The 102,810-nt window shown below is 60.9% G+C and overlaps 1 protein-coding gene across 1 annotated transcript; it reads left to right on the forward strand.

Moving 5' to 3' along the window:
* The first annotated feature begins 5,007 nt into the window (after nt 1-5,007).
* Nucleotides 5,008-99,092, forward strand: Abcc1 (ATP binding cassette subfamily C member 1 (ABCC1 blood group)). Its single transcript, XM_027940941.2, has 31 exons — nt 5,008-5,117; nt 29,658-29,834; nt 32,994-33,119; nt 35,156-35,293; nt 36,624-36,749; nt 47,024-47,085; nt 48,281-48,412; nt 54,950-55,183; nt 55,790-55,967; nt 57,200-57,361; nt 60,588-60,680; nt 61,812-62,015; nt 67,749-67,895; nt 69,026-69,113; nt 71,048-71,123; nt 72,395-72,521; nt 74,575-74,751; nt 76,049-76,216; nt 77,453-77,636; nt 82,146-82,236; nt 84,081-84,213; nt 85,943-86,150; nt 86,380-86,690; nt 89,593-89,792; nt 91,115-91,241; nt 91,773-91,874; nt 92,377-92,523; nt 93,599-93,757; nt 94,701-94,867; nt 95,564-95,758; nt 97,581-99,092. The coding sequence occupies exons 1-31, from the start codon at nt 5,070-5,072 to the stop codon at nt 97,687-97,689; spliced, it is 4,596 nt and encodes a 1,531-aa protein (XP_027796742.2). The 5' UTR covers nt 5,008-5,069; the 3' UTR covers nt 97,690-99,092.
* Nucleotides 99,093-102,810: the final 3,718 nt, after the last annotated feature.

Below are 102,810 nucleotides of genomic sequence, written 5' to 3' on the forward strand. Positions count from 1 at the left end.
ACAAGAAAATAAAGCAGGGGTCAAGACAGGGGATGGTGGCTGCTGTGCATGGGCTAACAAGGGACCCCCCTCCCCCGGAGGTGGCATTGAGCTGAAGCAGGACTGGCTCCCTGAAGACTGGGAGCACAGGGTCCCAGGCAGAGGGACAGCAGAGGAGAAGATTTGGAGTGGGGACAAGCTTGGTGCACGTTCAGGAACAGAAAGCCACCCACACGGCCGCCACACACACACACCCTGCGTGAGGAGCAGAGGCCAGGTCACAGAGAGTCCGGGGGGATGATTTTGGTAACCATTCCATTTTGGTCCCTTTTATTATTATTATTTTTAAAATCATTTTAATTGTGGTAAAATATGCAGAACACAAATTTTCCATTTTAACCACTTTTAAGCTGTGGGTCTGTGGTCCTGAGCACACTCACGGTGCTGGGTGGCCCCTGCCACCACCCATCCCCAGGACCTTCCCACCATCCCAGCGTTAGGTCGTCACTCCACACCGCCCCTCCTCCAGCCCCCCGAGACCCCAGCCTTGCTCCTAACAGTAGGTCCAGCCGAGGAACCTCACATCAGGGGACTCAGGTAATGTCTGTCCTTTGGTGCCGGGCTCATTTGGATCAGAGCTAGGTCCCCAAGATTCATCCCCATTGTAGCAGAGTCCATGATTTGTTTATCTAGTCACCCATCTGGGGACACTTGGGTGGCTTCCCCTTTTGACCGTTGTGACTAATGCTGATATAAGCACAGGGGTGCAGCCATCTGAGTCCTTTCACTGGCTCGGGGAGTATCCCCAGGAGAGGAAACTGCTGAATCACTTCCAGTGGGATTGTCCACGCAGGGCCCCGGGAGGCCACCAGGGCCTGGCTGCAAGAGTAGGGTCCCTCGGGCTGCCCTGAGGGTCCCTGATTACAGTGGGGAGGGGAGGGAGAGGAGGAGACCCTGCAGAAGCCCGGCGCAGGGGTCAGGGTGGGAGATGGCATTAGCTGGAAGCCTCCAGTCTGGCCTGGGGAGGCCACATGGAGCAGACAGATAAACAAATGGTCTTAGGAACAGAAAGAAGGGCAGGAGGTGTAAGTGGAGACGGGGTGGTAGGATTACAGGAAGAGGAAGACAAAGAAAAAGGATTTCTCCGGCATCATTTTGATGCTGTTTACCTGATTCTCAGTCAACCATGCTGTGGGTGCTCAGAATTGTAATCCCAGGTGACTCTGTGGTCAGTGGCTGGGTTTGGCACCCCTGAGCCTCTTGGGCGAAGGTGTTGATGAGGACACAGGCACCCCAGAGCGGGGGAAGGGGCTTCGAGGGTCGGGGTCTGACACTGCCGCTGAGGGTTGGTGGCTGAGCTGAGGACAGCAGAGCTTTTTCTCTGCCGAATCCCAGTTGAGGGATTTGAGACAAGTGGCCGGCCCCTGATCCCCTGGTTTCTGTGCCTGGAAAATGGTAATTATTAGTTGGGTCGATCATCCACTTCCTCCTCCTCCTCCTTCCTTTGTTCGGGCAGTGCTGGGGATGGAACCCAGAGCCTCACGTGTGCCAGGCAAGCACTCGGTCCCCAAGCCACCTCCCCAGCTCCTCTTCCTTCAGGGGAGGGCAGGGACCTGTGTTTTGTTTACTACTGCGTCTACGGCGACGAACCCAGTACCCAACATTCGCAGGCCTGCGATACATACGTTCACCATACTCATTTTTTTAAATAAAAAAGTTAATCAAAGCCAGGTGTAGTGGCGCACACGGGCTGAGGCAGCCGGATGGCAAATCTAAGGCCGGCAAGGCAATTTCGTGAGACTCTGTCTCGAAATAAAATTCAAACAAAGGACTGGGATGTAGCTCTGTGGGGGAGTGCTTGCCTAGAACCCACGAGGCCCCGGGTTCCATCCCCAGCACCGCATAAACACACACACAAAAATTGATCAAGGTATAACTTTTACAGAGCAAAGTACAACCTTAAGGGTCAGACTCAAAGCATTCTATTCATTTTTTTATGACATTTTCTGTGATTGAACCCAGAGTCTTATGTGTGCCTGGCAAGTGCTTTTCTGCTGAGCTACACCCCCAGATTTTTTTTTTTTAATTTTGAGACAAGGTCTTAAACTGGCCTCAAACTTTTGAATCTCCTGCCTCAGCCTCCCAAGTAGCTGGGATTCCAGGTGTGTGCCACTGCGCCTGGCTGTAGTCATGTTTTCTTTTTCTTTTTTGTGATGCAGGGGATTGAATGCAGGGTCACTCTACCACATAGCCACCTCCCCAGCTCTTTTTATCATTTAAAGACAGGGCCTCGCTCAGTTGCTGAGGCTGGCCTTGAACTTGCGATCCTCCTGCCTCAGCCTCCTGAGTCACTGGGATTATAGATGTCAGCCACCTTCCCCAGCTCAATGCATTTAAAAATACTTAGGAGTAAATTAAAAAAAAAATATGTATATGTGTGTATATAGAGATATATATTAAAAACCATGTGGGCTGGGTTGTGACTCAGTGGTAGAGGGCTCGCCTAGCAACTTGAGGCTCTGAGTTTGATCCTCAGCACCACATAAACATAAGTAAATAAAATAGAGGAATTGTGTCCATCTAAAATTAAAAAAAGAAAAAAAGGAACTATGTTATTACTACCAGATCAAGTGATGGGCCAGCTCTATTTCCTTAGCAGGGTCGCTCGCACCCCCCCACCGTCCACATCCCCAATGACAACCATCACTCTGACTCGGGTCCACATGTTACTTTTGCCTGTTCTCGGAACATCATCTGAACGTTATCGTGAGATATGTGCTTTCTCCCATCTGCCTGCTCTTGCTCCATATTAGGCTTTGGAGATTCACACACACTCCTGCTGGAACATTTTTTTTTGTGGACGTGTTTGGGTGGACATAAGCACTCTCCAGGAGAGGACGGATGGACGGAAACTGCTGTGTCACCCTGTAGTTGCACATTTAGCTTCGGTAGAAATTGCACAGATTTTATTCCAAAGGAGTTGACTTTGCGTGTCTGTGATGACTAATGGAGTGGAAGGGATTCCCATATTGCCCAATCGAAAAAAAAATAAAAAAACGTATTGAAAGAATGAATGAATACAGAGGATGAGAACGGAAACAAATCCAGCTTCGCTGCTTGTCCAGCCTAAAACCCATTCCTAGCTCCCTATTGCCCCCCCAGGCTAGTGGCCAACAGGATCCTGCATGCTGTGGCCCCTCCCACCTGTCCCAGGCTGAACCCTTCCCTGTCCCTCTCTGGGGCTCCTGTCACGCCAGTGGTGCTTGAACTCCTTTGGTCTTGATCACGGAACACAATCCCAGACTCATTTCTTGTACTTAGCTCCAAAACCCTTTCCTCCGGGAAGTCTTCCTGATTTCCACCCCTAGCACGCCAGGGCTCCTTCAGGCTCGGTTAGGTTCACTTCTTCCTAGCTCTTAACCACAGTTGTAAATACGATTTCTTTACCCGATTATTTGACTAACATATCTGTTGCTTTATGTAATACTCCAAACATAACCAAGACACAACTCTTTAAGTTCTTTAAGAGTTTGAAAGGTTCCTAACCAAACACCAGGCATACCGGGGCGGGATGGCACATGCCTGTAATTCCAGAGACTCTAGAGGCTAAGACAGAGGGATCATAGGTTAGAGGCCAGCCTCAGCAACTTTAGTGAGACCACATCTCAAAATGAAAGTAAATAAATAAAAATGAGAATAAATAAATAAACTCAGTGGTAAGGTGCCCCCGAGTGTCATCCCCAGCACCCAAACCAAAATAAGACACCAGGCATTTACTAGATGGTCAATAAATAGATGCTGACTGTATACAGGTTGAAGTAGGGAGGATTGTCACCAGCAAGTCATTATTTCTTAGGAAACTCACTCTGAGGGGGACCTGGTTCAATACAAAACTCCACAGAAACCCCATCTCCTTTCTCCCTCCCCTCCCCAGATCCTTTAGGGGGTCCCAAGTACAAACATGGTTCCTGTTTCACTGGCTGCAGCTGTTATGTGTGTGTCCTAGAAACTGTGCAGCGGGCAGGGGAGGGGAAGGGCTTTGCTGGAATCACAGGACGCCCACCTCCCAGGCCCCACCCTCAGCTCCTCTGACTGTGGCTGCCTGGGGACTGGGGCAGTTCGGAGGGGACATGGCAGAATGTGACCATGATCCATTTCCCCCTCCCCAACCGGACCCCCTCAGTTACAAGGTGCGTTTTAGTCACTTCCCTAACAAACTACTCCGCCTCCCTGGGCCTCAGTCTGCTCCTCTGCAAAATGGGGACACTTCATAGGCCCCACCCCATGGGCTGTAGTGTGAGTGACAGTGACTTCAGGTGAATTGCTGAGCACAGGCCTTGGGCAGCTCCCTGTGAATGTCTGCTAGTTATTATCACATCCTTAGGCCTCAGTTTTATTATCTCCGGGATGAAGATAAACAACCCTGTTATTTCCTGGGTGGAATTCAGAGTGTTGCAAGGCAGGTGTGCTTCACCCACAGGTGGGGGGCCACAGGTGTTTGCAATGGAGACCAGTGTCCTGGGGCCAACTTTCACTGCTTGCTGACTGGGTGACCTTGAGCAAGTCACTTCGCCGCCCCCCCCCCCCCCCCAGCCTCAGTTTCCCCACTAGGAAGGGGTAGGTGGACGGGAGTCTGCACTTCCTGCTGCCCGTCTTGCGGCCAGCTGGCCCGCTCGGCTCCTGCGGGCTGAGAACCAGGTGACCCTGGCAAAGCCACCGGGCACCTGGTTCTCTTCCTGCACCGAGGGGAAGTGGTAACGGCGAGGGTCGAATCAGGACGCAGCCGGCGGCTCCCTGGCCCCGGACTCGCACACGTGACCCCCGGTTTCCATGACGGTCCTCGCGGCGCGCGGGGCGGGCGTGGCTGGCGCCGGGGTCCGGCCGCGCTGCCCACGCGCGCGCCGGGGGAGCGGGCGCCGGGGCGGGCGGGGCGCGCGGGCGAGGCGCACGGGGCGGGGCGCCGCTCGCATCCCGGTGACGCGGGCCAACCCGGCGGCGTTGCGGCTCCGCTCTCTCCTGCGCCGCCGCCCTCCGCCGCCGCCGCCAGCCGGGCCCTTTCGCGCCCGCCCGGTGCCCGCGCCGCCGCCCGCATGGCGCTCCGCGGCTTCTGCAGCGCCGACGGCTCCGACCCGCTCTGGGTACGTGCTGGGCCGCCGCGCGCGGGAGGAGGACGAAGGGACGACCAGGAGGGGCCGGCGCGGCGGGCGGGGCCGGGCCCCGGACGCGCGGCCCGCGGTCCCCAGTCCCCAGCCCCGCGCCCGCCGCCCCGGGCCCCCCGCGGGGTGAACTCGGGCTGCCCGGCGCCAGGCACGGGCTCCGCGGGGAGCTGGGCGGCCGAGCAGGGGGCCTCCCCGCGCGGGGCGCCCCGTGCAGTTACCTTCCAGGAAAGGGGACGTGGGGATGGATGCAGGGAGGCCGGGGGGGGGGGGGCGGCTTACCTTGCCCTCCCACCTACCTCGTGGTCTGGGGGCCCCCCTTTCGCCCCCAACCCCCATTCCTTAAGGGGGAGCTGGGGAAGGGCACAGGCTGTAGAAAGGAACTTCCCACTGGTGGCGCTGGGGCTCCCCCCCCCCCACGTTGCTTTACTCCGTGTCACTCTCTCTGGTTACTGTGTTTGTCCTGGTTTCCTTCCTTTCTGCCTAAGCTCAGGGCAAGTTTAGGGGAACAGGAGAAAGACCAGGGGAGAAGGCGGCTGACCTGGCATGTGCTGCTTGACCCTGGGGCCAGGGCTGGGGTGCAGCCCAGGATGCCCAGGACCCGGGTCCCTGGGGTGAGCCTCCTCTCTGGGGATGCCCCGGGCTCTACCCCTACTTGGGGAGTGTTCTGAAATGTGAAGGGCTGGCCCTAGCTAGCTGGCTTCCCAGAGCCCACTTTCTTGGTTTAATCCCCAGCACTTGGGGCTTTAGGGTCACTGTAATGCGATTTGCCCCTTGGTTCCAAGAGAGCTCTTTTGTGACCTCCTTATTGGTAAACACAATGGGCAAATCTGGACACAATCTTTTGTTTTGTTTAGGAATCAGGAAAAACACCTTTGGCTCACAGGAGTTGGCGATTAGCACCCACAAATACCCTCTTGTCCTGTTTTGTAGTCTTTTCCTGAGGGTTGAAAAGTTCCCCTCAAGGGCCCAGGGCAAGACTTTGTTCTTTGGGGGGGTGTCATTTTGGTTGAACAACCAAGTGCACTTTTGAGATGTCATTTTAAGCCACAGGAGTTGGAGATGTATCTGCTCCAGGGCTAGGCTGGAGGCCAATTTGCATTGGAGTCTCTTGAGCAGAGAGAAACACCTGTGGGTCCCTGTGACCCAGGTGTAACGGCAGCAAGATATTTGTGCAGGTCTCCACAGAGGACCTGGTTTAGCACTGAGTGAGTCCTGGAGTATTTCTTGTTTATTTTCTCCTGCGTTAAGGTGGGGGACACAGGTGCCTGTCAACCAGTTTCTATCTTACTGAAGGTTCCCGGCAGTGGATGGCTAATGTTGGCAGTATCCTGTGTCCTGTGATTATTTAACTAAGAACCCATCCAAGAAACCCAGTTGTTTTATTATTTTTTTTTTCTTCCGAGGACTTTTTGCTACAGAAATCGTCAGAGGGTCGAATGTACCTAGGGACAGTGGTGGTTGGCCCTCACCTCTGAGAGGCCTTTGCTCCTTCCTGCCTCTTGGTCTTGCTGACTCCCTCTGCCCCTCCTCCCTCTGGATCCTCCACCTGCTGGATGCCCCAGTTTCTGGAGGTGCCCTGGAACCAGAGTTGGCGAGTGGGCGGCTGGCCTCAGGAAGTGCCAGTCGCAGGAGTCGAGTGCAATCCAGAGTGGCTGGCTTGGGTCTCCCAAGGTGGTGTGCTCCACGCTGGGAGATGCCCATGTGACCCTGAGAAGCCACTTTGTCACTCCCTGCCTCTGTTCCCTCATCTGTAAAATGGGGCCCACAGACGCCCCAACCTCCTAGGCTGCTGTGCCCAGCAAAGGAGCGAGCGGCTGAGCCCGCGCCTGCGCAGATCACGGCGGTTCCCTTGGCCTCCAAGAAGGAGCTGATTCCTGTTCCTGTCCTTCCTGGGGACTCCCTGGGGGTGTGCTGGGGGCCCACTCATCAAGGAACTGGCCCATGTGGGACTGTCTCGGAGCCTGGGCCGGTGTCTGTCTCTGTGCCCCTGAAATGTCCAGACGAGGCCCCCGGAGGATGCGCTGGCTCACCCCCATGGGAAGAGAGGACTTGAGTTATCTACGGGAACAAATAGGGCTGAGTTTTTGGCACTTGGCTTGTTTTTCCCCTGGAGGGTGGCGGTGAGGTTTGTGGCTGGTGTTTGATGGTTGGATTAATGTCCTAGGGTATCTCCTTGGCAAGGCCTTTTTTTGGTACTGGGGATTGAACCCAGGGTCCTTAACCACTCAGCCCCATCCCCAGCCCTTTTTTGTATTTTATTTAGAGACAGGGTCTGGCTAAGTTGCTTAGGGCCTCGCTCAGTTGCTGAGGCTGGCTTTGAACTTGCGACCTCCCTGCCTCAGCCTACAGAGCCCCTGGGATGACCGGCGTGTGACACCAGGCCTGGCCATTCTTAAGTCAGTTTTTAAAATCCATGCATGGGCTGGGGATGTGGCTCAAGCGGTAGTGCGATTGCCTGGCATGCGTGCGGCCCGGGTTCGATCCTCAGTACCACATGCAAAACAAAGATGTTGTGTCCGCTGAGAACTAAAAAATATTAAAATTAAAAAAAAATAAAATCCATGCACTAGGGTGTTTCATGCTGAGGGTAGAAAAATTAGAAAAATACAGAGGAACGGAGAGAACGCCCAGCCCCTGTGTAGCATGGTGGCCTGGAGCTGACGCTCGTGTACCTTGTGCTCAAATCCTGGTTCTGTAGCTGAGGCCAGTTGTGTCCCTGACAGTGCCTGGTTGGTCCCCCCGTGGGGGAATCGTGTAGCCCCCAAGGAGCTGTGGTGATTCGGGACGTGGCCAGCGCGCCCTTGGCAAGCTGTCCCACTGCGGCTGCTTGCTCTGTAGTTGGCGCTCCCTGTGTGGCAGTGGTGGCCACCCGGTGGAACTCTGGTGGACTTTGGCCACAGCATGGGCGGGGTCGCGGAGTGAGTTGGTCCTGGGGTGGAATCTGCTCTGGGAACCTCTGAGCGGGGTGGGGACATCTCAGCAGCTGCTAGAAGTTCCTCTTGGGGTGACGAGTTGCCTTGGAGTTGGTCTCATTCCGGCCTGAAAACCTCCCCTTGGGGGTGTTCCCAGCCGTCTGGAAGGAGCCGGGTCCCGTCCTGCAGGAACTCCGCAGGATGGCTTCCGCACTGTCTTCCCACCTTGTCCCTCTCCTTCCCCTGCGGTCCTCCTTCCGCCACCCTCCCCCTCCCTCCCTATGATTGCTAGAGCGGGAGGGGACCTCAGGACTGGTGTGGTCCTGCCCCTGCTCACCCCGCTGTGTGGATGCTGGATCTGAGGCCCGGCCTGGGGAGCTCCCAGCTGGGCAGGGCGCGTGCTGACGCGGGGCTCCAGAAGGAAGGCCCAGCAGCCCATTTGGCTGAGACCCTCAGAAGACCTTGAACTGGGCCACTCCTTGGCTGCAGTCTTTGGGGCGCCTCACCTTTGGGACATGCTGGTGGGTGACACTCCCTTTCCCACTCATGGACTTTGGGGATCTGGTCTCTCCACCTGGGTGACTCAGGGCCTCTCTGCCTCCAGGTCCCAGAGCAGCTCAGCTCCCCGGCCCTCCCCATGTCAGCGACAGGGGCCGAGTCCGCCTAGACACTGGCCAGGAGCTGCAGTGTCCTTGACTCCTCCGACTGGCCTCCCTTCCATATCTGACCCACCAGCAGATCCCGCTGCCTGTTGTTCAAAATATATCCAAATCGGCCTTGTTCTCAGGCCTCCTGGGCCACCGCGCTGTCCTGAGCCACCGTGGGCCACTTGCTGGATTGTACACTCACCTCTGCTCTTCTCCCTCCCTCCCTCCACCTCTGCAGTCCAGTCTCAGCCTGGCGGCCAGAGAGATGCTGTCCATCTGCTGTTGAGAACCCTGCAGTGGCTTCCCAAGTCCCTCAGGGTGGAGGGAGAGGACTCCTGTGGCAGCCAGGCCTGCTCTGCCTCAGGGCCTTTGCATATGGCTTGGAATGCTCCCTGCCTTCCCGGTCTTGTTTGGAGGCTGCCTTGGGTAGCCTTTTTCCTCATCCCCCCCCCCCACTTCCCTGCGTGCTCACTTCTCTGCCCCCCACGTCATGGCTCTGTGGCCTTCTCATACTCTGAAGTCTTTACTCACGGTGCGGTGCTTACTCTGTACACGTCCACCAAAGGGTCCCCCTCACCCCCGGGGTTCACAGCTGTGATCCCAGCTCCTAGGTACTCAGCAAATGTTTGTTAATTGAATAAACGACCCAGAGCTCTAGAATGGCTTTGGAGCAGCCCGGAGGGCCTCTCCCAGGTGTTGGGGTGCAGCAGTCTCTCCTGTCTGGAGTGGGTGCTCAGACTGAGCCCTGGGCTCCCACATTAGGCTCCTTGTACTTTGTCTTGCAGGGGTCCAGACAGGGTTGTGTCCCACTCTTTCCGGGTGTCTTGCACACAGTAGGCCCAAGCAGCCTGTGAACTTGAGCAAGCCTCTCTGCTCTGTTCCGGGCTGGGGGTGGACCTAGCCCCCCGCTGGCTTGGTTTATTTTAATGGTATGAATTGTGATTTCTGGTGTTTCCTTTCTGGAAGATTTCACAGGCCTGTGTGGACCTCTGGCTTCTCCTCGGGGTCAGGAGGCCCGTGGGCCACTGGCCTGGCTGGGGCTGCCCCTCCTGCCCCTGGTGGCTTGCTCTGCGGGGCCGAGCGTCTGTCGTCTTCTCTCTTCGTACTTTCTCACACCTGGTCGGCTTCCCTCACTGGTGACATCTCCCTGGCATCTGTTAGTATTTGAGTTGGCATCTCCTGTTCTGTAGCCCAGCCTTTTGGTGTCGGGGCCCATCTGGCTAGCTAGAGAGAAAAGAAAAAACTGTTTTATTTATTTATTTTTTTTTGTGGTGCTGGGGATGGAACCCAGCGCCTATCCGTGAGTCAGGTGCTCTACCTGGGCCACACCCCAGCCCTGATGGCCCTGCACTCTGACCCCCTGGTGTCCCTGTGGGCCCTGGCTTGGGTGTTCGTGGTGGGGGTCAGGCCTGGCTTTCACCATCAGGTCTTAAGGGTCAGTCAGACTCTGGCTCCTAAAACATTGTCCTGAACGTTGTTTGCAAAAACTAAAGAAATGGGTTGGGACAGTAAGGACTGCAGAGCCTCCCCAGCCCGGCTCCCCCAAGGGCGAGGGCGGGAGGGCTGCTGTGCTGAGCCCAGGGCCAGAGCTGGCCCGTCCTCTGTGGGGGCGAGGGAGGCAGGAGCCGGCTCCTCAACCTTGGCCCTGTTGGCAGCCGGGAAGTTGTTCCCTGGTGTGGGAGTCGTCCTGTGCCCTGGGGGCTGGTTGGCAGCCACGCCCGCCTCTGCCCACTGGACAAGGGGACATTGCCCCTTGTCAGGACAGCTAGGAATGGCCCAGGCAGTGCCAGCTGTGCTCTGGAGTGGAACTGCAGGCACTCGGTGTGGGGGAACATGGGGAAGTTCAGGGCCATCTGGGGCCTCCTTCCTGGTGTTTCCTGGAGAAGTCAGGTGGTAGGCTGGGGACTCGCGGTGTCATTGGCTCACGGAGCTGTCCTGGGGGAGCTTAGTGAGCCGCCCGCCCATAAGGAGGCTCCACCCCGGTCACTACAAAAGGGGCTTGGAGCAGCCCAGCCTGCTGCCCTGTCCCCACTGGGGCCTGGATTTCCACCTGCCTCTGTCTTCTGGTGAGGGTGTGGGGACAGGTTGCTGTCCTGAAGAGGGCCTTCCTGTAGAGGCCAGCTGGGAGGCTCTGCCCCAGGTCAAGCAGTGACAGAGTCAAGACTCCACTCCCCAGCAGTGTCCCGAGGCTTAGTTGTGGGATTCATCTCCTGGCTCTGAGGACCAGGCGGTGGCCCTGGACTGGCTCAGCTAGTGGTTGAGATTTGTTGGGACGCTCTCCTCTCGCTGGGAGCTGGCCTCTGTGCACCCCGACACCCCCCCCTCGTGGGCCTCGGGAGAGTCTTCATGCACGGGTGGTGCTGGTGCGCGTGCAGAGACTTGTCCCTCGGCCGGGTTCCCCAGGAGCGGGGACTTCAGGGTGGCCTTTGAAGGCCTGGGATTCATTCTCTCTCTCTCCTACAACCACTTGGCATTCTTTGATTGACATTGATTATCATTATTATTAATTGAGCATCTACAGTGTGCCGGCCCTGTTCCCGACACTGGGGACACAGCAGAGAGCTGGACAGACAGGCCCACGTTCCCCTGGGGCTTGCACTGGGGATCTGAGATCATGGTGGAGGCTGCAGAGAGACCGCACTGGGAAGAACTGAGGTGGGTGCAAGCTACCGAAGGCCCTGGGGGCTAGGCTGACCCCAGACCTCAGTGTCAAAGCCGGCTAGGCAAGGTCAGGGGGGTGGGGGATGGGAGAGAGGGATCACAGGCACCGAGGCCCCAGGGGGGAATTTACTTCAAAGGATCTGCAGGGCCTGCCCAGCACAGTCTTGCCTGGAGCACCCACAGGCTGCGGTGGGCCTAATGAAGGGCTTGGAAATTCCAGGGAGGTTCGGCCCTCGTCCCCCTAGGAGATGGAGCACTGCCTGGTCCCCAGCAGAGGCACGGCCTTCTGATCCTTCATCCACGTTTGAGGGAACTTCAGGTTTTTAAAGGCCAAGTGAGCTCCTGTGTGTATTTTTTCCCACGTGGCTCATCTCTGAGAACCCCCGGGGGACCTCTGAGCTGGGGTTGGGACTCCCCCCTCCCCAGCGGCCTTTGATTCTCATACAGAAAGTTTTTCTGGCCCACGAAGATGAGGAGGTACTTTTCTGTCAGGGGTCACAGTGACTTTTCTGCAGAGGACTAGAAAATTCCTTGTTGAGCTGGATGCGATTGGCCCCCACCCATCTGCCCGGGGAGGATCCCACACTGTAACTTTTTTTGAGGTTGCTGTCAATCTAAAAAAAGGTCCCCTGATAAAGGGAAGGTCAAGGTCATACTTCCCCTCCCTGCTCTGTGCCCCTGGTGATGATGGTAATTTCTTGGAGCGACCTTCTAGAAAAATCTCTAGCTTATGCAAAGACCTATGCAGATGTGTGTGTACCCATGTGTGTCCCCTCCCCCCAGCGGGTTCCTGTTCTAAATGCGGATTGGCTCTCCCGGTTAGGTGCACGCAAATCGAAAGGAAAAGGAAATACCGTTTCTGTATCAGCCACACACTCAGTTAAGTGGCTGAGCCGGGTTCTCATCCGTCCCCTCTGGGTGACTGTTGGGGTCCTGTTCAGCTTTCTGGTGGCATTAATACATGCTCCTTCCTGGGCAAGCTGTATGCATGTATGCAAATCTATGTAAATGACTCGGCAGACCAAGTTCTCCCAGGGGAAGCTGCTAGGTGGTGGGATGTTGGAGTTTTGAAATTTCAGAGCTAATTGCTGTGTGGCTGCAGCAGGTGATACTCCCACTGGCAGACCCACTAGCAATTATTAAATACCTATTGTGTTCCTGGCATATCAAGATCATGGAGCAGGCCGGGCAAATGCCCGGTAGGGTTGCTTCCTGTGTGTGGGGGCTCAAGTGGAACCTTACATTCCAAAGGGCTTAGGTCAGGAGCCCAAATAGGAGGGTGTTTTGGTTTTTTGTTTCAGTTGTTTCAAAGATGCCCTTAAATTTTGAACCTCTCTGTCCTATTATTTTAAAAGTGCTGTTAGGTCAACCAGAGACCAGGGTGAAGCTTTCCTGGTGCTCTGTGGGTGTCATGGCTGTTGAGTTTTTCCACATAAACTTTCTAGGAGAGTCTAGGGTTTTCTGATTTCAGAAGTGTCAAACCGAATGGGGATATTTAAAGAGAGCTTGAGAAGGGCCTGGGGCTGGGGCTCAGTGGGAGAGCGCTCACCTGGCACGTGCGAGGTGCTGGGTTCGATCCCCAGCACCACATGAAAATAAAGAAATAAAATGAAGGTTTTGTGCCCATCTACAACTAAAAAAAAAAAATATTTTAAAAAAAGAGAAGCCTGATCAAGTATCTCTCCTGGACTCCAGGACCAGGTGTGAGTCAGTCCTTTCTCTATAACTGTTGCGACATTTACATACTCAGCTAATAGGTTCAGCTCAGTGTGGATTCCTGTCATTCTCGGCTGTTTGAGCATCACACACGTGAGCACACAGAACCTTCACTGACCTTTATCATGGTTGTATAGTATTCAGACCTACAGATTTGGGATAGTTGGGCTCTGTGCCTGTGGGTGGATCATTGCTTGGATAGGCTTCCCATTTTTTTTTCTCCCCCAGTGGACAATGGCCCAATATATCTCCCTGTACCTGGGTCAGAATTATATACATTTTTTTCTCATTAATAGTGTGGCCTGGTTATTTTCCAAAAGGAGTCCATTCCCAATGGCCCGGTGTGGAAAATTCACATTTCTCGGCATCTTTTCCAGGGCTGAACACGACTCGGTTTCGTGGCTGTGGCAAGTGCAGAGAGGCTTTATTTTCCTCTGCCTGCCCCTCTCATAGTGACCCTCTGTGTGCCATTCAACACACTCCCCCGTGATTGTACCTTCTTTCCTGTGGGCGTCTTCTTGGGTCCTTTTGGGGTGTTTGACAGGTTAGTTGTGTCTGGTTAACTTGCAGGGTCTCGGGGTGCACTGGGGGCCTTGTCCCTCTGTCATGGATATTGTAAGTGTTTTTCCCAAGGCTGTGTCTATCAGCGTGTTAACATTCGAGTCTCACTTATAGATTGGGTACCATTCGGTATCTTGTGTGTTTTTTTCCCCCCGCTGTTGTAAGGATTTTTCAATGAGCCTGGGTGGGTTGGTGCACACCTGGAATCCCAGAGATCTGGGAGGCTGAGGCAGGAGGATCACCTATTGAAGGCCAGCCTTAGCAACTCAGTGAGGCCCTACGCAACTTAGTGAGACCCTGTTTCAAAAATAAAAAAATTAAAAAAAAAAAAAAGGGCTGGGGATGTGGCTCCGTGGTTAAGCACCCCTGGGTTCAGTCCCTGGTACAATAATAATAACAGTAATAATTTTCCCACGTTCTACATAACCCTTGTAATTTTACCCTTAGGTGTCCGGGTGACAGTCCCTGTATCTGTGGTCTGTAATCCACTCCCTGAGGCCTGTGGTTTGACATTTAGGGTGCTCTCTTGTTTTTCCTCCTCCCCCACCTTCTCCTTTTAAAGAAAACACTTGTAATGGCACCTTGTGGTGAGGTGCCCTTGGCTTATTTCAATAGAATACCTTCTCAGGAGTGGAATGAACAGCTCAGGACCTTTGAAAAGGTGACCCTGTAGCTTTGCCTTATTTGTTTTCTAAAATAGAAAACCCGCTGTTGTGGCCGGCTCTCGGGATGCACACTGTTGTTCTTGAGACTAGCTGTGGCCTGGGGTGTGGCTCAGTGGTGAGCGCTTGCCTGGCGGCACCAGGCTCTGCCTTCACCCCCAGCCTCAGCCTTGCAACCGAAAACCCCAAAATAAATGGGGGGGGGGGCGGCGCAGGGTAGATGATGCCAGGCAGCTCTCTGGTTCCTCCAGGCAGGCTGGACACAGTGGCCAGTTGGCACTGGGAGAGGTGACCTGGTGGTTATTATTAGGTCGGTGTCTCAGGGAGCACATTGATAAGGCCTCCTCAATTCACTTGCCCAGGGACACGTTGGCAGCAGGGGTGGCCAGGACTGCACTTGAACTTGCTCGGGACTCTTCCGCCCTTTACTTTTGTCCCACCAGAGGTTGGGGGTGTGGGTGGCCCTTTCACCCTTGGGACAGAGCTGGCCCACCTCCACGTCACCTTGTGCTTGGTGGGAGGAGGGACTTGAGAGAGAGGATTTCCCTCTGGGTCAGCCCCTTGTTACTCCCCAAAGGCCCCCGAGGCCACCCTGGGCCTGTTAAGCCTCGGTTTCCTTGTCGGTAAAGTGCGCTGTGATTGTGTGGGGGTCTCACGGACCTTGAGGAGGAAAAGAGGTGGCACCCCCCCCCCCCCAGTGGAGCAGGGCCCGTGGGAGGTGCCCCGCAGATGCCAGCTGGGGTCACAAGGAGGTGGCTGGATGGGCCGGCTGGCCGGGGAGTGAGGGTTTCTGGTGTCTCTTCTGCAGCCTCTGGGCCCAGGCAGGGTGCAGCCCGGGGACATCCTGATCCTTTCCTGGCTCATCCAGGGGCTGCAGATGGCTCGGGTTGGTTCTGCCAGTGCCCCAAGGTGTCCTTGCCAGGGCCCAGTCATGCACTTGAGGAGTCTCCGGCCATCCCAGGCTTCGGGTATCAGCTCTGAAACAACGTGGGGAAGTTCATCCTGCAGGTTTTATTGTCGTTCAGGATTCAGGAAACTTGCCAAACCACCTGAAGCCGCGCAGTGATGTCTCTGAGCTGCTGATGTCCCCAGGCGTTGGAAGCCCCGGGCTTTCTGATAACTGTGTACACCCTGGTAATTAGATTACTCACAGGGCCTCCTCCTCGTCTCTGTGACACTGTAAGAGCCATGCTGTAAAAGAAGAGAGGAGAGGGGAAGGTGACAGGTGGAAGTCCTCCATTGTCACTCTCTGCGCAGGTTGTTTAATCTCCAGTCTCCCCCACGAAAGCTGAACGTGCAGTATTTTTATTGACGTTTGGCAGAGCTGAGGCTCGAACCCAGGCCCCAGGCATGCTTGGCCAGCGCCCAGCCACTGAGCAGCACCTCCAGCCCCTTTGTAATTTTAATTTATTTTATTTGAGGTGCTGGGGATTGACCAGGGATGCCCTACCACTGAGCTGCATCCCAACCCTTTTTATCTTGAGTCAGTCTTGCTAAATTGACGAGGCTGGCCTTGAACTTGGGATCCTCCTGCCTCAGACTCCGATGAGGAGAGCCCTATTAAGGCATGTTCTTCATTCTTCTTCCCATTGACTTGTGTGTCTTGGCTATGACCCATTTTTCTTAACAGATCTGTAGTTGAAGGTGAAGTGTAAACCCGAACCTAATTAAGTATTTGGTTAATAATCGTTTCCCCTGGAGGCAGTTGGTCAGAGTCTTGTTTTTTAACCTCTGGGGTATGGAGCGGTCCTGGCAAGACGTGGGCCGGGACTTGGGTGAGTGGGTGGCCCCCCGCCTCCTCAGTGCTCCTGGTGGGATGGAGACCCTCGGAGGCTCTGTATCTCAGGCTGAGTTGGTCCCGTGGTGGCCCCATCCCATTGACAGTCTCTGAGGGGGTCCTGACTGTCCTTGAACTGGGCTCTGTGCTGGGAACCCAGGGTGTGAAGCAGGGTCCCCGTCTTCCTTGAGCTTGGCTGATGGGAGAAAGGGACCACTGAGTGGGAGGTGGGACCCACCGGTGCCGTGGAGGGGATTCACTTGGTGCTGGTGGGCGCAGGGAGGGTTGGTCCCAGAGAGGAGGGAGACTATTGGGTGGGGAGCCTGAATTGCAAGCTGGGTTTGTCTGTCTGGCAGAGACTTAGACACAGGGGCCTAAGATGCAAGTGAATTGCTCTCCCAGGTAAAGATCTCAGCAGGTGGGGCTCCCCATCTCGCTGCCCTGCTGCCTTGGGGTGCTGGTCCATCTGCGCCCACCCCCACGTGCCAGCCAGTGGGAAAGGGGAAGAGGCTGCACCCTGAGGAGTCTCTAGTCACATCCCATTGGCTGGTAACTAGTCACATGGTCACATCTAGCTGCAAAGGAGGCTGGGAAATGTAGTTTTTAAAAACTCTTTATTTTTATGCGATGCTGAGGATGGAACCCAGTGCCTCATGCATGCTAGGCGAGCGCTCTGCCTCTGAGCCACAGCCTCTGCCCAGGGAATGTAGTTTTCTGGAGAGGTGCGCTCCGCTAGCATTGCTGGTGGATAAGGGAGATTGGATATTGGAGGGCTGCTTGCAGTTCCCGCCACCTGGGCAGAAAGCAAACGCTGGAATGTTCTAGACTATGGAGAGCACGTGCAGAAGCCCCAGCATAACAAGGGGGCCCGTGTGGCTGGAGCTTGGAGGGAAGGGGGAGCCAGGGGCTGAGAGCTGGCTGGCAGGGCTTGGAGCAGTTTTCTTTCCCCTCTTCTTGCTGTGCCAGCAGCTCCGAGACAGGGGTGCTGAACACAGTCCTTAAGGGCAGGTGTTGGAAGAGCTAGCGACTAAGTCAGTTCCATCTTTGCTTTGTCCCTTCTCCCCGTGTGACTATGATAAGGGCTCAATTTTGTAAGTCACAGACATGGCTGGCTCCTGTGTGTCGTGGAGGATGCCACGCCCTCTCTGTAGCAGACTTTGCTTTGGGCCCACGGTTGGGCTCTTTCGATCCCTGTTTTTAGATGGGGAAACTGAGGCACAGTGCAACTCGCCCAGACTCACAGGGCCAGCGAGCAGCGTGGGCAGTTTTCCAACTCAGGACCTCGGGGCCTGCGCTCTTCCCTGAGGTTTCACCTCAGTCCCACGGTTTTGACATTTGTGGCTTTCCTCATATCCGTTGGGATTGCAGTTGACTTCAGAAACAGAAAGGCTGGCTCCCGGGGTCTAAGTGTGAAGGTGCTTTTTTTCTTTTTCTTTCTTTCTTTTTTTTTTTTTAAAAACCCAAACATATCAGGGCTTGCAGCCCCTCTGGCCTTGCTCCCAAAGCTGCTGTTTCTGCCATTTTCATGGTCTTTTCCTCAAGGCCCCAAGGTAGCTGCTGTAGCACCAACTGGCACATCTAGGTTCAAGGCAGGAAGGAGGCAGGGCCACGCCAGCCTCACATGGCCCTCTTTATTTAGGGAAGCGAAAGTCTTCCTGGAAGCCCCTCTGCCTGCACTAGAGACTCCTCAGGTTTTCTTGACCGGGACTGCGCCCCGGGACCAGCGCTGGCTGCAGGGGAGGCAGGAGGAGTGGGCATCGGGTGGTGTCCTTCTCCAGTGGGAGGTGGAAGGGAGCGGGTGGGGCGGGGCAGTGCCTGAGCCAGCCGGCAGCGCCCGGCAGCTTATCTACTGAGTACTGCTCTTTAAATCCGTTATCTCGTATTTAACCAAAGTAAATCCATCCCTAAAAGAAGTCGCCCGTCACTCTGGATGAAGTCACAGGTTGGCCATAGTCACATGTCCCCTAGTACCTATTGAAGGAAAGGAAGGCGTCCGTCAGAACCCGCAGGGAGTCCGTGCCAGCACCGCCGCCCCCCAGACCCCGGATGCCCACGTCCCTCGGGTGGACACGGTCGCACACCAGCTGCGCCACCCTTCCCTGTACTTAGACCATCTCTAGGTGACTTTTCGGATCTCACAGAGTACGGAGGCCACGTGAGTGGTGGTCGTGGTGGTGGTTAGACTCTCTTGTTGAGGGACCAGAGAGAAGCATGCTTTAGGTGGTCCCCCATCTGTCAATCACTGCTGCCGTGCCGTGGGGGCATCTGCCGGTTGGTCTTGGCGACGTGCACCCAGAGACGACCCCGGGTCTCCTGAGACACGGAGGAAGGTGCACCCTGAATTTCAGGGACTCCTTACAGAGATGGTGGGCGGGCACCCTTGGGCCCCATGCTCGATCCTTCCTGAGCACCAGCCACGCATCCCACCTGCGCAGACTTCGTCCCTGTCCCCTGGGAGCAGCAACTGTGGTTGGGCCTCTTCACAGATGGGGTGGAGTCCAAGCGCCTTTGTTGTAGATTGGGACCGAGCGCTGGGGCCACACACCACGGCCAATGAGACAGCCGCTGTCCCTTTCTCAGGAAGGCCACAGTTACAGACACACTTAGAGGAATGTGGCAGTACGGAGAGCCCGGGTGTCCTCTGTCAGCTCCTGCTTCTGCCGCTCACCAGCTGTGTGACCTTGGGCAGGTGACTTGAGGTCTCTGTGTCCTCTCTTATGTGCAGACTGGAGATACAGGAGCGTGTCTCTGAGGCGTGAATGGGCTGATGGGCGGTTGGTGGGCTAGTCCTGCTGCGGGACGTGCCATTGTTAAGGTCAGGAGCATCCTTCTGTCCCACAGAGGTCCTCACCCTGGTCAGGAGCCCAGTCCAGGATCTGGAAGGGATGGGGAAAGGGCTGGATGTCGGCGTTGTTCTGCGAAGGCCCCATTAGCCACGGTAACCGCGGGTCCCTGTGTAACTAGGCCTGTGGCCTGACTTGCGCTTACCTCTGGGGTGGCGTGAGGTGCTGGGCGCCGTGTCGGGCAGTGCAAGGAAGGGCCTGCCGGGTTGCCCTGACCCTCCGCAGGGAGACGGACCCTCCACCTTGAGCTGGTCTCCTTGTGATCCCACCCGAGGCTTCCTCCTGGCCCCAGGTCGGCACAGATGACCAGACTTCGTCCCTGTTCCCTGGGATCAGGGCCGGGTGGCCCCGGAGCTAACAGGCTGCCTGCCCCAGAGCCCGGCTGGTCCCCGCACCCTGCAAATGTAGGGGTGCTAAGGAAGCACACAGACCCCTGCCCTGGTGACCGCGGGGACAGGGCTGGGGGCCTTCACCTGGGCAGGGGAGGTGCAGCCAGCCGGGCCGGGGACTCGCAGGCCCAGAACAACCCGTGGGCGGCTTTGAAGTGAGGAATTGGTACCTGTGAAGTGCCGCGGGGGACCCATGTGGCCTCGGTGGCCGCGGGCAAGGGCCTGCCCTGGGCTGTGGGCGCCTGGCGCAGCTGCTGCTGCTAATAATTAACTCCCAGGCTGCCCAGTCCTGGGCACTGGACCAGACGCCTCCTGACCCACCGGCACAGCAGCCCGAGAGCCAGGCCCAGGTGGCACACCTGGATCCCCGCCACCTGGGAGGCTGAGGCAGGGGGACCAGTCCCAGGCCAGCCTGAGCAACTCGGGGAAACCCTGACTCGAAATGCAACAGCTGGGGTGCAGCTCAGTGGCCGAGCCCCCGGTCCTGTCCCCCAGGATCGAAAAACCAGACCAGGGGCTGGGGATACGGCTCAGCTGATAGAGTAGCTGCCTCCTCGCGGGCACAAGGCCCTGGGTCCAATCCCCAGCACCTCAAAAAAACCCCAAAATACCACAAAACAACCCCCCCCCAAAAAAAAAACCCACTGTGAGATGGGGGTTATGGTCCACCGACACGTGGGGCCTGGGAGTCAGAGAGGGAGGTTGAGTTTCCCAAGGTTGCACAGCCCGGTCTGCTGCTCCAACGGCTAAGGTGGCCCCCTCCCTCTGCACTCCCTGCTCCCAGCCTGTCCCCACTGCCCGTGCTGCCTGGCGAGGCTGGGTGCAGGTGAGGGTCTCTGTCTGGAGCAGACCTTCGGGTCGGGAGGCGGGCAAGCCGGGAGGCTCCCTGGGAGGGAAGGCTCGAAAGTGGGGTGCATGCACGGGTGGGGACGGGGTGTCTGCGGGAGCAGTCTGGGATGACGGTGACTCTCCAGTTTCCTGTTGTCAGCTGGATCCAAGGGACAGGGAAGCCTTAAGGTCTCCGTCTTGATTTCACAATTCCCAGGGGGTTTGGCCGTTTTCCTGGGGGGGGTATTAAGTGCAGGTCTTCCTGCCCGGCCCCGCCCCGGCCTGTGCTCCTCCCTTTCCACCCTCCTCGCCTGGCTGGCTGGTGCAGGTCCTGTTGTACCTGTGTGCCTTGACCTTGCCTGGGGACGTCCCCTGGGCCCCTCCTCCCCTCCGCTGTCGGGGTGGCAGATCTTGGCCTCTTGGTCCCCTGATTTTACCTCCTTGGGGAGACCTTTTTTTTGGTGGGTGCTGGGGATTGGACCGGGGCCCTGGAGGCAGGGGCTCTACCGACGGAGCCTCGTCCCCAGCCCCTCCTTGAGGAATCCAGATCTGACCTCCCAAGGGGAAATCGTCACAGCACTAACACGGTGTTCCCTGGGTCCCATCTACTGTCACCCAAGTGATTTTATCCCTCTCGTCTTGGGGAGGCCGAACGTGACACGGAGCCATGAGCCAGCCCTCCTGAGTGGACTGGACCCTTCCCCACGCAGGCTGTGCACCCTGGGGCGAGCTGCTGTACTTCTCTGTGCTTCAGTGGCTACTTCTGCAAAATGGGGACAGTGCACCCACTTCAAAGGCTCGGGGCGGAGAAGTCCTCTGACCTGGGAATTCTGTCTTCCCAATATCTCTGAAAAGGCAGGTTTCCCGCCGCCCTGCGGATGAGGAAATGGAGTGTTCCTTTGCTTCGCCTTGTGAGTTGGCCCCTCCCTCCTTTTCTGGACGCCTCGTGCCGTTCCTGCATCCCCGGGGCCTCCGTGGGCTCCTGTCCAGGTGACTGTCCGACCTGTGTTTAAGGTCCTAAGCTGCTGGGGGGGGGGTGCTTCTTCCCCAGTCCTGATGCGGGCGGGGCTCAGTCGGTGGGTCCGTGATGGGACCGGGCAGGTGGACCGCCCTCGATGACGGTGGCAGGTGTGGGGACAGAGGGAGAAACTGCCAGGGCAGTGGTTGCACCCTGGGGGACACTGTTGTTGGCAGTGTCGGGGACAGGGGCACAGACCTCATCTCCCGCCCCCACCATGTGGATCTCAGCTGGGGTGTCCTTGGGGACACTGCTCTGTTGTTGGCAGGGTCGGGGACAGCAGCCTGGGGTCGGGGACAGCAGCCTGGGGTCCCTCCCGTGTTATCTCTGCTGCAGCAGCCGGTTCCCAGGAAGTTCATAGGGTCATTGCTGGGAGGAGCTAAAGCCTGGCGGGGGGGCCCCCCCCCCCCCGCCGAGTGACGGTCCTCGGGGCCGGGTTCCTGCCGTCCGGGTCCCTCCACCGTATGCACCGTCAGATGGAGGCCAGGGGTGGACTCCAGGGTCCCAAATGGAGGCGTCCAGGCCGAGGGCACAGCTCCACGGCCAGCGCTGGCCTGGGGTGCACGAGGCCCCGGGCCCAGTCTCGGGCCCACACACCACACACGTGCGTGCAAATGGAAAATTCCAGAGGGACGCAGGGCAGCTCAGCAGGTGGCTTCGTGCAAGGAGGGGCCGGTTTGGGGCGTGCAAGGAGGGGCCGGTTTGGGGCGAGCGAGGAGGGTGATGATTTTTCGCCGCACACACTCAGCCCTGAGCAGCCGAAGGCGAGGGCCAGGGTGGTCCTGCCTCCCTTATGACGAACTGGGACGTCACCCTGCCGCGTCCTGTCGCACCCGGGGAATTGGGCCAGCACATCTCCCACCTTTGTGGTGACGCTGGTGATGTCCCGAGTGTGCTGATGAATGACCCTCCTGGTTGACCCTTCTTTTGTTCCCCGGGCACCAGGGGTTGAACCCAGGGGTGCGTAACCACTGAGCCCATCCCCAGCCCTGTTTGTGTTTTAGAAATTTTTAGAGAGGGTCTCACTGAATTGCTGAGCCTCCAAATTGTGGTCCTCCTGCCTCAGCCTCCTGGGCCTCTGGGGTTTCAGGTGAGCCCCTTATTTTCCGGTGTCTCCTTTGACTTAAAATCATGGCGACTGCGGAGCAGCCTTCGGCAGGTCCTTCTGCTCCGCGCCGGGGTGTGTGCAGGTGGGGGGTGGGACAAGCTGTGGAGACAGAAGCCGGTGCCGGTGCGGGTCCTGGCCCTGCAGGCCCCGGCGAAGGTGCGGGTTTGTGTCTCGGTTTTTAACAGATTGAAAAGTAAAATAAAGGCAGCATGAGAATCTGAAGGCGAGGCTGTGTCCTCCGCCGGGGCGTGTGGGCCTGAGTGGCCTTGCCCGGGTCCCTTCTGTGAGTTCACACCCTGGCTCCCCAGGGCCACCCGGGAAGGGTCAGCAGAGGCTTCGCGTGGACACGGTCCTGGCTTGGGTCCATTTCAAGGCGGGGAGGGCATCGGGGCATGAGGGAGTGTCACCGGGTGAGGGCCTCGGTTCCAGCCGGATGCCTCATCGCCTCCTCCGGGTTCCACAGATCAAGTGGCTTAAAACAACCCACTTACACTTCCAGTCACGGGATGCGGGCGGACCCTCCTCCAGGCCCGGCTGCTCCCTGTCTGGGCCGCGCCCCCCCATGCTCCGCCTGTGGCCCCCTCTCTGCCCCTGGAGCCTGATCTCCCGCCACCCCTCCCCCTCCGGGCTTCCCATGGGCGGCCTGTCCGTCCAGGGTGGCCGCGGGCTCCGGGTCCTCCACCCCTGCACCTGCACAGCCTCCTGCCCTCAGGTGCCCGCGGGGGTCGCGGCTCGCACGGGGCTCGGTGCGTCTTCACTGGCTGGAGAGGGGCGTTAGTGGGGCTGGAGGACGGAAGGACGTGGGCAGGGGCGACTCTGGGGCAGTGGGACTTGTCGGGCCCCCGCGGCCTGCTCTGCCCTGGCTGGCCGCCTCTGCCCCAGTCCGTCTCCCTGTCCACAGAGGCCGAGGCTCCGTCCTCCCGCAGGGCGAGGAGCGGACAGCCTCTTCCTGACTGCGGTGGGCTGGGTGGACAGTATTAGGCTCCTCGATGCTGGTGACGTTGGGGCTGTTTAGAAGCATCCCTGGTCTCTGTCCACCAAATACCAACGACACAGCTCCTTCTCCACCGCCCCCAGTTGTGACAACCAAAACTGTTTCCAAGCATTGTCAAATGTCCCTTGGGAGACAAATGTGCTCCCAATTGTGAACTGATAGGTTCAAACGTGAATCTGTGGCACCCCCATTATCCTGAGTGACAGTGGAATCCCTACAGTGGCCTGGGAGTCCCTCACAGCCTGACTCCTCCCTGCCTTCCTCTCATAGTACCATGGAGACATGTGGGTGTCTGTGTTATTGCTAAAAAATGCCAGACACAGTCCTGCCTCAGGACCTTGGCACGTGCTGTTTCTGCTGCTGGGAGCCCTGTCCCCTCCCTGCATGGCTGCTTGCCTTATCCCCCGTTTCCTTCCATCCTTCATTGAACCACCATCCTCCGCCCGTGCCCCTCCTTCTCTGGGCCCCTTCTGTATACACAGTCCCCGTGTCCTTTGTCTTATCTGAGGGTGTCCCCTCCTTGGGTTGTGGCCTCTGGGAGGGCAGGGCCTCTGTTCCCGCCACTCACTTCTGGGTCTTCCACCCCAGGGACAGTGCTCAGTAAACGCACGGATGCCATGTGTCCTGTTACGGCCACACTCCCAGACGCGTGTGGCCCGTGCCTGGCATGTGCCTGACCCCTCACGGGGTCCCTGGGGCATGACCCGGGGGTTCTGTGACCGGAGGAGAGGAAGCAGCTGGAGGGCGTGAGCCGCGTGGTCCTGGCGGGAGGGACGGGGACAGGTGTTGGCGGAGGGAAGGGTCTGCCTAGAGGCCTCGCAGGAGGTCGGTGTCCAAGTGGGCTGGACACACTGCCCCCTGCGGCAGCTGGGCTCTGCCCTGACCTCTGTGCGGGGAGCCCGGGGAGACGGGAGCTGGGCTTGCTGGACTCCTCCCCTCGCCCACCCGCCGCCCAGCTCTGTGTCTCGACAGGGATCTGGGTGCTGTCCCCGGGGCGTCGGGGGAGTCTGGGCGTGTCCCCTGCCACGTTTCTGAGTGTTATTCGAAGCTGTGCTGAGTCCCAGGAGAGAGGAGAGTCCCTCGGCCGATGGGGGCAGGGGGCCTCGCCCACAGTGTGCTGGCCCCTGGCACCTCCCACTCGGAGCTGCTGCCCGCCCTCGCAGCGCTGGGCACAGAGCCCGGGCCTCTCCCTGGCCTGTCTGTGCAGGGCCGTGCGGGGTGAGCGCCCAGGCTGTGTGGCCAAACAGGATCGGTGTCTGGCCGCCCGGGCCTCTGCCCTCCTTTCTGCAGCCGCTCTCAACGCCCACCCAGGGTGGCCTGAAGGTGGCCTTTGCCGACGGCTGCTGGCTTAGCCAGTGCTTCCTGGTCTCAGGCCTGCGCTGGCCGGAGCTCGTGCCAGCCTGCTGGGTTGGTGTGCTGGCTCCTCCGCAGCTGCCCCTGAGACAGGAGGCCTTGACGTCTGCACCCAGCACTGGCATACAGTTGGTGCTTAGCAAAAGCTGCCACTTCAGTATTAGAACTTATTGGCAGCCGGGCGCCATGTGCACGCCTGTTATCCCAGTGGCTCGGGAGGCTGAGGCAGGAGGATCGTGAGTTCAGAGCCAGCCTCGGTGACTTAGCGAGGCCCTAAGCCACTCAGTGGGACCTGCCTCTAAATAAAATATGAAAGGGCTGGGACGCCCGCTGCAGGCTCTCTGGGGTCGGGTCCCCTCCTGGTCAGTGAGCCTGAGCAGGCTGCCCTGACCCTCTGGACCTCAGCGTCCTCCCTGGGACAGGAGGGAGTCTGGGAGCTGGGACAGGGGAGGCCCGCGGGAGGCTGGACTGGACCAGAGCTTGGAAAACTCGGGGCCGGGCCCGGCGCGGCTGGTTGCCGTTGTCCTTGGCGCCCAGTGAAAGTGCGCCTCCTGTTTGTTCCCGGCTCTGCGTTCGGAAGCCTCGGCCCGCGATCTCCTGCAGCTATTTATTTATCTAAAGCGGGACGGGCCTGGAGATCGTCATCGCAGCGGCACTACACGCAGCGCAGAGAATCCCAACGGGGCAAAAGACAACAAACCCAAGACGAATGACCGTGTCCTCCCACGGAGCTCAGCCTGCCCCCCGGGGCCCAGCTTCCTCCCCTGGACTCCTTCTAAGAAAACCTCCCGTCCAGCCTGTGGGTGTCCCCGGGGCTGACGTTGGTGGGAACACTGGGTCTGTCTGGTAAAAAGGCAACGTTCCCATTTTGTTTTTACATAGAGGCGTCTACTGGAGTCGGGCTCCGGGCCGTGCCTGCCCCGTCTTCGTTTCTGTGTCTGTAAAATGGGTCCGTCCACTCCCTGCCCCTGTGTGCTGGGGTTACTCGTCGGGGTTAGATGTGGCGTCCAGCCCAGGGAACGGCCCCTGGCAGGTGCTGCTCCTGACCTCAGTAAGCCCCTGGATGGAAGGGGAGGGCCGGCGTCCCTGGGCCATCTGCTGGCTGCTCGTCGGCCGCCTGCTGGGAGAGGAGGGTCAGAGGTGGAGGTGGACCCTGCAGGGCCAGGCACTGAGGGCGTGCAGTCCAGGCTGGTGATGGACAAGTAAGATGGCCCTCGGGGAGAAACTGCAGGAGACGCCATGCCGGGCTGATGTGGAAGGCCGCCGGAGCCTGGCGAGACTCGGTTCTCAGAGGCAGTAGGGAGCCATGGGGTGTGGTATTCCGGAGCAGGGGGCGACCCCGTCTGTCTCACTCAGTTTTATTTGTGTGCGTTTGTGGGGCTGAGGACGGAGCCCAGGTTGTCACACCTGCTGGGTGAGCATTCTCCCACGAAACCACACCCCAGCCCCGTGGCTTTTATTAATGCGAGTGTGTAAATTTGTGGGTTTCCCTCTGAGCAGGGGACAGCCTGCTTCTAAACACACTTGGGAGGATCTCCCAGTTAGTTCTCTGACCATGAGGAGGGAAGGGAGTGGAGCTGCCGTGAGGCTTGTTCTATGTCAGGTTGGCGGCTGGTCTGGGGGTGGCCGCCCGGGTCCTGTAGGTGGAGTACAGGCTCTTGTCACCTGGGTGGAGGACAGTGCCTCTCCTCATGTCGAATGTGCGCCCTGTGACCCAGCAGTTTCACTCCTAGAAAGCTGTCACACAGACGTGCCCGCCTGGGTGTGACGCGAGGGCTGTGGAAGGGACCCGTCTGGTTTGCAAGAGCCGCCCAGGTCCAAGGCTGCAGGAGACCCACTGGAAGCAGGTCCACCCACCCCCCGCACAAAGGTGCACGAAGTATGCATCGCAGGGACCGCTGGGGCTTCCTGCTCAGTTTAGGGTCTGTGGGTAGGAGAAAGACGCGAGTGCAGAGCGCCGTGGGGGGTCTGTTTCCTCCCCTGGTGACGGACGGTCATCTGCTTGTGTTACATTCGCATGAATCGGTTTCTGGAAGGACAGAAGAAACTGCCAAGGGTTCCTTCTAGGGACAGGAGCTGGGTCTGGTGGATACGGACGATGGCAAGATCGCACCTCGTGGTTCCAAAGGAATCAAAATGTCCAGCGCCGGGCACACCTCTGCCAGTGGTGGGGTCAGGAACCCGAGGTGTCGAGGAGAGGGTGTGACGGGTGACCCAGGAGGCTGCGCCTGGGATCTGTGGGGAAGACTCTAGGATGCTCCTTGGCCCAGGGGGCAGTTGGCTTGCGGATGGGGGACAGGCTGGGCGTTAAGGAGAAGGGACTGACTGATTGTTCATCACAGACCATTTGGTGGAGTTTGAAAAGTCTGAACGCGCCCACGTGTCACCTGTTAAACAAGTTCAGAGAGAGGAGGGGGCTGGGGTGCGCTCCCGGGTGGTGGATGCAGGGACTTGGGGGGGGGTGACGAGTGGGTGATGGCTCCTGATGGGCAGTCAGATGTGGCCGTGGCTGGACACCTGCCTTTAGTGGGGAGGACTGAGCAGGACAGAGGGGGTCACAGCGCAGCCCAGTGACCCGCGCCTCTCAGATGCCTCACCGGGGACGGGGGCTCCGGGCTGTCTTCTCTCTAAAGGGCAGATGCCTTTGGCGTGAGCTGTGTCTGGCAGCTGCGGAGAGGCTGCCCGGTGGCAAGAGCCACCAGCAGTTTAATCCTCGTGTCACCCGTGACCTTAAGAATCACAGGTGGCGGGAAACCAATTAAGGCCGTCGGGCTTCGATGGAAGTGGCTCCTCTCGGTCGACCGCGGTCTTACTGTACAAGGCTGTCTTCCAGACGCACGGACCTTTCCGGTCTGGTTTTGTTTGGTTTTTTAACGGTTCTGTCGGGCCCGAAGCTCCCAGCTGAGCCCTGCGTGCGGGGGCCTTGGAAGTCGGCTCTTGGGTCCTGCCTCGTTTCCTGGTTCTGCCAAAACAGCCCTCTGCGTCTCGGAGGAGGGACGCTTCTGGGGAGCCAGTTTGCTTCACGTCTCCATGTCCCTCTCAAGTCACATTATTTATTAAGACTTTTACAACCATCTTAACTTCTTTGAAAGTGCATAGCTGGGCAGTGGCAAGCGTCCCGTGGTGCATAACTCAGATGCTTTTTGGGGAACACACACTTTACTCACATTCTCAGCTTTTTTCCTCTTTATTTCATTTTTATTTTGGAGAACTGGAGGTCCAGCCCAGGGCCCCCACAGGCCAGGCAAGCCCCCGTCTCTGAGCTGGTCTCCAGCCCTCCCCAGTTTTAAGTGAAATGATCCGGGCCGGGTGCAGCAGCACACGCCTGTCATCCCAGCAACTCTGGAGGCTGAGGCAGGAGGATTGCAAGTTCAAGGCCAGCCTCAGCCACCTACTGAGACCCTTAAGGAACTCAGCGAGTCTCTGTCTCAAAATCAAAAATAAAAAGGGCTGGGGCTGGGGCTCAGCGGTTAAGCATCTCTGGGTTCGGCCCCTGGTACCAAAGATTTGTAAAGATTTAAAAAAGAGACGAGAGCCGCGCGCTTCCTCCCCTTTCCCTCCCTGCGTTTGGCCTGGCTGTCCAAGCTTGTCCGGTGCCGTGAGGTTCCCCGTCCCTGAGCTCCTTGCTGGCCTCCCTGTGTGACGGTGGGCAGGCCGGCCTCAAACTTGCAATCCTCCTGCCTCAGCCTCTCCAGCTGCTGCGATTCTAGGCGAGCACCACCGCACTGGGCCCGGATGTTCCGATTTTTAAAAAAAATGTGTCAGAAATCATCCAAGTTTTTATAGGAGATGGTCTGATCTTAAGTGCCAGCAGCTGACCTTGTTTTTTAATAATCACGTCCAAAGTAACAAGGAACCATCCCTGGGCTCCGTGGCCACTGTGGGGCGAGGTCTCGGATTTCTCCTTTCGCCCAGCCTGCCCCTGCAGAGGTGGGAAACGAGACCCCCGACCTGGGTGACAGGGTTTCCCAGTTGTGCAGCTAGTTCACAGACGGCTCTGGCCTCGAGTTAAATTCACATTCTCCATTGCCAAACAGTGAGTGGAATGAGCTCTTGGCTAGGTCCGTCCAGGTGAGTTGTGTATGTGCGTATCATGTTTAGAAATCTGTTTGGCACGCCTCTTGTGCAAAATACAAGCTTTTCATTTTTTTTTTTTTTAAAGAGAGAGAGAGAATTTTAACATTTTTTTTTTTTAGTTTTTGGCGGACACAACATCTTTGTTTGTATGTGGTGCTGAGGATCGAACCCGGGCTGCACGCATGCCAGGCGAGCTCGCTACCGCTTGAGCCACATCCCCAGCCCCAGCTTTTCATTTTTTTAAAAAAAATTTTTAAAGTGATCGGAGCAGTTTGTCCCTGAGGCTGGGGAGTCTGATGGTGGAGGCAGGGAGCCGCTCAGATTGCCTGGGTGCGAATTCAGCCACCGAGCTCAGCGGCCTTGCGATACTGGACACGCCCTCGAACCCGCTGCGCCCGTTTGAGCATCTGCAGAAGGGGCCGGGGGCGTCGTTAGCTCCTAGGATCGAGGGGGTGATGAGTGCTGAGCACTTGCGGGGGGCGGGGCTGGCTCACCAGCTCAGTTCTGATGTGAGCCATGTTCCTGCTGCTGCTGCTGATGACGACGTCCTCATTTCACAAGGCAGTGACATCAAGGGGACCCGTATGACCAAAGGGTCCTTCAGGGCCCCTGGAAATGGCAGTCTTCACTGTGTCGCGGTGGGACTGGCCGTGGGCTCGGGGACCTTGTCTGTCCTGTAGGGAGAGGTGAGAGGTCTCCCGTCCCTGTGACTGGTGTCTTGGTCTGGCTGAGCCCTGTGGATCTGAAGGGGCGGATCCTGGTGGCTACCCTGGGCCGTGCGCCTGCCCTGTGCCCCTGCCCCGTGCCCCTGACCTGTGCCCCTGCCCCGTGCCCCTGCCCTGTGCCCCTGACCCGTGCCCCTGCCCTGTGCCCCTGCCCCGTGCCCCTGCCCCGTGCGCCTGCCCTGTGCCCCTGCCCCGTGCCCCTGCCCCGTGCCCCTGCCCCGTGCCCCTGACCTGTGCCTTGCCTGCAGGACTGGAACGTCACGTGGCACACCAGCAACCCCGACTTCCCCAAGTGCTTCCAGAACACCGTCCTGCTGTGGCTGCCATGCTTCTACCTCTGGGCCTCCTTCCCCGTCTACGCCCTCTATCTCTCCCGCCACGACCGGGGCTACATCCAGATGACACACCTCAACAAAGCCAAAACTGTGAGTGGCCGGACGTCCCCACGGCGGAGGGGGTGGGCACCCGGGGGGTGGCCTGACGTTTCTGTCCACGGGTCTCGAGTTCACTTAAAGCCTGGAGCTTGGGCACCACACAGGGGCTCGGATCCCCGCTCGGGCGCCTGCGAGCCTCACTGCCCCGTGTGTGCCCAGCGGACGGCAGGGCTTTCTCCAGGGGTGACCAGGTCCTCAGAAGGCCTGCCTCCCCGATGAAAGCTATTCGCCATTTATTTTTTATTTTTTTACCTTAAAAAGGTCTTCATTTTGAAATGGCTTCCAAGCACAGGGTCATGGCATCCGTGTCCAGGACGGCCCCGTCCCTCCTGTGCCCCCTGATTTTGAACCCTTGGCCCTTGGCTTGGATGAGAGCCCTTGCCCTCCACGGGTACCCACTCTGAGCCATGTGAGGAGAGGTGGCGTGGGCTGGGGACGTGCCTGCCTCGTGCGCACAGGCCCTGGGCGCCGTCCCCAGCGCCCCCCACACTCACAAAACCTGAGAGAGGCGGCGTCCGCCACGCGCCTTGGCCCCTCAGCTTTTGCAGTGTTTATTCCCCCCCAACAATATTCTTTTGTGTAACCACAGCACAGTTATGAAACAGGAAATTTCACAAATGGCCACGACTTAAAAAAAAAAAAAAAAGAAAATCTGCTGTCTGTGTTGCAGTCTGTCCTCTGACCTGCTGCTGGCCTTGGCCTCGCCAGCATCTTCCTCCTCTGGCGCAGAACCCGGGCTGCAGCCATGTGCTGCTTTTGCTCACGTTTGTCTCTGTAGCTTCTTTTTAATTTGGAAGAAGTCTCCGCCCTCCTGTGTGTCTCATGACCTTGGGACGTGTGAGGGACAGTTATTCTGGAGTCCGTTCCTCCGTTTGAATTTGAGTGACGTTTTGCGTCAGCTGGCTTTCTGTTACTGTGAGAAAATACCTGACATAAACAAACTTATAAAGAGGAAAGGTTTGTTTGGGCTCACAGTTTTGGAGGCCTCCTCCGTCCAGGGCTGGGCAGACCCATGGCTTTTCGGCCTGAGAGGAGGTCGCACATCCTGGCTGGCACACGTAGCAGAGCAAACCCTATCCTCGTGGCCCAAACCAGCAGGGTCCCCAGGAAACTCCCCGCCAGGCCCCACTTCCTGGGGGGTCTCTCTCAGTAGTGCCCCGCTGGGGACCAGGTCTCTGACCCGTGGTCTTTGGGGCACAGCCCAGATCCACGGTAGAGCAGCTGGCCCCCTGCTCCTTCCTGGTCGGGTGGGTGCCGGTCACTTGATCCAGGAGTTGCCTGGCCTCTCCGTGTTGGGGTCCCGTCCCCACCCCCCCTGCAGCTGACCGGCCATCGAGGAGAAGCCGTGAGGAGCTCGCGAGCGCCCTGCTCCGTCTCCTGCTTTCTTTCTGCACCAGCTGTTTACCTCACCTCTGTCTTTCTGAGATGGGCTCTTGCCCTGTGGCCCAGGCCGGCCTTGAGCTTGAGACCCTCCTGCCTCGGCCCCCCGAGTCGCGGGGTCACAGGTTCGGGCCGTCCGTCTCGGCTGTTGTGACTCTTTTTGACGCCACGTTTCCTAAGACCCTCGGGAACAGGGAAGCCTGAATGATTTGCCCCAGTCCTTTGCTGGGACACCCCGCCCGCGCCCGTCTGGCTCATACCGCAGTCAAGGCCCCTTAGAACGCGACCGGCCCTGCAGATTGGAGCAGCCGCCCCCCACGCCTGCCGCCCCCCACGCCTGTCGCCCCCCACGCCTGCCGCCCCCCACGCCTGTCGCCTCCCACGCCTGTCGGAGTGGCCGCAGGGGCTCTCGACCACGGGCGGGAGGCAGCGCAGAGCAGTCTGGTGGCCTTACGCCCGCCTGCCTGAGGAGCTAAGCTGTCACACTGTGGGAGGGTGACCACCCAAGTGCACCTGGGAGAAGCCAGTCTGAGGGGCGGGGCCACTCGGGTGGCTCACCGCCTGGCCTGGTTCCGTCCCCGTCCCCGTCCCCGTCCCCGGGGCTGCATCCCAAAGCCTAACAAGCCAGTGTGACAGGCCACAGAGTGTGAAGAGCCCAGCTGTGTCACCTCTGGAAGGGAAAGACGGGGCGTGGGGGTGGGGAGAGCTCGGCACAAACGGGGTGGGGGCGGGGGGGGGGGTCGACAGGGACCGTGACGAGGGACACGCGGCCTCAGGCCCTGGGCCACGGCAGAGGAGGTCCAGTACCAGGAGGGAGGCCTGGCCTGGGCTCTGGGCGGCCGTGTGTGGGTGCGGGTCCGTCCACTGGGACTGGACCCCTCGGGATGCTGGTAGCGGAGGCCGGGCGCGTGGGGGGTGGGGGAGGGGCAGCGCTGACGCTGATCTTTGTGAACTTGGAGCTCCCCCAGAATCAGTCTTGGAAAGACCGTCGCCGGCTTCCCTGCCTGGACTGGGCGAGCCAGGAGCCCCGTGTCCATTTCTTGGGGAACATTGTCTCCTTTTCAGGGATAAATCAGATTTTATCCTTCCTGGCTCAGAAACGCTCCATTAGCTTCCCGCTCCTGGGAGTAAAGATCCGGAAGGCCTCCTGGTGGCCCAGAGTCCCCCGGTGGCCCAGAGTGCCCCTGTGGCCCAGAGTGCCCTGGCTCCAGGTTTCCTCCTCTGCCATCTCCTCGTGTCCGTTGCTCATCCCGTAGCAGCAACAAACCCTTGGCCCCACCCCAGGGCCTTTGCACGTCCTGGGCCCTCTGCCTGCACACATTCCCTGCTTTCGACTCTCCACTCCCCTGCCGCCTGCCGAGGCCGGGCCTGTTTTCCTGCTCTGCGCTGCGCCGTTGCTCTCGGGCAGGACGTGGGGTGCTTCTGTTTTTTCCTGATTACCTTCCACTAGAGCATCAGCTCTGAAGGCAGGGACGGCCTCTGCCTCTGTGGCTGGCCCTCAGGTGACGTGGCTGACGGCATGGCTCCAGGGAGGGCCGCAGGCCGCGCTCCTTTGAGTTTGGGTGCTGGGGGGACGTCAGCCAGCGAGTCCTGCCGGGTCAGGGGCGCCGCCTGGCGGGTTGGACACAGACCCTGTGTGTGGCCTGCTGGCCGTCCACCCCAGCTGGGCTCCATGTGGCAGGGGCGGGCCTTATCCGAGGACCGTGGCCAGTGGTCTGGGGTTGGCCGCGCTCCCCGCGGGGTGCCGGAACCCGCCGTGTTCTCTTGCAGGCCTTGGGATTCCTGCTGTGGACCGTCTGCTGGGCCGACCTCTTCTACGCTTTCTGGGAAAGGAGTCAGGGTGTCTTCGTGGCCCCCGTGCTGCTGGTCAGCCCGACCCTCCTGGGCGTCACCATGGTAAGTGGCACCGCTGGGAACCTTGGCCAACTGCCAGGCACCGCGCAGGCCCAGACCGCGGCCGGCTGAGAAGGGACGGTGAAGGCCCAGAAATCTGACTTCTTCTGAAAAACCCCGGGGACTGGCCCCGCTGGAGTCCAGCTGGACAGGGAGGTCAGCGGGGCCCGCGGGAGGGGCATGCACGCCCTTCTTGCCACCGAAGGGACCGCTGCCCTCTCCCTTCACCGAGGCGGAGTGACACCTCGTCTTCCATTGCATTTGCAATGAAATCTCAGACACTTTCCCCAGCTGCCGGCTGTGAGTGAGGGGTGGGATGCTAAGCCGGACAGGAAGCAGCCCCTCCCCCTGGGGATCCTCAGTCAGCGGGCAGTGCCCATGGTGAGCCGTTTATTAATTGTAGCCGATCTGCTGCGAGACAGCTTCTGGTCTGTCCCCTTCCAGGGGGTGGAAGCTAAGGCACAGAAAGGTTAAGGGCTTTGCCAAGGTCACACAGCCACAGCGGTAGAGCCGGGTTCCAGCTCCGGCCCAGCACCTGCCGCACCGTACCGTGTTTGTTTACCGTGACTCTTTGTTTATTATCTGGCTTTCCCACTGGGGTTGGCTCCCTTGTGACCTCAGAGCCTGCAGGCACAAGGAACATGACACAGGAAACAGTGGGCAAACATTGTCTTACCCTCCCCGTTCCCAGAGGGCTCGAGGTAAGGTGTGTGGCGGGACCGAGCTCCACGCGCGGCTCCCCGGGGCACAGAGTGTGCGGGGCAGGGAGCTCGGGGAGCCGGCGGGTGCAGGGTGCACAGGGAGGGTCTGCTCCACACCCGGCCTCACACACGGGGCACCTGTGGAGGGTACCCCTGCCTGAGTTCCCCCGGGCCACCCCGTGGTCACTCTCCGCCTCCCCGCCCCCCCACCCTGCGGCCACTCAGGTGCTACCCGTCCTGCTCTGAGCCTCCAGAGCACCGTGGGCACGTCACGGCGGAGCGGCTGCAGCCCGGTGGCCGGGTCTGTCCTGATTCACTCACTGTGTGGCCTCACCGCTCGCTGATGGGCCGTTCCTGGGTCGCGGGAGGCGTGGGCGGGGGACGGTCAGTCTAAACAGTTGTCCAGATGTTCGGAGCACATTGGTGGCACGAGGCGGGCGTCTCTGGCAACGCGTTTCAGGTTGAGGTCAGGTGGCCGGCGTGTGGTCTGGTCTCCGGGTGGCCGTGACGTGTGTGGCCATTGGAGACTCCTCTGGCTGCTCCCACAGGGTGTGGACACACCTGACCTTTGGTGGTGGTGGCAGAGCCCGGGGTGTGCCCGTCCCGCCCTGCTGTCTCCCCGCCCTTGCTGTGGACACTGCTCAGTGACGTTCCTGGACGCCTGGGTTCTGGCCACGGCCCAGTGCTGCTCCCCATGTTGAACCCCGGGTCCTGAAGGGAGAGGTTTGGGGCCAGGGCGAGGCATCCTGACGATGCCGACGAGCTGACCAAGGAGAGAGGGGAGGCCGGAGCCCCTGGACTGACGGGCCCCAGCCAGAGGGGAGGAGGCTGTGCCGGGCAGACGGAGCCCGGGCCTCAGAGGCAGAGCCCTGCCCTGGTTGATGGGCTCCGGGAGGAGCCAGGGGACTGGGCAGGAGGAGCCAGGGGACTGGGCAGGAGGAGCCAGGGACTGGGCAGGAGGAGCGAGGACAGGGCATTCTGAGCCCACGTCTAGGGGCAGGGGCGGGCTGTGGGTGCCCTGCCTCCCCTGAGTCTAGCTGGAGACCCAGCATCGAGGTCTTGCTTCCCCAGGGCCACTCTGCCCCCCCAGGGGGTGACCCCGTGTCCTCTTCTTCCAAGGAGAAGCAGATTGGTGGTTTTGAGTCGTGAGTTGGTGGGGACAGCGGGCCTAGAGCCAGCAGTGGAGTGAAAGCCCCCAGAGTGGCACCTGGTGTGACGGCGGAGCTGGGCTGGAGCCGGCTCGCCCGGGAGTCCTCGTCCCGCAGGCTGAGGTCCACCGGGCCCCGGGCCTTGGGGTCCGGCCCCCCCTGAGCGGCTCCCTCTCTGCTCTTTCCCCAGCTGCTCGCCACCTTCCTGATCCAGCTCGAGAGGAGGAAGGGGGTCCAGTCCTCGGGCGTCCTGCTCGTCTTCTGGCTCCTGGCCCTACTGTGCGCCCTCACCATCTTCAGATCCAAGATCATGGCTGCCTTAAAAGAGGTGAGTGGGCGTCGGGGCCGGCACGGTCCCTCACCTCCGCGAAGGGCCGGTGCTGCGTCTCCTCCGTGCCAGGGTCCTGGGGTTGCCGGGGGACATGCACGCGTCCTCGGCCTGGGGCGGAGCTGAGCTGGGAGCAGGCTGTGCCGAGTGGCTGTTTCCCCGGGGGCCTGGACGCGTCCCCAGGCGACCTCGGTGCCATCGGCTGCGTTCTGGCTGGAGACGGTGTGTGGGGGGGGGCAGCGTGCGCTGCTCCCAGGAATTTGAGGAGTGGTCACCTTGAGGCCCCTGGCCGCTGTCCCTGCTGGCCTGGAGCTCACCAAGGAGCAGCGTGAGGCAAAGCAAGGGAAGGGATGGGCATTTATTGAGCGCCCATGGCATACAGAGCAGCCTCTCCTTGACGTTGATGGCAGCAGACATCGAGTCTCTAAGTGCAGGGGACTGAGTGCTTTTTATGAATAATCACGTGACGTTGCTCCGTGACGCATGAGACTCTGCGACCCCAGCCAGATTCACGTTCTGGGTGGGACACTGCTTTGTGACCGAGTACTCTCCTGTGTTCTGGGGCATCCCTGGCCTCCCCCTGCCGGGTGCCAGTCACACCACAGGTTATGACAAATGTGTGTCCCTAGACTGCCACTTGGTCCCTGGGAGGTCCTCCTCGTTGAGGGCCACCGGACTGTTTGTAGGAGGGGAAACTGAGGCACAAAGAGGGTAAGTAAGCGAACAAGGTCCCGCAGCCCGTTTGGGGTGGGCCAGGCCCTGGACGCAGCTCAGTTTGACTCCCATGCCCAGGCTTCCTCCCGCACCCGAGATGCCCTCACCACACAGCTGGGCAGGGTGACCATGGGTCGGAGCCCTCTCTTCTGTCTCAGGAGGGGTGGGGTGTGGTGGGAAGCCAGGACTGGGTCTGCAGGGGGCACTCTCCAGGCTCTCGAGCTCGACTTGGTCTGTTTTCTGTTGCTGTAACTGAATGCCACCGCTGGGTGACTTATAGAGTACAAAGGTTTGTGCAGCTCGTGGTTCTAGAGGCTGCGGGGGATCCAGGGTCATGCGACTGCGTCTGGCCAAACCTGCTCACTGTGGGGATTCTCCCAGAGCCCTGAGGTGGCTCAGGGCGTCCCTGCCCAGCAGAGCCAGCGCACGGACTCGAGTCTCTCTTCTTACAGAGCCACTCAAGCCGCCCCAGGTGGGGGGTGGGGGTCCCACCTCCAAATACTGTGACCACAGGACCCTGGGGACGTGGCTTCAACGTGAGCTCTGGAGGCCGAGCTCGGCTTCCTGGGGCACTCCTGGAAGTGACCTTTCTCTCTGCCCCTTGTCTGCCGCGCAGGACGCCCAGGTCGACCGGTTCCGGGACACGACTTTCTACGTCTACTTGGTCCTCGTGCTGGCCCAGCTGGTGCTGTCCTGTGTCTTGGACCGCGCGCCCCTGTTCTCCGAGACCATCAACGACCCCGTAAGTGCCACCAGGACGCGTGTGCCCGGGAGCTCACGCCAGCTGACGTCCCAGGCCCTGGTCTTCAGCCCTCAGCCCCCGGGACGGGTGGCCCGCAGAGGGACGTGTGGCCTCAGCCTCCCGCGGCACCGTGACCAGGCCGCAGCAGGGACGGGGCGGGCTGTGCTTGGAGGAGGTCTGTTTGGGGGCGAGGGTGGCTGCTGCTGAGCCTGTCCTCTTCCTGCCTGGCCTGGTGACGTGGAGCGTGAGCAGGGGTCGGGGGATGCTAACTTCACAGATGCTGGGTCCTCCTGAGCCTCTGGAGGACTGGGTGACGTCAGGCTTGGGTGCCCTGGGGGAGCCCACGCCGCGGGGCGGAGGGAGCCCGCGTCCCAGGGCCTTCGAAGCTGCCTGCTCTGGGGCGAGGGCCGGGGACATGAGCAGGTGTGGGTGGCTGCTGTGGGCTCACCTGTCTGTGCGTGATCGTGGGTTTGTGTGTGTGTGTAGGGGTTGGTGGGCACGTGGTTGGGTCCATGTGGTTGGCTGTGTGACGTTCAGGGAGGCAGCAAGCACACGTGGCTTCTCCCCGTGCAGGGCACACGGGCAGCTGGTCTGAGTGTGGAGTGCTGTGGTGGGGTGGCCTGTGTCCCCATAGCCCCAAGTCCCCATCACTCGGGCATTCAGTGTATGGAGCAGGGTCACGTCAAGCTGCGCTGACCCGGAGTCCTGGGGTCTGGCTGCTGGCCGTGGGGCGCCCCTGACCCTCCGACTTCCCGGAGCAGTGGGGCGTCCTGGGAGCCTCCTGGGGAAGGGTTTGGGGCTGCCGTGGGGGTCAGTGCGGATCCTGCTGGTGCCCGGTGCGTGGGCATCGCTGCCTGGCACGGCCGCCGCGGTCCTCTGTGCGCTCTGCGCTCCCAGCAGCCTGGCCCAGGCCCTGCTCGGCCACCCTCTCTCCCTCTGTTTGCCTCTGGTGCCGCGAGACGCAGCGGTGGCCCGTGCCGTGTGGCCGGTGCGTTGCCGTGTTGGTGACAGGCCGAGGGAGAGGCTTCGCTGCCCGCTCGCCAGCCGGGCCTCCTTGGGTCTCTCCAGAAAGACCCAGCGGGGGCCATTTGCCCCCTTGCAGTTTGGACCTCCGGCCAGGGCTGGCCCCCGGAGCCCACAGGCCACACCTGGCTCTCACCTGTGGTTTTGGTAGTTCTACTGGGACACAGCCCTGTGCCTCAGGCCCCCAGCCTGGAGCTGCGGGGGGCCGTGTCGCTGCTGCAGACCGTCCAGCAGAGCCGCGGTCTCGGCCGTCTGCCCGCACCTGCTCCAGAGTGTCCTTTAGCTCTGGGACTTGGACCTTCACCTTTGCCCCCTTCCTTCCTCAGGGTTGGGTTTTCCTGTGGTGGGCAGGGAGAGCGCGTGGCGGGCAGGGAGAGCGCGTGCCACGCAGGGAGAGTGCGTGGCCAGCGCGGTCTGCTGGCCTCTGTGTCTGCAGGCGGCTGGCGCTTTCCTCGCAGCTGACCCCGGGCTTCGTGCTGAGAACATGTAGGTCTGGTCAGAGGACCGGCGACCTGTGTCTTGCCACCCTCAGTGTGCGGTCCAGCGGCGTCGAGAGCTCTTTATGTCATTTGGACCCCTGCCCCCCAAAGTGGGGCCATGACCAGCTGAGAGAGTGTCGATGTGCAGACCTCAGGCCCTGCCCCCGACCAGAACCGGCCCGTCGGCATCCTGCGTGAAGCCGAGGAAGGTCCAGTTCAGACCTCACAGTGCGCTGGACACGCATCAGTGTGTGTCGGGGCCTGGGACGAAACTCGGGGCCTTGCTCACGCTGGGCAGGTGCTCCTCCACCAAGGTGCAGCTCCAGGGCCGGAGAAATGTGTGTGTGAGTGTGTGTACACAGTGTGCGTGTATGGGTATGTGTGTGTGTATATGCACACGTGTGTACAGGCACACATGCATTTATGTATACGTGCGTGCATGTGTGTTCATGTGTGCATGCGTGTGTGTGACTTGAGACTCGGGGTCTGAGCTCTCGGACCCTGATTTCACCCTAGTTGTGGGAACGGCGTGGTGTGATGGCAGGGGAGCCTCATCGTGGAGTTGCACGGATTCTATGCCTTCAGTCCCCCCCCCGGGTCCCTCGAGCCCTTCTCGAGCTGTGACTGAGCAGCTGCCCACGGTGTGCTTGGTGCAGGGGACACAAGGCTGCACAAAATAGACGTGGTTCCACTGGAGGAGGGGACGTTTCTCCTCTACTCTCTGAGGCTCTGTGACTGGGGGCTGCAGGTCAAACTGATGAGAAAGTGACAGGAGAAAACCACAATCACACCCGCGCCCGGGGCAGGCGTCGCAGAGAAGAAGTGGGCACCTCGGGAGCAGCAGACCTGGGAGCCGCTGCCTGTGGCAGTGAGGGGGAGGAATCGTGGAGAGGTAACAGGACAAAGGAAAGGGGCAGGGCTTCTCGCGGCAGCTGTGAGCCAGCAGAAGGGCTGGTTATTTTACAGGGGGTTGGGTGTGCGACCCGTCCCTGTGCCCCGTGATGGTGGTTCTCCTGAGTGGGCGGGGAGGGGGCTGCACAGAGAAGGTTCTGCCCTGCTTTGGGGAGGGGCGAAGAGCTTCCTGCATCTACTGCTGCTCCTGTGAACGCGGCGGCTCTGGAGTGGCGCGTCCTGCAGGAGGCGAGAAGCTGCACCTGGTGCCGTCAGGAGGGCTCTGCGTTCGTGTGTGAACCAACCGCAGGGTGACAGTCTGGGAGGACACGCCTGCCCCTGTTCCAAGCGTGGGTGGACGTCTGCCCTGAACAGTCCAGCAGGGCTGCAGAGCAGGGTCCTGTGTCGGGTGTTGCACAATCCGGGAGCAAAGCACGTGGAGAGCCGTGCGAAGGTCATACGCAAAGGATGCTCTTAACACAGACGTCAGGGACGTCAATGTCTCAGAGCGTGTGTCGGGGGTCCTGGGACGGATGATAGGGGGGTGACTGTGCTCTCTCTCCATTGATAACCGCGGTCCTGGGTGTTGACAGGGCTCCGCTGGGTGGCTCCCATCCTCCTCTCCTGCATCCGTGGTCAGATGGTGGCTGGACCTTGGGTCAGTGCTTCCGCAGCCTGGTGTCGGGTGGTGCTGGTGCTGGCGGGGCGTCCCCTGGGCCTGCGCCCCCAGGTGGTCTCTCATGGCTGGGCCTCTCAGGGCACAGCGGCTGGTCTCCAGAGGGACTGGGCCAGAGGAAGCTGTGCTCCCTTCAAGGACCTAGACCCCGAGTCGCAGGGTGTCCCTCGGTTGGTCAAGGTTGTCCTGGTGTGGGGAAGGGGCCCGAGACCCCGCCTCGGGGTGGGGAGCCCCCGGGCCTCACTGCCGGGCAGCAGGTACTGTCTGCCCACCTTTGGAAGGCACAGGCTTCACGGCCCCCCCAGAGCTGAGGCCTGTGTCCTGAGGACACTGTCACGTGTTTGTGTCCCCATGACCCTCAGGCCCAAGTCAGGGTGGGAGGCACCCAGCCCCCAGCACCCTCCCACCCTCAGAGCCGCAGCGGCCATCCCCAGGGAGGCTGGGCTGGGTGGGGCTGGCCAGGCCGCTACATGCTGAGTCACCCAGTGGCCGTCCCCCCACGGGCCCTGGGCCCACTCTGTGACTCAGCGTCTATTTCTGTCCTGGCTCCCCACTGGGGCTCCTCCCCTCTGTCCCTGACCCTGGCTGCCTGGGCTTCTGGGAGCCGGGTGTGGCAGAGAGAGCCTTCCAGGGCTTTCCTGGCTCCTGCCCACCCCGGCCTCCGCTGTGGGTGAGGGAGAGGGGACGGGGTCCCCCAGATCAGCTTGTTAGAGGGCGGGCCTCGGGCCCCGCACAGACCCCCGGTCAACTCTCGTGGTGACCAGCTTCCCTGGTGGTTCAGAGCCTGGCTGGGAGCCACCGGGCCATGTGGAGCAGGAGACGTCGGTCTGTCCCCACGGTACCGGCCGCTTTCCCACCTGCGTCCCACCCAGAGCACCGGGAGCAGCCGCGTCCAGCACCGAGAGTGGCAGCTGACGTTGTGCTGCCGTGCTGTCACGTCCCTGTCTCTCTGTGCAGCCCGCCCACTGCTAATGCCCTGCACGTGTGAGACTTGCATTGAGGGACGTTGGCATCCGTCACCCACATCCGGTCCCCTGCAAATCATGAGCCAGAGTCGGGCGGCTGTCTTCGTCCTTTTTCCACAAAGTAAAACTTAACTGCAGTGAGACTTCCAGTCTCAAGTTCCTGTGTGACGAGTGACGCGAGCCCACGCCTGGAGGCCCCGTCCCCTGGCCTGGAAGGTCTCCTCGTGCCCCTCTGTGACCTGCGTCCACCACCCACCCCAGAGGTCGGACCTGGGACTGCTGATTAAGTGAATTCATTTATTTTATTGTTTGGTCCTGGGGACTCAACCCAGGGACGCTCTACCGCGCAGCCACGTCCCCAGCCCTTTTTATTTATTCATTCATTTTGAGGCAGGGTCTTGCTAAGTTGCTGAGGCTGGCCTTGAACTTGGCGATCCTCTTGCCTCAGCCTCCCAAGTCACTAGGATCACAGCCGGGCCCCACCACATCTGGCCACGCAACGTGGACGCTTTCCTCCCGTCCTTGTGGTCCTGTGGTGACTCACCTTGGTGCCAGGGCGGAGCTGGGCACACGTGGGCGGAGCCGGAGGAGCCGTGGGACTGGCAGCGGGGGCTTTGAGGGACGCGGCGCCAGGGACTCGGGTCTGCCCAAGGGTCCCCAACTCAGCTTGGGGGTCGGGGGAAAGGGCACGGGAGAAGGACCTGGTGGGAGAGAGTAGAGGGCCTGGGCGGGGAGGGGTCTGTACACCTCGCGGGCAGCGGCGTAAACAAATTCCCAGTGTTCACGTTATGCTGGAAAGTTCTCTGGTGGCCTGAAGTTCAGGTGGTTCCAACAGGTCGTAAGGAGAGCAGCTCCCCACACTGTTTATTAGTTGAGTTAATCCTCTCAGCAACCCAGTGAGGCAGGATAATGAGATGAAGACACCGAGGGTCAGAGTGGTGAGTTGAGCATGTGGCAGTGTTGCCTGGAGGACACAGCTTGCTGGGTCCCACCCCCACAGTTTCTGATACCATAGGTCCCGGTGGCGTCCAGGCATTTATAACATGTTCCCAGGTACTGCTGGGGGCGGGTGCGTTTGAGAACCGTGGCTCTCGGCCTCCTGGCCTCTTCCAGCACCTCGCGCTGCGGGCATCTCCGAGCCACCTGCAGAGAGCCAGGTGGGCACGAAAAGCAGATCAAAACCAGAAAGGTGCGTGGGGACCCAGGGAATTTCTGATGCGCGGGCCAGAATGCGACAGGCACCACCCAGGTCCCCAAACTGCCCCGTGCAAGGTCATTCGTGACCAGTTCTTAAGGAATCGGCATTTGGGGCTTTTGGATCAAATTGGTTTCAACCCCAGGGTTCAGGCCAAGTCGCCTTGTGCCAAACACGCAGCCCACACGAGTGCTGAGTCCCTGGTCCTCTGGGTCCGTGCAGGACAGGCCCGCCCTGCCCCTGCCTTCAGCCGGGCTCGTCTGAGTGGTCTTCCTCTCTAGGTGACGAGGGGCCGGTTCATAGGTCCCCTTCGCCCCACCCTGGGTAGACATGCTGCAGCCCTGTCCCGGGCCGGGAAGCCCCCAGGTGGCCCCTCGGTCTGTCCCAGGTGGCCCCTCTGTCTGTCCCCTCTAACGAGCCCCATTAGGAAGTCCTCAGCACTTCCCCTGGACGTGGTGCCGCGGGTCCTGGGCCCGGCCTGTGTCCCCTCCTGTCTGTCTGGCCATCTTGGCTGCTTCGCGAGTCCAGCCGGCCTGGGTGTCGACTCAGGCTTTGCACGGCAGACAGGGGCTCCCGGAAACCAGCTCCCAGGCTGATGCGTCTCCTTCCCTGACAGTGAGGAGGACAGGTAGCGCTGCTGGGCTCTGCCCCTGCGTCTGAACCTCGGTCACCTGAGAATCCACACATGGGGTCCCGGCAGGGGTCAGGGGCAGCTCTGGGACATGCGAGCCAGCAGCCACGGGCTGACCTGTAGGTGGCTTCCAGCACCTGGGACCCCCCCCCCCCAGCTGGAATGAGGGTCTGAGTCCACAGGACCCCGCGGTCGTTGTGCTGAGAACAGGTGGCATTGAGCCCCCACGGCCATGCGAGGATAAAGAACATGGCTTTGGAGGGAGAAGATCATCCTCTGGGGCCTGGCTTCACCCCGGGCCTTAGGGCCTGGTGAGGTGCAGCCACAGACAACGGATGAAGGAACGGACATGGTTGTGTTCCAATAAAACTTTATTGAAATAGCCAGCCTGTGGGCCACAGTGACCTTACAACGGGGCAGTTTGGGGACCTGGGCGATGTCTGTCGCATTCTGGCCGAGCGTCGAAATTCCCTGGGTCCCCACGCACCTTTCTGGGTTTGATTCTGCTTTTAGCTCCCCCCCCAGCCCCCACCAAGTCTAAGCCACCGGATAGGGAGCTTAGTGTGTCTACAGAGATGGAAGCCGTTGGTTTTCCTTCCCTCTGGTTTTGCTGATCTACACACAGAGGAGGATCGTGTGCGTCCGATAGGAGTTCGATGTACGCAGAAGCCCTCGAGATTGGTTTTGAGACCTGTGACTCGGCCAGGCCCTGTCCCCAGGCTCAGTAGATCTTACCTTGTTGAGTCTTCACCCTTAAGGAGCTTGCCCAGGGTCCCACAGCGAGTGAAGGGCAGAGCTGGACCTGACTGTCCCTGCTGGCCCCCGCGCGGCCTGCTGCTTCCCACCTCCCCCAGCTGCCTGCCCCCTCCTCGGCCCCCGGGACCTTCCTGGATTGCATCTCTCCCTCTGGTTCCGCAGTGATTTGCATGGTGGTTGCTTACTGTCCACGCCCCGGGAGCTGCTTGGGGCGGGGCCTTGACGTCTCCTTCGCCCCCTGTCCCCAGCGCTGAGTCCTCACCCTGGTGTATCAGCGGGCGCTCCCCAAATATTGCCTGACAATAAACGAGGGGTTTCAGCTGCGCCCCAGCCTCCGCCCCTCTGCCAGCAGCACCTGGGCGTTCTGCAGGTAGAACCCGGACACGCAGAGGTGGATCCGCGGTCCATCCTGGTAAAACGCTGCCACGCTTCGGGAAGAGAATCCAGGCCTCAGGAAATACTTCCCACCCGCCGACAGGGCCAGCCTCCGCCTCCGCCATGAGTAACAGCCACTTTGGGAAAGTTCCAGCCTCTGACCCAGCCCCAGGACCTCCTGAGCCCTCCTGGCAGCCCTGGGAGGACCCCGCTTTCCAACACAGAAGTCCAGGCTTGAGGCTACGGGACTGGCCGAGGGCCACTCAGCTAGAGCAGAGCGGGGTCAGCATTTGAGCCCAGGTCCTCCAGGCTCCCCAGCCCGAGGCTGGTTTGCAGTGAGGTCTGTGGACCAGCAGCTTAGTACACTCATGCCAGGGCCACCCAGAGGCCCTGGGCACTGCCCTGGCACACTCCCCAGGAGATGCGGTGGACGGCCAGGGCCGGAGCCTCCCTGACCCCCCCTGCCAGCCAGGCTGTGTGGACTTCTGGAGGCACTTTGCATGTAGCACATAAAGTCACCAGTGTGGACTTTACCCTGTGTCACCTGTGCAAACACGTCCGTGGGCATTGCCAGACGAGGTGGATCAGTTTTTGTGTTTATTTTTAATAATTTTTTTTTTTTTTGCAGTACTGGGGATTAGACTCCTGAGCTCCCTCCCCAATCCCTTTTTAAGTTTTATATTTTTCCTTTTGAGACGGGGTCTCACTGGGTTGGTTGCTGAAGGCCTTGCTAAGTTGCCGAGAGTAACCTCCACCTGGCGATCCTCCTGCCTCAGCCTCTCAAGATGCTGGGATTACAGGGGTGCACCAGTGTCCCCGGCTATTTCTAACAGCTTTTAAGTTTGAAATAGTTTGTTTCCAGAAAGTTGTGAAAATATTAGAGCTTCCACGTACCTTTCCCTAATGACAATATCTGAATGATAAGGATTTTAAAAAATATAACTGTCAAACCATCATCAGGTTAAAAAATACCAGTTATGTGTGTGTGTGTGTGTGTGTAATTTTTTGTACGGGGGATTGAGCCCAGTTAACCTCTGAGCTACATTCCCCGTTCTTTCAATTTCTTATTTTGAGACAGGGTCTTGCTAAGTTGCTGAAGCTGGCCTCCAACCTGTTAGCCTCCTGCCTCAGCCTCCCTAGCTGCTGGGATCACACAGGCATGGGCCACCACGCCCAGCGACAGTAATAATTCTTGAATACCAAATATTCCATTGAGCCATCGTGTGCAGAACAGTTCACCACATCATCAGACGACATTGTGTCACTCCTTCAGTTATCAGCTGGAATTTCTCTGTGAAAGCACACATTTCCCTCCTCTCTTTGTCACCCTGATGGTCATTTAGAAAAACTGGGGCAAGCTTTCTCGTTCCCTTTTTTTCTGTTACCAAAACAGTGACCTGGCTTTCTAACCACCTTTTCCTGGGTGACACCAGGATGTCCGCCTCCCCACCCCAGCATCGACGTGAACTTGGGTGTTTCAGGGCGTGTGTCCCCTGGTGGCTGGTGGGAGGCGCTTTGGGGCCTCCTGAGGTCCTGGTGGGTGGGTGTGCTGTGGGTGCAGCGAGATGTGCTGGGCTTACCCCGCCGTTCCCTGACCCGCGAGGTTGCCCCCAGGAGGCTGGAGGTTGAGACCAAGACGACACTCGGACGCCTGGTCCGTCCCCCCCCCCCCCCCCGCCAGTCGGAGTGCCCAGGGCTGGAAGGCAGGGGCAGTGCTTGGAGGAGCACCGCCTGGCGGCCAGCACGTGGCTGTGGCCTGCCATCGTAGCCACCTCCCGCAGGCCTTGTCTGCAGGAGGAGAGGCCCTTGGGTGGTGGCCCTGGCTGAAGGCCTCGTCGCTGCCCGGTGACCCCCACCTTCTTCCACCAGAGCTTGTGTTTCAGGATGCAGCCCTGGACGTGCCTCCTGCGAGAGCCGCCTCGGCGGTCCCGGGGGCTCTGAGCTGATGTCCCTGTCCTTGTCGGCCCCCCGTCTAACTGGGAAGCAGCATCAACGGAACCTCTGGGAAGAGATTCTTTGGGCGGCTGCTTGGAGCCCCTCAGGGATTCCCCATGGCCCTTAAGACGGAAGCCACCATTCCTCATGTGGCCTCCAGTGTAGACAGAATGACAGCCTCCACCACAGACCCTGTCTTTGCCCCTGCAGTCTGCTCTGCCTCCGCCTGCCACGGGGCCTTTGCATACACTGTTCTCTGTGGGGCAGGGCTGGCCTTTTCTCTGGTTTTACCTGTCTCACTTGCTCTTCAGATGCCACTTAGACCGTCTTCCTCGGGGAAGCCCTCTGGGACCCTGGCACACCAGACTGGCCCTTATCCCCTTGCATGGACTCGTTGGTGGTACTGACCTGCCCTGAGTTCCCCGTCACAGCTGTTGTGTTAGATTCAGTTGCTGTTTGTGATCACTTGATCCCTGTTTCCCTTGGAGCCTGACTACTTGGGGCTCACGTCCCGGCTCCACCACCGTGAACCTGGGGAAAAGCCTTCCCCTCTCCCGCTAAGCTCTGTAACTGCAAACCGGGAGGATCCCTGTGCTGTAGGTGGTTGTGAAGACGGAGTGAGGTCATTGTGTGAACACTCAGGGCGGAGCCAGCTGGTGGAGCAGGTCGGCAGGTGTTATCACTGTAGGTGCCCAGTGTCATGAAGACGGGGGTGACGTCTCTGTTTAGATTCTTTTATGGGGCTCAGCACATAGTAGGTGCTCAGGAAATGTTTGCTGGCTGGCTGGATGAAGTGGAGATGATAGTAATGCCACATTCAGGGGGATATAAGATCATGCAAGTGTTGAGCTCCTTGTAGATGACCGGACACGCAGTAGGTGCTCAGTAAGTACCTGCTCGATGAATGCACAAATACACTGGGGGACAGTCGTGACACCAGTCCATGTGTTGGTTGTGGGATATGAGATAAGGCAGGGCTCAAGTTCTCTGGAGAGCACTTAGTAGGTGGTCAGGCAGGAAGCACTTGCTGAGTGAGTGAGTCCACTGGGGACAAGGGCACCCATGGTTCAGGCTGTCCTGGGTGGCAGGACAGGCAGGCTGGCGCTGCAGCACCTGTGCCTGGAGGTGGACCCTTGGGGACATTGGCCGGTGAAGCAGGAGGAGCAGCCATGGGTCTCTTCCTCCTGGGGCCCAAGTGCGGAATCCGTGAGACGCAGAGCAGCCTGGGAGTGGACGCTGGTCCCTTGAAGGAGGGTCGGTCTGCTGGCTGCTCTCCGCCCAGCTCTGCCGCGATGGGAGGTGTGGTGCTCACCTCCCTCTCCCCCACCCTGTGCTCTGTCTCCTCCAGAACCCTTGCCCGGAATCCAGCGCCTCCTTCCTGTCCAGGATCACCTTCTGGTGGATCACGGGGTAAGGCCAGCGCCCCAGGCCCGTGGTGGGTGGAAGGGAAGGGACCGATGAAGGCGTCCCTCGGCTCTGCTCCTGTCCCAAGTCTTCCTGCGCCAGGCGCTGACCGTCCCCAGGTTCACGAACCCGAGTGTGAGACACCCGCAGGCCTCGAGCCGCCGCCCTGGGGACGTGGCTCCCTTTCCCTGGCTGCAGCTTGGGCTGCGGGGCCTTCCCTGGGCCAGGGCCTTTCGGGGAGCGAAGGCGGTTTGGGGGTGTCTAGCACATTGTATAGAGATGGACAGAGACGGAACCATGGCACCGAGGTGGTGAAGGAGGTGAATTCTTTGTACGGTTCCTGGGACCTTTCTGTAACGTTGAGATTGTTTTCTAAAAGGTGGAAATCATAGGTCCACTTTTCTTTTTTAATTTTCAGTTGTAGGTGGATGTAATACTTATTTATTTATTTATGTGGTGCTGAGGATCGAACTCAGTGCCCCCTGCAGGCGAGGCAAGTGCTCTGAGCCCCAACCCCAGTCCCTGGTTTTGCGTTTTATCCTGAAAGTCCTCGGACACTTAGACCAGGACTGACCAAGCACCCCCAATCTGGAATCGAAATCCAAAACTTTCTAAGCCCGACTGTGACGCCACAAGTGGGAGATTCCACCCCGGGCCTCAGGTGACAGGTCAGGTCAAAACTCAGGGGCACCAGAAACACTGCGTGGAGTCACCCCGGGCTGTGGAGAAGGTGGATCTGAGACCCCCATGAACCTCGAGCTCAGACTTGGGCCCCTCCCAGCCGTTCGCATATTCATGAGCACGTGTTCCAAAGTCTGGAATTCAGAGCGCCTCCCCTCCCACTCATTTTGGATAAAGGATAAAACTCGATGAACTCATCCCTCCACGATCGCAGTGTTTTACTGTAGTGGCCTTTTAGAATTTGCACCCTGTGCCGTAAATCAGCATCACCCTGATGTTTCTCTCCTGATTACTCTGTTCGTGTCTCTGTAAAGATGAGGTCACTTTCCCCGGGCAGCCTAATGGCCTTCACTGCAGTTCCGTAATCTGCCCCGTGTCCCTCTGTTTGGCTCTCGCCAGCGGTCAGCTGCCTGCGGCTGTCATGGAGGGGCAGGCCCGGGCCCTGGGGGCGTGGAATGGGACCCGCTGCCCTCTGTCGCCCTCCCCGTCCACGCTGTCCACCTTTGTGTCTTGGCCCCAGGTTGATGATCCGGGGCTACCGCCAGCCCCTGGAGGCCGGCGACCTCTGGTCCCTGAACAAGGAGGACACGTCCGCACAAGTGGTGCCCGTGCTGGTGAAGAACTGGAGGAAGGAGTTTGCCAAGTCCAGGAGGTAAGTGTGGCTCCTGTCACCCCCAGGTGCCCCGTCACCTCCCTCCGCCACTGTGCCCGGCCCCGTGGCCCCTGATGGCTCTCCTGTCCCAGGAGCATGGCTTCCTTTCCCTGGGTCAAGTGGGCTGGGGCCTTTCGGGGAGCAGAGGCGATTTGGGTGGAAAAGAGAGACAGGGTCTGTCCCGCTGCCGAGTGGCTCTTGGTGACACAGCGGAGCCGTGGGACTCTCCTCCTGAGTCCGCCGTGGTTGTGGCCTGTCACCAAGCCCTGGTGTGCTCCCGAGCGTTCCTGCCGTTGGGGTGTGTCCAGCCTGTGGGGTGACCCTGGGGAGCAGGGTGGACCGGCACCAGCAGCTCTGCCTCTGTCTGGCCCTCACTGGATCCACGCAGCAGACACGGGACAGGGCAGGCGAGGCCCAGGCTCAGGGGCCAGAGCAGGACAGGCGTGCTCCAGGTTTGGTGCCCTTTGCACGCGGTGTGATGAGGCTGGTGGGGAGTTGAGATCGTGGCTCTGAGCACCAGTGTTGGGTGGGATTAAGGTGACGTGAGGGCGAGAGTGTCCCGTGGACTGTGCTAGATCCGGTGGTCAAGGATGGCCTCTCTGGGAAGGTGAGTTCCAGTGGAGATGTGCGCATCCAGGAGAATGGCCTTCCCGTTGGAGGAAGCAGCCCGCCAGAAGTCCTGAGGCCCCTGGGGAGGAACCAGGGGGCCACGTGGCTTGAGCAGAGGGGGGCTTGGGTGGGGGCAGGAGGAGACAAGGTAGGAGGCGCTGGCGGGCGCTCCCAGGGCTTGGCTCCAGGTGTGGTGGGAGGACAGCTTTGCAGGACAGTGGTGTGACCTGAGTTCTGTTTCATGACGACCCCGGGGCTGCCCGGGGGAGACCGGTCACGGGAACAAGGGCAGAAGTGGGGACAGGTGGGGCCTTCACTCTGAGCCTCGGTGTTGTCCTCCGAGCGTCTGGCGAGCAGTGGCGGGGTGAGTGTCATCTGACAAGCCGCGTCCCAGTCCTGGGTGAGCTCCGCGTAGGTTTCAGTTGCATGACGGCTGTTTCTCCATCTGGGCTGGAGGCGTCCGTCCTGCCCGGGAGGTCGAGGTGGGGATGGCTCCCGGGGCTCGGAGGCGGGTCCCCCAGGGGCAGAGCCCTCAGGGGTGCTCAGCCTGGGGAGAGGTCACTTGCTTTTTCCCAGAAGGGGAGCCAGATCTGCCCTGCCGCTGCTGAGGATGTGGAGGGGTGGGGAGGACGTGTGTCCTCTTGGGCTGGCGGTCCTTGGCACGGCCTCTCACATCCAAGTCTCTTCAGTTAACCAGAGAAGGGGTGCCGCCCCGCGTGGGTCTGGGCTGCAGGTGTCCCAGGTCTTTGAGAAACAGCGAGGGGGTGGTGGGCGGGAGGGTCAGCCTCGGCTTCCTGTCCCCTCTTGCTCCTCTCAGAGGCCTGGTCTGAGCTGCCTCCCGGCTCCTACCTTTGGGTTTGAAAATCCAGGGCTTCGCTGGTTCGTGTGAGGTGGCTGTGGGTTCTGCGCGGCCCGTGGCCACCGTAGCTTGAAGCTGTTTTGGGTGGTGCTTACGGTTGGCACGGGTGCAGGAGGGTTTGACGGCTCTGGAAAGAGTTGGGCGGTTACCATGCCGCCAGCCGTTCCGCTCCCAGGCAGAGACCCAAGAGGCCTGGAAACTCCTAAAGACACGTACAGACCTGAGGCCGTGTGTCTGTGGCGGCTCAATCTGAGCAACCCGCTGGTGAGTAGATGTGTAGACCACGGTGCCCCTACGCAGCACCCAGGAGTGGACTGTGGATACACACAACAACACGGCTGAATGGCAGAATCCTTATGCTCATTGACAGAAATCGGACAAAAAGGACCATAGCCACTCCTCCTTATCTGCAGGGGATTTGTTCCAGAATCTTCCTTGGGCACCAAAAATCTGCAAACATGTGAATAACCTACCAGCCTATCTGATTCTTAAAAAAATCAATATGCTTTCCCTAGACTTGAAGTAGGAATTAAGGGCAAGGAATTTACAGTAAGGTGACATGTATTTCAGGGTATAACTGTTACACCAGCTAAAATCCCAACTGGCCCCTTTTTGTCGGGAGATTGTGTTGTTTGAGGATGACTGGAAGCATCCTCACCTCAGAGATGAGATTTTACAAAGCGCTGACCAACATTTGGTGAAGTCCTGAGCAAAATACAGTCTTTTTTTGATTTGTGCAATAGTTGCAGTCCAAAAAAAAATAACAAGTATAGTTATTTCCCCTTATCCATAGTTTCACTTTGTATGGTTTTGTTCCCTATGGTCAACTGTGATCTGGAAATATTAAATCAGAACTTCCAAAAATAAACAGTTCATAAGTTTTAAATGGTGCACCGTCGATGCACCATCCCATTCCCTTGCCTTGGATGTGAATGATTCCTTTGTCTAATGTATCCACAGTGTATACGCTACCCTCTCGGTAGTCATTTAGTAGCCATCTTGATTATCAGACCGACAGTGCTTGTGTTCAGGTAATCCTTAGGTAGTAGCCTAATGCTGGGTCCCAATGCCTGTGTCATTTACCTCCCTTTATCTTATCACACGGGCATTATGTCATCTCGCACCATCTCAAGGAGAGTCCAGTAAGATATTTTGAGAGAGGCCATGTTCACACACATCTTATTACAGTCTGTTGTCATTGTTCTGTTTTATTAGTCGTTAATCTTTTCCCATGCCTAATTCATAGACTGAACTCTTTCATAAATGTGTAGTTTTAGGAGAAAACAGTGGATGTAGGGTTTGGGACAATTGGTGATTTTGGCCGTCTTCCTCACAGTTAAGTAGAGGGTCTAGTATTTATTTAAATATGCAGAAATATGCCCTCTGCACAGATTTGTATCTGGAAACGGAGGTTGACGTGGGTAATCGTAAGCAGGCTTGCCTTCTGCACGGACGCCTGGTGGAATGACCGTCTTCCTTCGGGACCGTCTTGCACAAGGCAGGAAGGTACAGAAGAGCTGGCACCTGGGCTCGGGTACTGGGATTCCTGAAGCAAGGCCTCTTGAGACCCTTTATCGAGGAACAAAACAAGGGCGACTCCATCTCGCGTCGCTCACGTTGGTTCCACGAGTCAAGTTGAAGTCCAGCCGGGGCCGCGTGTTCCCGTGGGGGCCTGGCTGGCGGTTCCCCTCCCACCTCCCCTTTCCCAGTCAGAGGAATGAAGTGTGCCGTAGGGTGGAGAAGATCCCTTCTCTGCCCCTGGAGATCAAATACGGGGACGGGGGGTCGAAGAGAGGGCTCCAGGCGCGTCCAGAGAATCCCGAGCTGTGGGGGCTGAGACGTGGCCCTTGCAGACACCGGCCGTCTGGTTTCACGAAAGACGAAGCCATCAGGGCTCCTGGGGGCTCTGGTTGAAGGCTGTCGGGAGACAGAATCACCATCGTCGGGTTTAAGAGGAGACTTTCCAGAGTGGCCCTCGGGGAGGTCGTTTGATGGGCGTAAAAGGGCTGAAGAAAGCAGAAACGAAACATTGGAAGAACCGGATGAGTCCTGGTGAAGCCACCTCCCGGTCACGTGGGGCAGGAGACAGACCCGAGCAGAGGCCTGGGGGGTGTTTTTGTGTTCCTCTGGGTTCGTCTTTGTCACCTGTGGCGCCGAGCTTGTGAAGGAGGTGGACAGCTTCGTTGCCACTTGGTGACGCGGAACTTGAGCGCGAGTGGCTCCGTTTTAACTTTCCGCCTGGTTGTTGGCTCCTGCAGGAGCTTAGTGCCCCACAGGGGCCTCCCGTGGCTTTCATTCAGCAGGCCACTCTGTCCCCTGCCAGCCTCTCTGGCTGGGCCGCCCCAGGCTCTTGCTGCTCTGAGGCCGGCTCCTTGCTTCTTCCAAAGCCCTCAGCCCTGGCCTTGCTCGGGCACCGGCTCCCCCCGGAGCACCCTGTCCCTCCCCAGCTGCACCTGCTCCCTCATCAGGGCCACCTCCTCCAGGCAGCCCCCCCCCCCCCCCCCCGACTTCTCCTCTCACACAGCTGCCAGGCGTGATTGCTGGGCTGCGTCCCTCCCGAGCCCCCCTGACTGTGGCACCTTCCCGGTCACCTGCGGGCCTCTTGGTCAGCATTGGTGGGTGAATGGCCGATGGCCTCCCCTGCCCTCGTTGAAGCTGGAGCCAGGGAGCAAGGCCCTGTGTCTTCCCGGTCCTTGGTTCCCCCTTCCCTGCCTCCTGTTCTGGGTGGTTTCCTCTGACTCAGCCCTTCCCCGTCCAGCGCTGGACGCACCCTTCAGAGATTCTTGCGTCGTCCACCCCCCCAAGCTCCTTCCCTCCCTGCTCTGCGCCTCTCGTTCACTGGGTACCTTGGCGCCCTCGGCCTCCCTGATCCCATGCCCTGGCCACCGAGGACCGCCCTGGGTGGGGGAGGCCCGTGGGGCACTCAGGAAGTGATGCCCAACTGGCCAAGCTGGCCTCTGGGGGTGAGAAGAAACTGGACTCCAAACGCCAGCCAGGAGCCCAGCTTCGAGGAAGAAGGACCCGGAGCAGGGGAGGATCTAGGACAGGTGACTAGTCCCCTGTGACTGGGACTAAAGGCTCTCCTCCTCAAAGACGTCCCCCTCCTGGTCCCCAGGACCTGGGAGGACGTCCCGTGGCACAGCAAGGGTCTGTAGCTGTGGGTAGGGGGGCGTTTTGAGCTGATACTGCTCCGTGCCGTCTGGACAGGCTTCTCTCCAAGAGGGAGATGAGATCACAGAGGGGAGATGCCGCTGCTGGCCCTGGGGTGGGAGGAAGGCGTCACAAACCAGCAAGTGCATGCGGCTTCTTCAACCAGAAGGGACAAGCACTGATTTCTCCTAGAATGTTCAGAAGGAACCACCCCGTGGGCTGACTTCAGGTTTCCCACTTCCAGAACTGTGAGATGATCCGTCCGTTGGAGAAAGTTGCTTTGACTGTTTGGGGAGAAGAGAGCGGGGGTGTATCAGTTAGTATCTATGGCTGGGCTGCGTAACAGGTTATCCCCAAATGTAGCCACTTAAAATAACAATGGACACCGGTCCGGGATCAGGGGTGGGCTTGGCCGGGTGGTTCTGGCTCGAGGTCTCCCAGGAGGGTGCTGTCATGCGTCAGTAAGGGCTGCATTCATCTGAAGGCTCGACTGGGACATGGGGCTACAAGACCTGCTTCCTGGTTGTGCCCAAGTTGGCAAGTTAGGGCTGGCTCTTAGCAAGGGGTCTCATGGGGGGCATCTTGGATGGAGTGTCCTCGGGACGTGGCGCTTGGCCTTGTCCAGAGTGAGTGGTCCAAGCAAGGCAAGGTGCAGTCCATGCTGTTTTGCTAACCTGGTCTTGAAGTGGTGCCCTCCTTCCTGCCGCACGCTGTTCTGCATGGGAAGGACTCCCGGGCACAGATGCCAGTCTGGGATGGTTGTTTCCACTCGTAAAGGATTACTAACTATTTCCAAAGGGACGGTGTCACCTTCTGTTCCCACCCATGACATAAAGTGCTCCGACTTCTTGATACGTCACAAACACGATTTCATGACGTGGCCTTCGGCTCCTGCCCTCTTCACGGGTCGGAAGACTTGGCTTCCCGAGGGACGAGGGTGACCAGCGAGCTTTGGTGGCCAGTCACAGCGTCTTCTTTGGAGAGTTTTTTACGGGTCCTTTGCCCCTCTTTGAAGCAGGGAGTCTGTGTCACAGGACTCGGGTGCTGTGTGCGTTCTGGACGCAGGAGCCTTGCCAGGTGTCCGGCGGGCAGGCCCTTCCCCCGTTCTCTGGTTCTCCTTTAACTCTCCCGAGTGTCTTTTGAGGCACAAGAGTGGTTTCCGTTGAAGTTCCGACACCTGTTTTTCCTTTAGTCGCTTGTGCTTTGGGATGACGACGGCTGCAGACTCTCTTGCCAAGTTCAAGGTCAGATTCCTCCTGAGGTTTATAGGCCGCCAGCTCTGCGTTGCTGACCGCTCCGTGCGGAGTTGATCTTTGTGGGTAGAGCAAGGCCGGCGTCCATAGTCATTCCTTTGCCCGTGGCTGTCCTGTCCCTAATACCGTGTTTGGAAAAGACTGCCCCGTTCCCAGTGGGTGGTCTCGACATCCTTGCCAAAGGTCCTGAGCTTCCTGGCTGGACTCGGAGTTCTGCTGCCGTGATCTCTGGGTGCCCGTACCTCTGCTTGTCTGGGCGCCTGGTGTCTTGGGGTCAGTCCTGAAGCTGGGACGTGCGAGTCTCCTTGGTTCTTTGGCATGGTTTTGGATTTTCCAGGTCTGGGGTTCTGACGGGGACCCTGGGGCCTGCGTGGGCCAGCTGGGGGCTGGCGGTCCTCTCAGCCTTCACGTCCAGTGGCTCATTCAGTTTTTACAGGCAATAGGAGGTGGCTTCTGCCTCTGTCCCCGTTTTATAGACGAAGCAGCTAAGGCCTGGAGAGGTCAGGGGACTTCCTGCAGTCCCTCAGACGGCAGGTGGCCAAGCCAGGATAGGACCCGAGTCCACCACGTTCCCCCCCCCGCCCCCCGTGCAAAGCTGTCCCTCTCCCGGGGCCTGGGCTGCGTCTCCGCTGGCCCCACCACCCCTTGACCCCACTTGTGTTGCAGGCAGCCCATGAAGGTCGCGTACTCCTCTACCAAGGATCCCGCCAAGGCCAAGGGGGGCTCCAAGGTGGATGTGAACGAGGAGGCCGAGGCCTTGATTGTCAAGTCCCCGCAGAAGGAGCGGGCCCCGTCCCTGTTCAAGGTGCTGTACAAGACCTTCGGGCCCTACTTCCTCATGAGCTTCCTCTTCAAGGCCATCCACGACCTCATGATGTTCGCTGGCCCCGAGATCCTGAAGTAAGAGTCCTCCCTCCCTCCCCCGCTCCCCGGCCTCCCGGCTTGACCACTCGTGGCTGTACTGAGGACCCTAGTGTCCCTCATGCTGGGGGGACCCACACCACGTCCCTGTCTGTCCCGGCTTTGCTTCATGCTTGGCTGAATAGCTGAGCTAAGGCACTGTGGCCAGACAGACACACTCCCCGAGCCCAGGTGGGGAGGGCATGGGAGATCCAGAGCAGGGGACACAGCCGGGTCCCAGAGCCCATGTAGCCGAGAAGTCAGGGCGGGGTCCCTTCTCCCCTCCTCTGTCTCCCCGGGACCTCTGGTTCCTTCTCTGTCCCGCTTCACCTCGGTCACTTTGTCCTCTAGTTGGTCCCCTTTGGGTGACTCTCTGGGGGTGGACAGAACAGCATGAGGACCCCAGGGCAGGGGCCGTGTTGGGAGAGGCCGGCCGCCCTGCAGCCCAACACCCAGGGGCCCTGTGTGCGCCCTGGACTGACCTGTCTGCCCCCCTCGCCTGGCTTGGAAGTTGCCCGAGACGCCTTCCCGCCCCGTGAGTCCCAATCCCTGGGTCCCGCTCCCTGGGTCCCACGGGTCACTCAGGGCTGTCCCCCGCCCCCGCAGGCTGCTCATCAACTTCGTGAACGACACCAAGGCCCCCGACTGGCAGGGCTACTTGTACACGGTGCTGCTGTTCGTGAGCGCCTGCCTGCAGACGCTGGTCCTGCACCAGTACTTCCACATCTGCTTCGTCAGCGGCATGCGGATCAAGACCGCCGTCATCGGGGCCGTCTACCGCAAGGTGGGTCCCTCCAGGACCCCGGGGATCTGCAGCTCTGCTCCGGGGGCCGGAGGGCGAGGGGGGCTGAAGTGACCCAGGTGGCGAGGGGGGACCGCTGACCAGGATCCAGGGCCACCGTGCGGGATATCTGCCCCCTGTCACTGTGGGTACCTGTGCCCGTCACCGTGGGTACCTGTGCCCGGGAGGCGGGCTGCCGGTTCTCGACGTGGGGCCGCCAGGCTGCCTCCTGGTCTCCTGTGGCTGCCCGAGTTCTCTCCCTCGGTGGAACCGAGGGGGGCCGGTTCCTGAGGATAGAGCCCGGCCAGCACCTGTGCACGTCCAGCTTCTTAGATGTTTATTTCTGCATGTGGAGCTGGCGGAAGCTCAGGCCTGCTGTGGGCCAGATGCTGAGCCACGTCCCCGGCCCCCAGGTTGGACTGGAAAGGAACCCTGTTTCCTTCCTGTCCCCTCACTTCTTAGCCCCTGGGGCGGGGGCTGTGTCACTAGGGAGCCAGGTCACTAGGGAGACAGCTGGGCCTGGGGTCCCCAGCCCTGTCTGCAAACGGGACTCAGCTGGGGGGCTCAGGCCTCCCACCCAGGCTGCACCCTGGCCAGCAAAGCAGCGTCCCCGAGGGAGGGCGGGGCAGGAGTTAGTGTTCCTCAGACTCCTCGGGCAGTGGGCGGTGGGCGGTGCGGGGACCCGGGGCCTGGTCCAGGGAGGCTACACTGTAGCCCTGTGCCCACTCCCCAGGGATGTTGGGCAGCATCTGGTGACATCAGGTTGTCACAACGTGCAGCGGGGGGCATCTAGTGGTCAGAGGCGAAGGAGGCTGCTAAGGGCCCACATCACCCTGGACAGCCCCAGAAGGCTGATTCAGCCTTGGCCGTCAGGAGGGCCACTCTGAGGGACCTTGTGCCCTTTGCTGGGGATCGGACACCAGCCGCCTCAGCCTGGCCTCGGAGCTTGTTAGAAACGCAGACCCTCGGGCCGCCCAGATCTGCTGACCCAGTGTGTGTGGCCACTCACGTGGGCAGAGCCCGCTCTGGAGGGCCCCCCTGAGGGCACATTGAAGAACCCAAGACGGGAGGCAGTCGGACCTGGCCAGGTCCAGGAGGGTGGTGGGCAGGGGCGTGGCCCTCGCGAGGCAGAGGGGCTGGGGAGACGGGAGAAGATGGGTAGTGTCCCGTCCTGTCCGGGGCCTGGCGGGCTGGGGGCTCTCACCCGCTCACCCCCACCTCTGCTTCCCCTGCAGGCCCTGGTGATCACCAACTCGGCCCGCAAGTCCTCCACGGTCGGGGAGATCGTCAACCTCATGTCTGTGGACGCACAGCGCTTCATGGACCTGGCCACGTACATCAACATGATCTGGTCGGCCCCTCTGCAGGTCATCCTGGCCCTCTACCTCCTGTGGCTGGTGTGTGTCTGCGTCGTCCCCTCGAGTGCCCGGGGGGAGGGGGGTGTCTGATAGGAGCCGCCACAGCTCCGCGGTCCCTCTTACTGTCATTGATGTGTTGTTTTCTGGCCCACGAACCCCTTCCTGGACATTCTTGTTGTCCCCGAGTTGTGGGGATCATGTCCTCTTTGATGGCACGGGGTGTGTGCGCATTTGTCTCCCCTTGACGGTGTGTGTGACTAACAACCCTGCAACATGCCCGCCTTGTTCCTCCCACCATAGCCTCTCAGTTGTGACCAGAGTCCCTGATAAGTGCCCAGTGGTGTTGGTCAGGATTTCCCCAGGTGTGGATTTCCCCAGGTGTGGATCTCCCAGAAATCCATCTTTACATCAGCAAATCAGGGGCGTTTGGGAGTGAGCCAGACCTGAAAAGTCCCGGGATCTGTCTTCAGGCATGGATGGATCCAGGAGATCGAGCAGGGTTTTAGGGACTCGGTTCTTTCCCAGGGTCACTGTTTCTTGGCCCCTTTTCCTCTTTGTTCTCAGTGGGATTCCCCAGGCGGCTTTGGCCTTGTACCCTGTTTACCCAGAGCAGAGCCAGAGCAGAGAAGCCTGCATTGCTCTGCCGCCGCCGGTCCTGTCCCCGTCCCTGAACCAAAGTCTGCGGCCCAGGAGGGAGAGGCCTCTTGCTGGCCAGCCTGCCTCAGGTGGGCCTCCCGTTGTGGAGCGGAGTCTGTCCACGGGGACAGAGGGCTCCCAGAGGGCAGAGCTGAGGAGCCTGGAGGCCCGGGCCGAAGCACGTCTGGTCCCTCCCCACCCCTGGCCCTGCCCAGGCCCCTCCTTCCTCCGGGAGGCCCCTCCTCTGCCAGCTGGTCTCCGCCTCCTCGGGCCCTGGCTCCTGTCCTCCTGTTGGCCCTCTTTTCCTTTGCTGAATCCCAGTGGCTTTAGAGTAGGAATCACCTGAGGTACGGCCCCTTCGTCACGCTGCCACATCGGCCGTGTGTGCGCGTGTGTGAGTGTGCGTGTGTGTGTGCATGCGTGTGTGTGTGTGTGTGTGTGTGTGTGCAGGCATACAGCATCTAACCTGTTTTTATATCTCGTGGGTGTAACTCCAAGGCCAGGTACACAGTAGGGACCCACAGGTTATCTGTCAATTTGACTTTAATAGACCATTTTTTTTTGTGGCTACAGAGAGCAAAAGTGAATGAAGTCTTTGTGACAATGAAACTTAAAAGAAAAACGCACGAGCATCTTCCCTTTCTCAGAGCTAGCGGTAGAACGGAGGGCTCCCACAAGCTGGACCACTGAGCTACGCGCCCAGCCTCCAACGCCAGACTTTAAGTGTCTAAATGACCTCCGGGCAGATGCCTGGGGGCGTCTCCGCTCCTTGCAGGACCTCCTGGGGTCAGGGTGTTTAGGGAACGCCCCTCTGAGCGCTGCCTTCAGGACTGGTTTATAAGCCGTTGGGAAAACGGCTTCCTGCCGCCTTTTGCTGTAGGTGGTGGTTTGCAGCTGGGGCTGGTGACATTGGGGCATCGGGGCAGGGTAGTTGTGGGCGGTGGGAGGTTCAGCAGAGCCCTGACCTCACGAGGGACCACTGTGATGGTGAAAAGTGCCTCCCGAGGTTGCCGGGTGTCTCTCGAGGACAGGTGTGTCCCTGCTTGGGACCGCTGCTCGAGACCGCAGTAGGGTTTCTTTTTTCAACATAAACCCAGGAGGGGCCCCGGAACAGGCTGCGCGGGTTCAAATCGTGCCTCTTCTGTTTCCAACTCTGGGACTTGGGAGTGTTTCTCGATGTCCTCTCCTTCTCCGTCTCTAGATCCACGGTGACCATGGCCTCTCATGGTGGGGCTCTTGGGGCAGTTGATCGTTTACGCAGGTTCTGTTCGTAGAGTGGGGCCTGGCAGGGAGAGGTGCGGGGACACTTTGGCTACTGATACTTGCTCTCAGAGTTGCCGCTTCGGTTATGGGAGGGCGTCACCTTCCACCTTGAGGCCAGAGTAGTTTCCGCGGCTGAGGTGGTATGTCGTCATACGGGGTGGATCAGCAGCAGCACTTTCCTAGAACTGGGAGTGGAGGAGGGTGGACACTTGGCTGAGCTAACGAGGCTGCTGTCGTCCTGACGAAAGGGAACACCGGTCACGCTGTCCTGCAGCTCCAGGTGTGGTGCCGCTGAGGAGAGGCCCTCGGGGCTGCGAGCTCAGGTGTCTCCTTATTTGCACAAGAAATTTGGAAGAAGGTTGGAAGACGCAGCTCTGTGTCTCCTCTCAGCTGCTGACCACTTTTCTGGGACAGTTGGTCTGCAGATGGGCTACGAGAACATGTCTGACCTCCTGTCCACCCCTCCCCAGATCAGCCCATGGTCACACCCAGGGCTTTGGTTTATTGCAGCCCAACAACAAGGGACATCGGTGCCGAGGGTCAGGTCCAGGGGAGCAGCCAGCAGCCCTCTCCCCGCGGGGTCCCCTGGGGTGCTCTTGATTCCCCACCAGCAGGTTAGGCTCAGAGGTGGGAGGTGTTGTCCCCACGGGTCTCACCAGGAGCTGGCCACGGAGGCGCCCCCTGTCTCCAGGAGGAGAGCGGGTTCACCATGCGCCGTGCTGGGTGTGAGCCCCTCTTGTCCCTGGTGGTGAACCCCCTCCTGGAATTCAGGCTCCGAGACCCCAGCCACCAGCCGGACTGGTAAGCAGCCTTCAGAGCAGGACGAGCGGCCAGGCCAGCCGCACTGTTTTCTGCCCAGCACCTTAGTCTCTTTTCAAAGGTCCACAGTTTTAGCCAGGCCCGGTGGCCCACTCCTGTCCTCCCAGCAGTTTGGGAGGCTGGGGCAGGAGGATCATGAGTTCAAAGCCAGCCTCAGCAACTCATGAGGCCCTAAGCAACTCAGTGAGACCCTGTCTCTAAATAAAATGTTTTTAAAAAGGGCTGAGGATGTGGCTCAGGGTTAGTAAAGTGCCCCTGAGTTCAGTCCCTGGTAAGGGATGGAGGAGGGAAGGAAGGAAGAAAATCAGTTCTACAGTTGTAAACCCGGCCGGCCCCAAGGGCTTCCCATCAAAGGGATCGTAGACTTGCATCTTCCTAAAGAGGTGGGGGGACCCCGCGGCGGCCGACTCCCAACACCCCGTCACTGGGAAGAAGGAAAACACCTGCCCAGAACTCATTGCCCGTGTGGGGGTGGACGGCCCACGGAGGAGGGTCAGGCCCTGCTCTCTGCTGCTGGCTGAGCCCGGGGCTGTCTCTGTCTCCTCAGAACCTGGGCCCTTCTGTCCTGGCCGGGGTGGCCGTGATGATCCTGATGGTGCCTTTCAACGCGGTGATGGCCATGAAGACCAAGACCTACCAGGTGGGTGTCTGTCTCCGCAGGTGGACCTGGCCGCGGCCTGTCTGCAGGGACGTTGGCCAGGCTCACTCTGCGCAGGCCCTGGGCTCTCAGCCCCACCTGCCCCCGGGACTCGCCCGGGAGCTTCAGCCGCTGCCTGGGCTCCTTCCTGGGGCTCTGTTCACCAAGCGCGCTGGGCGCTGGGGTCTGGGAAGGCTCCCCGGTGGTCCTGGGCAGCCCGGGAGAGCTCCTAAGACAGGCCGAGTGGGCTCCGGGCATGCTTTATCGTAGAGCTGCTCATTTCTTATGTTTGTGTTTGCAAGAGTTGAGTAACAGTGACCCTCTGCACAGCGCTCAACTTGGCTTTTAGAGACAGTGTGGATTTCTTAAGCTTTTAAATATACAATAACAGAGCGAGTGCTTTCTTGTTATGAAATAGTTCAGATAACAGGGATTATAGGGATTAGAGGGGGGTGCCCTGTTCCCTCTCAGCTGCTGTGAGCACACTGACACAGAACCTTCTAGAACTGTCTCTGCATTCATACTCACACCTCATTAACCACACAGTCAGGCCTGGTGGTATCTGTGTGCTCCTCGGGGACCCTTCCGTGTTGCTGAAGGCTCCCCCACATGACCCAGGGTGACCGTGGCACTGACTGGGTGGTCCTGTGTGAGCAGCAAATCACTGAGCACTTGTAAAACGCTCAGAAGAAATGCCTGGCGGGGGCTGGGGTGGACCGTGGTGAGCACTGGCCTCGCACGCAAAGGCCCTGGACGCTTACCCGCCCCAGGAGGGAGAAGGACAGAGCCAGGCAGGTGACAGTGCCAGAGGGCGTTAAAGTACGTGACAACCTGAGACGGGCCCCTGCTGGTCAGAGCAGTACCAACCACGAACTGTCTAAAAGTAAGAAAAGGGACCCCCGTGTTTGGATCAGCCGAGTAGGGCCCGTCCCTTCTACTCTGGCCACCGGGGGGTGTTTGCCCCTTTACCCCTCGGTTCTGACTTGAGTGGCCTTCTCTAAAGGCCATGGGACGTGGCTGAAGCACGTCACGGCGGGTCCTTTGGCATGGTCTCAGGTGATGGCCATGTTGAGGGTGGCGGTCAGGGCGCATGGCCCGTCCCCGGTGCAGTGTTGACCACCCTTCTCCGTGAAGGTGGCCCACATGAAGAGCAAGGACAACCGGATTAAGCTGATGAACGAGATCCTCAACGGCATCAAGGTGCTGAAGCTCTACGCCTGGGAGCTGGCCTTCAAGGACAAGGTGATGGCCATCCGGCAGGAGGAGCTGAAGGTGCTCAAGAAGTCCGCCTACCTGGCGGCCGTGGGCACCTTCACCTGGGTCTGCACACCGTTCCTGGTGAGTGGGGCCGGCTGCTCCTGGGTCACGTGTTCTTTAAGGGTTGCTCGTCTCAGGGAGGGTCTCCCCAATCACCTGTTCGTGAGCTGCCGCACCCCAGCCCCCTTCTATTTTACTCACAGCCCTTTACAGCTTCTGGGCAGCCAGTTAAGGAACCAGTGCCCTCCTTCCTGAGCCCTTCTCTTAGCTGAGCTGGGCGCGGTGGTGCACGCCTGTCATCCCAGCGGGTCGGGAGGCTGAGGCAGGAGGCTGGCGGGTTCGAGGCCAGCCTCAGCAACTCAGCGAGACCCTGTCTCAAGATAAAATAAATAAAAAGGGCTGCAGATGTGACTCGGTGTTAAAGCACCCTGGGGTTCAGTCCCCAGTGCCGTGTGGGCGTGTGTGTGTGTGTGTGTGTGTGTGTGTGTGTGTTTAGAGAAAAAGACTGCGTCTGTGCTGAACGTGTGGACTTTCTCCATGTCATTGTCCCCTGAACAGTGCAGTATAGCAGCTGGTGACAGAGCGTTTACCGTCAGGTATTCTGAGCTTCCAGAGATGATCTAGTGCACGCAGGCAGACGTGGACAGGCCACCTGCAGACACTGTGCCCCTTCATACCAGGGACTGGAGCACCCCTGGATTTCAGTATCTATGGGGGATCCTGAGCCAGTCCCTGTGGGTGCCGGGGGGTGACTGTGGTTTCTGGAAGTTTCTATGACCTGAAACCACACATTTTCCTGATGAGGAGCCTTCCTGTCGGGGTGTGCGTTCCGACGCTGGCTCTGGCGGGCTCCCCTCGGCTGTCCCTGAGCCTGAGCTGAGGACACAGAGCTCGAGGTGGAGCCTTCAGAGTGACTGGAGGCTGCTGCACACACACAGCTGGCCCAGCTGGACTCGGGACATCTGGGCAGGGCCTGATGCCTGCACTCTGACCTCCAGATGCCGCTGGTGCTGTCTGGGCCCCGCCGGGCCAGCCGGATGCGCGATCGGTGGACGGCAGGCAGTGTCGGCCTGGGCTGGCGGGCAGTGTCGGCCTGGGCTGGCGGGCAGTGTCGGCACTGCCAGGCTTTTAGAAACGCAGGGTCTCGGGCCTCGCCCCAGGTGAACTGAAATGGAACCTGGATTTCAGGAAGCTCTGAGGGTGGTTTGAAATCTTGAGAGACACCAGCCAAAAGCTAGCTGTGGGCAAGCTCTTCCATAAAGGGTCCCTGGTGACAGTTTCAGGTGTTCTGGGCCTCGTGGTCTCTGTCACTGTGCTCCTCACCCCTGGGCAGGGCAGGAGCAGCCGAGGGTGAGGCTGCAGTGGTGCCGTGGACCTGCGTTCTCGCCCACGTATGTGACTTGCGTGTTCTCAGTATCCTTTTTGATCCCATAAGCATTTAAAGATGCAGATCCACCCCGGGCTCGTGGACGGCCTGTAGACAGGTGCGGGCCTGGGCCGTCGCGGGCCAGCCCCTGGCGGAGGACCGGAGTGTTCTTCTCCGCGTCTGCTTACCCGCCACGCTCCTCCTCAGCTCAGGTGTGACCCGAGGCCCTCCCCGGCGCTGGACCTCCTCAGGAACCCTGATGACGTTAAGTCACGGGTGCAGGGAACCGGGCTGCATGCTGTGTCCCACCCTCACGGACGACGTTCAGTCCATCAAGACAGACTTTCCCCCGAGTTAGGGTCCGCAGCCCTCCCGGGCCACACCAGTGGGTTGGTACCGGCACAAGAGGGGACCTCCCTGTGGTGTTCTGGGACTCTGGGTCCTCGAGTCCCTTGGGTCCCCAAGGTCCCTCTGGGCCCGGGGCTGGAAGGCGTGCTGTTGGGTCCTCTCTGCGTCTCTGTCCCTCAGGCTGCCCTGGCAGGGTGGGCCGGGCAGAGGGACCTCTCTGAAATTAGAAGTGACATCACGGCGGACCCTAGTTACGGGGGATTTGTTTTGTTATTTTTCTTGACATTAGAGTCGTGCGTCATGCCCAAGGGAGGTACTCGCTTCTGTATTGCGATAAGTTGTGCATCGTCACCGTGTCATAGCGCGGGGGATGGAACCGGGGCCTGCCCCAGGCTGAGAAGCCCCCCCGACACCCCCCCCAGCTCGGCCAAGCATACGCTTAAAAGGCAGGAAGAAGCGCTCGCGGTCAGCACCCCGGACTCCAGATGGCCTACACAGGCAGCATTCAGCCTCCGTGCGGTGGACACGGGGCCCAGTCCCCTTTGTTTCCCGAGCAGGGCAGGATGGCGGCAGCATCCCGGCCCCACCCCCTGGGTGTCAAGTAGTCCCTTGCCCCGTGCTCCCCAGCTGGGACAGTCAGAAGTGTCTCCAGATGTTGGCCGATGTCCCCTTGGGAGCAGAATACCCCGAGCTGGGAACCAGAGGTCCCTGGTGAAGGCCCTGACCACACCAGTTCCTCGAGCGTTTCCAGAGCCCCATGTGCGGGCGGTGCGTCAGTCCCTCAGTCCTTACAGTGGTCTATCTCGTCTCCCTTCCCGCTGCGACTGCACATGGTGCAGAAGTCGTGCTGCTGAGGACGGCCTCAGAGGCCGAGGTCTGCGGCCAGCACGGGGGTGGGGGGGTGGTGACGAGCTCTGGTGTGGGGGGTTCTCGTGACCCTTGGCTCTGCCTGTCCTTAGGCGGAACCTGTGGTTTCCAGGGTGTCACCAGAGTGCACGCCGGCCTCTGCTTTGTCACTTCCTGCCCTGGGCTCCAGGGAAAGACGCTGGACAGCATAAGTGGCCGTCCTTGACCCTGAACTTGCCTCTCGGTTTCGGGGCAGGTGGGGCAGGGTGGAGGCCCCGGCTTTGAGGGACGGAGGTTTTGGAGCTGCTGGGGCGGGACGGAGCAGACGGGCCTGGGGTCAGCTGGGGGCCGTGGCCCTGCCCGAGGCCCTGCCCGAAGCACGGGGCTCTGACTACATTAGGATAAAGTATGCGGCCTGTGCTGCTGGGCGGGCCGCGGGGGCTCTCCACAGCGGATTCCTGCGCTTCAAGGGTGACGCCGTGTTTACCCGGCAGTGGGTGATGGAAGCCAGGCCCAGGAGGCCGGGGCCACTGAGGATGCCATCTGGTGGCCCATGGGACCTGGCATCTCTCACGTCCCCCTCGCGCACTGTCCTAAAACAGCCGCGGTGGGCGCTCAGCATTTTCCATCTCGGATGGTTGGTGGGCGCCTCGCCTGTGTCTCCTCCAGTGGACAGGTGTCCACGTGTGCACAGGTGTCCACGGGCGAGTCTCTGTCGTCCTTACGCTGTGTCTCCAGAGCGGGGGACTTGGCACATGGTGCACCGCGTGAATCTGCAGAGGAGGGGAGGAAGGCTTGAATGAACCCAGGAGCCGTCTTGCCTGGACGGAAGCCTAACCCCGTCACCCAGAGCAAGAAGGGGGCAGGTTTTGAGGGACACGAAACCAAAAGGTCGAGGCAGGTACCTGAGAGCATGGCTGGGGGTTGCAGGCACGGCTGGATCTAGAGGCTTCCGAGGGGATGTTGGGGTCACTCGCTGTCTCTCAACTCTGCTTTCTCCATCGTGGTTTCTTTGCCCCTCAGCCACCCCTACAGCAGAGAGCGGCTGCCCCCCACTTTCTGGGTGGGGTCTCACACCATTTTGTGGCTCCATGATATTCTGCTGCGTGGCTATACGTAGAGGATTTTAAGTGAAGAGTGTCTCCGGGTTGGGGCTAGGGGGTCCACGAGGACTGAATGACCGTCAGGTGACATCCCGACGTCCCCCCGAGCTGCGACTGGGTAACGGTGATGTGGTGGATATTTTTATTTCAAAAAGCTGGAAGAAAGGATTCTAGTTTTCTCCATAAGGAAACGGTCAATGTCTAACCTGAATCCAGGCGTCACGCGGTGTGCACGGGTGTCCCCGCACCCCCCCGGCACCCGTTGGTGACTTTTTATGTATCAGTTAAATTCTTTTTAAATGTTAAAAAGAAGAAACCACAGTTCCCTGTGTCAGCAGCCAGTGTGTCAGCCTGCTCAGATGTGTGGCTGTCCCGGGGACCACGTGTCCCCTGTCGGTGGCCTTTGGAGCTCCTCCCCTCCCCCTTGGCCCTCGCCTCCGGCGGAGCTGGCTGGACGGTGTCACCGGGAGGAGAACCAGCCCTACTTGCTGGTGCTGGGCTCTTGCGCCCGGGGTAGATAGTGGGGTCTTCGGGAGAACGGCCCGAGGAGGGGCCCTCTGCCCAGGGGCACTGTCTTGCCACCAGCAGTCCTCAAAGGCCTGTCCTGAGCCCCATTTCACAGACAGGAAAGCAGAGCCTCGCTCAGAGAGGGGAAGTGAGACTCCCAGCGCCACACAGCAGAGCCGTGGAAACATGCAGCTTAGCTCTGCAAAACCCTGCAGCCGAGGGCTGAGCAGGGCCGACACCTGAGGGCTCAGCGCGCCTCTGCCCACCTCTCAGTGGTCGGCCCTGAGCTCCGAGTTCACGTCCCCCAGGGAAAGCCGTGGAGGGCCGTAGGACCATGGCTGAACGGGGGACAGAGCTTGTTGCCCACTGCCGGGGTCCCAGGTTTGCCAAACTGCCCGTGATGCCGTGTCCTGGAACAGCCCGCCATCCCGCTGCCTGGCCCTGCCGGGATCCCAGCAGCGAGGAAGGGACCCACCGACCCAAACCCACCAGCTGCTGTCCCCCTCCTGGGCCGGGCCGCCCCCCGGGACTGTTCAGGGCTTTCCCACCACCCATCTGGGCAGGGGCAGGTGGTCTCTGCGTGTGGGTGGGCACCAGCCGGCCGTGGGCGAGGCTGACTGTGTAGGTGGGAACAGGAAGGGCTGCCCCAGGACCCGGCCTGGGCTGTTGGGTTTCTTTTTTTTTTTTCTCTTTAAACGTTCCTTTTGCCGGGCGTGAAGTCATATCCTGTATAAGCCAGAGGACCTCGAGGGTCTGCCCTCTGCGTTTTACACACCAGACAGCTGAGTCCCTGGGAGAGGAAGTGAACTTAAGGTCGTGCTGTTAGTCATCCTTGCATCACTGTGACCAAAATGCCTGACAGGAACAACTTAGAGGAGGGGAAGTTGATCGGGGGCTCCCGGTTCTGAGGTCTCAGGTCATAGACGGCCCTCTCCGTTGCTCTGGGCCCAAGGCAGCCAGCCGTCATGGGGGAGGGCCCGGTGCAGGAGAGGTGCTCAGCTCACGCAGGTCAGGAAGCCGAGGGGAAGAGGGGACGGGGCCGCGGGGCAGATGCGCCTTCCCTGGGCAGCCCCCAGTGACCCCCTCGTGCAGCCCCCTGCTCACAGTCACCGCCTGGGTCATCCATGCCATAGTCCATGCCACCCAGCACGGGCTGCTGGGGTTCCAGCTCTCGCCGCCCAGTCCTCACTCTGAGGTCGCTGCACTGAAAACGCAGGGGAGTTGGGGCTCCTCACAGCTGAGCCATCATAGTTGTCCTCCGGGTCCCTAAACACCAGGGATGGGTCTAGTCCCTTCAAGGAGCTGGCGTTTCAGTGTAGGAGACGGCGACTGTGTAGCGTCCCTGCACAGGTTGGGCAGGTGTCCCGAGGACCTGGGTCGGGTAGGCAGCACAGCAGGGCTGTTCTGGGCCTGGGGTGGGCGCAGCTCTTGGAGGCCAAGAGGGAGTGACCAGGAGATGGAGATGGGGTGGCCTCAGGCAGAGGGGGCTGCAGGCCCAGGCCAGGAAGGACGCGCCTGGTGTTGAGCAGTGACCGCAAGTGCCTCGTCCCCGACCCAGCTGGTGGGAGGCCAGGGCGTTGGCCCCGTCGCTGGCTGCCCCGGGGAAGGCCTGCCTCTTGCTCAGCTCTGGGGACCCTGCTGCAGGTGGCCCTGTCGACCTTCGCCGTCTACGTGACCGTGGACAAGAACAACGTCCTGGATGCGCAGAAGGCCTTCGTGTCCCTGGCCCTGTTCAACATCCTCCGCTTCCCGCTCAACATCCTGCCCATGGTCATCAGCAGCATCGTGCAGGTACCGGGTGGCCGGTGGGGACCCAGCCAGGCACCGTCCTCCCCGCAGGTCAGGGCCTGCCTTGCGCTCCCGTAGGCCCCGGGGGCTGGACGAGGCCTGGACATGGGGCTGGACGAGGCCTGGACATGAGCCGTCCCATGATTTCTGTTGGGCCCCAGAGGAAGCGTCCCCTGGTGCTCTTGACCAAGCCCTGGCTTGAGCCTCTGAGACGGCTCCAAACGCAGCGAGCTTTCCCGAGCTCTGGGGGCCCTTTCCAGAATGTTCTCTCCCGCCCTGACCTAGCCTGTCTCCTCCTAAACTGCAGCTCTGGACCCGCTTGATTGATTTTGCACCCCCCATAGGCCTCAGTCCCTCCAGCCCCCTCCCCTGGCCCTGCAGGCTCCCGGGGGTCCTGTGGTGGCCGCGGGCAGAGGACAGGCTCCTGCTGCATTCCCGCTGCCCCTCCGCCACTTCCCTCCATCGCTGTGTGCAAATCCACTTAAATCCCATTTGTAGCCCCACAAACGGATCACCCCGAAGATGGGGTTGTGCCGCTCTGGTTAGGCTTTGCCGGAATCAGAAAACCCTTCCTGTGAGGAGGGACCCCGAGGAACAGTGTCCCCCAGGCCTGGTCCCCGTCCCTGGGGCCCACAGCCCCGTTTCTCCCCCTTCACCTCCCCAACCCTGACCCCCTCCGCTCCCCTCTGTTTCTTTCTTGGCTGAAGAATTCTCAGGCAGGTTCGGAACCTCTCCCTGGGCCCTGAACACCGGCCTGCCCTTCTCTTGACGCAGTCCCAGCACCATTATCCTCCCAAACGCCTGCCCACCGCGACTTAAAATAACACCGTCCCTGGGGTTTGCAGGGGGAGGGGCGAGCCCTTGGCGCCCTGGTGAGAGTCGGGAGGCCCGGCCTCCTGCCTCGGGGTCAGGTCCCTGGAGTCCCTTTTCATCGAGGCCCTCCCCGTCCCCGCGTCCTTCTGTCCTTCCGTTCTGCTGCCTCTGTGGGCTCTGGAGGGGCAGGAGGAGCCCAGGCTCCTCTTGCTCTTTGCAGTGCAGCTGCCCTGGGGCGGGGGAGGACGTGGGAAGCCGCTGACATCCAGCCTGGCCGCCTTCTGTGAAAGTAACGATGCCCTGTAATTGCCTCCACGTAGGCGAGCGTCTCCCTCAAACGCCTGAGGATCTTCCTCTCCCACGAGGAGCTGGAGCCCGGCAGTATCGAGCGGAGGCCACTCAAGGACGGTGGGTGCCATCGGCGCTGGGTCGTGCACAGCGGCCTGCCTGCAAGACCCCAGCGAGCGAGGCTGAGCAGGGGCCACCTCCTGGAATCCCCCGGCCCCTCTTATCTCCTGCCCCAGGCCCTTGGACTTACACTTCTGCTCCTCCCTGGGAGGTGGCCTCGGGTCACTCCCCTTGTCAGGTTCCAGGCCCTAGAGCTTGGTTCTGTTGTGGGTGGAGAAGCGGCCGTGTCCCCACCCCCAGCTGTGTCCTGTGGGCCTGAGCCCCCCGTTCCCCCTCTGGATGGTGGGTTGGAGACCCTTTCTCTGGCAGGGTGTGTCTCTGTGGGCTTGCTCATTCTGTGGACAGTGGACACAGGACACTCTCCCGCCAGTCCCCTCGAGCAGGGATCCTGTGTTGGAACTCGGTGTCTATGAACGGCACCAGCCGCAGTGACCCGATCACTCTGTGACGCCCCTGCCAGGCACGTTCATTTCCAAAGGTGTCCGCCTACCGACGGACCCAGTGCTCAGCACGGCCCGGGCAGAGGGTCCACTGGAACCTCCGGTTTTGCAGATGAGGAAGCGGCTTGCGTAACTAGACGGCTCCGCCCTCGGGGAAGTCGGGCCCAGCCCCAGCCCCAGCGGTTGGAGGAGTCTGGCCCCCCCCCATCACACCTGGGCCTGCTGGCTCCTCCCCATGAGGACGGTCCTGTGGACTGTGGTGCCCAGCGTGCTCCTGGCCACGCCCACTAGATGTGGCAGCTCCCACCCCGGTTCTGATGACCAGTGTCTCTGATGTCCCGCGAGGTGCCCCTGCGGAGGGCCACTGCCCACGGGGTGCTGGCATCCTGCTCCCTGCCCCTGAGCACCAGGCGTCCTACAGGAGGTGGGGGCAAGGCCACGGGCTCCCCCGGGGCCATGTTTCTCTGTGAAACGGGCCTTGACCCCAGTGGCCAGGGCCGTTTCCTGCACTGATGTTGTTCTCGGCCTCTGCAAGGGTCAGGGTCCCTGGTCAGGGCCACGCAGCCCTCCTGCTCCCTGGGGTGTCCGCCACGGTCTCTGCGACCACCTTGGCAGCCCAGGTCCCAGGGTCCTCGGCGGCTCCTGACTGTGGTGACTTCCAAGGCCTGGGAAGAGCCCTTGAGTGGCATCGCAGAGGCCCTGGGTGCACCCCCAGAGCCACACAGAATCTAAGAAAAACCCGAGCAGCTTCCTCCCAGAAAAGCAGAGGGGGACGGTCAGCTGGGCTGACGGGAGCGTCTCCTGCCCCAGGCCTGTTTCTTGGTGCTGGGGGGAGTTAATTCTTCACTTGACAACTGGGGGGGGGGACGCTCTTATCCCCAGAGGTTTAAGTGGCTCCTGGTGAAGAGGCGTTTCCCAGGGAGACGGGGAGTAAACCGAGAGCCGGGGAAGGGTAGATGACCACCAGGGTCCCCTGGGAGCCACACTGTGGGGGCTTGTCCTACCTGGCCCCACCCCAGCCCGCCTGCCCCACCTCTGCTTGTTCTGAGTGGACTGTGGCTGGCATCCTGCAGCGGTGGGCCCGCGGGCCGGGGGTATGCTGGGGACACGGAGAGGCTGCCAGGGGGTGGGGACAAAGACCCACCTTGGACCTGAAGGCCCCGTGGGTGCCGTGCCAGCCGTTGACCTCGGCTGCTGCTTAGAGCTGCCCAAGCCGTGAGACAGTGGGCAGGGGTCCCGAGCGTGGGGTGACCTGGGTCCCCCTCCCCGCAGGCGTCGGGATGGGCCAGCTTCCAGTCCCAGAGGGCGCGTCCACCTCTCTTGAGGTTCCTCCAGAGCTGGGGTTGGTGTCCTGTTGAGAGAGCTGATGGCCTTTCTAGATACAGCCAGGGGCCCCTGGGGTCCAGCGTCTGAGGTCAGACCACCGATGAGAAAGAGAGGGCACTCTGCTCGGGACACCACCCCAGCCTGACTGTCCCCTCTGGTGTCTTCCAGGCAAGGGGACGAACAGCATCACTGTGGAGAACGCCACCTTCACGTGGGCCAGGGGCGAGCCGGCCACGCTCAACAGGTGAGGGGCCTGGGCACATGTGGCGCAGAGCACTGTGGGCAAAGGTGGATGCAAATCCAGCCACTCGCCACCTCTGTGGCCTTGAAGAGGTCACTTTCTGAGCCTCAGTTGACCCATCAGGAACACAGGTCCAGCCACACAGGCTCAGGCTGCCCCCAGGAGCAGACAGGTGCGCCTCTCATCGTCAGCAGTGGCACCCTTGCCCAGGCGGGTGACAAAGGGGAATTTGGGGTTCCCATAGCTGAGTAGCTCCACTTTCAGGTCTGGTGTGATCCAGGGTCTCACACGGTGCCATCAGAACTCTGTCCCCCTTTGGCTTCGCGTCCCTCTGGGCTGCTCCTCTCAGAAGAGTGTGAGGACAGAGGCCCCAGCTCTGGGGCACGGCTTCCCTCAGCAGGGGACCTGCCTGCCTCTCATTGGTCCCTATCACGTCACTTACCCCTCCCTGAGCCAGTCACGGGCCTGCAGGGCCGAGGCGGGGGAGTGACCAGGCTGGTCCAGGGCGGTCTTGCCTCAGCCCACCCCCAGCACTGCCCACCTGCCCTTGTCTTTCCACCACACCAGGGTCGGTGTCGGGGAATGGCCCCGTCCCCCCGGGCAACTGTCAGGTGCCCCTTGTCCCCTCCTGACTGGTGACCTTGATCAGCAGCCTCTTTAGGGAGTCCCCAAAACCCAGGGCCAAAGGGACCTTTGAAGAGGCCAGATTTCCCCCTGTGCCTCCAACAGCTGCCCCCACTGGGGTCAGCTTGGAGCTGTCATTCATCAGGCAGGGGACAGGCCCTTCTGGGGAATCCCCACCCACGTCTGCCTGTCCCTTTTTACCTCCCGGAAGACCCGTGGTCTAGGAAGTCCCTCCTTAGGTGTAACTTGAGTTCTTCCTGTGTTCCTACCTGTCCATCTCCTCCTGCTGCATGCTCATCTGGGCTGGGCCCTCCTGCCCTCCCCCAGTCTCAGGGCCCTCCTGTGCCAGTCCCCTGCTGCCCGGGGACCCCAGACCTTCCTCCACTCAATCCCTCCCTCCCTTTGGCCTGTGAGAAAATTCCAGGGCTCAGTTGGAAGTGTCCTGTTTCGGGGGACGGCATGGCCAATGTCCCCAGACACGGCTCTTGGTCCCTCACCCTGGGGCCTTTGCCTCACACCTGGAGCCCGGGCCGTTCCTGGGGCGCAGACCGGGTGGGGGGGAGGTGGGCCCCGCATCTCTCCCTGCTCTGGGGACCCAGGCGCGGTGGCCGGGTTGGCTGGCTGAGGCCGGACGTGTGGTGTCCTTGCAGCATCACCTTCTCCGTCCCGGAAGGTGCCCTGGTGGCCGTGGTGGGCCAGGTGGGCTGCGGGAAGTCCTCCCTGCTGTCCGCCCTGCTGGCCGAGATGGACAAGGTGGAGGGGCTCGTGGCTCTGAAGGTAAGGCGGGGGCGGGGAGCAGAAGCCGTGCCCCCCCGTCCGTCCCTCTGTCTGTCCCCCTGTCCGTCCCTCTGTCTGTCCCCCTGTCCGTCCCTCTGTCCGTCCCCCCGTCCGTCCCCCCGTCCGTCCCCCTGTCTGTCCCTCTCGCTGCTCTCCCCCTGGCCGCCCCAGGGGACTGGGGTGCGTGTCCTTTATTATTGTGTTGGGGAAACGGCTGGTGGCGGAGCGGCCACAGCCCTGGAGGGGACTCCGGCCTCACTCCCTGCCCGTGCGGCTCAGGGGACCGGCCTCCCAGTAATGGGCGTCCCTCGCCGGCTTCCCCAGCATTTACAGGCATTTACAGGCTGCCCGGTGTAGAGTTTTCTGGTGTAAACGACCGTAGTTCTCCACGGGGTTCCGGCAGGAAGCTCGGAGTGTGATAAGGAGAGGAACCGGCTCCTTTTACGAGGCCTTGGAGAGTTCTGCAGAGGGACGTAGGGGTGGGGGCGCTGACCAAGCTCCCCAAGGCCAGGAGGGGGAGGGGACTCTCTCCCAGGCCTCACCCTCAGTGTCCCCAGGCTGCGTCACTCGCCCGTCACGGCCGGGTCCTAGTTCTGCCTAGTGGCTGGGATCCTTCTGAGGACGGACTCACTCCAGTCCCCAGCGTCCCCTCCCCACCCCCGGCCTCTCCTCCACCGGCAGAGGACAGGATTTTGCTTCCAGTTCCTCCCTGCCCTTAGAATGGCAGCTGTTAGAACAGTGCCTGCATACAGTAGGCGCTCAGTCTGTGTGCAGCGAACACTCGCACTCCTGGCCCGCTCTCCCCGTCTGCCCCCTCTGGTGCCCGAGGTCTCTCTGCACCTTGCTCTTGGCTGTGGCTCTTCCTCTCGTAAACACACCTTGGCGGTGTGACTCCTGGGAGCGCGTCCCCAGGGCCCAAGGGGCAGTCTCAGGTCTGGTTTGGCTGAATTCTTGGCGTGGCCGGGAGACCAGGGCACGGAGCGCCCCGGGAAACCCCCCAGAGAGAGCCCCGGGATCCGGAGCCGGGTTCCCGTGCCGTCCCTTCCCCGAGAACCGTCTTTCCGGCTGCAGAAATGAGCCCCTCGAGTTCTGACACCCCCTTTCCTGCAGCGGGGTTTGCTCCCAAGGTCTTGCAGGATGTCTGGGGAACACGAGCCCCAGGCCCCGCCCACCAGGGACGGTGACCTTAGCAGAGGCTCTGAGAAGTCCTGCAGGGAGAGCAGGGTTGGACCTCGTCTGGGCAGCTGTCCCAGGGTGCCCGAGAGACCGCACCCCCCAGCCGGGGGTCTGAGTTAACGACTTTAGCTGTTATTTTGAGAAATGCTGTCGTTGCTTTGAAGTCCGTGTTTTAAAGCCAGAGGAGCTGGAGTCCGGAAAGGGACACCTCACGTCTTGGCCCTCTGCTCTGCCATCTGGCTCAGCAGCACTGTCCCCTGGAGCTGCACTGCTGATGGTGGGCCAGACGGTTATCTTGCCGGCTGTTTTGCCCTGGGGGGGCGGCGTGCTCAAAGCGTAAAGTCTTGATTTTTTCCAGGTGTTTCTCTGGTGTGGCCTGCGCCTACCTTGTCTGAATTGCCCGTGGGTTTTAGGGCCAAGACTTTCTGACGTTCTGCCTTTTACCGGTTAGGATATCGCAGCCAGCAGTTTGATCATTTATCTGAGCGTTTAGATCAGAGATGGAGCTTCCGGTTCCCACGCCCGGCCTTGTCCCTAGGAATTCCTTGACTTCAGAACCCTTTTAGCAGGGCACCGTGGTGCACGCTTGTAATCCCAACGACTTGGGAGGCCGAGGCAGGAGGATTGCAATTTGAAGGCCAGCCTCAGCAACTTAGCAAGGCTAGAGGCAACTGAGCGAGACCCTGTCTCAGAATTAAAAATCAAAAAGGGCTGGGGATGTGGCTCAGTGGTTAAGCGTCCTCAGGTTCAGTCCCCAGTTTCCCTCTTGGTGAAGCGTCTGGTGGGGGTGAGCTGGAGGACTCTCCTGGCAGGGGCTGGGCCGGCTCTGAGCTGTCCGTCACCTCCGTCCCTGTCTCGCCCCTCCCTCGCCACGCAGGGCTCGGTGGCCTACGTCCCCCAGCAGGCCTGGATTCAGAACAACTCCCTCCGTGAGAACATCCTGTTCGGGCGTCCGCTGCGGGAGCGCTACTACAACGCCGTGGTGGAGGCCTGCGCGCTCCTCCCCGACCTGGAGATCCTGCCCAGCGGGGACCGCACGGAGATCGGCGAGAAGGTCAGTCCAGTTCGGCACTGGCCCCCGGGTCCGTCGACTGCGGCTGCCCGAGGAGGAGCCGCGGGGTCCTAGTGGCTCACACATTGAACCCTCGCTGCTGTGAGTCAGCCCATGGCCGTCCCAGGCAGGGCTCCCCGGGAGGCCCTGCTCCAGGGCACCTGGGCACTGTCACGGTCACGTGTCCACCAAGCTCCTTGCCAGGACGAGATGTGGGAGGAGGTGTTCGCTCCTCATGGCCACAGACCCTGTCAGGGCGGTGATAGGAGCAGTGCTGTCGCTGACGCTGGGCACTGCCCACGCGCCAGGCCCTAGGCTGGACATTTCTTGCCCATTTTATCCTCACAGCAAGCTCAGGAGTGGGGTTGGCTCTTTTCCCCATTTAGTGGTTGAGGAAAGAGGCACAGAGAGGCTAAGGGACTTGCCAAGGCCACACAGCCAGGGAGACCTGGAGAGGGGGCTCTGTGTCCTGGTCTCACCCGCTGCATTTGTCATCAGGGAGCTTTGGTTATCCCCAAGTGACCGTGTGGGTCCAAGGCCTGGGCCTCCTGGGGGCCTCTCAGTCCGTCCTTCTTGAAGAGTGTCCACATCTGACCCTGAGCGACTCCTGACCGTCCCTCTCTAGGGACACTCTGGAGGGAGACAGCGCCCGGCTCAGCTTGGGCCCAGCGTCTGCCCTGGACAGTACTCAGAGGCTGAAGGGACTGTCAGAGGGGACCAACAGCCAGGACCCCCCCTCAGAGAGCAGTGGCCGTCTCCCAGGACGGGGCTGGGCAGTTACCCAGCGGGTGTCCACACGATGGCCTAGCCAGTCACGTCATGGCCTTGGGCCATCTGTGGTGGGGACACGGGCTGCTGCTGGTCCTCCCAGTGAGTAGAGCCCAGGCCTGGACTCAGCGCCCAGGATGGAGGCCGCCCTGGCCGTGTGGCTCCCCCAGTGACCCATAGATCAGATCCAAACCCACTAGGACCGTCGGCCACGGTGGGCACCGCAGCAGCCTCGCTGTGACGTCACGGCCGTGTCCCCTGGTGCCGCCCACCAGACTGGAAGATCCAGGGCCTGCCTTGAGCGCTCACTAAGGCCAGGCGCCCCCCCAGCCACCCTGTCACCCATCTTCCAGGAGGGGCCACCCTGGCGCCCACAGTCACATCCTTGGTCTTTGGGGGGCTGCCGGTGGGACCCAGGACGCTCCTGCCCTGTCTCACGCTGAAACAGCCCCGTGGCCTGTCAGCACCCAGCGGGTGGCCCTCCAGAGTCTTGGGGTTTCTCGGGGACCCACCCTCCGCGTTGTCCCCCCAGGGCGTGAACCTGTCCGGTGGCCAGAAACAGCGCGTGAGCCTGGCCCGGGCCGTGTACGGAGACTCCGACGTCTACCTCTTCGACGACCCGCTCTCCGCCGTGGACGCGCACGTGGGGAAGCACATCTTCGACAACGTGGTCGGCCCCAAGGGCATGCTGAGGAGCAAGGTGCTGCTCGAGGGAGGGCGGCCCGCTGGGGGCTCCGGGCGGGGTGACCTGCGGTGGGCCTGTCCTGCCGTGGGCCTGTCCTGCCGTGGGCCTGTCCTGGGTGGGGCCTGTCCTGGGTGGGGCCTGTCCTGCCATGGGCCTGTCCTGGGTGGGGCCTGTCCTGCCGTGGGCCTGTCCTGGGTGGGGCCTGTCCTGCCGTGGGCCTGTCCTGGGTGGGGCCTGTCCTGCCGTGGGCCTGTCCTGGGTGGGGCCTGTCCTGCCGTGGGCCTGTCCTGGGTGGGGCCTGTCCTGCCGTGGGCCTGTCCTGGGTGGGGCCTGTCCTGCCGTGGGCCTGTCCTGGGTGGGGCCTGTCCTGCCGTGGGCCTGTCCTGGGTGGGGCCTGTCCTGCCGTGGGCCTGTCCTGGGTGGGGCCTGTCCTGCCGTGGGCCTGTCCTGGGTGGGGCCTGTCCTGCCGTGGGCCTGTCCTGGGTGGGGCCTGTCCTGCCGTGGGCCTGTCCTGCCGTGGGCCTGTCCTGCCGTGGGCCTGTCCTGGGTGGGGCCTGTCCTGCCGTGGGCCTGTCCTGCCGTGGGCCTGCCCTGTGGTGGGGCCTGTCCTGCCGTGGGCCTGTCCTGGGTGGGGCCTGTCCTGCCGTGGGCCTGCCCTGTGGTGGGGCCTGTCCTGCCGTGGGCCTGTCCTGGGTGGGGCCTGTCCGCAGCGCCTTTCCTCGACCACATGCCTGCTGCCCCTGCCACTCCCTCTGGCCTTCACCCAGCTGCTCAGGAGGCTGAGGCAGGAGGATTGCAAGTTGGAGGTCAGCCTCATCAACTTAGTGAGGCGCTTAGCAACTCAGCGAGACCTGGTCTCTAAATAAAATACAAAACAGGGCTGGCGTGTGGCTCAGCGGTGAGGACCTTGGGCTCAACCCCTGGTACCAAACCCCATTTAGATCGGAGCCCTGCTGCCGGGCCTGCCTCTGCCTTCTGCAGGGCCTGCCCTCCCTGCTGCGTCCCCCATCGCGGTGCAGCTCCCCGTCTCCTGTTGGTGGCTCCTGGAGCCCGGGGCGGCGTCTGGGCTGGTTCTGTCCCTCACGAGGCCCAGCGTCTGGCCCGCGGCGAGCTCTGCTCACCCGTGGAGGCCGGAGCTCCCGTGTCACCTGGCTCCGGCTTCCCAGCCAGCTCTGCCATCCGGGGCTGGTGACGCCCAGGTCAGGCTGTCCCCGCGTGTGCTGACGGCCCGGGTCTCCGCTCTGCCCGCAGACTCGGATCCTGGTCACACACAGCATCAGCTACCTGCCGCAGGTGGACGTCATCGTGGTCATGAGCGGGGGCGAGATCTCCGAGATGGGCTCCTACCAGGACCTGCTGGCCCGCGACGGGGCCTTCGCCGAGTTCCTGCGCACCTACTCCAGCGCCGAGCAGGACCAGGCCCCGGAGGACGACAGTAAGGCCCGGGGGGCGTCGGGGTGGCCACGGGGGTGCTGGCGGAGGGCGGGTGGGCGACGGTCAGGAGCGTGCCGGAAGGCGCCCCGCCTGGGGTGGAGTGGACAGGGGTCGCAGCTCAGGCCAGGCGGGGGCCTGCAGATGGGCACAGCTGCCCAGGGCCGGGCCTTCCTGCAGGGGAGGACGAGGACAGTGCTGCTGACAGTCCCCTGGCAGGCTCGGGTCCACGGGCCTGGGTGACCTCAGCCTGTCCTTCGCCCCCTCTGAGCCTGCTTCCTCGCTGACGAGGCAGGGGACAGCAGGACCACCCGCTGTGGGGCCCTAATGTGGTGACCCGCCCGAGCCTTCGGCCCACGCTGTGCCCCGTGCTTCAGAGGCGAAGGATAAACAATAGCTCTGGTGACAACCCTGGAGGGTGACGACCCTGGGGTCTGCCGGGTCACAGTAGAACTGCCTGTTCCCAGCCACCGTGTCTAGCCTGTCCCCAGGCTCTCAAGTGGGCAAGTCTCAGGGGCACCCTTCCATCTGGCCAGGGCAGGCTGGACGTCCGAGGTGCTCTTCCCTCTTGCTGGTCAGTTCCGAGGTTGGGGGTCGGTCTGCAGCCCCCTCGGGTGCCCTGTGTTCCCGTGGCCCTCTGGCGTCTCGGGGACCCGCGGCTCGCCTCCCGCTCTGGCCCGTGGTGTCCTGGAAAGGGAGGCCCCCGTTGGTCTAGAGGACCCGGCTACACCCGGCTCAGCCTCCCGCCCGCCCTGCCCCGGCCTCCAGGAGAGGACGCGAGGGGCTCCCTGGGACTCAGGGCTTGTTCCTTCCACACTGTCCCTTTTGTCCCCAGTGGTCTCAGATGGACTTCCCGGGGTGGGCTGCAGGGAGCCCACCACACAGCTGCCCGGGGTGGAGCTGACCGCAGGGTCTGCGGGGGCCACGGCCCAGGGGCTTGGGTCGCTGAGGAAGGGTCCGTGCTGCTCGCTCGGTCCTGCGGGGATTTATTAAGCACCAACTGTATGTCAAGTTCTGGTGATGTCTTTGGAGGGCTGCCACCGAGGGCCACCACTGGGTGGCTCCGATGACAGCTGCCTGCTGTCCCACATGCTGGAGGCAGGGAGTCTGAGGGGAGGTGGCAGCGGGCTGGGCCCCTCCTGAGGCCCGAGGAGGCGTCCAGGTCTCTCCTGACTTCTGGGCTCCCCCCTGCTGCACCCTGCTGTCCCCACGTGCCCCGCTCTAGGGCATTTAGGGTTCCCAGGGCAGCTGGCCCGTGGAGGAGGCCCCCGCGTCCCCGTGACCTCACCTCCTGCCGAGACCCTGTCTCCAGGAGCAGCCGCGGCCTGAGGTACGGGGTTGGGACTTCAGCAGACGGATTCTCAGGGGTGACGTCAGTTGACACCAAGAGCTCAGGAGAGCCACAGGCCACGGGGAGCAGCCTGGTGTCTCAGGGGGACGCTGGGCGGGGACCGGGGCAAGAGTGGCAGGTGGGGGGGGGTGGGCCGCAGGACCAGCGCGAGCACCGTTTGTTTAAGAAACAGAAGGGAGGCCGGGCGGCCAGACCAGGTGTGCAGGGGCGTCGGGGCACGGGAGGGCAGCGGGGGTGGCCCTGCAGGGTCTGCACCCCAGGAGTTTGGGTTTGGGCCTACATGAGTGGGGAGCCACGGAGTGTCAGGGAGAGGCAGCAGCTGGCCTCGGGACCCACGGCGGCTGCCAGCAGCCCGCCCCGATTCCTCTGATTTCCTCGCCCAGCAGCGTGTCATCTAGTAGAGAAGGTCCTTCCTGCTCCTCTGTGGGTGCGTTTCATTCCTCTGGCCGGGTGGCACACGGAGCCGTCCTTAACAGGGTGGCCCTGGAAGGCCCCGTCCCGTTAGCTTTGGCCACCTCTCAAGCTCCTCCTCTTTGGGGACACTTTTCCTGGTTGGGTCGCGGGTCTCTTTTGGAACCCGGGCTGCAGCGGGTGGGCGGGGACGGACGCTCGGTGTGGTGGCCGAGATGGGTGGCGGTGCTGGTTTCTGGGGGACCCGGTGCTGACTCTGCGTGAAGAGGGGCCCCCGTCCACGCGGCCACCTTCCCACTGGGCAGAGCAGCCGGGTGGCTCTGGTCCCGCTCCTCTGTGATCGTGGGTCCGTCTGTGCTCGCTGCGGACCCGGGGACACTCGCTGCAGACCCGGGGACACTCGCTGCAGACCCAGGGACACTCGCTGCAGACCCAGGGACACTCGCTGCGGACCCGGGGACACTCCCTGCCGACCCGGGGACGCTCGGGGACAGGCCGCCCTCCCTTCCTCTGCCCCTCCCCCACCCCACCAGCTCCTCCTGACGCCCAGCAGCCGCGGGAGCCCCTCCTGGGGACGGCCGTGGCTGGCAGCTGCCCTCTTCTGACGACGGAGGACCTTGGGAGCTAGGCTGGCCGTCCAGGCTGGGCAGGCCGCCGGTCAGCTCCGTTTTTGGTCAAAACCGAGGCGTCGGCTGTAACGCAGTTGAGCTGGATTCTCCCTCCAGGGAGGCCGGCCTTGCTGGCCCTGGTCTGGGCTGAGTTCCAGAACCTTCTTGAGCAAAGAGACGTTGGCATAAACGGGAGCCGGAGGTGCCTGCTCTGAGGGCGGCCGCCCCACGGTCCAGGCTCAGCTCTGGGGGACCTGGGGGACGTCCCTTGACCGACGGCTTCCTGGGCTCAGCTGTCTGGGAGGCATCTTCCTGCCGAGCTGTCCCCTGTGCTGTCCCCCGCTCCGTCCCGGCTTCCTTCGTGACCCGCTCTCCACGTGGCAGGCTCTCCCCCCTTGGAACTTGGGTCTCAGGGTGGCCGTTGTGCACCTCTGTGTCCCCAGGGCTGAGAGCAGTGCTGGGCGCAGGGTGGCTACGCGGTATGTGCCGAGTAAGGGGGTGAACGGGTGACACTGATTCCCCGGGGCACCCACTACCGCGGGTCCGATCTCAGGTTCCCAGGGGACAGGGACGGCGGCAGACCCGCCAGGACCGGTCACCCAGGGATCCTTGTCCTGTGGCCACCTGGCTGGGACTCGGGGGCCCCCGCTGTTCCTAGTCCCCCAGTGGAGAAGGTGGGCAGCTGCAGAGGCCACCGTGGGAGGAGAAGCCTGTCGTGAGGTGGGGAGCTGCAAGGTCCCTGAGCTGGGGGGCGAGGGAAGGCTGGGCAGCCCTGTGGGCGGTGCTCCCTGGAGGGCCCAGCTCCCCGTATGTGCGTGAGCGCCAACTGTATGGGAAGTCCTGCTTGGTGTCACACCTCTTCCTGCAGGACGTGTCTGTCTGGTTTGGGGGGTTTCTACGGTTGTTTCTTTAATTCGAAAAACAAAACTGACGTCAAGGAAATGATCAACCCTTTGCTTCTCTGTCCTGGCTGTGCCTGGCATCGTCTGCCCAACGCGGTCATGAGCGCCCACGGCTGCAGGTGCCCCAGCAGCCTCGCCCACGGCGTGCTGCCTGCACCCAGGCCACCTGTGAGCCTGGTCAGCTCCCCTGCTTCCCAGGGTGGGCTGCTCTTCTGGCTTCACAGATGAGCTAGTTGAGGCCCAGAGAGGTCTCCCGCCTCCTCAGGGTGCACAGCCAGTTACTGAGAGCATGTCCCTTTGTCCCCGCTCTCTGACTGTGCTGGACCTCAGAGCCCTGGACATGGCTGGGTCCAGGGCTGGGCCCAGGGGCAGCTGTTCATTTGTAACTGCCCCCCCCACCCCGTGATTCACTCACAGCCAGACGCAGACCCCCGATGTCCCTGGCGGTGGAGAGCTCCCTGGGCCAGGAGCCCCTGCCCTCTGCCCTTCTGTCCTGTGGCCCCTGTGGCCCCTGTGGCTGTCCCCTTGGCCTGGGGTTTGCATTCTGCACTTGTCCATGTCCCAGCAAGTTCCTGGGGTCACCCTGGCATGCTGCTGGCTGTGTCCCCAGTTGGAACCTCTCTCCTGGGTCCCCTCCCATCTGTCTGAGACCAGCCCTTGAATGGCGCTGAGTTCTGTCTGTCTGTCTGTCTCTCCTCCCTGGCGCCGTGAGCCGTGTCTGAGTCGGGTGACCCTCGACGCTGGATGGGTCCTTCCTGGCCCCAGCCGTCTCCGGCTGCCGCGCCCCACGGTGGCCTTGTTGGTGTGGACGTACTAAAGGGCCTCCTCCTCACTGACCCTGGGGTCTCCTGTGACCTGGCCACCAAAGGGGTGACTCCCACACTGCAGGGCCTCTGCCTGGTGGCTGGCACCCCGTCACACTGGTCATTTATTGGGGCGCTCAGGGGACCGCAGGGCTCGGCCTTCCCCCGTGGCTCTGTCCCACTGGCTGAGCCCCACAGTGCTGGCCTGGGTCTCACGGTGCCAGCCCAGGGGCCTGCTGAGGGGCCTTCCACGAGTGGCCAGGCACTGTCCCTGCCCCGGGGCCTGGCTCAGGGTGGGGCAGCCCCCGACTCCCTGAGCTTCCCAGGGGACAGGCCACCTGTGGTCTCCCGGCCGAAGCCACCAGTGGTCTCTGTCTTTTGCTGTCCCCTTTCGTGCTTTGGGAGTCCCAGCTGTGCCCGTTTCCTGTCTCCTGCCAGGGCCGACGGGCAGCAGTGGTCCAGGGAAGGAGCCAAAGCCGGTGGAGAACGGGACCCTGGTGCCGGCCGCCGCGGGGAAGCCGGTGCAGAGGTGAGTGGGGTCACCGTCCCGTGTGCTCCAGGGGACCCTCTGTCCTGCCTGCCCAGGGAGAGAGACAGGACAGGGCCAGCTGCTCTGCCTGTGCCCTTGGCCTTCCCCTCAGCCCGGGGACCTTGCTTTCCCAAGTGGAGGCCTCCGCCCCACCTGCCGCTCTTCCTCCGCGGCACGGCTCCTCCGGGCCTCGTGGTGGAACTGTCTGTCCCCACGTCTGACGTTGGGTCCCCTCCTTGGCACTGGGCGAGGGTCTTTGCTCGGGTCACCTGGAGCAGCCAGGACCTTCGAGCTTGGTGAACCAGCGTCTGACTAGACACAGAGCCTCAGCGACCGCGGCTTGTGCTCCCCACGGAGCCTGGTGCCCCACGGCCCTGCAGGGTCTCTGACCCAGAGGTGGTGACAGACCTCGTCTGCCCATTGCATGAGAGCTGCCCACAGTCACGTGGCGGGAGAGAAGCTGACCTTGAACTTGGCCCGGGCCCAGCCGAGGTTCCCCAGGGATGACGTCAGCCGTCCTGCGAGAGGCTTGGGGAGCTGTGGTCGACCTGGGAATGGGCAGAGGACGGGGAGCCTGGCCTGGTGCTGGCCCCGGGGCGGGGGGCCACTCAGAGACGGTGCTTCTGCTGTCACTGTCACCTCCTGGTCGGGCCAGAGGACGGGAGGTCTGGAGCGCCCCTGTCCGGGGAGCTGGACTTGGAGGTTCTGGGTCACCAAGCAGGAGGTTCCGGCTCCCTGAAGGGTGCTCCATCCCCGATGGGCCCAGCACTGTCCCTCCCCGTCCTTCCTCTGCTGCTGGCCGAGAGCCCAGGCCGGCTGTTGATCAGGGGCCGACCCCACCTGATGGCCTCGGCCAGAGACCTTGGGACAGGCCTCCTGGGCGGGAGAGGCTCTCTCCCTGCCCTGGGCTGGACAGGGAGCTGGTGCTGGGGACCTGCCACCCCGGACCTCCTGTCCGGGACCAGTGCTGGGGCGCAGGGATGACTCGGCCGAACCCTGCCCACAGGTGGCACGTGGCTCCTGCAGGTGACAAGCAGGAGGCGGGAGGACAGGAGGTCCTGCTGCCCGCGGCCCCCTCCGCGTTGGCTGGGCCCCTCTGGTTTCTTACAAGTAGCCGGAGTTTCTCAGCTTTTCCCGAACAGAACTGAAAAGGCGGCCTGTGCCCGGGCGCCTGCTGCCACCTGTCGGCACCTGTCGGCCGGGACAGAGAGGAGGTCGGCCTCAAGGCTCTGCCCTTGGCCTCCCTCCCACCGACGTCCTGACCGTGGCCCGGCAGGCCTGCGGGAGGGGGTCCGGGAGGCCCTGGAGAAGCAGCCCCCAGGACCGGAGGCCTCTGGAAGGCAGGGGACGGAGGGAAGGTTTCCTTGGCAACTGTGGACGGGCTTGAGGCCCGAGGCCCCGTCCTCCCCTCCACCCGGAGCAGCTGGGGGCAGACCAAGTGTCCCGTGGCCCTCTTTCTGTCACTACTGAGTCAGCGCAGGGGCAGGGACAAGGATGGATGGCAGCTCTGCTCACGGTGGCTGGGCTCTCGGGGACGGTCAAGGCCGGGGGCGGGGTCTGCTGACCACCTTCCCGTTGGCGCAGACCCCGGGCTGTGCAGAGCTCCCGGGCCGAGAGGCTGGGCGCCCTTGGGAGGCCTGGCCAGAGTGGCTCGGAGCAGACCACCCAGAAGTGGCCTGCTCATGGCACGGACGGGTGACTCCGTCCCGAGGGAGGACCACAGCCTGGGCAGTGGCACGAGGAGCCTGCACGTGCACAGGTGGTCATCTACGCATTTGCCGGAATGTCCCCGCCTGGGGGCCCGGCGCTGGCCCAAGGTGGACCCCCGTGCCTTGCTTCCCCAGGCAGCTGAGCAGCTCCTCCTCCTACAGCGGGGACGGAGGACGGCCCCAGGCCAGCGCCACTGACCCGCAGAAGGCCGGGGCCAAGGAGGAGGCCTGGAAGCTGGTGGAGGCGGACAAGGTCCAGACGGGGCAGGTGAGCCTGGGACCAGGCCAGGGGGGAAGTGACGTGTGTCCAGGGCACGGCCGCGGCGCAGCGGAGCTGGGATTGCGCCCAGGCTCGGGGGGCACCTGTGGTCTCCCTGCTGCCCCCGCTGTGAGCAGGCGGGGCTCCCAGTTCAGGCCACTGGGGGCTCAGCCCAGGTGCGCACAGGTGGCCTCAGGTGGTGCCAGATGCAGGGATGAAGAATGGGCACAGACGCGGACAGGACGAGGCATCTCCACTCCCCTTCGTCCTTGTGACAGCGTCAGTGAGAGAGCCTGGGGTGGCCTGGGACAGCAGGGTCTGGGCCCTCGTCTTACTGTATTGTTATTATTTTTATTTTTAAGGACATTGGTTTGGGGCAAGTGTCAGTAGTTTTCTGTTCCTGGGAGGGATCCAGAGTCTGTTTTCTTTCTTTTTTCTTTTGGTACCAGAGATGAAACCCAGGGCCCTTGACCACCGCGTCACGTCTCCAGTCCTTTTTATTTTTTTATTCTGAGTCAGGGCCTCACTAAATCGCTGAGGCTGTCCTCGAACTCGCGATCCCCCTGCCTCAGCGCCCCGAGCTGCTGAGTTTATTCTCAAAAATAAACGTGGTCATACTAAGGGAGGGGCTAGGGTGTGCAAGGCCTGGTGCCCCTCCACCCCAAATAAGTTCCCAGTCCAAACCAAAACTCCCAGGGAAGGCAGGAGGGGAGCCCGCAGGCTGGGCACGACCCTTGGTCGCTGGCCGCTTCTCCCTGTGGCTCTCGCACCCGGGCTGTGCCAGGCTCTGACCCTCCCAGGAGCCAGAGGTCAGCCCAAGACAAGGCAGCCATGCCATCCCGAGAGAGGAGCATTTCTGCGGCCTGGGCCACCACGTCCTACTGCCCCCAGGGAAGGTGTCCCGAGCCCTGCAGGGCAGCCGCAGGGACGGCAGGCAGCTTGGCCGCGTGGTGAAGGACGAGGCAGAATCTGGAGACGGGAGGGAAGCAGACCTTCCACGCGGGGCCCGTTTCCTCAGCCAGCTGCAGGGTCCTGACCCGGACGTAGCTGAAACGCTTGTGATGACCCAGGCCCACCCCCAGGAGGGAGCCCTGGGGCTTGTGGACACCACGCCCCCTGCTGGGCTCCACAGGAAGCCCCCAAGTGTCCCCATGGAGCCCAGCGAGCACCTACCAAGGAAAACGGCAGCCTGGTGCTCGGTGCCCAGAGGAAGTGGAGTGGCAGGCCCAGAGCCCTGTGGTGGGAGGGAGGGAGGGGATGCTTGGTTGCTAGGCAACATGTCCCACCTTCCCATTTGCTTAAGACTTTTTGATGGTCCTGGAATTAGCTCAGAGTCCTGATAGGTGCCCCCAGGCCACCTGTGTGGCTGTGACCCCCTGCTTCTGTTCAGCGACCCTTTCCTCCTTTCAGTCCCCAAAGCGAAGCTTGCTGCACTCCCTTGTACCTCAGGGCCTTTGCATAGGTTGATTCCCCATAGTTTTGTTGGGGCTTTTGTGGTGCTGGAGATAGATCTCGGGCCTGTGCCTCACGCCTGCTCATCAAGCACCAGACTCCAAGCTGCATCCTCAGCCCCTGGTGGATTGTTAAATGTCACTTCCTCGGAGAATCCTGCCCCCACGCCGCCCCACCCTGGGTTGGGTCGAGATGCCTAGTTCTGTGCTGGAGGTGCGGCAGGGACAGGCAGGCAGCTGCTCTGCCGGGCAGTCGCTGACCTCGGAGGCCGCTCCTCCGCCCCCAGGTGAAGCTGTCCGTGTACTGGGACTACATGAAGGCCATCGGGCTCTGCCTCTCCTTCGTGAGCATCTTCCTCTTCCTGTGCAACCACGTGTCTGCCCTCGCCTCCAACTACTGGCTCAGCCTCTGGACGGACGACCCCGTTGTCAACGGGACCCAGGAGCACACCGATTTCTGGCTGGGCGTCTACGGAGGCCTGGGCATCGCGCAAGGTGGGTGCCCCCGCCCCCCTGGGCCCACCTGAGCTTGGAACCGGCCATGGCTTGGGGTCTAGTCACAGAATCGGGTCCCCCATGTCCTTAGGGGGCCCAGCCCAGACGGACAGACCCTGTCCCTCAGTAGCACTTCACAGGGTGACCCCGAGGGACGGGGGAGAGGCCCAGCAGGCCTGTTTCACAGACGGGCGGCTGAGGACCGGGAGCTGACCGGCTTCCTCCGCAGGCATCGCGGTGCTCGGCTACTCCATGACGGTGTCCATCGGGGGCATCTTCGCCTCCCGCCGCCTGCACCTGGACCTGCTGCACCAAGTCCTGCGCTCGCCCATGAGCTTCTTCGAGCGCACCCCCAGCGGGAACCTGGTGAACCGCTTCTCCAAGGAGCTGGACACGGTGGACTCCATGATCCCGCAGGTGATCAAGATGTTCATGGGCTCCCTGTTCAACGTCCTCGGCGCCTGCGTCATCATCCTGCTGGCCACACCCATCGCCGCCGTCATCATCCCACCCCTGGGCCTCCTCTACTTCCTCGTGCAGGTGAGGGCGGGGCCTGGCAGCCCGGGCAGCCCTACTGTGCGCTGCGTTCTGCCTCGCTCACCCAAGGGCTCCTCTCACCTTGCCGCCTCCACAGAGCAGGGCGCTGAGCCTCTGTCTGCAGGGCCGGGCTTTGCTTTTGTCCGTCTTGAACACCTGTGCACGGGTCGTTTTGGGCTTGCAGTAAGGAAACGCGTGTTCTAGCAAGGGCAGGGCTGGGGTGGCCACTCCAGGAGTTTGTTAATATTCCACTTGTGTTTTCTCTTCTCCTTGTCCCCCTTCTCACAGAAGGCTGCCATTCTTAAATTGGTCTCATGGTCCAGGATGGGTGCTGGAGTTCCAGCCATCACAACTATTTTTCAGACAATGAGGTTAATGTTAGGGGAACAGGACGAGGGAGCAGATGATTCCCGAATTGGCAGTGCCCATTTCAATACGTCTAATATTCTAGAACTTGGTCATGGAACCACTGTTCTTTGCAAGGGAGGCTAGGAAGGGCAGGATTTGGGCTGGACCCAAGACAGATCCCAGCAGAAGTGCTCATCTGTCAAGTGGGATTGTTGAGCCCAGGAGTGTCACGTTCCCGGTTGACAGACGGGCATGTTGAGGCTCAGAGAGAAGGAGCGTCTTGCCCCAGGGTGGAAGGGAGCATGTGATTTGCCAGGTCTGTCTGGTTCCTGAGCCCGTGTCCTTACTTGTCCCCAAGCACTGGCTGCAGCAGAGTGGCAGAGGGGCTGGCTGTTGAGGGGAGCCTCACGTGGCCGCCCGAGTGACAGTGAGGGACCAGGAGGTGTGTCTACCCCTCGCCACTCTGTGCCGCTGGGGTCCAGGAGGCTGGGCCCTGTCCACCAGCCCCGCCTTGGACCCCGCCACCCTGGGGACCAGTGACCCAGAGCACCGGCAGCAGTGCAGTCAGCGAGGTGCAGTCCCCGGACCCTCCTGTGCCTCTTGAGTTGGTGCCGGCCTTTCACCAAAATCGTAGCTGCTTCCCGAATCGGTCTTCGTTCCCAGGCGGGAGAGTTTCCTGAAGGGCCCCGTCCAGCTCCGCGAGGCCTGTCTCAAAACAAGACGGGGCTGCGGGTGGGGCTCGGGCTCCAGTGGCCCTGGTTCTGTGCCCAGGACCAAAGACAAAACCAAAAGATTTCGAGCAGCTCAGCCCAGAGGGCCGGGGTCCAGGGAGGGTGGGGCCTGCAGGGCCTTCGGCCAGGCCGGGCGTCTGGTTTCCTCCAAGGCAGCGGGCGCAGCGGCAGGACGGCGGTGCGCCTCGGGCTCCTGGACCTGGGGCTGCAGCCCTCGGAGACCGTTGGGCTGGCCGGAGCCCGGGCTGGCCCAGAGCTGCCCGCCTGCGGGCTCAAATGACCGCTGACCCTGCCGTCCAGAGAGAAGCCGCCGGCCACCGAGGCCCCACGGAAGCCTCCTGTTAGGTTCAGAGCTCTCCGTGGGACTCTGCCCCAAAGTGGCCAGTGCTCCTGGCTGGGACGGGAGGTCAGAGGTCAGGTCCCCCACAGCACTCAGATAGAGCAGTTCCCCGTCAGCTGTCCTGCTAGGGCCCCGGGTCCCTGTTCTGGTGTCCTTGGTACAGACGCAGAGCCAGGGCCCGGAGAGCTCAAGTGGCCAGTCCAGCCTCTTGCTCAGCGGCTTCTGGAAGCTTCCGGAGGGTGACTGGCTCTCACTCCGTCTCCCACAAGCCCTGCCGGGCAGCTTTGCCGGCCATTGGCTGAATGCCCAGGGCAGAGCAGGAGCCCAGGAAAGACGGCAGCTCCTGGTGGACAGCCCCCGAGGGCAGGAGCCGGGGCAGGAGCCGGGCAGCGAGCCGCAGAGGTGGCCCCACCTGGGGGCAAGGGTGCCCTGGAGGTGAAGCTGCTGCGCCCTCTGCAGGGCGCTGAGGGCCACTGCAGGGCGGGGCTGGTGGAGAATACGGGAGCCAGAGGCGCAGTGGCCTGGGGACAGGGGCAGGGACAGCAACCGTATCCCAGGACACAGTCGCAGGGGGCAGGGCTGGTCCCTCTGAGAGCACTGGGGGCCACTGAGGCCTGGGTGACGAGTTTACCTTCGTCCCGTGGTCAGGTCAGTGCAGGTGAGTTGAGTGCCGTCACTGCCTGGGGACATGATGGGCTAAATCCTGTCCCTTACTGTCCCTTACTGATGGCAGTAGTTGTCCTCTGAGGGCACCTGCTCACTCGAAGCCTGTGGAACTGCTGGTCCTCGTCTGCGTCTTGCGGTTCAGCCCAGCGTCACCAGGTGCTGAGCCTCCCGACCTGTGTGTGTGTGTGTGTGGGGGGAACGCGTGTGCGTGCAGACACGTGTGTGCAGAGGAAGAGTGACGCTCACGTGTTCCCCTCCCCACAGCCCTGTGAACAGGCCTTCTTGTCCCCACGTTACAGATGAGGACACCGAGGCTCAGAAGAATAAGTCCCTGGCTCTCTCTCTAGCAATGGCAGAGCCAGGATTTGAACTCAGGTCCGGTTGGCCTCAAAACTCATTAAACCACCCTGCTGTGTCCCGGAGCCCCTGGACCCGGGTCGGTGGCACTCTGCAGCCAGGCTGCCTCCCTGAATCCCACTCTGCCACTTCCCCGCCGTGGGGCCTCCGGAGGGGGTGGCTCAGGTCTTCTGCTCACGTCCTCCTGGGAAGCCGGACGGAGCACCTGCTGGGCTCGCCGTGGGCATCGTGGAGGCAGGTGTAGGTGAAAGTGGGCAGGCAGCACCTGGGAGGCTGGGCTGTCGGTCAGCACCAGCTGTTGTCGCCGCCCCCGTCCAGCAGGGGTGGGGCACTGTCAAGGACACCGGGCTTCAGCCCTTGGCCACCTGGAGGACCTGCCGCGTCCAGACTTGCCCCAGCACGGCCTCAGGAGGATGGGCGCAGGGACCGGCACTGACCCCCGTCTTGCGTCCCTCGCCCGCAGAGGTTCTACGTGGCCTCCTCCCGGCAGCTGAAGCGCCTCGAGTCGGTCAGCCGCTCCCCGGTGTACTCACACTTCAACGAGACCCTGCTGGGGGTCAGCGTGATCCGCGCCTTCGAGGAGCAGGAGCGGTTCATCCGCCAGAGTGACCTGAAGGTGGACGAGAACCAGAAGGCCTACTACCCCGGCATCGTGGCCAACAGGTGCGCTGGACCTGCAGGGGGCGGGGGCCGCCCGAGCACCTCGTCCCCCCGTCTCAGTGCCGTGGTGCACCTCGCACAACTCGGGCCCTGGCAGAAAGGCTGGGAAGACTTGGGGACGGGGCAGGGCCCCAGGGCACGACAGAGCGGGGACAGCGTTCCCCCAGAGTTCGCCTGTGAGCACCGTGCTCCAGGTGCCGTCCCTGGGACGCAGCTCCTCGGCAGCCGGTCCTCTGCTGCACGTCGTCCCTGGACGAGGGGCGGTCACTCCTGCCGAGGGAGGTGTGTCCAGAAAGGTTGACGCGCACTGAGCCGAGTCACGTAAAAAACCACCGTGTTGTGGCTCAGAAGTGAGGAGCATCAATCAGAAAGAGGCAGAAGTTAGACAAGTATCACCTGATGCGTTCCTAAAATAGCCTCCTTCTCACCCACTTCCTTCCCCATACACCCGAGGATTGGCCTGGAGGTGACCAACCGTGGGCCTGCTTTACACCGTCAGAGTAGAAAAGTGGGTGAAGGGACCGTCCATGACAAAGGGTCTTCAGCTGCCTTTGTAGAATTTTTAGTGTCTGTCCCCATCTGGCTCGTCTACGGGACTGTTCTACAAGCGAGGGTCCGTCCCGTGGATCCCGTGGGCTGTGGTGGAGGAGAGACCCCCCAGCACCACCTCCCTAAGGAAATAAAAAATGCTTCCCAAGTGCAAACCCGACAGTAGTGCCCGTCACCCTAGGGATGGCCTCTGAGCTAGCGTTGAGCAGCAAAGCATCTCTTTATATTCTTAAAAGGCAAAAGGAACTCTTTTTCATGTTTCTGAAATCAGGAGGAGTCTGGGAATGGGGGAGGGAGGTTGAAAAACGGTAGCTTCTTTCTCTCTGGATTCGTCTCTTGCCAAGAGACGTCTTTTAAGCCAGAGCTGCCTCTTCCGGTTGATGGCTTCTGAGTCCTGAGGAATGTCTGGGGCTTCGTGTTTTATGCCTGTGTGTGTTTTAAAGACTTCCCGAGAAAAAGCTGGGTCATAATATTTGGGCAAGCCTGACATTCTTGCCTAAACGGCTTCTGGAGAACACTATTTTGATCCCTGGGCTTACCAGGCTGACGCAGAGTTACTGATGGGGCATCCCCTGGGCCCTCCTTCCCCTGGGGCCGGGCTGCGTGTTTGGACGAGCAGAGCTCAGATGGCCTTTCTGCAGAACTCTCAGGGAGTTATTTCAGTTAGCAGATGGACTCCCCTCTCCCCCCACTGGCCAGAAGCCTGGTCTCTGAAAAGCTGACTCTGTGTGTCTGTCTGTCTGTCTCTCTGTCCGTCGGCCTGTTTCTCTGAGCAGGTGGTTGGCTGTGAGGCTGGAGTTCGTTGGCAACTTCATAGTCTTTTTTGCCTCCCTATTTGCGGTCATCTCCCGGCACAGCCTCCGCGCAGGCTTGGTGGGCCTCTCCGTGTCTTACTCTTTGCAGGTAAGAGGAGTCACTTCGCCTGGATGATGAAAGTCTCCTAATGGGGGTCTTCGGGTTCCCATATGGAGGGGGAGGAAAGGGGCTGAGTGGAATTTGAGAAGTACAGAGCCTGGTGACCAGGTATAGAAAAGAAATTGGACGTGGGGCCAGGATTCTCCATCAGCCAATAAAATTCCTTGATGGCTTGGGGGGATGCATTAGCTCCAGGGGAAATGCTTTTAAGACTATGAATTTCCCTCTAAGTGTGGCTTTAGCTGCACCTCGTGACTTTTGATACATAGTGTTTCCATATTATCATCTAGTTTGAAGTGTTTTCCGACTTCCTTTCTGATTATTCAAATAGCTGATGGGTCATTTTGAAAACTGTGGTAGTTAAATACTTAAGTGTGGTAAGTTGGGGTGATGGCTGTATGTGGGGCTGCTAATTTCTATACTTTTCATATCTGAAACATTTCATGATTCATAACTACTTAACAAAAATAAAATAGCTCTTCTCCCGCTGGAAACTCCACACGACTCTTTCCCTTGCAGATCACCGCATACTTGAACTGGCTGGTTCGGATGTCATCCGAGATGGAGACCAACATTGTGGCTGTGGAGAGACTCAAGGAGTATTCAGAAACCGAGAAGGAGGTAAAGAAGGGCCCCGACCCGACCTTTTGGCCTTGGTCTTCAGTGTAGCTTTGCCTGAAAGACACCTCTGAGCCATGTCTATGTCCACTCTGCCTGAGCAGGAGGGTGAGTTGGGTAGTCCTCCAGTTGGGTCTCCATCCTGTACCTGACCCATCTCTGTCAAAACCTACCTTTACTCTTAGGAGAAGACCACTCACATGTTGATTTGGTCTGTAAATGTTGATGAAGCACACCTACTGTGTGCTCTGAGCCCCAGGAGACTGCACTGAGCAGGGCAGAGCCTGTGCTCACAGGGCCGGTGGGCCAGGACTGCTCAGGCGGCGGTCAGTGATCGGCAGGAGAAGGAAGCAGGGCAGGCACAGGCGGCCCAGGGCTAGGAGGGGGGTCTCACTGACAGGAGCTCTGCGGAAGTGAGGGAGCTGGCCCAGCAGAGCCTGGGCACCAGGATGGACTCGAGATTCCTCACCGTCTCCTCCCTTCCGGCCCCTCCCTGTGATTGTAGGCTCCCTGGCAGGTCCCGGAGACAGCGCCCCCCAGCAACTGGCCCCAGGTGGGCCGAGTGGAGTTCCGGGACTACGGGCTGCGGTACCGAGAGGACCTGGACTTGGTTCTCAAGCACATCAACGTCACCATTGAAGGGGGAGAGAAGGTGGGTGTGCGACGTCCCCCAGCCCGTCCACAGCCGGCTCCGTCACCTGCCGGGGCTCGTGGAAATGAAGGCAGTTCAGAGTGTGCCCAGCAGGTCGCCTCTGGGACCCCGAGGGTCAAATGAGGACCGCAGCTGTGTTTTGGGGCGCGGGGGGAGATCTGAATAAGCTGCAAATCCTGAAAAAAAATCTGACGTTTTATATAAAAACTCATTTCCTGCTTTTCTGGGGCCCCCCGCAGCCTGGCTCTTCCTAAGGAGACCCGGCCCCCGAGTTCACTCCGGCTGCTCATGTGCCCCTGTAAGGCGTTGGTTGGCGTTGGCCATCGCTGGAGTGACAGGATGTCACTGTGACTGCTGGGGACGGCTCAAGGGACATACGAAGTTGGGTTCCAAGCTATTCCCAGAGCACATCCCTGCTCGAGATTCTTAGGATTTCCTCAGAAATCAGGTCAAGGGTGTGCCTGGCCCTTTGCATTTCTGCACGTATGGATTGGTCAACTGTCCCTGCCACGGCCTTGGATGGTCCCCGTTCCCACGAGCTGATTCCCTGGCCTGTGTCCAGGGGAGGACGGGGCAGGCGACGATCCTCATGGCTCGTGTTACACGTGGGCACTGTTGTGTGCAGGCTGCGCCGTGGTGTGGCTGACAGGGGCGAGGGAGCCCCGGGTGGCGCGGAGGCTGTGGGTGGACGTCGGGACTCGAGGCACTGCCCGTAGCCAGGAGCCCGGCTCCCTCAAGTGGAGACAGTGGGTATAGGGTACCCAGAGGGTGCAGGGAGTCGAACCGGGGGGGTCTCAGCAGCTCAGGGTGACAGGTGAAAACCTGGGGTCGGCAGGTAAGAAAGTGCCCCAAAGAGTGCCTTAGCTCCTGGGGAGCCTGGCGAGGGGAGCGGAGTCCTCTGTCCCAAACAGCCCCTCACGGAGTCTCTGGGGAGCTGGCGAGGCCGAGGCCGTGGAGGGAGTTGGGTGGACCAGGCGGCCAGCTGCTCTGGCCAGACACTTAGCAAGAGCACGTGCGGCGGAGGCGGCCCGGATTCCTTCGTCCCCACCTCACCCCGGCCCTTCCTGCCCTACAGGTGGGCATTGTGGGGCGCACGGGAGCCGGGAAGTCATCCCTCACCCTGGGCTTGTTCCGGATCAACGAGTCCGCGGAAGGAGAGATCATCGTCGACGGCGTCAACATCGCCGAGATCGGCCTGCATAACCTGCGCTTCAAGATCACCATCATCCCCCAGGTGGGGTCTGGGGGGCCGCGGGGGGCCTGGAGCTGTAATGGACGTTGGCCCGTACGTCCGTGGAGTCTGTCAATCACAGATCAGAGGTGTTTTTTGTTTTTTTAATGGCACCTGAGCTAGGCGTTGGTGGTGCACGCCTAAAATCCCAGCAGCCTGGGAGGCTGGGGCAGGAGGATCACAAGTTCAAGGCCAGCCTCAGCAACTTACCGAGACCCTGTCTCAAGAAAACTAACAAGTTCTTGGGGTGTGGCTCAGTGGTAGAGTGCCTGGGCTCAGTCCCCAACACCAAACACACACAGACCTTTTTACTTAACGTCAGTCCCTGAACCATACAGTGTGACACCTGTTCGCGTAGCATTTGTGCCGTGACAGGTGTGAGTCATCTAGATGCCTTGCCACACAGGAGGACGTGAGAAGGTCGTGTGCAGATCTGCTTTGTGTGTGAGACTTGAGCATCTGCAGATGAGGTGATCAGGATCCTCAATGAGATGCCATCTTCTCTCTGCCGGCATGGGGTCAGGATGAAGATCTCATGCTTCCTAGGTCTAGGCAGAAGAACTTTCTAGACCCATCCCTGGAGGAGGCAGCTCCCTTATCTGTTGCCTGTGTAGTTTTCTTAAGTTTCCTCTAAGGACCTCTTTGGGAGGCGGGGGCCGAGGGAGGAATTTCCCAGGACTCTCTCCCTCCTCCAGGGTCCCCACCCGAGTGCATATTGAAAACTCTGAGGAGCTGTGCAAAAAGAAGAAGAAAAGATGCGTTTTACCCCATTAGCCTGAGGTTCTTCCAAACTGTTTTTTCATTGCAAACGTCTCCGGGGTTAGGGGTTCTGGGGACGCTGAGAGCTCTTCCTCACAGTTCTGGGGACCGTGTTTGATGCCCCCCGGTGCTCCACCCGGGCCCCGGGGGACGGGCGCTGAGGGGCCCTCTGCTCTCCCCTCTGCAGGACCCCGTTTTGTTCTCGGGCTCCCTCCGCATGAACCTGGACCCATTCAGCCAGTACTCGGACGAGGAGGTGTGGACGGCCCTGGAGCTGGCTCACCTCAAGAGCTTCGTGTCGGGGCTCCCCGACAAGCTGGACCACGAGTGTTCGGAAGGCGGGGAGAACCTGAGGTGGGCAGGGGGGGACACAGCGCCCTGGCGGGTGCCCTCTCTGGGTATGAGGAGACTTGTCCTCTTGCGTCTGTTAGGCCTAGGTGGGGCGCAAGCAGACCGGGTCCCTTCACGTCTACTCTATCGCCCTGACCACCAGCGATGGTCGTGCTGCGAGTGATGGACGCCCCGGGGTGGTCGGCCTCGTGGCTCTGCTGACCTTGGCTGGGCTCCTTCAGGAGTCGGGGGTCAGCTCTGACCTGAGCTGGGGCGGTGAGGGGACATGCCGCTCACCCTCCAGTAGACCAGCCGTGGCGTGTCCCTGTGATGGGGAGGTACAGGATGGGCCAGCCCCAGTGTGCAGTGCCCTCCCACCGCAGCTGCCCTTAGGTCCGTCAGCATCCCTTGGCCAAGGCAAGGCCCACGGCTGAGTCCAGAGTCAGCCCTAGAGGTGGACGCAGATGCGTGGACCCGAGGCCACCTTTGCCATCTACTCCCCCAGCCGTTCTGAACTGACCAGGGCTCGGATGCCACCTCGGAGCTTCCCGAGACCCATCCCGAGCCTGCTGCTTACGCAGGAGATTGATTAGTGATGTCTGCCCTGGGCAGGGGCCCGGGAGCGGGTGCTCTCCTGGTGGAAGCGGCACAGAGTGGCTCCTTCGTCCTGCCTGTCCCAGGGCCGTGGGGGCTGACCTTCTCTGGCCTCTTCCTTCCCAGCGTGGGGCAGCGACAGCTCGTGTGCCTGGCCCGGGCGCTGCTGAGGAAGACCAAGATCCTCGTGTTGGACGAGGCCACGGCGGCCGTGGACCTGGAAACAGACGACCTCATTCAGTCCACCATCCGGACGCAGTTTGACAACTGCACGGTCCTCACCATCGCCCACCGGCTCAACACCATCATGGACTACACCAGGTGAGGCCCGCGCAGGGCTCTGGGCTGAGCGGCCTCCGGTCACCGCCCCTCCTTCACCACCGTCCTCCGGTGGCAGAGCCTCTCTATCCTGGGTGGCGCCAGGTGTCCCGGGGTCACAGGCAGCAGACACCGCTGGGCCTGTCCTCACTGCCTGCCCAGGATGGTTCTGGGAGGTGGGGACCCTTCAGGACGCTGTCAGATGAAGCCCCCGCCTCGAGGACCAGGCAGCTTAGTCACAAGGGACAGTGAACAGCAGCAAGTGATGTGGTTTCACAGGACGACGCGGCTGGAAGGGAGGTCCCCCAGGGGATGGTGGCAGTGCCACGCAGGGCCCTGTGCCCGTGGCACCCTGGAGGAGCGGCACCTTTGGAGAAAGGGGCCACGGAGGCGTCGGGCCCAGGATGCACAAAAGCTGTCACACAGCCCCTGGCTGGGGTCTGAGAGTCTCAAATTTAACACAGGTGGCCAGGGAAGGCCCCTCCCACGAGGTGACACTTGAGCAGAGTGCTAAGTACAGAGTCAGCATGGGACCATCTGGACAGGAGTCCGCAGCCTCTCTTTAAAGGGCCAGGGTATCTTCAGACTTGCCGGCCGAACGGTCTCCGTCACAGCTGCTCCACTCGGATGGCGGTGGCACGAAGCAGCCACAGGCCACACAGAGACGAAGCAGCGTGGCTGTGACTTCATAAAACTCGATTCCTGGGATCAGGCAGTGGGCCAGAGTCGGGCTGGGCATCTTGCCAATCTTTGATCTAAAGGAGAAAGAATCTAAGCTGGGAGCCCTGAGACGGGAAGGTGCTTACCGAACTGGAAAGCTAGCCCGGCCAGTGTGCTGGACATTGGCATGGAGCGGACAGTGGTGGGTGATGAGGCCAGAGAGGTAGGCAGGGCTGGACGTTGGAGCACTGTGTAACTTCAACAAGGGATCGGGCCTGTCACCCCAGCTGATCAGGAGGCTGAGGCAGGAGGATCGCAAGTTCAGAGCCAGCCTCAGCAAAAGCCAGGTCCTAAGCAGCTCAGGGAGACCCTGTCTCTAAAGAAAATACAAAATAGGGCTGGGGTGGGGCTCCGTGGTCGAGTGCCCCTGAGTTCAATCCTTGATACTCCCCCCTCCAAAAAAAAGAAGGATCTGGAACTTAGAGCCATGAACCATTGGAGGGCTCGAGTGCAGGGGTGATAGACATCTTTTAAGAGTGAGCCAGCACCTCTGTGTGACAGGTCCCCACTGCACACTTGAGATCCACCAGGAAGAAGTCTGAAGTGAGGTGGGAAGTGGTCGCTGTTGGACCCTCTAGTACCACCTCGTAGACCGGGGGTCGCAGCCTACGGCCCCCAGGCCGGGTCTGGCCCCTGTCTGTCTTTACACATAAAGTTTTACTGACACGCAGCCACGCCTGTTCGTTGTCCTCTGTCATCTCTGACTGCTTTCACAGTCGTGACCAAAACCACGTGACCCGCAGAGCCAAAAAGGCCACCTGGCCCTTTTCAGGGGACAGTTGCTGAGCCCCGCTGTAGACTGTGCTGAGATCTGTGTATTTCACCCTCAGTGCCATGGAACAGTGCATAGGAACAGTTGAAAGCATGTCACTGTCCCCACTACTCCCCCGTCACTGTTACTTCTGCCACTGTGATTGGCATAGGGTGGACGCTTGGGAGGCGGTCTCATGCAACTTGACATTGGTTGGAAGTAGAGTGAGGCCGGGCACCGGGTGGGAGTCTGCGGTGTGGCCCTGGCCCCGGGTGTTAGGGGCCGACTCAAAGCAATGCCCTGGGCCCGGGTGGACCGCTTCCTGCCTCTCACGTCTCCCCCCTTCCCCTGCAGGGTCATCGTCCTGGACAGAGGAGAGGTGCGGGAGTGTGGCACGCCGTCGGACCTCCTGCAGCAGAGGGGTCTCTTCTACAGCATGGCCAGGGACGCCGGCCTGGTGTGAGCCGCAGGGCCCGTGCGTCCAGTCAGCACGCAGGGCCAGCGTCCTCGGGAACCCCAGCCTCCCACGCAGAAACCAAAAAAATCCAAACCCCAAAACCAGAACGGACACAGGGCAGCAGCTGGCATCTGGCCCTTGCCCAGACGTGCCCACCTGCCCGGCCTCACGCCTGCCCGCTCTCCCGCATCTCACGCCTTGGAGGTGCCCGCGGCTCCTGGGGCCTTTGGTGGCCAGACTTCTGGAGAAGTCGGTTGTGTGAAATACGCTAGTGACCAAATGCTGCCAACTGCCTTGTGTCTCTCCAGCCAAAACCTGTGGATCCCACGCCTCTGGGATGCTCCCGGTCCCCACCGCCTCCCCGTCACCTGTGACGTCCCTTCTGCTTCCGTTGGGAAAGCTGCCTTTCTTTGGGGCCTCAGCTCCAGCCGAGGGGCCTGGTGGGAATCCTTCCGACCCTCAGGCGGCCCTCCCAGGGCTGGTCAGTCCTAGGCCAACCATCTGGTCTCGCAGGCCGACACTTCGGCACCGTGTCTGCCAGGACTTGCTTCAGCTGCCGGAGGCCACCTGGGCCCCCTGCACCCTGTCTTGAGGGGACTTGGTGGACCAGTGGATGATCCAGACCCGGAGCCCCCTCCTCCCTCCTTCCCGCCTCGGCCTCCGTGCTTTCCTCACCAGGGCCAGGGCGGGTCTGCCCCTCGGTACCTGGACGAGATGCAGGTCTGCTAACGGTTACGAAGCATCCCAGGCGTTCCCAGCTGGTACCAAAAAGAATCCCGTCTTCTGGATTTTAGACCTTGATTTCTCACCCCTGCCCTCTGGCTGGCTGCCGAAGAGCAGGTTGTGGAGAACTTGACATTGGGTGACGGAGTTCCTTCCAGGATAAAAGAACTTTTTTTTTTTTTCTTTTTCTTTTCTTTTTCTTTTTTTTTTTTTTTTAAGTACTGCTCCAGGGGAAAAGACCCTCTTAAAGAGTTTGACCTCTTGGGAGGAAGTGTCCGGCGGAGGAGCAGCGTGCCCGGGGAATGGCCAGACCTGGCCTTGCCTTTGATACTTGGTCCACGTGTTCTTGGAGGAAAACCAAGAAGTGGTTCCTTCAAAGCGGGACCTTGAGGTGTCCCAGTGACAGACCAAAGCAAGACCCCCCAAGACGGCGAGAGCCCGCTGCTGCCCCCAGATTCATACTTGCTATGAATTACTTTGCTGACTTCAAACCCAGAGAAGCATCTTTCTTCTTCTAGGTGGGAATATGTATTTATTTTTTTGTAAGTTATACCATTCTTTCACGTTAGAGAATCCAAGTGAAGACCTTTTTGGGAGACCTTTTTGTAATGACTCAACACTGGAAACATGGACATTTGCAAATGATTTGCAGTTAAAAAAAAAATACTTTATTTCTTTCTAAACAAGCTGTTCTGTTTTCTTTGGGGGCATTGGCAAAGGTCACACCCCTGACGGAGTTGGGATGTGGCAGGTGCATTCTTGCTAGAATGAGCTGTCATCAGAACCCGGAGCTGGGTGGGATTAGCAGGCGCACAAAGCCTGGGCTTTGGGGCCAGACAGGCCGAATCGGAGTCCTTCCCTGGTCACCTGTTATGGGGAGGTCACTTAGACTGTGTGCCCCGTTGCCTGGTCTGTAAAGAGGGGCTGGTCAGAATGACCTCGTGGTGTGTTGGGAACCCGTGGCCCAGCTCAATCCCATGTGGCCAACGCTACCCTTGACCCTGGCTTCGTACTGGGATGGACCAGGCTGGGCTGCAGGAACAAGTCATAAAATCCTGGACAGTGACCCCGAGGGTTTATGTCACGCTCTTCCAATTCTTGAGGGACAGGAGCCTCCACACTAGCTCCTGTGGACACCACTCAAGGGCTGGCTTCCGGGTCCCCAGAGCCGAGGAGGGGGAAATGGATGAGTCCCTGCCACTCTTCAGAGTCGCAGACCCGCAGCTGTCCCGCCCACAGCCCCTCAGCCAGAATCGGTCACGCGTGTTTCACTCCAGCCAAACACAGGGGACGCTGGGAAATGCGGGCGTGCACGTGGGAGGGAGGCTCCTCCTGTCCCGGTGGACTTGGTGTGGGGTGGTGAGACGGGGGTGTGTCTGAGTTTGTACTGGGCGAGTCTGGGTCACGACGGAGCCCTGGGAGCGCGACCTTCAGTCTACACCAAGACCATGCGCCAAGGGTGTGTGCGGATGGAACGTTCTAGCACTTCCACTGTGCCCCAAGCACTGCAGTCCCCTGACTGACACTGTCAGCTTGCCCCAGAGACTGCGGATCGGGAAGGCAGCCCCTGAGCCGGAGCTGGGGAGGCCGTGACCATTCCCACTAGTGGCCATTCACTGTCAGTGAGGCGGCCGCGCTTGGGGCAGGCGGCGGGTTTCGGTCCTGGAGCCTGGCCCTGGGCCTCGAAGTCTCGGGTCAGATCCTAAACGGTCTCTGAGGGTTGGCCCTGGACGGGTTGGGGTTCAGGTGGTGGTGGGGTCATTAGGACTGGACGCGGGGTGCTCAGGAGGAACCCAGGGCTGGGTGTCAGTTTAATCTGGTGAAGAGTCCACGGAGTGAGGCCCTCCCCCTCCCAGGTAAGTGCTTCCGTGTCTTGAAGGCAGGGGTGGGGGGGCTGAGCTTTCTTGTGCACCTACTGCGTGCCCAGCTCTGGGCTCTGTGTCTGCAAAGCTCCCACTAAGGGGGGTCCTGGCCACTTTGTCCACCCTAGCCCTCTTTCCGATCTGATGGCTAATTCGGTACTTTCTCCAAAATATGCAGGATCTAACCACCTTTTGGGGTGGGGGAGGAACCAGGGTGCTTAACCACTGAGACACGTCCTCAGCCTTTTTTACATTTTTATATTTCAAGACAGGGCCTCCCTAAGTCGCCTAGGGCCTCACTAAGTTGCTGAGGCTGGCTCTGAACTCGAGATCCTCCTGCCTCAGCCTCCTCCGGAGCCGCTGGGATGACAGGTGTGGGCCACCCGCCCGGCCCAGCCACTTCTTTCTCCCTCTGCTGCCACCCTGTCCCAGCTGCCTCCCTCTTGCTCTTGTGTCCCCACTGGGGCTTCCTCGGTGACCTCCTGGCTTCTGTCCCTAGCTGCCACCCTGCTGCCTGTTCTCCTCCCAGCGCCATGGTGACCCACGACACCAGGAGCTGATGTGGGCTCCTGCCCGGCCTCACCCCAGGGTCGTCCCGGCTGTGTGGGGACAGAACAGAAGAGGTAAAACCCCTGACCACGCCCCGCTCTGAGGACACACGTGGACCCTGTGGGATCTGTCACCACACACAGGGGGCCCTAGTGCCACGTGGGTGCAAGGTGTCGGGAAACTCGGCGAATGGCACGACCCAAACCCCCAGATCCCGGGGGAGAGGAGCACTCTGCTGCCGTCCCCGGGGGATTCTAGGGTGGAAGTGGCCCTGGCTGAGCGCAGATGCCAGGGAGCCCAAGAGGAGGCAGGGCCACCTGAGGGTCAGGGGGCCAGGGAGACCCTGCTCATTGATTCTGGATCCCAGTCTTCTCATGTGACAGGGTCTCATGGCCTCACCGGAGCACATCCATGAGGAGCCTGTAAGGGCCGCTCCGTGGCTCATACCTGGAACCCGAGGAACTCGAGAGGCTGAGGAAGGAGGATTGTAAGTTTGAGGCCAGCCTCAGCAACTTAGACCCTGTCTCAAAAAGTTAAAAGGGCTAGGGATGTGGCTCAGGGTTAAGCACACCTGGGCTCAGTCCCCAGTACCAGAAAACAAGAAAGAGCTGTAGGAGTAGTACTGCCCCAGGTCCTAGAACGTCTCATCAGGGGCAAGCCACAGTGCCCAGCTCCTTTGGCTGGGCTCGCCGTGTGGCAGCACTTGAAGCCGTGTCAGGCACAGGTATGTGCTTGAGGGGGGAAGGGACCCTGTGGCACTGAGAAGCCTGCAGGGACAGGCACTGGCCAGGGGCATCTGACTGTGTCCTTGCTGACCTAACCCTGCCCCCTCCTCCAGCCAGGCCCCACCGGAGGAGCCTCTGGCAGGGCTGCTATGGCCTGGGGGGCCTCCTCACTGCCTCACGGCGGGAGCCAACAGCAGCCTGGTCAGTGGCTCCAGGGCTTCCACGTGCCGGCCACTGTGTCCCCCACGTGGCTCTCTGGTCCATGACGGAGACTCTGGTGGCCCAGGAGCCACCCCAGCTGAGTTTGCCAAGCCCACAGCAGCCTCTGCCTGTGACCACACACCTGTCTGTGTGACCTTGGCCAGCAGAGAAGAGCAAAATGCCCCCGCAGGCCGCCCCTTCTCTAAAGCAGACAGGCCGAGGGCCGGTGTGAGCGCGGGTGATGGAGGGGCCCGGGACAAATCCCACTCTGCCCCTTACCAGCCAGACACCCTGGCGACCCCGTCCCCTCTCCCACGTCAGGCTCCCTGTCTGCAAAGGGGGGCTGGGAACGGGTCCACAGAACCGGCCGGTGAGTGGACGGGGGGCAGGGAGGGCATCAGAGGGACCCGGCCCACATCTTGGCAAAGGGGGACTGAAGCTGTCACTGAGACTTAGAGTACGTGTCCTGAAGGGCAGGGCACAGACGTTTCATCAGGACCAGGCCCTGTGGCCTGCACTGGGGGGACCAGGCAGCGATTCCCGGAGACAAGGCCTTGGGCATGTCCCCGCCTGGTACTAGCACAGTCATGTGCATGCCCCGGGGTGACTAATGGCAGCAGGACACGATAGGTGACCTGACACCCCCCCCCCCAGGGGACAGATGGCAGTGTATGGCATTTTGTCACCATCATGGAGGGACATGCTGTTGGCATCTGGCAGGTGGAGCCCAAGGAAGCTGTTACACATACTGTGCCGTTCGGGACGCCCCACGACAGGGGTCCAGCCGCACAGGTCACTCTCGATCCGGCTGGAGGGCCTGGAGACACCGCTCGGCCTCCCCTGCACATCGCGTCCCATCGGCCCTTGTTATCCTGGTGTAGGAAACATGCCCCAGGCTCGCACCATGAGGGTCAGGGAGCCGATTCCTGTGCGACCTTCACACCTGTCTGTGTGACCTTGGACTCGGCTGGCTGTTGGAGACTCTTTGGTCCTCTTTCCCGGTGCCCAGAGCTAATCCTACGTGTCCGGGCGTGAGCAGTACAGGGAGCTGTGCGCGGGTCACCTCT

This window comes from Marmota flaviventris, chromosome 19 (assembly GCF_047511675.1).
Source record: "Marmota flaviventris isolate mMarFla1 chromosome 19, mMarFla1.hap1, whole genome shotgun sequence".
In the NCBI taxonomy this organism is placed as follows: Eukaryota; Metazoa; Chordata; class Mammalia; order Rodentia; family Sciuridae; genus Marmota; species Marmota flaviventris.

Excerpts from the sequence above, each read along its gene's own strand:
- Abcc1 (XM_027940941.2), top strand. The coding sequence starts at position 5,070 with ATGGCGCTCCGCGGCTTCTGCAGCGCCGACGGCTCCGACCCGCTCTGG. Across the intron at positions 69,114-71,047 it reads GCGGAGGCCACTCAAGGACG|GCAAGGGGACGAACAGCATC; the intron begins GTGGGTGCCATC and ends GGTGTCTTCCAG. Across the intron at positions 82,237-84,080 it reads GCGGGGAAGCCGGTGCAGAG|GCAGCTGAGCAGCTCCTCCT; the intron begins GTGAGTGGGGTC and ends TTGCTTCCCCAG.